The sequence below is a fragment of the Panthera pardus genome, unplaced genomic scaffold (assembly GCF_024362965.1).
Source record: "Panthera pardus isolate Hobbes unplaced genomic scaffold, ASM2436296v1 HiC_scaffold_7, whole genome shotgun sequence".
NCBI lineage: Eukaryota > Metazoa > Chordata > Mammalia > Carnivora > Felidae > Panthera > Panthera pardus.
The window spans coordinates 48,540,058-48,684,236 of record NW_026527002.1 but is presented as its reverse complement, the minus strand read 5'-3'; the positions used below and the strand labels follow the sequence as shown (position 1 = coordinate 48,684,236).

Below are 144,179 nucleotides of genomic sequence, written 5' to 3'. Positions count from 1 at the left end.
TATAGTCAACAAGAAGATATTATTTAATTATCCTAGTTGCTTTAAAATACAGATTATATATAAAGAATTTATTAGGTACTTTCTCATAAATGCCAATCAATTTTTTAGAATGCATTTGCAATTCTTAAAACTGATAGATTTTTCATTCTTGACAATGGTCATGGTTATTTACATAATCATAATAATGATTTTTGTTTAAAAGTCTTCATGATTAAATTGCATTTTTATTTCACATGCCATGTTCTTAAATTTTCATTTAGCTATAAGAAGAAAATATGGTAGTCTTTTAAATATTAGAATGAGAAAGATCATTCTAAGCATATCACAAACTCAAAAGACATAAAACAAAAAGTGAAAAATTAAAATGCATTTTTTTAAAAAATCCTGACCAGTAAAAAAAAAGGCATAAAAAAGGTCATAAAACAAATGACAATAAAAAGAGCTTCTACAATTCACTAAAAATGACCAAAAGACAAACAAAAAACTAAACAAATGCAAAAGGCCCTCAGCCTCACTGATAATAAGAAAATTTCAATTAAATCTACGATGGCATATCTTTCACCAAAGTATTGGCTAAGAGTATCACACGCTGAATTGGAAAGGATATGGGAGCCTCCCTAGTTTAGGTCACTTATGCATACTTATTGTATGAAAATAAATTTGGCAATATTTATTAAAATTTAAAATATACTGACCTTTTGACCCAACAATGCATTTCTAGGAATTTATTCCAGAGATATGCACAAAGATATTTATTGCAGTGTTGTTTCTAATGGCAAAATTAGAATCAACCTAAATACCCATAAATATGGTTCTAGATAAAGAAATTACAGAACATTCATAAAATGAGATATTACACAGCCATTAAAATGAATGAGGAAGCTATATATTAATGGGTGTGGAACTGATCTCCTAAAAAGTAAACTGCAGGGCACATTTATGTTTTTTATGTTTACACATATACATCCATACATCTGTGTGCACACACACACATTATAGGTGCACACAATATGTGATATATACACATATCTACTTTTACACAGAGTATTTCTGGAATAGTATACAATACAGTGGCAAAAGCAGTTGCCTCTGGCTTGGAGAAAAAGTAGCTAAGAAATTTTGTACCATAGGTATATATTATCTATTCATAAAAAAGCTTATAAATTGGCTTTGAAAAATACTCTTAAAATTGAATTATTAAAAAAATTTAGAACCGCTCATCTATGTTTTAAAAAAAGCTAAATTATTACTCTGATCTATCATGAAATCTTTACTCACTGTCTTCTTTTATTTGGGAAGCAAATAAAAGACATTCGACATTAATAAAAAATCCAAACTGAGAATACAAAGATAATTTACACAGCAAAAAACATTATTTCTAATTTGTTATAAAAAAAAAATCCTTATCTGAAAGACTATGATATGCACATAGTAGAAACTCAATAAATATTTACTGAATGAATACTTACTTTTCTATTGATTTCAGTGGTTTTGCTTATCTCATACATTTTTTTTTCTTAATACCACATCAAAAAAAAAAAAATCACTCGAAAATATAAACCTAATAGATTATGCCTTTCTTTCAAAAAAATTATTCTTCATTTTCCCAACAAAATTTATAAACTGCCTCATTAACATTACAAATCATATCAACATTACTTATTAGTTACCTAATATGCGCAGGTGTTAAGTATGCTGCAAAACACAAACTCCAAAGAAGGGTACATTATTATTCTTGCCCTCAAGAAGTTTACAATCTTGAAAGACGAGGCTTAAAAACATTAATAAGTAAAAGAACACTATAGATTTTACCTATAGATTGAGTTATCAAAACTAAAACTGTATGTGGATTTCTGGTAAGGATAAAAAAAAGCAATTACTGATCTGTTGAGGGATCTACTGAGATACAGATGCTTCAAAATTTTAGTATCTCAATCAGACATAAAATAAAATTACTTGATGGTGACAGAAGACTTCCGAAAATATGGATATTCAGCAAGGCTTTGAAGAAATTGCTAATATATATAAATAGTCCTTAATTAATCTCTTCATAAAGAGAGATTACTATAGTGGTCTCAATGTCTTTTGATCACTCACCTCTCCCATTAAAAATATCTCAGGCGTGAACTTCTAAATACCTGCATATGTATTTACAAATTATATGGGTCTTAACATTGTCAATCTATATATTAAATATCAGTAATACTTAATTTCTTTTTCAAAGAAAGAAAGAACTTGAAATATAAGTTTTAATATTCTCTTCCTGTACTCCAACATATCATCCTGTGATGTACTTCGTACGCACATCCCCCTTGGTATGAATTCTTAATAAGAAAATATTTTCATCCAATGGTTTCAATTTTGCACACATCAAACTTTAACGTAATTGTTACAAGGCAGCAGACATCAACTTGATTTTCAGTTTATTTCTCTCTGTCCATGACCTTCTCTCAAAATAAATGTTAACATGCAATTAAATGGACATCTCTAATTAAATGGACATCACTAAAGAGAAACAAAGGACAGTGTAGTCTTGACCAGATAAATGACCCCTAAAACTTAATGAGAAATAGTAATCATTGAAGAATACTAATATCACTTTTTCTTATATATAGTATTTGTAACTTAATACCCAATATTGATAATATATTACTTAATACATTATAAACTTATTTAAAACAATTTTTCTTTCATTATAATTCTATTATAAAATCTAATGTTTTCCTCATTTTCCTTGCCTAGTCTTAACTTATTTAAAAAGCCAAAAACATTTTTATAGAACATTTAAAATTAAATTTGTAATTATATTATGCTTTAACTCCAAAAAACTTCTTGTTAAAATGAATATAAAAATAATTCTGAAGCCATGTAGGCCATTTTGAGGTATAACTCCTTCCAAGACTAAGTTAGGCAGAAATGCAAATAGATATTTAAAATAAATATGAAGATTTTTCATCAATGTAATCTCTCTGACTGTATGAATGTATGTTTAGAGAATGTTTCTACCTAAACTGTGTGAATATGAATGCATGAACATTCTATGTATTTGCATAGCATACAGGCTTACACAGAAAGGTAATGTATGTAATGTAATGTACCTACCTGAAAAAGCCTTTTGCAACATTTTCCTAATGTAACCTATTGTTCAATCTGAGTAATTCTTAATTCAGTATTGAAAAATTCATTTACATCTCTATATACTAGAACAATAAGTGGATTTGGAACTACAGTGAACTAGCCAGTATATACTATGATTTAGCTTACTACAAAGAAATAAAAACACATTGTACATTTAAATATATGGGTCAAAGAAATAAAACTATGTTTTATTTGACATCACTTTGGCAACACTAATTTTATCACAATTATAGTAGAAAATATAGATTCATATACTTAAATATCAAATTCTAAGTCATCAAAAAGCTAGGCATTGTTAGTATATATAGTAAAGCAAAGTGAGTATTATGCTCAAAAAGCTTTCAAAAATAATGCTTTATTCTAGCATTAGTTAAAATAAGCTACTTAAATCTCATAACCATTTTTCATTTACCAAGCCTACTAATAAATCATATTCCCAAACAAGTCTCCAAACCCACAAATTAGCTTTGAAGAAGCAATTTTTCTTTATTCCAGTTAGTATGTCAGAAATATTTGTTCTTAGTCCTTCAATTTTTCTCAAACGTGTACAGATATTTGATATATTTTTACCATAATTTACAGTATTTTCATTAAAATATGAAAATATATATGTATAGACAGAATTATCTCTGTATAAGTCTATTAAAGAATACTGAATTCAACAACCTGTTTTTAAAATTTACATGATTAGAGGTCAGTGTATTGCATCCTTCATGGAGGAACTCTACTCTTTCAATTTTGTGTTTCTGTGGAGAATATGGGAAAAATATATTTGATAACATGCAAAAAGAACAGTCCCACCGCTGGCATATAAACTGTCCAAGTTAATCTCTTAGTGAATAATTCATTTCAAGTAAAAAGAAAAAAGTTGAATTGGAAGAACATAAAAAGGTTAAGCATCTTCTGCACAGTCTCTTTCACACAGTATCTGAGAAATCAAATAACCATAAAACATTTAACAGCTAACCTGTAGAAACAAATCTCTTTGCTAGACTGACAAAAGGCGTCTCAAAGCTGTATCTCTGTCTGGACAGTTCCCTGGTGCTGAAGTTACACAGCGCTAAACCGCCGCCTGGGTGCTGCTTTTACTCTCTCACCCTCGGCAAAATCCCGGCTGCCTACACTACGAACACGAGTAGTAGAACTTCCCAAGGTAGGAAGCATCCCAAACTGCAGTAATGGTAGGAACTGGAGCCTCTTCAGAGTCTCTTCAGGATTAAACAGATTTACTAGTGGCAAACAGGAAGAGCAGCAGAGTGCAGGGTGTTAGAACCCGCCGAGGGGGAGGGGCTGGAAGATGGCGGCGGCCGCACACCCACCCGAGACTTGCCAGAGTTTAGGCCCCTCGCCTGCACAGCCGCCCCCCTGCCCGCAGCGACCGCGGGCAGCTCTGCTCGTCTCCGCGTCGGGAGGCAGGGCCGCCCTGCGGAAGCGCGGGACGAGGGGCCCCTGCTGCGCCCGCATCCCCGGCGGCGCGCCTTCGCCCGGGTCCCGGCCAGGGAGCACCTGTGCACGGCCATATTGGATTCATTGCCCCAGTCACTGCCACCGCGCGGGGGCGGCTGGAAAGGAGAGGGGACGCGCGGAGCCTGGGTTCAGCTTCAGCCCCGTGGGGACCCTGAAGCCCAACCGGCCCGCGGGGGAAGCCGTAAGGACGCCCGGGAAAATTACAACGCCTAAAGGCTCGCCACCCTCATCTCGGCCGGCCTCGGCACCTTCCCTTCCCGACACACACCCCCGCGCTCTGACACCCAGAAAGCAGCCCCGGCGGCCGGCGCCGGCCGCAGCCCTCGTGGCCCAGGCGCCGCCGGCTGGAGGGAGGGCGGCGATCCGGGGCGCGCAGGCGGCCGCAGGGCAGCGGCCGTGGGGGCGGAGGGGAGGGAGGGAGGCGGGAAGATGGAGCCGGGTCCTTACTTGAGCACCGACTGCTCCTTCTCCTCTTCTTTCTTCTGCCGATCCATGACGGCCAGGATGATTTTCCTCTCCTCCTCCGTGAGGTGGCTGAGGTCGGGCATCTCGGGCTGCAGGGGCGGCTGAGAGGCCGCCGGGGTGGGAGCCGGGCGGCCCCGCGGCCCGACAGGAGCCGACATGTTTGGTGGAGCCTAACCACCCTAGGGAAGCAGGGAGGCAACTCCACCGGCGGCGGCGGCGGCACCCGCGCGGGCGGCTGGGGCAGCCTCCGGCGCTGGGACAAATACATACAAATCAACGGCCTTCAATCCGAGGCGACAGCCCCCCTCCCCCAAGAAAGAAAGAGCGGAGGGGGAGGGGAGGGCGAGCGCGGCGGGGAGTGAGGGCTGAGGAGTGCGCTCCGGGAAATGTTTCTTCTTCCCGGGGGCGAAGGGCTGGCAAGTGAGCGGTTTGGCAGAGAGGAGCGGGAGGCCGGGCCGGGACGCGGAGTGCGCGGAGCGGCGGGGGAGGGTGGTGGAGTAAGGTGGCGGGGACGGCTAAGGGTGGGGTGACTGGAGGGAGCGGGCGGGAGGGCCGCGCGCCGGCCGGGGCGCGAGTGTGTCCGGCGGGGGCGGGGGCGCGCGCCGCCGCCGAGGGGAAGGGGTCAGCCGCGAACCAGCCCCCTGGGGGAGTCCCGGGAACTCGCTTCGAGCGCGGGGAGGCAGCGTCCCGCCAGTCGGAGGGACGCCGGGGCGGGAGCCGAGAGGGGAGTGAGGACGCAGGGGCTAATTTCCCAGAGAAGCAGCTCAGCTGTCCCGCCGGCTGACGCGTCACTGGGCTTCCAGACGCCGCGGAGGGAGGACCCCTCCAGAAACGACCGGGGAAGGGCCGCGGGGCCGAGGGCGGCCGCCGGAGACAGCTCCGGGCTAAAGCGGAGAAGCGAAAGCTAGGAAGGGATGACTAGGGCTAGCGGCGGAGATTCCCGGGGCCACGGCCCACCGGCTGCCAACGCCCGGATCCGAGCGAGCTTCGACGCGTAGCAGGGTCGGGCGCTGGTGCTTCCTCATCACGCGCCCGCCCGCAGACCCTCAGCGGCCGCCGCCCCTTGGGTCGGTGGAGTCGGCGCCGGGGGCCCGCTCCCTACGCCGCTGCTGCCGCCGCCGCCGCTCGGTGCCGCCGCTCGGTGCCGCCGCCCGCGCCTCCTCCGCCCCTCCACCTCCCGGGCTCCTCCCGCGGGGGCCGCGTCACCTCCTGGCCGCCCAGGCCCGGGCCAGGCGAGCACCCCTCCCGAGCGCGACCTGTGGGCTGGGGACGGGCGGGAAGAGGAGGAGTAGAGAGCTAGTTTTCAAGGGGGGAGGGGGGTATAGAACGCTGGCCTGGCGGGGGGGGGGGGGGGGGTGCGCCCAAGGAGTCGAGAGTAGGGGACAAGAGCGTGAGCTGTGCTGGATGGGGGCGCCCTGTGGGTCAGGTCTGGAGGTAAAGGAGTGGGAGCCTGGGGGCAGGGAGGAGTGTGGGAGGAGTGTCAGGTCCGGAGATGGGCTGTGACCGGGAAGTGGGGGCGCCTAAGGTTTTGGAAAGGAAGGAACAGTGTGGAAGGAGGAGGATGCCCAGGTGTCGGGCTCAGAGGTGAAAGAGTGCGTGGAGGGGCTCCCCAGGTGTCGTGGGTGGGGTCCTTCAAGGAGGGAGAGCGTTGAGTTGGAGAGGTTCCCCAGGGTGCAAGGTGTGGGAACCCCCCGCCCCTGGCCTGGGTTACTTGAGGGGAGTGAGAGGGAGCTATGAGTGAGTGGGCAGTGCAGGTGATTTAGAGGACCTGGGACCCTATGCTGGAGGTGGAGGTTGGGGGGAGGATGAGGAAGTTCTGGAAAACTGAGGGCTGATGGCAAAGAATGCGTGGAGAGGCCCTGAGGGGACAATGTGGGAGAGCGCAGAGAGGTAGGGAGGTGAGACTGGGGGAATAAGGGTTTATCCGGGAAAGGTGTGAGGATGAAGAGGCGCCGGGAAGCTGTGAGGGTGCTAGGATCATCAGGAGAGATTCTAGGTGAGATGATCCCAGGTGAGAATGAGCTTGGGCTAAGGGCTTAGGCGGGAGCTTGGCCCTTTCCGGGGGAGCCTGGTCTAGAGAGAAGAGGCCGAGAAGTGAGGGGATCGGGTTAGCGTCTGAGTCTGGGTTTAGAGGCACACAGACGGATTCGGTACTGAAAACCAGCTGCAGGAGAATGGCTGGGGCTGCCACCGCCTTCTGTGGACCAAGCTGAGCTCGGCCCGGAGGACTGTCCGGGTGGGGGCAGAGCAGGGAGCGGGCTGGGAGGCGTAAGGGGGAGGCCAGAGTGGTCCTGGCTGGGGAGCGCCTTCTGGGCGCTCTCCGCTAGAGCGGTGGATGACCGAGTTGGGGAGTGTGTGTGAGCGCGTGTACATGTATATGTACACACCCCTGCCTCGCCTCCCACACTCATAGTGTTTGGTACCAGGCCGGATTATGGTAAGATGAGTAGTGTAAAGCCTTTGGGGTTTGTATTATATTTACCTTCTTGGTGTGTAGTAAGCTCTCTCCCCCCTCCCTCTGTTCCCCAGGTACCATATGACTAACTCCCAATTTAAGAGAGCTAGGGACAGACAAAGCAGCCCTAGAAGTCTCTTGTGATTTCTAAGCTTAAATATCTGTTTCTTTTCTCCCATGCTTTGTAATTGGGAAGAGGGACTAAGGAAAAGTTTACTTAAGTGCTGTTTGTTTTTTTAACTCACTTGCTTCAAACAAAGCTAGCATACTCCAGATAATTCCATTTTCATCTTTTTAGAGCTGAGCAAACTAGAAGAGATCATATGCATCCCAATTTATTTAATTTTGTTTTAGAGCTAGAGAATTTTTATAAATCTCTAAGCTAACCTCATCATCCTATGGGAAACTAAGGACTTAAAAATCATCCAGCTAGTAAATGGCAGCACTACAACTAGAACCTAGATATTTTTACTCCAATTTGAAATCGTGGTGGTTTTCAACCCTGGCTGCCCATTAAAAATATCTGGGTCACTTTTTAAAAATACCACCTGGGTCCAACCCTAGATCAAATGAATCAATCTCTGGGGTTAGGACCCTGGTCATGGGTACATCTTGAAAACTCCCTAATGACGAATGTACAACAAAGATTGAGAATTATACCACGAGCATTGCAAAATAGAAAATGGGAGAACTTGGGAAGTGGAAGATGAGAAGAACACTTCTTTTAATTATTTTACTTATTTTGAGTACATAATTGTGGGTGTCCAAATTAGACAATTTCCGGTACTTCCTTTACAGTAGAGCCACATTGTGGACCCTGCACTGTTTTCTACCAGTAAACATAGCATGCTGGGTGCCTGTGACTGTGTTCCCCTGCACCCCCACTGCCTGGCACCTGCCTAGAGGTAGTGCCTGTGTGTGAAACACAATGCAGATAAACTGGTATCTTTGAGACAGCTGACTTCTTACAGGATTGAAGCAGAAGTGAGGGATCTTACTGTTACTGTGTTTCATTTTTCATTCCTTTACTACAACTACACCTGTTTTTCCTATTAAAGGGAACCCTCAGGAAGTACCTTACAATCATCTTCTACCTCGATTCATATGTCTTTTCAAAATAAAAATGTGTCAGACTGTATATCATATAGATAAAATATATAGAGAATTTTAAATGGGCTAGTTTTCAAAGTAATAGACTCAATTTAATGTAAGATTGCTCTGCTCAGAACTATAGAAAGTAAAATAACCTTCAAAAGATCTCTATCTTTTGATCTTACTACAGTCTGGATCTTAGAGGCATTTTGTTTGTTCTGGTTTAGTATTTTACTTAAAATATTTATCACAGGGGTGCCTGGGTGGCTCAGTTGGTTAAGCTTCTGACTACAGCTCAGGTCATGACCCCATGGCTTGTGAGGATCAGGTAATGATCTCAAGGCTCATGAGTTCAAGTCCTGCATCAGGCTCTGTGCTGACAGCTAGGATCCTGGAACCTGCTTCAGATTCTGTGTCTCCCTCTCTCTGTGCCCCTCCCCACTTGCTCTCTGTCTGTCTCTCCTCAAAAATAAATAATAAATGTTAAAAAATTTTGAGGGGGGGGGCCTGGGTGGCTCAGTCAGTTAAGGCATCCCACTCTTGATTTCGGCTCAGGTCCTGATCTCATGGTCTGTGAGTTTGAGCCCCACATGGGGCTCTGCCCTGGCAGTGCGGAGCCTGCTTGGGATTCTCTCTTTCTCACCTTCTCTCTCTGCCCCTTCCCTGCTCTCTCTCTTTCTAAAAATAAATGAACTTAAAAAAAAAATTTTTTTTAAGTTTATCACATCTCACTGTGTCCTATCTGGCATAGGTTTTACTTGGATGTGTCCCTCAAATACATGAATTTGAGGTTAGGTTGAAACTGCATTGTTCTTCTTAACTTTAGAAGTAACTGGGCATCTTCATCATTGAATTCTCAAGGTCCTATTGATAGGCTACACACTAATTCCAAAATGCAAGTCCTTTCTTCAATTCTTATAGGGACGTGAGTTTGTAAAGCCTGTAAGTCTGTGGACTTTCATTTTTACATGTAAGAGCTACTTGTAATCTACGAAATAAGGCATAGAGGCATATCTAAACTAAAGTCATAAACTAATCACACCACTAGAATTTACGGAGCACTCAGTACTCCAGTAAGATATCTGGCTGCCTCAGATGTTTGGAGTCATTGCTGCTTTTCTTCTGCACAGAAATATACTTAGATGGTTGGCATTTCTATAGTTTCTCCTAACAGATCTCCCTACTTGCATCTTTGCGTCTCTAGAGTCTTTTCCCAACACAGCACGAAGAGCAAGCCTCCTAAAACAATCAGATCGTATCATTCTCCTGGTCAAAACTTTGTGGTGACTCTCCATTTTCACTAAGTCAAAGTGAAACTCTTTAATTGGCCTACGAGTCCCACATGATCTATCTGACCTCATCCACTCCTTTCTTTCAGGCTTTCCTCTAGCTGTTCCTCTGCCTAGAACACTCTTCACTGAGATAGTCACTTGCTGACTCCCTCTGCTCCTTCAAATTTTGCTCAGTTATCCATCCTATTTAATACTCCAGCCTGCTCCCAGGTCACTCCAGTCTTCTTTACTGTACCCTATTTTTTTCTTTTTTCCATAGCACTGTCAGCTCTCTGACTACTTTTACTCCACATTCACTAATATCCCAACTTATTATTTTTATCATTAGTCACCAACTTCTACTAGGACATGCACAGAGCAGAATTTTTACTCCTGTAGCCCAAACACCTAGAGCAGTACTTAGCACATAGTAGGTGTTCCAACAAACACTCGTTGAGTGAATTTCTGGACAGGGAATCTGTCATCGTTGGTTTAAGCGGGCAGGAGAAATGGAAAAGCATTCTCCAAACAGGGAAACACGGGTGCAGAGAAGTAAAATCTAAACTTTGTCGAGGTATATAGGTTCCTTTGGGGTTCATCTCCTGCCTTTTCCCCAATCTAGTCTACCAACACATTCCCCTCTTCAGCCAAGACAACCTTCTTGCACTCCGCTGAATGTGTAGTCTCTCATTTCTGTGACTTTCTACTCCCTCTCCCATAACCTTCCTCTCAGTTGGTTTCTTCTTTGTCTTCACCATATGCTCATCCCTCCCTTTCTCCTCTTTACAACTTTTTACCCCAGGCTCTCTTAGCACCATACAGACCTTGCTCACAGATAGCGCTTGTCACATGGCACGGTAGGCATTTATTTCCTTGCCTGTAGCCTCAACTAGACCAGGAATTCTGCAAGAGCCAGGAATATGCCTTTCACTCCAACTTCCCCACAGCCTACTAGACTGCCATATAGTGCAGGGACTCAATAAATATGTGCTCCACAATTAATGAGTGGTCACAAAGTCATGAGAAAAATCACTGTTATTGGAGTACGAAGGGAGAGAGGCAGGGAATTAGAGCAAGAGATAAAGCCGGAGAAATAAGTTGTGGGAAGATGATGCTACAACCTTATATGTTGTGAAAAATTTGAACTTGTCCTATAGTCATTAGCCAGGCAGTGAAGGTTTTGTTTAAGCACAGAACTGACATGATCAGCTTTAATTATCAGGAGAATATCCTGTCTTCAGTTCCTCATCCATATCCAAAACAGCTGCTAATAGAATTATAGAAAGGACACAGATGTGGAGTAGACACTGTAGCTTGGAAACACAGTAGAATTTTTACTCCCTGTCTTCAGAATTCATTTTTCTAGCTATTTTGCTCAGTAGCTTATAACATCATGATAATGAGGCCAAGGTCATGGTTTAAATCCCTGGGTGAGTCAGTCAGTGCGGTGGCCACAGCTGACTGTTAATGTTGCCAGTTGTCAAATGACAACATGGTATTTCTTGACCAGGAACTGTGTGGAAGAATATGACTGGTTCACCAAAAGTTAATCAGCATTATTGGGAAAGCAACACAAAGTGCTTAGCTATGGTTATGGGGCCATACAGTCATTTTAAATTAAAATAACAGTATTATATTAGTGATAACAAAAGAGCACAGCATCAGAGAAAGAATACACTGTTTGTTCCTAGAAACGAAGCTAGAGATTAGTACAGTTTAATTATTGGGATTTGAGGCCAAGAAGTAATGAAAAATTTAGTGGATGTTAGTGTAGATAAGCTTTATTAATTACTTTTTGTGTATTTAGCCATGTAGGAGGTTATTTCTTAATTATTATGTCATAAAACCCATAGAGCCATTCATATTAAAAGGATCTGGGAAAATCATATTCTAATCATCTTTCATTTATAGTATTATAAAGTTATTTCTATTTTTGTTCCCTGCTAGCAGTCAGTGAGCACATCTCTAAAGTGAAACAGGACAATGTTAGAGGTTAGGACATAGAAGCACAACTGATGTTACTATTTCCTTAAATTATATCTTCACCTTAGTTACAACTCTGACCACTTATGGAAGTAAAAAAAAAAAAAAGTGAATTTTATGAGATCAGAAATAAATTAAAAACTCCTAATGAACAAATGGATATAGGCATTAAATAGCAATTAAATAGCAACAGCTGGTAACATCATAAAAGATAATCAGCCAGACATTATGTGCTTCCTGATGAAAGAACACAACACAACCTATGGAGTTTTCTTGAAAAAAAAAAAAAAAAAAAAAAAAGCCTGAATTTGAGCATCTTCTAGGTCCACCTATCAATTTGCAGGAAGCACTGAGAACAAAGAAACATATTAAACTACACCAGGGGGTTACAATATATGGAACGAAAATTCAGGTGTTTCAGCAAATATACTACAAGGGAAAAATAAAGGGCTGGAGGGAGGATCTGTACTTTAATTGAAACCTGAAAGACATCATCCAAGTACAGGGATTCATGGACCTCGTTTGGACCTTGATTTTTTAAAACGACTGGAAAAAACTTGAGAGAACTGGAAATTTGGATAGTAACAAGGTATTTCATAATAAGAGGTAATTTTTTTAAGTTAACGGTATTGTGATGATGTTAAAAAATAAAGAATCCTTAGTGATACATACTAAAACACCTATGGATGAAATTATGTGCTATCTGAGATTTGGTTCAAAATAATATGGATGGGGGTATGAACGGAGCAAAACTGGCCGTGAAAGACAGTGAAAACCTCTTCATAATAAAAGTTTTTAGTGAGAGAATAAGAGCCTCTAACTTCCACTCTGACTGCCCTGCATTAAACTACAAAATCAACAAACTCAGTTAACCTTTTATCAAGTATTTATTATTTGATACATACTATGTTAGCTGCTTTCACATTTTTTGCCACCTTCTCATACAACCCTCTGAAGAATTGTATCATTCCATTTTACAGGTTAGAACACAACCTGAGAGATTAAGTGATTTGACCAAAGGAAGAGACTGAATTTCAAGGCAAATTTTCAAACCAGGGTCTCCTGGCTCCCTGTCCAGGATTCACGCCACTATACACAACTGCTTAATATGGTTATATGCATATTTTCTGTTTCCCTGACTAAAATATGAGTACACTTTTACTGCAATGTCTGACATATAATAAGCATCATAAAATAGTTACATTTAACCCAAACTGATCCTAAACTGCCATACTTAAAATGCAAAAAACAATTACAACAGAAACTAATGTTTACTTAAGGTGGCCATATGTTCCAGTTTCCTTGACACTAACCCAGCTTGCCCAGGACAGCCCTTGTTTAATCTGCTGATCAGGTGTGGGGCATCTGGGTGGCTCAGGTGGTTAAGCGTCCAACTTCAGCTCAGGTTATGATCTCGTGGTTCATGGGTTCGAGCCCTGTGTTGGGCTCAGTGCTGACACCTCAGAGCCTGGAGCCTGCTTCACATTTGTGTCCCCCTTTCTCTTTGCCCCTCCCCGCTCATGCTCTGTCGAAAATGAATACACATTAAAAAAATTTTTTTTAATCTGCTGATCAGGTGTAATTATTAATTGCAACTCTTTTCACTCTCAAAAGTACCTGTTTGCACATCAGATTTTATGGTCGTGCTCTATTTGGTGCAATATGTATTAGGCTCAGATGGACAATATGAAATGGGTATAGAAAAATCTATAAAATTCAAACAGTGTGTTCCAAGAATAAAGATTTATGTCAGAACCGTCCTCTACCATACTACATGCTAGACATTTAATAAATCTGATTGAAATAGTTAATGAATTCTCCATTAGAAAAGAGTAAATCCCTCTGACTAGATTATATTCTCCCTTAGGACAAGATTGTGGCCCCATCTGGAATCCAGAAATAACGAATAGGAATACCGAGAAAACTGAGCCCATCTTCTAATAAAGATTCATGGCAAAAATGGATTAAACGGCCTAGGATTTGTAAGACAAGCATAATAATGGATATAGAAGACATCAACATAGGCTAAAATACAGTGCAAGAAGATAAAACCATAACAATCTTCCCAACTGGAAGAAAAGATAATAGTTGTTTATTTGAAAACGTGTAGGAAGTGATTGCAGAAGTCTTGGCCAAAATCTAATCACTTAGGAATAGCCTGCAATCTAAGATATCCAACAAAATTGTGGCTTTCGGAGACAAAGGGTGGGTTTATCTTCTGCAACATGAACTGGCTGCTCTATACTTCAGATGTCTCCCTCTGCCTATGAGGATTGCTTTAGCCTTATCTAGATGGTGTCTGATCCAAATGCTTTCGTCCACGTCCTTTACTCTGCCAGACACTGTGAAATTCAAGAAACTGCATCCTAGATCTGATCAAAGGAGAGGCAAAGCTTACTATCAGCTGTGTACTGATGGTACAGCATCCCTAATTGCTTCGCTATCTTTCTGATTAGCGTCATATAACACGGAACTGAAAGGGAGATAAAACAGAGTCCTGTCATTTCCCACAAGGGAAAGGTGAAGAAAAGATTAGTAGAAGAGATCAAGAATAATTCAAGTTTATTAGAGTCTTTACCTTAGTCAATGATAATTTGGTTCACCCAAATACCAGAGAGAGAATAATAAATTCGTCATAATCATTGGCTGGATATTTTATGGGGTGCCTCATGTATACAGAGAGAAAATGTCACCGTGCCAATAATTTGGAGAAGTTACTCAACTTTTGGGGCTTTTGGTTTTCCTCTTATAAAATTCCTCTAATGGGTGATCAGTAAGATTCTTTCTACCTTTCAAATGTAAGGATTCTATAAAATACTACCATTACCTAACACTTCTGAAATATATCACCCAAACAGCAAGAATGTATCAGGAACTACTGAGAACAACATAACTGGAGAAGAGATAACGTCTACCTCAAAACCCTCATGGTCTAGTATGAGACATAAATACCTATAACCCACTGAGGTACATGCTAAAAGGTATGTACTCTGTGGGAGTACAAAGAGGATATACTTAACTTTTATGAGAAACCATAGAAAGAAAATTTTCAAATGGGTTTTGAAAGAAAGGTTATTTAGGCAGAAAAACAAAGATGAATATCCAGCCAATTACCAGCTGAATACCAGAAAATATCCAGCCAATAATTATGACAAATTTATTATTCTCTCTCTGGTATTTGGGTGAACCAAATTATCATTGACTAAGGAATTGCGAATTATTTTGTATGACTTGGAAGTGTGGGTTTTAAGAGGTTGGGAAGGGGCAGCTGCTGAAATGAGGCTGGAAACAGAACCTGTAGGATACGGTAAGGAGTTTGGACTTCAAACTGCAGCAGTGCTCAAACTTGAACGTACATAAAAATCACCTTTGTAGGTTTCCTTAAAATGCTCATCCTGACTCAGTTAGTTTCAGGTAGAGCCTGAGATTGTGCACTTCTAGAGAGCTCCAAGTAATGCTTCTATACTGCTGATCCATGTGCCACATTTTGAGGGTGAAGTGTATCCTAAAGGAGGAAAGTGATATGGTGAGATTGTTTTTAGGAAAAGTTACTCTGTGAACAGGTAGGAAGTGAAATGGAGAGAAGCAGAGTGGTGGTAAAGAGAAAAATTAGGAAGCTATTGAAATAATAAAGGTCACATAGAACCTGAACGATGGTAATGGAGATGGAAAGGAGGGGATGTCTTTCAGATATTTTTAAGATGTAGGATGAAGAGGACTTGGTGACCAACGAGCTGGGACAGTTGAGGGAAAGAGAGGGGTCCACGCAAGAATCCAGTAGTCTCACTCACTTTGATTTAAATGTATAATATCTCATTAAATCAGTGTTGAACTACATCCCCAAAATAAGAAATGACAACAAAAGCACACTTGTTTGGCTACAGCCATCTTTGCCACTGTTCTATTTAACCCTGTAACAGTCTCAGGTTTATCTAGAGCTGTGTTGCCCAACATGATAGCCCCTACATCTAGCCACGTGTGGCTATTTAAATTTACGTTTATATCAATTTATTGTTATATTCATTAAAATTAAATAACATTAGAAATTCAGGTTTTCAGTCACAATAGTCACATTTTAAGTGCTCAAAAGCTGTATGCGACTGGTGGCTACATTTTGCGTAGTACTAATATAGAACATTTCCACCTTTGAAGAACTTTCTACTGCACAGCATGATAAAGCATCAGTTAGTTATCTGTATTGCAGGGAACCAATATAAAAAGCATCTCACTGTCTTTATTTTCTTATTTTTTTAAATACACATTTTGTAAGATAATTTAATATATATGTATTTTTTACCCAACAGTCAAGGAATTAAGAAATGAGAACATTTGAAAACCACACCGAAGGTAAGGAAATCTTGGCAGGCTCAACAACATCATTTTCTTTTGAGAAACAGCACCAGGGACTGGAAATCCCAGAAGACGTCTCAAGATCATAACACCCTTGAGAAAATGAGCTCGTTTGTAAGTTAAGTCCGTGAGAATGGTAACAGACACATTCCCCATATGTAAGCAATGGATAAATAAGGCTCCATTTTAAAACCGTGTGCAATTGCCATGAGTAGTTTCGTCAAGAAAGAAAAACTGAGTACAGAAGTTTAAAGATAGAGTCTATTTCAGGACTTTTCCCCATAACAACAGACAGCTTACCAAGAGAGAGAGAATGCTTTACCTCTCAGGATGCTTTCAGTTACGTATAAAGGAAAGTTCAAAACAAACTGACAAACAATAAGGACATTTTTTGGCTCACTTAACTAGAAAATTCAGAAGTAGATAAGGTTTCAGAATTGGGTAAACCAGCAATCTAGTTATGTTTTATCAGGAACTCCATTTCATTCTGAATATGTACTCCACTATCCATGGTGTTGACTTCATTTTAACAATGATTCCTTTCACTGACATATTATGGCTAATAAAAACAGGGCCTTTCCATATCTGAGTTAGTCTGCTCCCATATCCATTCAACAGAAGTTTTAAACTGTGTACTGATTGGAGCACTTCGCATTCATCCCTGTGGCCAGGGCAGGCCATGCTCTGATGACTTAGGTCTGACTACCTGAACCCATCGCTGCAGCAAGAGAATTGAATTACCTGATAGACTTGGCCCACCCAAACCACATGGTTAACACATAATGGGGGAAGAGTGAAATAGGTATTAGAGAAGCAATTTACTATGTAAGCAGAAAAAGAATGTTGACTGTTCTTTAGTTTTCATTTATATCAACTCAGTTTTTAGGTCTTTACATTTCAAGTGATTTTTGATATAGGAAAATGCACTGAAACTGAGCAAATGATGTTATTTCAGATTCAAAGATGAAAATCACATTAGAGAGAACGTAAGCAAGAAAATGGTGCCTTGAAGGTGGTGAATTTTACTTTCTTAGTGCAGCCACAAAAAGTAGAGGTAGACTCAAAAAGAATTGATGTTATAATTGGATTGGAATTTACCCTAAATTTTACCCTAAACTATAGGGTAAAGCAGATTTTACCCTAAAACTATAGATGAGAATCTTTGATAAAATGGAAGCCATACCAAAAGTGAAAAAGAAGAACTTCGGCCACCTCACTGTTAAAATATATACACACAGGAATTAATTACCTTATAAATAGGGTTTTTAATATACACATGTGTAATGAGTTGATGACCATGATAAAGTACAGCCATAAGCGTGTTATTGCTTATCATCTCTCTACCACTGATTGTAGGATTTTTATCCAAATCCAGAAGAAGAATTACAAAAGTTTTTTTCAAAGTAGCGGAAAGTTTATTCCCCAAAAGTTTTTTCAAACAACTGAAATGATCCCAGATGAATGCAGGAGATTTAAAAAATAATAATAATGCCCTCACTTTGCTTTACTCTAACTTTATGTTTAAGGAGAAAATTATGGTTTCAACTACTATCTCAATGAAACTAATGACTAAAATTGTATCTCCAGGGGTGCCTGGCTGGCTTAATTGGTAGAGCATACGACTCTTGATCTCCAGGTGGTAAGTTCGAGCACCACGTTGGGTGTAGAGATTACTTTTTAAAAACAAGGAAAGGAGCACTTGGGTGGCTCAGACAGTTGAGCGTCAAACTTTGGTTCAGGTCATGATCTCGCTGCTTGTGGGTTCGAGCCCCGGGTCGGGCTCAGTGCTGACAGATCAGAGCCTGAGGCCTGCTTCACATGCTGCGTCACCCTTTCTCTGCCCCTCCCCCACTTGGGCTTGCGTGCGCTCTCTCTCTCTCTCAAAAATAAACATTAAAAAAATAATAAATAAATAAATAAATAAATAGAATTGTATCTCCAGTTTCAGCCCTTCACACTCAGCTGTCTGCATAGCATTTATACTTCAGGGTTCCACTACCACCTCAAACTTCATATATCTAAAAACAGAATTTATCCACCAACCCCTTCCTTAACAAAAAATAAAGTATCTTTTCTGACCTCCATTTTTCTGTCACTGGAACCATCATTTCCCCCCAAATCTTCTGGAGCAGAAATGTCAAAAATATCTGTGGTTATTCCTTATGTTTTTCTTACACCTAATCAGACCCTACACGCTATCAATTATTTCTTTTTTTTAATGAAATTCATTGTCAAATTGGTTTCCATACAACACCCAGTGCTCATATTATTTCTTTTTAATATCTCAGGAGATCCCTTAAATTCTTCTCACTGCCACCACTCTGACTTAGGTTATCATCACATCTCACTCAAATAATTACAGCATCCTAGGAATGTTGTAGAAGAAAAATCCCTGGGCTTGGAGTCTCTATACCACTAATTAGTCGTGTCATCATAGGTGTCACAATCTTTGAGTCCTAAATTCCTCTATAAAATGAGTAGAACTGGACAAGATAATCACTGTGTTCTCTTCAGTTCTAAAACTTTGTGCCAGAACTATTTTCCCTTGCTTCAGTCCATTCTACTCTTTGCTCCAAATCATTCCACACACTGCTACCAGAAAACCTTTTATTTTATTTTATTTTTTATTTTTTAAGTAGGCTTCGTGCCCAGAATGGAACCCAATATGGGGCTTACACTCATGCCCCTGAGCTCAAGACCCTCAGATTAAGGCCTGAGCTGAAATCAAGAGTCAGACATTTAATCAACTGAGCCACCCAGGTGTCCCCAGATTAACCTTTTGAAAATATCACTTTTATTATGACATGTAGCAGGCACACTAAAGCAATAGTTAAGAGTATCAGCACTAAGGTCAGAATGCAAGTATTCTAATCCTAGCTCTGCCAATTACCGCGTTACTAAGCATTTTCCTCATCTGTCAAACAAGAAAAGAGAGAGCACCTCATTAAAGATTTCAATAATTAAGTGAGGTGGGGCCCCTGGGTGGCTCAGTCGATTGAGCGTCCAACTTCAGCTCAGGTCATGATCTCACGGTTGACAAGTTCGGGCCCCGAGTCAAGCTCTGTGCTAACAGCTCAGAGCCTAGAGCCTGCTTTGGATCTGTGTCTTCCTCTCTCTCTGCCCCTCCCCGCTCATGCTCTGTCTCTCAAAAATAAACATTAAAAAAAATAATAATAATTAAAAACAAATAAGTAAGTGAGGTAATACATGTATAATACCTGGCACATTCTAAGTGCTCAATAAATGTTTGTTATTCTGACATTTCCCAATCAAACACATTAATTGACCCTGCCTACAAAACAAGTCCAAAAGCTATAGCTTGAGTGTTAAATTTTTCTACATCTGCCTCCAAACCACTTTTTTTTTAACACTTGCCCTTACGATGACATTCTGTAGACCCTCCACCCCAAACATATTAGTCTGTTCTCTGTCTTCAAGGGGTTCCTGACTTATTTGTATCTCTTTAATATTACTTAGGCTCAGAACACCCGAGTCTCTTTACTTATCTGCAATGTAGTCCTCTAAATCAGAAGGCTTTCAGCTACATGAGACAAAAGACCAACTCAGACTAGCCTAACTAATAAGGAAGTATATTCGTCTAGTGGTAAAACAGGTTTCAGATTGGCTGGATCAAGTGGCTCTACCTTTATTTCTTTGGCAGTTCTTCCTGGCAGTGCCTTCCTCCATATATTCCCTTGGTCCTCAAGCTGACTTACAACTGGGGGGGGCGGAAAAAATGGCTTTAGTGGTTCCAGTCTTTACATCTATGTACCTTATTGTTGGAGGAAGAGAGAGATTCTTCCAGGGATTCCAAACGAGATTCCTGAAATTCACCTTGATTGGGTCATATACTCCTCTTCCCATCCCCTACTCACAGCCCCAACTGAACAATAATGTGACCAGTGGAAATGGAATGTGCTGATGATTGGATTAAATCAACCACAACTCTTAAGGCTTGAGGTTGGATAAGCTTCCTTCAAAGTACGTGAGCTTAAAGCAGAGGATATTGTCTAAGTTAAAGTCTGGTTGCTGTTTATAATGGGAAAGCAGGTAATGAATATTGATTACAGAACCAAGAATGTCCATTCCACCATCCCTGAAGTTCAGTTAAAGACCATCTCTTTGATAATATCAGTTTCTATAAATACTGCCTGACTTGCCCTATAATGTATCTTTTATGCATATATGTCTTGCCTCCTTAAGTTGATTACAAATTCCTTGAAGTCGGGGAGATTATATTCCTATTCAGCACTGAGCTGCACACAGAGAGTACTCCATGAAGGATAAAACAGTTTTATGGTGGATTCTGTGATCTATACTCGGAAAATGGAACTAGGTGGTTAAAAGAAGTGGGGTGGGTGGAAAAGAGTATCACAGCTCTCAGCACTGCCCTTGGGGGAGAGAAATAAATTAAGCAATGGATCTCTGGGTCAAAAACAAAAACGAAAACAAAACAAAGGCCGATTTCACTCCCTAAAACGGGAGCCCACAGAATGTCTGCTTTCCGAGTGAGTTTGAGGCCAACATGATTTTACAATAGCTGTGTTTGATGATTATATTTATGCCTCCACAAGTGGCTTTCTTAGTCCTGGCAATCTCAATTTAGTTTCTTATTTCCTTTGTATCTTCCAAAGTGTTCTCCCTCAAGTGGCATCTGGGAAAACATATTCATTTATTTCAGAACTGCTCTTTTGACCTCGTTATTACTTCCCTAACTATTAGAACCCAAGACGCACTTGCAAACAGGTCTTGTTGACAGTTTTCATCCTTTGCAAATGGACGTGATAACAGACCCACTACTTTGAATAAAAATATTTTGCTATTTCGATACTAAATATTTTATTAATGGAAACTACACATTATGTATTTTAAGGAAATGTTATGACTTGAAATTTCGGTAGCTAATATGTCTCTAATAATAAAGGCTTCTTAGTGCAACTGTTGCTCATAGATTTGCAGCTGGCTGGCATTTTAATTTTTAATTCACATTTTTAATTCAAACATGACTGATAGGAAATACTAAGAAAAGTTCTCCTTGAATCATTGCACTTCAAAAGAAGAAAGCAAATCCAGCTGTCTAATTATGATGCAATCTTTTATTTATATATTGAGATCGTTAGCATTCACTCAGCATTTTTTCTCTCCATTAAATGTACTCCTAATAATGGCAAATGAAGTGAAGACTCTGTAAAGTTCAACTCACCACAGCAACATAGTAAAGTATAGAGGGGAGGGTTTTTAAAGAATAAACTCATTTCTACAAACAGATTTCATAAATAATAAGTATGCAAATGACTACAGGTTCTCATTCTCAAGCCTTAAACACTGCATTCCTAGGTAACGGTTCTAATAACTGTTCTGTCTTCCCCCACTGGCCTGTGAACCCCTGAAGGTTTGTGAAATGCCTTGTTCTCACTATTATTCACCTACCCTCTAGCATAGTGCCTATTATTCCATTGATAGGCAACGTTTGACTCTAAAATCTTGACACTTGAAAGAAAAACATGTAAGCAGAGCAATATGGTTTTCTTCATATAAAATGAGGAAATCTGGGAGGCACCTGGGTGGCTCAGTTGGTTAAGCATCAGACTCTCGATTTCGGCTCAGGTCATGAATTCATGGTTCATGAGTTCAAGCCCCACCTCAGTCTCTGCACTGACAGTGCGGAGCCTGCTTGAGATTCTCTCTCTCTGTCCCTCCCCCACTTGCACTCTCTTTCTAAGTAAGTAAATAAATAAATAAATCACATGACGAAATTTTTTCCTTTTGGTTTTAGCTTTTATTGTTTACATAAATATTGGAAAATATTTTAATATATCTGGTTAGGTGAACTGATGAAACATTACTTCACACTTACAAATTCTAGCTCACCTTCATTTTAGTTTTAATTTATCTTTCAACTTAATTTTCCTTTTTTTTTTTAGGAAAAAAGGAAAATGACTAAACTCTTTTCTAACAGAGTGTAGGAGGTCATAATTTTTTCTTCCGGGATTGCCGACACTTTTTCCTTCTTTATTCCCTCTGTGTTTCTATGAACTGCATGAGAAGACCTCGGTTTGTCTTAGACATTTAAATCAGGCTCCTAAATCTTGGTCCAAGAATGAGTCAGCATGGGGGCACCTGGGTGGCTCAGATGGTTAAGCACCAGACTTCGGCTCAGGTCATGACCTCACAATTCCTGAGTTTAAGCCCTGTGTCAGGCTCTATGCTGACAGCTCAGGGCCTGGAGCCTGCTTCAGATTCTGTGTCTCCCTCTCTCTCTCTGCTCCTCCCCCCATTGTGCTCTGTTTCTCTCTCAAAAATAAATTTAAAAAAACACTAAAAAAAAAAAAAAAAAAAAAGAATGAGTCAGTATGTCAGGAAAACAGCTCTTTTGTGATGGTAAATGAGATGCCCCATCACTCAGAGGCAGGAAGATGAAAGGGAAGAAAACCATGCTTGCAAAGTAGATCTAATCTTTTAAGGTTGCTATATGGTTATAATTTATATCTTTTATGCCTTTTTTTTTTGGCTAGGTTCTTTAAATTTTTATTTATTTATTTATTTATTTTTTTAATATATGAAATTTACTGTCAAATTGGTTTCCATACAACACCCAGTGCTCATCCCAAAAGGTGCCCTCCTCAATACCCATCCCCCACCCTGCCCTCCCTCCCACCCCCCATCAACCCTCAGTTTGTTCTCAGTTTTTAACAGTCTCTTATGCTTTGGCTCTCTCCCACTCTAACCTTGCTTTTTTTTTTTTTTTTTCCTTCCCCTCCCCCATGGGCTTCTGTTACGTTTCTCAGGATCCACATAAGAGTGAAACCACGGTTCTTTAAATTTTTAATCTTTCTTACTATTTAGTGAAGTTTGCAAAAGTGACCACCTATTTCTTCTGTCCTACGGAGAAGCAAGGAAGAATGTGTTGTTCACATTTAGACCAGAGTTGGGTACCCAGCATAATTCAAAGTAGGACAGCACAAATCTTCCCAAGGGAAGATGAAAATGGAGGGGAAAAAATTAAGGTCATTTGCTTGGCTTCTCCTTCTAGAGATTTTCCTTCCAGTATTTTCACTGAATGAACTTCAGAAGATTTTGTGTTTTAGCATTGCAGGTCACAGAGCATATGATGCTTTTACAAAGTTTATAAGATCATTCTTTTTAAAAAAATCTTTTTTGAACTCCACTAAACCAGGTTTGTTTCTTGACTGACTTTATTACACAGTTAAATTGATCTAATTTTCCGCCATTTACATTTTGTTTTTACTGAAAATTTTAACAAAATTAACAAAAAATTAGCATTCCCCTTAAATAGTGTCAACCGTGTCATATTTTATGATAGCTACTGCCTTCTGAATTGCCCTTGGTTGCTACTATTTCTGCCATACCTAATTCTCCTGTGTCAAATTTTGCAGATCTAAATTTCATCAAAGGTTTTCTATCACTTCTGGGTCAATAACAAATTTTGTGTGCTATTTTAGCCTCTGTCAGTTTTCAGTCTGATATTTCTACTAGTAATAGGCATCATAGGCTGGACAAAAGCCAGATTTATTTACAAGTGTGCACAGGTTTGTCAGCATGAATAAAGCATCCAGGTTTATTGTCTATCACTTCTTTCTTGCTACCTTTATCCCTCTTCCAAATACCTGAAAAGGACAGTGCTTCTTCCGATGTCTCACCAAAAACATCAGAAAATACAGATCACATAATATTTTAATACTCTGATTCTACACCACAAAAGAATGAGGAACGTGTGAAGGCAGGGCTTTTACTCTATCTCTAGTGCTTAGCACAGCCCCTAGTAAATTAGAGGCTTCAAAAAGACCTCAAAATTCACATGCACAGACAAAGTAGTTACCTTAAGATGCCAGGCAAACGAGGTGCTACCAAAAACAACAGAAGATTGCCCCCACAGAGCATTCTTGGATACACTTGGAAACTTGGATAAAGTTCGCTCTCCTCTCCCCATAAAATATGGCTGTGTGTGGAAAGAAATGACTGATCCTTAAAACCCTGACCTTGTAAGTTTATGGCAGTGGTTTTGGCTTCGGCCTCTTTCTCTGCCGTGCTCAGTGACAGCACATTTCTTGTACCAAATGAACAGCAAACGAGGGATGCGCCCTGCATGCTGTCAGCGGCGGGCTGAGCTAATTTTTTTTATTATTATTATTTGAGAGAGAGAGAGAGAGTTAGTGAGAGAGGGGCAGATGGAGAGAGAGTGAGAGAAGGACGGAGAATCTTAAGCAGGCTCCCTGCTCAACACGGAGCCCAATGCAGGGCTCAATCCCAGAAAATCAACAGTCAGATGGCTCAACCATCTGAGCCACCCAGCTGCCCCTACAAAGTCTCTAAGATCATTCATTCTTAAGTATGTCAACTCACAGTTTTTCTAAGAGAAGGAGGTAGCAAAAATAGGAAAATCTCAGCAAAAACAAAACTGAAGATGTGGGGACATCTTTAACTATTACCATCATCATCAATTTAATTATAGATCCTCACAGTACCTGATGGTTACCTTGTAGTCCACATGCTGTGTTGGGCTGGTGCAAAGGTGACTCCCTAATGGCTTCAAGTATTTAGATAATAGGGAGCATGAGATTTAATGAAGTTGAAATAATACTAAGAAATAAGAAAAAAAGAGGATATAAAGATTAAGTTAGAGGAAAGCTTACCAGGAAATAGCACTGAGTTCAAGTGGAATTGCGGAAGAAATGGTTGGGAAAAACATCTTAATGTATATAGAATGTTCCTGAATTTGAAGGGAAGAGATGAAATGCAAGATGTATATAAAGAGTCGAGAATCCTGAGAAACTTAACAGGAACCCATGAGGGAGGGGAAGGAAAAAAAGAAAAAAAGAGGTTAGAGTGGGAGAGAGCCAAAGCATAAGAGACTCTTAAAAACTGAGAACAAACTGAGGGTTGATGGGGGGTGGGAGGGAGGGGAGGGTGGGTGATGGGTATTGAGGAGGGCACCTTTTGGGATGAGCACTGGGTGTTGTATGGAAACCAATTTGACAATAAATTTCATATATTGAAAAAAAAAAAAAGAGTCGAGAAACTTGGTTCTCATTAGTTTCCATCACCCATTAACAGTGTTGCCTAGAGCATTTTTACCAGTTCTAGGCTTGTAGGCTAGAGAAAATGAGAGCTACTTGTGACTCTCCCATAGGGCATCCCCTATATCTATACCATTACCAAATCCTTCCATTTTCATCATGGTCTCTACTTTCACCTTTTGTCTTCTCCACTGCCATTGTCCCAGTACAGTTCACCCTACTTGAGTCTATCTCATATATGGCTATCAGATTAACATGTGTAATAATTATTTTCATCACATCACTACTCATCCTCTCTGGAATCTACATTGCTTAGAGTGGTAAGGCCAAGCTTCTCATTGTGAGGAAAAGTTTCTCATTCCTGAAAAATGAGAGCCCTCCACAACCCAACTTCACCCTACTTGTATAAAATTTTTATTTCCTAACACATACTCTTATTTCAGACAGGGACATCTATCTGAGCACTTCCCCACAATGCCAGACACATTCTTGCTTCAGTGCCCGTTCAAGTGCCAGTATATTGCTGAAACGACCTTCCTGCTTCCCTCTCCTCTAAATTGTCTCATTTCCAAAGTTCAGTTCAAGTCCTACTGCCAGATCGAGGCCTTTTCTAGTTACTCTAGCTCCTACAACATGGATGTCCCCTATTTCTGAAATCATTCTGTCCTTAGATGTAGGGCAGAGAAGAACTTTTTTTTTTTAATGCTTTACTAAGAAAATTTTAAGCTACTTGAGGACATGGACCATGTTTTTAACTCCTTTTTCCCTCAAATAGTGTATAAAATAAGCTGAGCCTTCGTTTATTCTTAGTGGTTTGACTCACAGAAAAAGTGAAATTTAAATGTGAGGATAATGATTTAGGAAAAATCTTTAGGAATTTGTGCAAATTTAGAAAATTACATAGTATTTATGTGGTATAAGTTTTTGCAATTTATATTAAACAGCTTTTTAAAAATAAACTATGCTCATAGCAAAAGAAAAAAAACACTTTATTTTTTTCAAAAGTTTTCCTCTTTTTCTCAGCAGCTAACCAGGTTGAGATTTATCAGTACTAAAAACAAAATGTAACAAGTTAGGCTTAAAGTTTGCAGACTTATCTGTAGCAACACCAGAAGAGGAGCCATGTTGTTATTTTGGAATATTTACACTAAAAAGAACACATTAGTTATACCTCAGTGGTGTTAACAGTTAATGGAGGTGGGAATTAAGAAGCGTTCATGCTCACTTTGGCAGAATATATACTAAAAAAAAAGAAGTGTTCGCATTAGTGTTGGAGTGTACATAATAATCAGTTGTACAGTCAAACAAAAAAATTTAGCACCATGAAAAAAATATATATGTAAATATAAAATTATATTCATAATCTCTAAAAATATGAAAAAATAAAAGGCCAGCCACTCTATCCCTAGGTCCACTCTATGAGGTTAGCATTATTAACAGTTTCTTCCAACATCATGCATAAATTTGCTATACATACACAGCATGTAATTAAGGCAAATGAGATAATACAATACTGTTCTGCCAATCTGCATTTTTATTTTAAAATATATCTAGGAACCCTTTCCATATGAGTATTGCAGATTTACATCTTATGTTTTGCATAGTTTTCCATTTATATCAGAGCATCATAGTTTATTTGACCAAGCCCCAATTGATACTCAATGAAGCTATTTCCAGTGTTCTTGCTATTACAAACAATGCTGCAATGAACATCTTTTTTACATTTTCTTGTGTATCCTACATATCCTAGAAGAGAAATGTCTAGGTCAAATGGTAGATGCATGTTACATTTTTTAGTGATTGCCAAATTCTGTCCTCTAACAAAGGTTGCACAAACTCCCACTCCCACCATCTATTCAAGAGTGTTTCTTGTTTCCCTATGCCCTTACCAGTACTGGGTATTACAACTATTTTAAATCTTTGCCATTCTAATAGATGAAAAGTAATATCTTCTTACCGTTTTAATGTTAATTTCTTTAATTATGAATAACAAATGTTTATTGGCCATTTATGGAGAGTGAATGAAAAATGTCTGTTCCTCTCCTTTTTTGTCTTTCTGGCACCAGTTTAGAACAATTCTTTGCATATGATGGAAACGTCTTTTGTCTGTCACATATGTTGAGAATATATTTTCTAGTTCGCTTTTTTTCTTTTAAATATTTTTATGTTATATCTTTCTCATATAAATGTTTCAATGTTTCATGTTGTCAACCTTATCATCATTCTTTTGTTCTATAAAGTATGCACTTGTACCATAAGAAAGGTTTTCTGATCTCCAAAAGTATTTTTGAAAGTTTATTCATTTTCCCATTGGCATTTTCATGGTTTCATTTCTTTTTTTCAACTAAATATTTTATCTCTCTGAATTGGGTAGGGGGACACTGTAAGAAATGTAGTACAAAAAAGGAAAGAAAGAAAAAGAAAGAAAGAAAGAAAGAAAGAAAGAAAGAAAGAAAGAAAGAAAGAAAGAAAGAAATGGAGTACAGATACAGATTTTTTCTAAACAGCCAGTTGCCCCAAAATGATTAATTGAATAATCCATCTTTTTCTGATGTACTTAAGACACCCACGTGCATGCACATATATAAACAAACTTTGTTACTAGCTATATTACTATTGTCATGCACAAGGTAAGGTCTGACTAACAGATTTGGCAGGAAAATAAACAACAAGCCGTTTTTTAGACTCAGTTTACTACCTACATTCACAGCAAAAAGAAGAGAATCCAAAGGTACGAGCTCCCTGGGGCCACGGGGCATGGCAATACCAAAACATAAGAGGCCTGACCACCACCACACAAATAATGGGACACCCTGTTGCTGAGAAGCCAATGTCATGTTGCAGCTAAGTAGTTTTATAAGCTGCAGCTGTTCCCTAAGCAGGGAATGAGGCAAGTCCGAAAGCCTCATACCTCATCAGAACCTAGGAGGTGATGAGAAACAGCTCATGACATCCTACCTTACAGATATAGGGGCAAATGGGAATGACCATGTAGCCACAATTTATAAGCCTCCCATGCTCCCGTGTTCTGGAAAAAAATCAAGCATTCTGCCAAATCAGCCGCGGTTCAGTCTTGCTTGCTTAACATGACCTATGTGGATACATGCAAGGTCATCAAGGGCCAGCATGAAGCTGTTCCTCTACAACTGTTGAAATATATTCTTGCTGCTCTCGTGTGAAACCTGATGCCTCAATATATAGGATTAATGAACCCATAATAGTCAGCTCGAATATTTCTGAGAGAAATTTATATCATGTGGTTGAATAAGAGTATTATCTGGCCCACACAGAGGGAAGGAGTAAAAACCAAATGAATTATACTTGAAAAGTGAAATATTTCTCCAAAACTTTTTTAAAGAAAGATTGTAAATAGAAATGTTAAAACCAAATGTATAAAAGAGAAAGAGAAGTGTCTAAATGGCTTATGTTTTTCTAAAGACCAAATTGATTTATAATTTATATGAAGCAATTTTTTCATTAATAACATACCAATACATTATTATCAGTGAAGCTGAGAGTTTAATGAAAAGATTTCAAATGACTACACTAATTGTTATTGGTATGTTTCTTTCTTAGACAATATCTTCTCAGAGTAACTAATCCATTTTAAAATAATTTTTACATTAAAATGTTATTATATCCAAAACATTAGCACATTCTATATAACCATATTCATTGGAAATATAAATGTGTTGATTCCTTAGGAATCTTAAATATACTGAACTTTTTAATGCTATATTTGCATACAAAAATTTCCGGCAATATGTTTCTAAACCATTATATTTATCAAACGTCACATTGAAAATAAGCATTGGGGTGCCTGGCTGGCTCAGTTGGTAAAGTGTGTGACTCTTGATCTTGGGGCTGTGAGTTTGGGCCCCATGTTGAATGTAGAAATTATTTAAAAATAAATCTCTTTTAAAAATCTTAAAAATAAGCATTTATCCTATGAATAAATTTAACCAAGGAGGTGAAAGACATGTACTCTGAAAACTATCAAACACTGATGAAAGAAATTGAAGATAACACAAATGGAAAGATATTACATGCTTATGGATTGGGAAAACCAATATTGTCAAAATGTCCATACTACACAAAGCAACCTACAGATTTAAAGCAATCCCTAGCAAAATACCAACAGAATTTTTCAGAAAACTAGAACAAACAATCCTAAAATTTGTAGGGAACCACAAAAGACACCAAATAGTCAAAGCAATCTTGAGAAAGAAGAACAAAGGTGGTGGTATTGGAAGATTTCAAGATATACTACAAAGTTGTACTAATCAAAACATTATGGTACTGGCATAAAAATAGACACATAGATCAATAGAACACAACAGAGAGCCCAGAAATCAACCCACATTTATATGGTCAATTAATCTACGGCAAAAGGAGGCAAGAATATGCAATAAGGAAGACAGTTTCTTCAACAAATGGTGTTGGGAAAATGGGACAGCTACATACAAAAGCATGAAACTGGACCACTTTTTTACACCATACACAAAAATAAACTTAAAATAGATTAAAGACCAAAATGTGAAATCTAAAACCACAAAACTCCTAGAAGAAAACATAGGAAGTAATTTCTTTGACATTGGCCATAGGAACATTTTTTCTAGATATGTCTAATGAGGCAAGGGAAAGAGAAGCAAAAAACTACTATTGGTACTACATCAAAATAAAAAGCTTCTGCACAGCAAAGGAAACAATCAACAAAACTGAAAGACAACCTACTGAATGGGAGAAGATATTGGCAAATGGTATATCCAATAAGAGGTTAGTATCCAAAATACATAAAAACCTTATACAACACAACACCAAAAAACCCCCCAAATAATCCAATTAAAAAATGGGCAGAATACATGAACAGATATTTCTCCAAAGAAGACAAACAGATGGCCAACAGACACATGAAAAGATGCTCCACATCACTCATCATCAGGGAAATGCAAATCAAAACCACAGTGAGGGGAGGCTTGGCTAGTTCAGTCTGAAAAGCATGCAACTCTTGATCTTGGGATCATGAGTTCAAGCCGCACATGGGGTATAAAGATTACTTAAATAAATAAAACTTCACAAAAAAAAAACAAAACAAAACACAATGAGATCTCACCTCACACCTGCCAGCATGGCTAAACTCAAAAACACTAGAAACAAGTGTTGGCAAAGATGTGGAGAAAAAGGAAACCTCATGCGCTGTTGATGGGAGTGCAAACTGGTGCAGCCACTGTGGAAGACAGAATGGAGGTTTCTCAAAAAATTAAAAATGTATATACCATATGATCCAGTAATTCCATTACTGGGTATTTACCCAAAGAACACAAAAAAACACTAGTTTGAAAAGATATATGCACCTCTGTGCTTACTGTAGCATTATTTACAATAGCCAAGATAAGGAAGCAACCCAAGTGTCCATTGACAGATAAATGGATAAAGAAGAAGTGATATATTTATTACATATATATAATACGTATATAATAGAATATATATAATGGAATATTACTCAGCCATAAAAAGAATGAGATCTTGCCCTTTGCATCAACATGGATGGAGCTGGAGGGTATAATGCTAGGTGAATTAAGTCAGACAGAGAAAGAAAATGCCATACGATTTCGTTCATTTGTTGAATTAAAAAAACAAATGAGCATATTAAGAAAAAACAAACAAACAAACAACAAACCAGACTCTTAAACACAGGGAACAAACTGGTGGTCACCAGAGGGGAAGTTGGTGGGGAGATGGATGAAATAGATAAAGGAGATTAAGAATACACTTACTGTTAGGAGCACTGAGTAATATATAGAATTGTGGAATCATTATATTGTACATATGAAATTAATATAACTGTTAATTAAATTTCAATTAAAAACATGTATGTATTTTTTAAAAACAAGCATTTTTTGAAAACAAATTTATATTGTAAAATTTATTTGACCCTGTTATTCAAAAATGAAGATTCTTTAAAACATATTAAAACATCTTTTTTTCATAAGAGGATATTTCTAAGTGAAACGGGGATTTTTTTAAGTTTATTTTTGAGAGAGAGTGAGTGGGGGAGGAACAAAGAGAGAGGGGGACAGAGAATCTGAAGCAGGCTCCCACTGTCAGCACAGTGAGATCATGACCCAAGCTGAAGTCAGACTCTTAACCGACTAAGCCACCCAGGCGCCCCAAAGAGGAGCATTTTTTAAATATTAGCCTGCTTGTTGCCAATTCAACATGTGAACATCTAGATTTACAGAAAAATTAGGATAATTTGTTCTGTAAAAGAAACGCCTTTCATAATAAATTCAGATTCAAGTAATATCTTTCAAATTCTTACTATACAACAATTACCTAGTATGCCTAGTATGCTTCCAGACACAATATCTCATGTGATTCTCATGAGCCTATATGAAACTGAACTTTTCTCCTATTCTTTGACATCTGTGTCTAACCATAGTGAAGTGTGGGGAAGTGGCAACAGATTTAGCAGAGTGGATTAGGTCAAAACACTAGGTGCTTGCTAGGGGTGAAGTTGGGGGTGGGGTGGGGTGGGCAGGGAGGGAGGATATTAAAGAGCGTGAAGTGGAATGAACCCTAAAACCATAGAAAGGCTTCAACCTGAAGGCCCAAGATGAAGCAACTAACAGAGGTGAGGTTTGGGGCTGAAAGAATTGGTTGAAACATCTGGACAGGAAATGATTAGACTCCCTAGGTCCCTTATCACCCTCATAAAATTTGTGACTGCACATCCGCTCACACCATCCTCCACCCAACCATGTACCCAAACCCTGTCATTGAGATGCATAGATATATGGGGGCCCCAAACCAAAGAGGCTCTGGACTAAAGTTCCCAGCCTTGGGGGGGTAGGTAAGAAGACAAAGGGCTAACATAAGAAATTAAGAAGATCTAATGGACCCTCTCTCCTACCCTGGTTCCAGGACACAGGCACCAATACCTGTTATAGTTGATTAAAAAGTGTCCTCCAAAAATTCACGTCCACCCAGAACCTTAGAATGTGACCTTATTTGAAAATAGGATCCCTGTAGATGTAATTAAGGTAAGAAGACATCATACTGGATTAGAGTGGGCTCTACATCCAATTATCAGTGTCCTTAGAAGAGGAGAGGGCACACAGAGACACACAGAGAGAAGGTCATGTGAAGACAGAGGCAGAGACTGGAGTGATGTAGCTACAAGTCAAGGATTGCTGGGAACCATCTGAAACGATCAAGGATTTCTGGGGCTGTCATATACAATAGCTAATACTTGAGCCAGTGTATTTGGGGATATCTTTGTCACAATACCTTAGCCTCTCTCCTACTGGTTCAGTACTATTTTGCTTTTTAAAATTACTCTGATAGAAATAAAAGTTTATTTTAAAAGCAAAAAGAGTCTAGGAATAGAATGAATATACGTGTGTGTGTGTGTGTGTGTGTGTGTGTATAGATATATAGATATATATAGATATAGATATAGATATAGATATAGATATAGATATAGATATAGATAGTATCTCTCTATATATATATAGTATCTCAAAATACCAGGCAAGCAGGATTTGTAAACAGATGAGATTTAGGGGATTTATAGGTCTTACATATTCTTCCTTGGTGCATATACAGCTTATTCTTTGTTTGGAAGGGGCACAGAAAAATGTAATGTACCTTGCTAAATAACAGTAGACCATAATCATGGTTTTCTAATCCCATCTGCTTCTCAGGAGAACAAAGGTCTAGGAGGCTTCTGCCTTCTTCCTGTAAGAGACTGTCCTGAGGGCTCTACATCATCATCACAGTTTGCTTGTTTGCTACTTGGTGGAACTGGATTGAACAAACTATGCTGCTATGTAATATATTGATTAAAGCATTTCCCAAACTCATGGGCAGCAAACACTCTCTTCCCAAGGGAAAGAGAACAAAAGACAAGGGTGTCATGGTTCAGGTATTGTCCTATACCTTCCTGCTGTTCCCACCTCACTGCAACTGTTACTGAGGAAGCCACATGCCATCAGAGATTGATAGCTTGTACAACTAGCAAGAGTAACAGTAGCAGTAACAGCAGCAGCAGTAGTAACAACTGTAGTAGAGGATAATGCCATCTGAGTGTGTGTGCCAGGCACTGGGCTAAGTACTTCAAATACAGTATCCTCCTTAATTCCCACAAGAACCTCAGTGTAGGTACTATGCCTGAAGGAGGATAAAATAAAATGATTATGACTGTGGCTTTAGAGCCAGACTTGCCTGGGATTGCATCCGGCTCGACCCTTAGCTGGCCATGTAATCTCAGAATTACCTAACCTCTGCCACCTGTAGAAAGAGGATAATAGTAGTCCTTATCTCCTAGGGTGTTTTGGTGAGCAATTTATGAGTTAATACGTATGTATAAAGTTCTCAGAATAGGACTGGTCTAGAACGTGCACTGTGAAGCCAGACTGCATTTACACCCCAGCTTCACCACCTATGAGCTATGTGGCCCTGGGCAAGTTACCTAACTTACCAGGGCCTGCGTTTCCTCCACTGTGCAATGAGTGTGGAAAGAACAGTACCTACACCTCAGAGTTTTTATGAGGATTAAATGCATTGTATCTGTAAAGCGCTTAGAGCAGTGTCTGGCAAATAATAAGCTTCTCCCCATTCTCTCTCTCTTCTCCTGGGACTCCAGCTACATGTGTTAAACCGAGTCACTGTGTCCCATTTATCCCATTTACTCTCTTCTCTGTGTTTTCCATCCCATTTTGTTCCGAAATTTGAATAGTTTCTTCTAACTCTTCTTCCAGTTTGTTATATCAAAAATAAATACGGACATGTACCTTACTGTTCTAAATGAACAATTTCATGCACTCTGAAAAAAAAAAATAAGTGAAAAATACTCTGTGCATAGCATATACTTGACATATGTTAGCTGTGACAATTAACCCCTATATAACATTAGAGGAAACCAAAACTTGGGAAGATTAATTCACTTTTCAAGGTTGCACAGCTAGGGGCGGATGCAGCCAGGATTTAAGCTCAGAGTCCATGCCTTAATTACTTTAATTATCATGCCACGCTGCTATTGCCAGAAAAGAGCTACCTTGTTCTTGAGGGTAGATACTGCCTTTGTTATCCAGCCCATGTGTGTGTGTATATTTCAAGGGCTCTTTCAGAGTGGGGTTCATTTCAACCCAATCCACCCTACCTATACCATCCTTAATTTTGCTCAAAATACCCACCTCACAAATAGAAAGCCCAATACTTATCTGTCATTCTGTATATTTAGTCAGTGGGATCTCCCCCCACCCCAGAAGAGATGATCAGTGAAACTAACAGTTCTCAAGCAAGCAGACTGTGATTCCAGAATTAACCTCATGCTGCTGCCATCCTGAGCCCTTGGGCTGAGATGTGGCTCTGGTGGAGGAAATGAATGAATCATCATTTGTTTTTTTTTTTTTTTTTATTAGTCTTTAGCTATTTGGAACAGCAGCACTTTATATAATTAAAGGAATCCAAAGGAAAAAAAAATAAAAGAAATAGTGATTTCTTTCTTTGCTGATAAAGCCAGAATGTATTGACTAGGTGAGAAAAGAGAGAGGAAAAACTTTCCGATGATTCTCTATAAACAGTTCTGCTTAACTAAAAGGCACAGATAGCAGGAAATCAGATTAAAGACTGGAATAATAGGGGCGCCTGGGTGGCTCAGTCAGTTGGATGTCCAACTCTTGATTTCGGCTCAGGTCATGATCTTGTGGTTTTGTGGGTTCGAGCCCCACATTGGGCTCTGTGCTGACAGCACACAGCCTGCATGGGATTCTCTCTCTCCCTCTCTGTGTCTCTGCCCCTCCCCCATCTCTCTCTCAGAAATAAATAAATAAATAAGCTTTAATTAAAAAAAATTGGAACGATAGACTACAAAGAAAATGTATTATTTTGTCCCACCATCCGCTTCCCATCAAACACAGACATATACACATTATCTTTTTAAATTTTTTTTAAATTAACATTTATTCATTTTATTTGTATTTTTTAAACATTAATTCATTTTAGAGAGAGCTTGAGCAGGTGGAGGGCTGAGGGAGAGGGAGACACAGAATCTGAAACAGGCTCCAGGCTCTGAGCTGTCAGTGCAGAGCCTGACATGGGGCTTGAACTCACAAGCGTGAGATTATGACCTGAGCTGAAGTCAGACACTCAACCGACTGAGCCACCTGGGGGCCCCAAACAACTTTTTTACAGTAAGTTCAATGATTTCATTCTGTGTCTCCAACCATCAGCTCTTTTTTTTCCAGTTTATTTTTCCCCTAAAATATTATATTCCATCAGCTTTGATGATCACATCTACAGATAACACCTGAATTTTCATGTCTTTTGTTTCACATTTGTTACTACTTCTTAGAAATATCTGAATACTTATCCTGCCACAAGCCCAAATTAAAAGTAAACACAATTCCAGTTCTATCGAGGATGTAGGAAGCTGGAAATAATATTGTTTGCACCCTAATAAAAGAGAAAAAAAACCAGGATAATCAACATAATCATACCTTTTCTTAAACCTGTCAAAGAGCTGATATCACAGGCAACAAAGTACACTGAAACCCAAGGAAAGACAGAAACTTCCAAGGAGAGAGAGGTTGAGAACATTGGCTCACTTGTGGCAGAGCTTAGGAGGAAGAAACTCCAGGTGTCATACAAGCGAGTAAGAAAAGAAAACAACTAATGTTTCTTTAATGCCCAGTGTGGGGCTCCAACTTATGATCCCAAGATCAAGAGTCACATGCCCCACCAACTGAGCCAGCCAGACACCCTGGAATACAACTAATTTTTAAATGAATTGCTAAAGTGAGTGTGGGCCGGTGAGAGTGTTTAGAATCCCTGGAAACTGCAGACACAAAGGGAGATCACATCCACTTACGGTCTTTCTCCACGAATATCCACTGAGCGTGCATCATAGGTGCTTCATGTATGTGTAGTGGAGAGAATATGGTGTCTGAACCAGGCCATTCCACAGAGACAGGACACATTTAGAGATAAACATCAGAGACACCTTGATGGGAAAAAAGCCTCAGAGAACTACAAACAACCTGGGAAGGAAGATAGAAGGGGCAGGAGGGGGACATGAATTCTCACTTAATTTGCCTCAGAGACCAAGGGTTTTAGGCATCGACCATAGCGTGGCTCCCTTCCCACAATTTCCTTGGCGGTGGAATGATGACGTGGTACTTGCTAATGCCATGATGGGAAGATGGAGAGGAAGCCATGTGAAATCAAGACTGAGAAACGGTAGAGAAGGAAGACGAAGTTTGACAGCCTCTTACGCGGCTGGTCCTTTCTCAGAAAAAGCCTTATCCATCACCCACACCACCCCACCTGCTCCCTCAGGCTTATATGTGCAAATGTCAAATTCTGCCTACATTTCTAGTGGCAAGTATATGTTGAGGAAATTCTCACCTTATTACCTGCGATAATGGATCATCTTTTTCTCCCCTTATCCAAATGCCCCCCTGAGTTTTCAGCCTACTTACTGCACTAAACAAAGAGCCCGGGGGCAGGTAGGGCACTAGACAAAGAGGCGGGATAGTATCCCCGGGTTTGTCTTATCTGGTTGATGACTGTCCCTGAGCAAGGTGCCGTCTATTACTGACACTTAACATCAGTCTCCCATTTCTGAGATAGCACAGTGTCATATGCCCTGTGTTCCCTTTGTCACTCAGACGTCCGATTCTACCACCACGTCCTTTCATTTCAGTAAACCTCCAGATCTTTTCCATATCCCCAAATCAAAATTTTGTGCTGCCTATGATATGATTATGTGCTGCCACCGGTTTCAATTAGCAGCTTTTTTTTTTTCCACATGTTTATTTATTTTGAGAGAGAGAGAGAGGGTATGTGTGAGCTGGAGGTAGGGGCAGAGAGAGAGGAGAGACAGAATCCCAAGCAGGCCCAGAGCTCAATCTCAAGAACCCTGACATCATGACCTGAGCCGAAATCAAGAGTCAGAAGCTTACCTGACTGAGCCAATCAGGCACCCCAGCAGCTTTCTTTTAAAAAGACACCATCTCACTCTTATGTGGATCCTGAGAAACTTAACAGGAACCCATGGGGGAGGGGAAGGAAAAAAAAAAAAAAGCAAGGTTAGAGTGGGAGAGAGCCAAAGCATAAGAGACTCTTAAAAACTGAGAACAAACTGAGGGTTGATGGGGGGTGGGAGGGACGGGAGGGTGGGTGATGGATATTGAGGAGGGCACCTTTTGGGATGAGCACTGGGTGTTGTATGGAAACTAATTTGACAATAAATTTCATATATTGAAAAAAAAAATTTAAAAATAAATAAATAAAAAGACACCATCACCACCACCACCAAGAACAAAAAACTATTTTAACACAGAATTGGTCTTTGAGGGGAGGAGCTCTAAGAAAAGTGTGTTCTGAGTTTTATCCATCCAAAACAAAAGAACTTAAAGGTAACTTGGGGCGCCTGGGTGGCTCAGTCTGTTAAGCATCTGTCTTCGGCTCAGGTCATGATCTTGCCGTTTGTGAGTTAAAGCTCCACATTGGGCTCTGTGCTGACAGCTCAGAGCTTGAAGCCTGGTTCAGATCTGTGTCTCCCTCTCTCTCTGCCCCTACCCCACTTGTGCTCTGTCTCTCTCTCAAAAATAACTAAGCATAAATAAAAAAATTTAAGGGCGCTCTGGTGGCTCAGTCAGTTAAAGCATCCAACTTTGGCTCAGGTCATGATTCCATGGCTCGTGAGCTTGGAGCCTGGAGCCTACTTTAGATTCTCTGTCTCCCTCTCTCTGCCCCTCCCTAGCTCGCACTCTGACTCTCTCTCTCTCTCTCTCTCTCTCTCTCTCTCTCTATCTCTCAAAATAAATAAACATTTTAAAAAATGTTTTTTAATTTAAAAATAAAAACAAAAAACAGCTTCATGATTTTTAACTCATTAAACCCAATTTTAACGGACTGTGACTCAAAATTCACTGTCAGGTTTAGTGGTCATGAAGCTCAGTTCTAGCCACCAAGTACTGTCCTTGGTCCCAGCTGAAGACCACTTTCTCTCTGCACCCTCCAGATGCTGCTTGAGCAGTTGTCTTTGGATTCCATCCGAACTCTCTTCATCAAATTTCTCATCTCAGGATCCCTTCGGTCTGTTCAGACGAAGTGATTTAAGCTGCTGCTTCCTCTTTCCAAGCTTTTTCTGGATATTTGTCTATATAAAGCTAATGTACTTCTCCCACTGGACTCCACTAGCATCCTTCCAACCTCCTATCCCTGTTGGTTTCCCATTTTTCTGGAAATTTCCCCAACTGTCTCGTTAAGTAACTTCTACATTTCATTTTGTCCATCTTCTTCTCTCACAGTTACACCTCCAGAGACTTCATCCTTTCCCTCTCGGAGCAACATAAACCTCACTTACATTTCAGTTATTCTTACCTCCATATGGGCAGGAACGCTACACTCTTAAGTCCACACATTCATTGGGAAAGGGTTATCTTTTTAATTTCTTTAAGATTTTATTTTTTTAAGTAATCTCTATGCCCAACGTGGGGCTCGAACTTACAACCCTGAGATCAAGGGTTGCAGCTCTACTGACTGAACCAGCCAGGCATCTTGGGTTATCTTTTATAGTCACAACTTTTAATCAATGAAAACCCTGTTAGCAAAGATCACTTTACATCTGGGCCTGAGACCGAGACAGGAAGGCCCCGTCTCAGGTCGTAGATTAGGGCCTGGACACAGAGATGCTGAAAAATTGCATGGAAGAGTATAGTAATTCATTAAGTTTCCAAATAGGATATAGCTCCAAAATTGGGCGATGAGGTCACGGTAAAGTTAGCTTCTGGTATAAAAACTGATGGAAATTAAATTCTGCATTTGCAGAAATGACTCAATCTAAGTCATTTATAAACATGTCCCAAACAGAACCATTGTCTCTTAGTCCAGTTGAGAAAGTCACTGGATTTCTCAAAAAAGACGTATAGACTCTTCAGAGATATTGCCAAATGCCTCCGATTTTTGTTGTGCTGTCAGAACAGAAGGCGGATTGGAAATGTCCCTTAGACCGAAGGAAGAGGAAGGCAGAAGAACAAGCTGATATTCGTTTTATCCAGCCTGTGCAGATGGAAGGAGCACTTTGACTTCGGAGGGCCAATGTCAATTATTTAGTTAAAATATACCTTTAATAGAGCAGGGGCAAGCTACACTTAATTTTATAAAAATAGCCAGTAATTACATCTCACTATTTTTGTTGTCATGATTTTCACCAAGCGTTGCAGTAGGCAGAAAGAACTAGGAAGAGGAGTGGATAGGAATGTCATGGGTGAGGAGAATAATGTACATTTAGTGCCAGATAGGAAAATAAATTGCTAAATGGAAGTTTCAAGAGGAATGCAACTCAGGAGTGGGTGAAGAGAAAGGAACACTAGGAGAAAGGCAAGGCTGACTTACTGATAAGAGGAAGTTAGGATGAGGCATAATCACAAGAGTGTGTTTACAGATAAATGCCGAATCTGAATGCTTGAATGAAGAGGAAAATTGGGAGAAGACGTCCATGTAGAGCTTGCCATAGTAAGCATTTTTTTCCAAATGAAGTTGATACTTTGTAAAGTCAAACAATTGAGGGGTAAGCATTTATAACCAGTCAGAGTAGGAGAGAGGGAATAGAAGGTGATTAGTTGGATTTATTAAATCAGCTATCAAGGCATTCTGCATAAACGCTGCTAAAGTTTTGTCACTTAATGTAAGACAGATAAATTTAGTGTTTCCCAAATTTTGCTCTTTGTTTACTCACCTTCATCATCTTTGCTATATTCTCATACCACCTATACTCTTTTGTGAATTTCTTTAAAGTAGCTCACAAATTCTTTGAAACCGTTCATTACAATATTTTTCATACCTCAGCTTCACCCTAAGCAATGGTATCTATGACACCATGAGTTTGGTAGGCTAGTTAGATATTTTTCGAACACGCATTGTCGTAAATGTATAACCTTAAAAATTAAAACTCTCCATCTGGGTAACAGCTGAAGTCAACATCTGTACTACTGGTGATACACAGATCCCAATCTGAAAAATCTTAAGATATATATTGTTTGTCCACAGTAATGCTGTGGTTTGGCATGCAAGAAGGGAAGTGTTAAATGCACTTAGCTTTTTTTTTTTTTTTTCAGGCTCCTTCTTGCTTTTTGAAAGAAAAAAAACAAGAGAAAATAAAACACCATTAAGTCCCTCCTAGTTGGGGTGACTCAAAGGCTAAGTTTGAGGTTGCTAAACTCCTGAATCACTCAAAGTGTGATTCGGCATTGGCCTCTGGGCTTTAGATTAATAGGAGAGTAAGATCTTCCCTAGTAAGAAGGAAGTGTAAGCAGAGGTATGTATATATAGATAGAGTGATGCTTCTGGATACTCTGAGCATGCTTTGTCCAGGCTGCAACCTACCATAGAGAAAAGCTGTACACAGGGATTAGCAGTGTACCCACTGAAAGACAGAACCTCTTTGGGGCAGATCACCTGATACTTATATGCAAGTACTCTCCTATGATGAGTGGAGAGGGCCAGGCAAAGATCCAAACGACCTGGAACTGTCACATGCACTTTTACTGTATTTCTACCAACATACAGTGCCAAAAATTTCTTCTCCCAAGTGGATTTACCACTAAGATAGCAAAGGTGAAGCAAAAAGCCAATGTTGGTCTCTGGGCAGATTTAATTTCTGTAAATCCTACAACTGGCACCCTAACTGATAAAGCAGCCTCTTGTGAGTTAAGTTAGAATGAAATGAATTCTGGGGCGCCTAGGTGGCTCAGTCATTTAAGCGTCCAACTCCCGATTTCAGTTCAGGTCATGATCTCAGGGTTCACGAAATTGAGCCCCACGTGGGGCTCTGCACTGACATGAGGAGACTGCTTAGAATTCTCCGTCTCCCTCTCTCTCCAACCCTCCCCAGCTCATGCTCTCTCTCTCAAAAATAAACATTAAGGGGCGCCTGGGTGGCTCAGTCGGTTGAGCGTCCGACTTCGGCTCAGGTCATGATCTCGCGGTCTGTGGGTTCGAGCCCCGCATCGGGCTCTGTGCTGACAGCTCAGAGCCTGGAGCCTGTTTCGGATTCTGTGTCTCCCTCTTTCTCTGACCCTCCCCTGTTCATGCTCTCTCTGTCTCAAAAATAAATAAAATGTTAAAAAAAAATTAAAAAAAAATAAACATTAAAAAAGAGAGAATGATATGAATTCCTCCTAAGCTTGAAAATTTTTTTTTTAATTTAAGTTTATTTATTTATTTTTAGAGAGAGAGAAAGAGAGCAAGCACAAGCAGGGGAGGGCCAGAGACAGAGGAAGAGAGAGAATCCCAAACAGGTTCCATGCTGTCAGCACAGACCCCGATGCAGGGCTCAAACTCACGAATCATGAAATCATGACTGGAACCTCAATCAAGAGTCAGAAACTTAACGAACTGAGCCACCCAGGCGCCCCTTAACCACTTTCTTAATACATAAAAAATAATTTCTCAACCTGTAAAGCTAAAAATCTCTGGAGACTATCCAAGAAAATCATTCACATTTGGGGCATAGGCTGGTCAGAAAGTTGTCCTACTGTCTTTGAAACCTTAGTAGGTATGATAGGTACAAATTTAATCTCAAGTCCAGTTTTCTAAAGGCTGGCCCTGCTGTTGCATAGCATTAGGAGGGCATCTTATTACTCATTTCAATGTTGTGTCTAACATCTTACTGATGACTACTCTGCCTTGATATTCAGTGAAAGTTATTTGCTAATGGAGCTGCTTGAGAACTGAAATGAATTTATGTGGTAGCTAAAATATTTTGAAACACAGCAAAGATTGGTTTGTGCTATAAGCCTTCATTTTGTAAGAAGCATGGCATCATGTCACAGAACCGTCCACCTGTCTTCCAAGGGCAGTGCTGACCTTCTTATTAAATTGTCTTTTTCTCACTTAGCTCATCAATTAACAATCTCTGTTAATTAGATGCTAAGAGGACAATGTGATGTCTAGGTAGCAGAATCCAGGACCAACTTCTAATTATATAGTACTGAAAACAAAAAGTCTTGAGTGTTAGATAAGCTACAGCAGTGCTACTCTGGAGCAGGTTAGTACATAAACTTTATTCCTTTTTACTTTTCTTTTCAGCAGTCATGCTGTGCTAACTTCACAAAAGCATTTGATGCTATAAAACTCTTAGAAGAAAACAGTGTGGTAAATCTTCATGACCTTGGATTTGGCAATGGATTCCTAGATATGGCACTAAAAACATGAGCCAACACAAGGAAAAACAGATAAACTAGACTTCATCAAAATTAAACACTTTGGTGCATCAAAAAAACTGAAAAAACAAACCAAACCACATGATTGAAAAGAATATTTGCAAATCATGTATCTAAGAGGGAACCAGTTCCCAGAATATATAAAGAACTCTTACGACTCAACAACAAAGACAAACAACCCAATTTAAAAATGGGCAAAGAACCTGTAAAGACATTTCTGCAAAGAAGATATGCAAACAGCCAACAATCCCATGAAAAGATGCTCAACGTAATTAATCTTTAGGGAAATGCGAGCCCAAACCACAATGAGATGCCACTTGATACCCACAAGGATGGCCATGATAGGCCTTTTGTAGCAACATGGATGGAACTGGAGAGTGTTATGCTAAGTGAAATAAGTCATACAGAGCAAGACAGATACCATATGTTTTCACTCTTATGTGGATCCTGAGAAACTTAACAGAAGACCATGGGTGAAGGAAAGGAAAAAAAAAAAGTTAGAGAGGGAGGGAGCCAAACCATAAGAGACTCTTAAAAACTGAGAATAAACTGAGGGTTGATGGGGGGTGGGAGGGAGGGGAAAGTGGGTGATGGGCATTGAGGAGGGCACCTGTTGGGATGAGCACTGGGTGTTGTATGGAAACCAATTTGACAATAAATTTCATATTAAAAAAAAAAAAGGATGGCCATGATAAAAAAAAAAAACAAAGGGAAAGCAACTGCCAATAAAGGTGTGAACACACTGAATCTCCTGTATGTTGCTGATAGGTATATATACATAAAGTGGTACAGCTACTGTGGAAGACAGTGTGGTGCTTCCTCAAAATGCTAAACATAAACTTACCGTACGACCCAGCAATTCCACTCCCAGGTACATAGCCAGCAGAATTTTAAACAGGTACTCAAACAAATACTTGCACATAAATTTCAATAGCAGCACTACTCCCAAGAGTCCAAAGATAGAAACAACCCAAACGTTCATCCATAAATACATGGATAAACAAAACGTGGTACATCAATACAATGGAATATTATTCAGCCATAAAAAGAAAGAAAGTACTGATGCATGCTGTGATGTAGATGAAACATTATGCTAAATGAAGAAGCCAGAGACAAAAGGTCACATATTATATGACCCCATTTATATGAAACATACAGAAGAGGTAAATCCATAAAAACAAAAAGCAGATTGGTGGTTGTCCCAGGCTGGAGAGAGAGAATGGTCAGTGAATGCTTAATGGGTATGGGATTTTCTTTTGGACTGGTAAAAATGTTTGGAACTTGATAGAGATGGTGGTTGCACAACATTGTGAATTCACTAAATGCCACTGAACTGTGCACTTAAAACTGGTTAATTTCATGGTATGTGAATTTAACCTCAATTTATAACAAAAAGCAGTTGATGATTGCTACTGAATGATCTAACATGCAAATCTGGAGCCAGAAACAACAGAATGCCACATTGCTGTTTACACCTATGACTTTTGATGACGTATATAGCCCACTGAATTGAAATAATTTTCCAAAGAATCATAAAAGGCTATCTTTTCAAGGGAATCCTTTTTATGACTGTGCATGCTCGAAGTTGAGCTGACGTCTGTTAAATAGCAGTATAAATTATTTAGCTTTGTTCCCCATAACTGATAGAGAATTGGATCAGAACAAGTGACATTAACTTGAACATGACTATCTGAAGTGACGGGAGATCGTGGGAAACTTGATAGTGTCAAATGATGATGCGGATAGATACATGGCATTGCAGCTGGCAGCTTAGAAACTATAGAAGTACATCTGTCATTCTGGGGAGTACTAATTAGAACCAGGGGAGTAGACAGAAGAAGTGCTTCGGAAGAGCTTTACATCATTCCAACAAAAACAGATGAGTCTGCCAAGAGAGCACGTCCAATCACTGGGGATACAAAATTGGGGTAGAAAAACTAAGAATACTTACAGAGAAGATGTGCATTCTACTTTATGGAAGTCAGTTTCATTAACTTTCACAGAAAATTCCTTGATATGAGCTATCTGAACCTCTGACACAAAGAGATTAAATATTCTCCTTCTTGGTCTGTAATTGGCCTCATTTCCCAAACTCCTTAAAAGTTATCACCCTAAGGATGATTCTTGAAGTGTGTTACATACACGTCTTGATGATATGCTGTTTGCATAATACCAGACTATCCCCTTTGGAAGTGTACAGCTTACTAACTGAATTGAAAACAGCTTATAATGATTAATACAGATGAAACAATCTCACTTAAAACAAACTAGAGATGAAATGCAAAGTAGTAACATCGTTCAGGTGAGGGTGGTTCTCAGATTGAAACTCAAACCAAACCTTGTATCAGTTAGGATCTTTTCTTGGTTATAAGCATTCAGAAAATCAAACTAAAACAATGGCTTGAGTCAATAGGGATTTATTTCTCTCATTATAATTAGAAGATAGGAAATAGGAAGTTGTATCTCCTTTATGAACGACATCATCAAAGACCCTGGACTTTTCTATCTTCCTATTCCATCACCTTTAGCCTCATATCTTGGACTCATGGTCACAATATGCCACCACAATACCAGACATCACTTTTACATATAAGGCATAAAGAAGTTGGTGAGGGTGGGGGCGGGGGGGCGGGGAGATAGGGTAGCACCAACCACATCTGTCCCTTCATTAAGAAAAGTTTTCCCTGAAACCTCATAGTAAACCTCTGCTTATGCCGTATTGACCAGAACAGATTCACATGGCCGGTCCCAGCCATAGGGAGGTGGAAAGAAGATATTTAGCATTTCTAGACTCTGTAGTGGAAGACTGAAAATGGAGAAGAGGGAGGGGAATATGTTTTAGGCTAGTGAAATTTCACTGTTTGCCATGCTTTTCCTTGTACAAACATTAAAGAGATTCTTAGATGAAGAAATAAAATAACTGATTTTTGCATAATAAAGAATATGAATACTGCATGACTCCTATTTCAACTCTCTTAACCTATGAAGTATGTAATTCCTTAAGTTTTAACTTAAATTCAGGAAAAAAAAACTGATACAAAAAAGAAAACTGATATGCTACCTAAATCTACCTAATGATTTGTGGCCTTCAGGTCCCAAAACACCTTCATGCATATTGACTAATGTGGTTTTACTACACGTAAGGGAAGGACATTGGGGTTGGAGATGAGGGAAAGATAGGAAACGAGCTATGTGATCACTTACTCACCCAAATTTAGAACTTTAAGGTTCTTGATTTGAAGTTCAGGATGTTTGGCAAGATACTTTCCTCTACTATTCTTCCTCCCTTTAAATGCCCAGTTAAACACATATACTTCACACACACACACACACACACACACACACACACACACACACAGACACACACTGATATAAATAGTTGCCACCAGCACAAAGTAAGGAAGCAATTATCTAAATGTTGGCATGAGCAAAGGAAGGTCGTGACTGAATCTCCAGTGCTCAGGAAAAGAGGGAAATTATTGTTTTCCTAGGGAATACAAATCTCTTTTAAGTTATCACATCTGAAAAATGAATTTATGCAGCAATATTTCAGAGAACGGTAGTCAGATTTATGATGACATAAAATTCACTCAATTTTACAGAAAAAAAACAAATACAGCTACCCCTTTGTTATCCACAGAACCTATCTTACCCAACCAGGCAAAATAAGCTTAACCTTGACAAATTTTCTTCCTGCAGCAAACGTTTGCATCAACTGGCAGATTTTCCCGGCGGTGGATTTGTAATTACTTTCTGAATTTTGAAAAGCAGATTAAATGACTACATAAGGATCCGAATATTACCATCCGCAAATCTTTCTGCTAACTGATTACTATGAGTTATTATTAAATGAATTTTCCACGTTTCATAGGCATTTCCTGCACTGGTCTATCCTTTGCAATACTACATATCACCTCTGACAAATGATTCAAAAATAAAATATGAGCTTCAAAGAAAATAAAGCCAACTATATAATAAAATAGATTTCAAGGACGATTTTTATAATATCTTAGGAGGAAGAATTTAAAAATACATTTTCCAAGGCAAAAAGATAGCAGCTTTTAAGGTTTTGCACATAAATGTTAAAATAAGTTTTATCAAAAGAACAAAAGTCTTCATAAAGTGCAATGTTTATAGTTTAACATTTGAACTTTAATAACTTAGGTTGCAACTGTGATAGAAGTAATCTGTAAATATCACTTAGATATTAAAGAGATTCTTAGATGAAGAAAAAAATAACTGATTTTTGCATAATAAAGAATCTCTTTAATCACTCTTGATCTCGGGGTTGTGAGTTCAAAACACATTCTCTTCTCCTAGGTTGAAATGGACTTTTAATCTGCTAGCCAAAGGGCATAGTTTAACTATCTCTATGGCAACCATTTTTTTCTTTTATTGCAGCATCTGAAGAAAGAACACCCTGTGTACAGCTAGGTAATGTGGTTGTCCTAGACTTTAATAAATTTGCTTTTCCGTGCTATTTACAGATTTCTATCATACCCACAATCTTAGACATTAAGTTTGAGAGATACACAGAGTCTTCATAAAGTTCTTCTACAGATATCTGGTTATATTAATCCCCTTTGGCAAACTCCTATAGTACAATGTTTTATATTTGGAAAGTACATTCTAATCATTTCTGTTTATCTTCTCAATATCCGTTATGATGGGGTAAGTTCTGGATGGGGAAAGTGTTGGCGAATATTGAAGGCTGAGGAGTCTGTCGGCCTTTCATAGAGATTTGATAAGAGCGATCAGAAGTTGAGAAGACAGAAAATTATCTTGTTGGAAATTCCTTAACAAAGTTGGGCAGAAAAGGAGGCAGAACTGAGAACCTAATGTTGGAACTCAGAGAAAGAAAGAGACCTTCTAGACCTACTAGCTTCCAAGCGTGGAGAGTAACACTGGCTCATAATTGGTGAGCTTAGTGTGCTAGGCACTGGGATAAGTATTTTGCATCACTTATTGTCACTGAAATCGCACAACAATCCTGTGAGATATTACTACCATTTTCAGATAAGGAAAGGAGGTTTGTGGAAATTGCTCAATAAAATTTAGGTTTTCTGGGGTGCCTGGTCTGGTCCAGTTGGTAGAACATGCTACTCTTGATCTCGGGGTTGTGAGTTCAAGCCCCACATTAGGGATAGAGCTTACTTAAAAAAAAAAAAAGTTAGGTCCTTTCTCTGCTATTCTCCATTATGATGATGTCTAACATATGATGAGCATTCATTCAGTCATCTTTGATTTCATGCTACAAGTATTTAGTGTACAACTACTTAGTGCTAGGATAAAGTGCTAATCATTGAGAATACCAAAATAAAGAAGACCAACATAAGCCCTACCCTCACAGGGTTAACTTTGCTAGTCTAATGTTTCACAGAGTCCATGTTCAAGAAATGATAATAGCTAATATTTTCATAGAATGTATAATATCAGGTCCTGTTCTAAGTGTTTGACATATATTAATTCAATTACTTTTCGTAACAACCCTATAATGTAAGTATTACCACCACTTCACAGATGAGGAAACTCAGTCAAGACTAGAGGTTGAGTAATTTACCTAGAGTTACATTCTTTGAGATTGACAAAGTCAGGACTTGAACCCAAGTGGTCTAACTCGAGGGACCATGATCTCAGCTAATCTACTATTCTTTCTTTCTAAAATTGCTTATTGAAATAGTTTGATTGGAGCCCTCTCTCACTGATTCCCAGGCCTGCAGGATTTTAAATGAGGGATGTATTTCTCTAAGAGAGAGTTCAAAATAAGAAAAGAAAGAAATAACGCCTGCTTCTTAGGTTATTAAAAAAATTAAAAAAGGTGGGGGGGGTGGAGAGCTTTGGAGGATATAATAAAGCAGAGAGGAATTGCGAATACACCCAAGGATAAAACAGATATGGTCCATATCCTCTTAGAGCCCACAGTTGGCAGAGAAGTCCTCTGGGATTACATCACAAGGGACTTATCTGCCCTATGGGGACAGGAAAGCATTCTCTGAGGAAATGATGTTTGAGGTGACCTGGAGAATTTGGGACAAGCCCCCTGAGGCAGAGGGAACCATATGTGGAAGTTTGGGGCAGAAGAAAGTACCATGTAATCAAAGAATTGAGAGAAGTCCAGTTGGCTGAACACAGAGATGGAGGAGGAGTGTGGCATGAGAAAGAAATGTGATGGTGATGGAGAGAGCAGACTATACAGAACCGTGTAAGCCATCTTGAGGCTTTGGGTTTTATTCTAATGGCAAGAGTAATGGCAACTGAAAGGCTTTTTTTCCTTTGTTTAACTTGAGAGAGAGAGAGAGAATGCAAGCGGGGGAGAGGGACAAAGGGAGAGAGAGAGAATATGAAAATCCTAAGAAGCCTCCATGGTAAGCACAGAGCCTGACACAGGACTCAATCCCATGAATCCCAGATCATGACCTGAGCCAAAATCGAGAGTCAGATGCTCAACCAACTGAGCCATCCAGGTGCCCCTGAAAGGTTTTTAAACACAGGATAGTCACCATGGCAAATCTGATTTTTGAAAAGATCACTTTGCCAAAGAGTAGAGGACAAATTAAAGGGGAAAAAATTTACGTAAAAAGAGACATTAGAGGAAGAGCTAAGATGGCAGAGGACCCTAGGCCTGCCTCCTCCCTTGAAAACAACTAAATAAATATCAAATCATTCTAAATACCCAAGAAATCGATCTAAGGACTGACAGAACAAAATGTACAAGTAGAAGGAGAGAAGAGGCCACCTCATGGAAGGTAGGAGGTGTGGAGACATACTTTGGGGGAGAAAAGGATCAAGCATGCTGTGGAGGTGAGGAAGCCCTGTTTAAGAGAGAGGAGAGAGACAGAGACAGAGACAGAGAGAGTGAGAGAGAGATTGGAGTGCACAGGGGATCACACAAGGAAAACACTTCTCCAAAGACACCGACTGGGAAAATGAGAGGGGCTGATTTTTGTGAGTTTTATAACCAGTGGAGCTCAAAGACTGGAGTTTTAGAGGTCTGGGGCAGTGGGTGCTGCAGTGCTCTTGTGGAGAAGGGGTTCAGATAGCTCACTAGTAGTGGGTGTGATCTGAGGATTTCCCTGGGACACAATGGGAGAGATGGCTTCCCCTTCTTGGATGCATCTGGAAGAGGTGGCATTGTCTTTCTGGGGACAAAAGAGCCGGTGCCATTACCATCCCCTCCCCACTCAACATACATGCAGAGACACCTGCTGAGGGTGGCTAACCTGAACACTGGCTCTTTGCTAAGCTTTCCTCCAAACTCCATGCCCCTACACTTTGGTGCTACTGCCCTTCTGGGACAAACTGGCATCAGTCTCAGTGCAGCAACACTCTCCACCAGAGGTTTAGAGCTTTAAAACTCAGCCAGCCTGCCTGGGATAGAACACAGGTGCATTGCACTGCCAGGCAGACAGACAGCCTGGGCATAGATAGAGTGAAAGCAGGAATCTGAGAGACACCTGGGACACAGGAGGGGAGATTGTTCTTTCTTCTGGGAGGGCTTCCCAGACAGTGGAGGGCATGAACTTCCCTCTTCAAGGACAAGAAGAGGGAAACTTCAGTAAGCAGCACAGAGCCAACAATGGCAGCCTAAACCGCTTACACCAAGTCCCTCATCCCTGCATTCTGCAGGTGCTGCTTTTCTAGAGGAAGCATGCCTGAAAACCAGAACAGTGAGTCCCTCTCCCAGAACACCAGCACAAATCCTCCATGTGCACCATGTCTACTGACCATAGAGTTCTGCAAAGCTTCAGTTCTAGTGGAAATATATCAGACCTCTTTTAACAAGCAGACCAAAGCACACCTAGCTAAAACTCATCAAACTCTTGCCAAGGTCCAAACACTACTCTGTGCAGGCAAGGAGAAACTCTGCAGAAGACTGATTGAGGGAAAGAGCAGCCAAAACACAGCAGCAGACTACACACAGCATACACCAGAGACACTTCTTGAGGCTTCAGGCCCTGGACATTATATGACCTCTTCTTCATAAAGCCATTACTCTTAACAGCAGGAAACATAACAGGCTTTCCTAACACAGAGAAGAAGATAGATATCTAGACAAAATGCCAAGATGGAGGAATTCATCCCAAAAGGAAGAACAAGAAAAGGTCTCGGCCAGGGATCTAACTGAAAGAGATATAAGTAATATGCTTGATGCAGAATTTATTTTTTTAATATGAAATTTATTGTCAAATTGGTTTCCATACCACACCCAGTGCTCATCCCAACAGGTGCCCTCCTCAATGCCCATCACCCACTTTCCCCTCCCTCCCACCCCCCATCAACTCTCAGTTTATTCTCAGTTTTTAAGAGTCTCTTATGGTTTGGCTCCCTCCCTCTCTAACTTTTTTTTCCTTCCCCTCACCCATGGTCTTCTGTTAAGTTTCTCAGGATCCACATAAGAGTGAAAACATATGGTATCTGTCTTTCTCTGTATGACTTATTTCACTTAGCATAACACTCTCCAATTCCATCCATGTTGCTACAAAAGGCGAGATTTCATTTTTTCTCATTGCCAAGTAGTATTCCATTGTGTATATAAACCACAATTTCTTTATCCATTCATCAGTTGATGGACATTTAGGTGCTTTCCATAATTTGGCCATGTTTGATACAGAATTTAAAGCAACACTCACAAGGATACTAGCTGCGTTTGACAAAAGCATAGAAAGCACCAGGGAGTCCCTTGACATAGGTATAAAAGACCTAAAAATTAGGCCAAAATAAAAATATAATCAAAATGTGAACACTGGATGTAATGACCACAAGGATGGAAGAATCAGAAGAACAAATAAGTGACATAGCAGATAAAATTATTGAAAATTAATGAAGCTAAAAATAATAGGGAAAGAAAAATACTGAATCATAAATGTAGACTTAGGAGCTCAGTGACTCCATAAAGTATAATAACTTTCATATCATAGGAGGCCCAGAAGAGGAGAGGGGAAAATGGGCAGAAGGTTTATTGGAAAATATTATAGCTGAAAACTTCCCTAATCTCGGGAAGGAAACAGACATCCAAATCCAGGAGGCACAGAGAATTTCCATCAAAAACAGGCCAACACCAAGACATAAATTTGCAAAATTAAAGATAAAGAAAAAAAATCCTAAAAGCAGTAAGAGAAAAGAAATCCCTAACTTACAAGGGAAGATAAATAAGGTTAGCAGCAGATCTCTCCACAAAAATTTGGCAGGGCAAAGAGAGGGGCAAGATGTATTCGATGTGCTGAATGGAAAAAATGTGCAATCAAGAATACTCTATCCAGCAAGACTATCACTCAGAATAGAAGGAGAGAAGAAGAGCTTCCCAGACAAAAAACTAAAGGAGTTTGTGACTACTAAACCAGTCCTGCAAGAAATATTAAAGGCGACTCTTTGAGTGGGAGAGAAAGACCAAAAGCGGCAAACACTAGAAAGGAACAGAGAAAATCTCCAGAAATGACTTAAGACATAATAGAGAGCGCTAAATTCATATTTATCAATAATCACCCCAAGTGTAAATGGACTAAATGCTCCAATAAAAAGACATAGGGTGTCAGAATGGATAAAATACAAGACCCATCTATACACTGCCTACAAATGACTCATTTTAGACCTAAAGACACCTGCAGATTTAACGTGAGGGGATGGAGAACCATTTAGGATGTTAATGGATGTCAAAAGAAAGCCAGAGAAGATATAATTCTACCAGATAAACTAGATTTTTTTAAAGTTTTATTTATTTATTTTGAGAGATAGCTGTCAGCTCTTTTGAGAAATAGTTGTCAGCATGAGCCTGATGTGGGGCTCGATCTCACAAACCATGAGATCATGTCATGAACTGAAATCAAGAGCTGGTCACTTAACTGACTGAGCCACTCAGGCATTCCCAGACAAACTAGATTTTTTTTTTTCAGACAAACTAGATATTAAACCAAAGACTGTAACAAGAGATGAAGAGGGGCACTATATCATACTGAAGGGTTCTATCTAACAAGATATCTCTTACAATTGTAAATACTTATGCTCCCCAATTTGAAAGCACCCAATATATAAAACAACTAACAACAAACATAAAGGAACTCATTGATAATAATACAGTTATAGTAGGGGACTTTAACACCCCATTTACATCAATGGATAGATAATCTAAGCAGAAAATCAACAAGGAAACAATAGCTTTGAATGACACACTGGGCCAGACAGACTTAACAGAGATATTCAGAGAATTTCATCCTAGAGCAGCAGAATACATATTCTTTTCAAGTGCACATGGGACATTCTCCAAACTAGATCACAAATGGGGTCACACATCAGGCCTCAATAAGTACAAATGATTGAGATGATACCGTGCATATTTTCCAACCACAATCTTGAAGTTAACCACAAGAAAAAAATTGGAAAGACCACAAATATGTGGAGGTAAAGAATATCCTACTAAAGAAAGAAGGGGTCAACCAGGAAATTAAAGAAGAAATTTAAAAAATACATGGAAATAACCAAAAATGAAAACATGACAGTCCAAACAAAATCTTTGGATGCAGCAAAAGTAGTCATAAGAGGGAAGTATATAGCAAGACAGACTTACCTCAAAAAGCAAGAAAAATCTCAAATAAAAAACCTGACCTTATATAGCTAGAAAAAGAATAACAAATGAAGCCTAAAAAAGCCAGCAGAAGAAAGGAAATAATAAAGATTAGAGGAGAAATAAATGATATAGAAAAAAACCCAAAAAACAGAACAGACCAATGAAACCAGGAGCTGCTTCTTTGGAAAAATTAATAAAATTGATAGACCTGTAGCCAGATTTATCAAAAAGAAAAAAGACTCAAATAAATAAAATCACAAATGAAAGAGGAGAGATCACAACCAACACCAGAGAAATACAAACAATTATAAGAGAATATTATGAAAAATTATATGCCACCAAATTGGGCAATCTGGAAGAAATGGATAAATTCCTAGAAACGTGAAGCACTTGGGTGGCTCAGTCGGTGGGGCATCTGACTCTTGATTTCTGCTTAGGTCATGATCTCACAGTTGTAAGATCAAGCCTCATGTTGGGCTCCACACTGAGCATGGAGCCTGGTTGGGATTCTCTATCTCCCTCTCTCTCTGCCCCTCATCTGCTCATGTGCACACACACACACACACACACACACACACACACACTCTCTCTCTCTCTCTCTCTCAATAAATAAACAAATAAATAAACAAACAAACATTTAAAAAATTCCTAGAAATATATAAACTATCAAAAGTGAAACAGGAAGAAATAGAAAACTTGAATAAAACAATAACTAGCAAAGAAATTGAATCAGAAATCAAAAATCTCCTAATAAACAAAAGTCCAAGGCCAGATAGCTTCCCAGGGGAATTCTACCAAACATTTAAAGAAGAGTTAATACCTATTTTTCTCAAACTGTTCCAAAACATAGAAATGGAAGGAAAACTTTTAACCTTATTCTATTATGTCAGCATTACCTTGATTCCAAAGCCAGACAAAGACCCTACTAAAAAAGGTAATTAGAGGTCAATATCCCTGTTGAACATAGATGCAAAAATTCTCAACAAGATACCAGCAAATCAAATGCTAGCAAAAAGAATGATTCACCATGATCAAGTGGAATTTACTCCTGGGCTGAAAGTGTGGTTCAATATTTGCAAATCAATCAATGTTATACACCACATTAATAAAAGAAAGGATCAGAACCAGATGATCTTCTCAATAGATAAAAAGCATTTAACAAAGTATAGCATCCATTCTTGATAAAAACCATCAACAAAGTAGGGATAGAGGCAACATATATCTCAACATCATAAAGGCCATATATGAAAGACCCACAGCTAATATAATCCTCACTGTGGAAAAACAGAGTTTTCCTTTACAGTCAGAAACAAGACAGCCGTGTCCACTCTTAACCACTGTTATTTAACACAGTACTGGAAGTCCTAGCCTCAACATTCACACAACAAAGAGAAATAAAAGGCATCCAAATCAGCAAGGAAGAAGTCAAACTTTCACTATTTGCATGATACTCTATGTAGAAAACCTGAAAGACTCTACTAAAAAATTGCTATAACTTACACACAAATTCAGTAAAGTCACAGGATACAAAAATCAATGTACAGTAATCTGTTGCATTTCTACACACCAATAATGAAGCAACATAAAGAGAAATCAAGGAGTTAATCCCATTTACAACTGCACCAACAACCATAAGATACCTAGGAATAAACCTAACCAAAGAGGCAAAAGATCTGTACTCTGAAAGCTATAAAACACTGATGAAAGAAATTGAAGACGACACACAAAAATGGAAAAACATCCCATTCTCATGGATTGGAAGAAAATGTCTATATTACCCAAAGCAATCTACACATTTAATGTAATCCCTGTCAAAATACCAACAGCATTTTTCACAGAACTAGACCAAACAATCCAAAAATTTGTTTGGAACCATAAAAGACCCCAAATAGCCAAAGCAATATGGTATCACAGTTCCAGACTTCAAGTTGTATTACAAAACTGTAGTGATCATGACAGTATGGTACTGGCATAAAAACAGAGAAATCAATGGAACAAAATAGAAAACCCAGCAATGAAACCACAACTATATGGTCAACTAATCTTCAACAAAGCAGGAAAGACTATCTAATGGAGAAAAGACAGTCTCTTCAACAAATGGTGTTGGGCAAATGGGACAGCAACATGCAAAAGAATGAAACTGGACGACTTTCTTACACTACACACAAAAACAAATTCGAAATGGATGAAAGACCTAATGTGAGATAGGAAACCATCAAAATCCTAGAGGAGAAAACAGGCAGCAACCTCTCCGATATCAGCCATAGCAACTTCTTTTTTTTTTTTAATTTTTTTTTTTTTTTTCCAACGTTTATTTTATTTTTGGGACAGAGAGACAGAGCATGAACGGGGGAGGGACAGAGAGAGAGGGAGACACAGAATCGGAAACAGGCTCCAGGCTCCGAGCCATCAGCCCAGAGCCCGACGCGGGGCTCGAACTCACGGACCGTGAGATCGTGACCTGGCTGAAGTCGGACGCTTAACCGACTGCGCCACCCAGGCGCCCCAGCCATAGCAACTTCTTACTAGATATGTCTCCAGAGGCAAGGGAAACAAAAGCAAGATAAAAAGCTTCTGCAGGGGCACCTGGGTGGCTCAGTTGATTAAGTGTCCGACTTCGACTCAGGTCATGATCTCATGGTTCATGAGTTCTAGCCCCACGTTGGGCTTTGTGCTGACAGCTCGGAGCCTGGAGTCTGCTTTGGAATCTGTGTCTCCCTCTCTCTCTGACCCTCCCACATTCATGTTTTCTCTCTCTCTCAAAAAAAAAAAAAATAAATAAATAAATAAATAAATAAATAAATAAACAAACATTTAAGAAAAATTTAAGGGCCGCCTGGGTGGCTCAGTCGGTTAAGCGTCCGACTTTGGCTCAGGTCATGATCTCACAGTTCGTGGTTCAAGCCCTGCATTGGGCTCTGTGCTGACTGCTCTGGGCCTGGAGCCTGCTTCAGATTCTGTGTCTCCTTCTCTCTCTGCCCCTCCCCTGTTGACGCTCTGTCTTTCTCTGTCTCAAAAATAAATAAAAACATTAAAAAAGATTTTTTTAATAAAAAAAATTGAAAAAAGAAAAATTTTAAAGAAAAATTTCTGCACAGCCAAGGAAACAATCAACAAAATGAAAGGACAGCCTTCAAAATGGGAGAAGATATTTGCAAATGACGGGTTAGTATCCAAAATCTATGAAGAACTTATCATACCAATACCCAAAAAAAACAAATAATCCAGTTAAGAAATGCACAGAAGACATGAATAGACATTTTTCCAAAGAAGACATACAGATGGCTAACAGACACATGAAAAGATGCACAACATCACTCATCACCAGGGGAATACAAATCAAAACTACAATGAGATACCACCTCACACCAGTCAGAATGGCTAAAATTAACATAGGAAATGACAGGTATTGATGAGGATATGGAAAAAGGGGAACCCTCTTACACTGCAAACTGGTGCAGCTACTGTGGAAAACAGTATGGAGTTTCCTCAAAAAGTTAAGAATAGAGCTACCTGGGGCACCTGGGGCTCAGTCAGTTAAGCATCCGACTCAAGAGCCCACAGCAGTCTGTGCTGACAGTGCAGAGCCTGCTTGTGATCCTCTCTCTCTCTCTCTGCCCCTCCCCTGCTCCCTCTCTCTCAAGAAATAAACACTAAAAAAAGAAAAATAGAACTAACCTACAATCCAGCAATTGCATTACTAGGTATTTACCCAAAGGATACAAAAATACTGATTCAAAGAGACATAGGCACCTCAATGTTTTTAACAGCATTATCTATAATAGCTAAATTATGTAAAGAGCCTAAATGTTTATCAACTGATGAATGGATAAGGAATTGGTATATATACACTGTGGGTTGTTCTAGTTCTGTGAAAAATGCTGTTGCTATTTTGACAGGGATTGCCTTAAATGTGTAGATTGCTTTGGGTAATACAGACATTTTAACAGTAGAATATTACTCAGCCATAAAAAAAGAATGAAATCTTGCCATTTGCAGGGGCATGGCTGGAACTAGAGTATATTATGCTAAGCAAAGTAGGTCAGTCAGAGAAAGACAAATACCAAATGATTTCAGTCATATGTGGAATTTAAGAAACAAAACAGATGAACATGAGGGAAAAAAGAGAGAGGAGCAAACCATAAAACAGACTCTTAACTACAGAGAACAGACTGAGGGTTGCTGGAGAGGAGGCAGTCGGGAGATGAATTAAATAGGTGCTAGGTATTGAGGAGGGCACTAGTTGTGATGAGCACTGAGTTAAAATCTACAAATCACTGAACTCTGCTCCTGAAACTATTATTACTCTGTATGTTAATTAACTGGAATTTAAACAAAAACTTGGGAAAAAAAAAAAAAAAAAGGCCATTAGGAGGCCCTTGCTGTGATCTGAGTGAGGTTTGATGGTGGGCTAGATTAGGGTGATGACAGTGGGGATGAAGAGGACAGGGTAGATTCCAAGATAATTAGGAGGTATATAGGACTTGATGACTGATGGAAAGACAGAAAGGAACCAAGGACATCCAGAGGTAGATGTCTAGTCTCTGGGTAATTATCATATTAATCAATAGAGCAATGCTAGCATGTTGTAGGGCAGGTAGAAGGCGCTGAGGAGTGGGAGATAGGATGATGGTATGGCAGCTGGAAAACAGGCATTGATGCCTAGGATGACAGTAGGAGGAGAAATGTTAGTGGGTACGGTCAGTCTTCAAGCTGGGGAGGGTGGTTCCTGAAGCCTCTTTGGCATTATTCAAAATTATTATTCAAAATAATTTGAATTATTATTATTCAAAAATAATTTCCTTTTTTACTAATTTGCTTTAGCTATCTGGTGCTTAGTTACGGCTGAAGAGAGAATTTGAGAAAACATTTTAAAATGGAGAGCAGTTACTAGTCAATTCACGTATTAACATCCCAGTGATATTTTATCAACTCAGATCGATCTTAAGTCATCACTGCTAACATTAGCTCTCTTCCACTAGAAGGGCAGTCCCTAACCTACCTGAAATTGTCTTATGAAAGCTTAATTGTAAGGACTCTTGTCTTATGAAAGCTTAATTGTATAGGACTCTTGCAATATAATTTCTAGTATAACAAGTTACAAATTGTGAATAAGTTCCCAAACTAGCTCATAAGAATTTATTTGAAGGCTTAATAGAGCTAGAATAAGACTCTCTATAAATCATGTTGAAGAGATTCATCACATTTATCCAACAAACTCAATTGAGTACCTATGATCTGATAGACTGTGTTTATGTGTTGAGAAATCAAGCAATAAACAACAGCAATAAACAGTCCCTTGCAGTCCAGTTGGAAATAAGAGGCTGAGCGTCAGAAGTAGTGATAAGAAGAAGCAGTAATTCATATGCAAGATACTCAGATCAATAGATTGTACAGGGTTTACTATTCTTTGTAGGGCTTCCACTCACCTTTTTTTTTTTTTAAAGAAAAATAATTCTCAGAAAATCAAGGTTTACTTACAAAAAGCTATTCAATTAGACTCTTTTCTCATACAACTACCGAAAGGTAATTTCCTAATGAATTCGTTGGCCAAGAGCTATATACTTGTTCTTGAAAACAGACAGAAACTGACTATTGCTAGCTTCAGCAGAAACATAATTTGTTGGAAAGGTATAGGATAGATCACAGATTGGATATGAAGGCTGGAGTCCAAGGCCAGAAATTCGATAGTAGCCAGGAAGGTTGGGGAACTGGAAACAGGCCAAAGTCCCACGCAGGAATGGTCTGTTTGGGATGTATTGATGGATACAACTGCCACTGCTGCTTTCCATTGCTGCTGGATGCACCTCCATGTGTCAGTTCAGAACTGTGCCTACATAATGGTTTCACTTACCCCAGATTCAAAGCACTGGGCAGAAGCATCTAATTGGCTTTGCCCGTAAGGGAATAGGGAGAGGGAGCGTCTGGCTCCATCACTTCCAAGAATCACACAGTGCAGATTCCATCAAAGTAGATACTGGGCAACCACAAAAAGGACAAATGTCCATTGCATACTGCTTATGATAATTTACTAAAGTGTTACTTTAATGAAGGGGTAGAATTTCAGCCAAGAATTTCAGACATGTTTGTAAGGGCAGCAAAGAAAGTCTGCTCAAGGGTAACCTCCAATGGCTGATTCAAATTACAGACTCCATCTACGTCCATCCTTGACTTTGATTTTTAGGTCTTTAAGCAAGCATCTTGCTCTTTGGCTTGGGTGTGTCCTTGTGTCATTAGAAACCCTCAGCCCTGTGGAGGTGTGCATATGACAACTTTAATAGACCCATTTTCCATATGAAATGACTGAGTCTAAACAGGTAAGTGTTTGGCATATAGTCACACACTATAGGCATGATTGGTTATTATGTAATATGGATTTGGAGTAAATAATTTCTTCTACCTTATTTACTCCAATTTAAGCAAAACATGATTAGTAAAAATTATTTTAAAATATGTATTTCCTCTAGGAAATAGTTCACATTTTTTCCTCATAAAATGAATGATAGTGACTCGAAAATCCCCGATGGATGAATAGGAAATTTTGTTACAATAAAGATTGAGTTCATTAATTATAAATCGGAAAGGATAATGCTATTCAAAGGTTCCCATTTCACCTGGAAAGAATCTAATTAACAAGATTGCTTTTTATAATTTAATTTTCTGACCTATTTCCTTATTGCATTGCACCTGGACCCAAATACTTTGTTCTAGTTACTTGTTATATTTGAGCTTGAAATTTTTATATTTGGGATTCTATGTACTGTGATAACACATGTAAGTCCAAATGAATTTTTAAATTAAATTACAAATATTGAGAACAATAGCTTTGTGGAGCATGTATTACCATCATACCAAACTCAATATTTGGGTTTATATTCCCTACCAATTCTAATTGGTTAAGGGAATTTTCTCACAAATCTAATGTTGTGATGTTTTGATTAAGGAAGCTTTGGGGAAATAAGTTTCTTCATGAGGAAGTTCAAGGTGTTAAAGCCAATAAAAAGCTTCATAAAGCATGCGAGGCAAGGCTTCCTGAATGTGTTAGCAGGACAACAACACCTCTGTACATAGCCTCTATTTTATCCCTGCTAAGGTGATAAAATTCCTTTTGAGGTAATTACAAAGTCTGCAAAGTTTGTGTTCTTCTCGGGTGCAAGGCATGCTGGGATCTCGGCAGCAAGACAGAAGCTCAGGCTCTGCAAAATGGGGGCCGCAGTTGCTGGTCATGGCTGTGGTTTCGTGAGCCTGGCAGAATTCCGGGGCTCATCACTGGCTAGTCAGGGCATGGAGGGAAGGTTTCTGAGTGTGGAAGTTTAGAAGCCAAAGAACTTACCAAATTCCATTATCTCAGTAAGCAGGGCATGGGCTAGTAAGATCCAGCATGGGGAAGCCAATTTGGTAGGAGATAGTTAGGGTTCCATGGCACTACTCACCACAGAGGACTCAGGGTAGAGACACATGGAGAAAGGATGACAATTAAGATCTACATCCAGATCCAAGGAAACACTGAGGGTCTAGGGATCCTGATGAAGTTCCAAGCCCCCTTTATACTTCCCATTTCAGGAGAACAGAGGCAAGACTGAGCCTGGGAGGGTATTTGGGGTGATCATCAGGAGACCTGCTGTTGAGCAGCTAGGAAAACAGAGGAGTCAAAGTGAGTTAAGGTTGAAATCAGCCTCCTCTTTCTGTGCGTTTTATCAACTCAGAGCGACCTATCCCCTACTTCAGATTCCCAAGTCCCTGTTTTCTTCACTTCCTTGCCCATATCAAAATGCTGAGAGAATACTGCTATTTATTTTGATGATTAATTGAAATGTACTGAACAATTAGTGGCTTAGTACCCACAGCTCATTTTGAAAACTCCCACCTCTAGCTCACGCTATGCAAGTAGTCAAGAGCAGACCTGTTAACCTGGGCCTCCAAGTGCCTCTGACACAAAGGACTCTGCCCTCAAACAGCTGATCCCAAATAAGAAGGGGTTTTTTCTCTCTGGGAAATGGAAATTGAAAGACACAGAGGTAAGTAGCCAAATGAGAGAGCACTGGAACTGAAAAGTCATGTCCAGTCAGACTGGGGCAGTTGTTTGGGGACAGAAAGAGCTGACATTATAGAAGAATAGAAATTATGAGCAAGGAAAAGAAGCCAGTGGGTAGAGAACCCACAGAGCAGATGCAGAAGGAGTCTCATTTCCTTGTGATCTTCCAATGCCCAGCTCCAGAGCCCTGAATATCTGGCTCAGAGGTACTGGGGTTCTTGTCCCTGGGTTTCTGAGACTCTTCCCCATATATTTCTTTAACCGCCCTGAGGAAAATGTTCCTTGCAACAAAATGATCCCCAATCTACAACAAAACTATACTGTGTTTAAATCAATGTATTAACCCAACCAATCATTACATATTAATCTTTGTGTTTAGTTGCAGTAAAGAGAGATTTTATTTAGTGGGGGCAGGAGAGAGGGAATCACAAAATCATTCAGGACTAGCTTTAAAGCTGGCCCTAAAATATATATATAATTTCCTCCTTTGGTTGGGTGAACTTGGGAGTAAAGATCAGAGGAGATGTCTTCCCTTTTTGCTGGTATCATCTTTTCTTCTGCTCCTTCGCGCTTACATAGGCACATGTGTGTGCACTTGCTGGCAGTTTATTTTGTTGCTGGTGGCTGATCTTGTCATGGGCCTGTCCACCCAGATCTCTAGCACACCCTACTCTGCCTCAGTGCCTCCAATTCTCACACCAACCTTCATCTTTTTTCTTTTGTTTTTGTTTTGAGAGAAAGAGAGCACACAAGTAGGGAAGAGGGGCAGAGGGAGAGAGAGAGAGAGAATCTTTTCTTTTAATAACTTTTTTTAACATTTACTTTTGACAGAGACAGAGAGAGATAGAGCACAAGTGAGGGAGGAAAGAAAGAGGAAGTCAGTCATAGACTCCGAAGCAGGCTCCAGGCTCCGAGCTATCAGCACAGAGCCCAATGCAGGGCTCGAACCCACGAACTGTGAGATCATGACCTGAGCCGAAATCAAGAGTCAGATGCTCAACCGACTGAGCCACTCAGGCACCCCACCAACTTTCATCTTTCCTAACAGTCACTCTTTCTGTCCTGTGCCCTAGACTCCTAAAAATGTTTTTTGTTCTTTCGGAACCATTCATCCTTAGTACCTAATAAGATTTCTATAATTCTTTTATCTCTCTGGAGAATAGAAGCCCAAACTTTATGTATTATTTGTCCTAGGGTAATCAAGTTCTGATAATATAGCATTCCTGCAACAGTTTCTTTCATTAATAGTGACATATCTGAATGAGGGATCACAGATTTATTTTGAAAACAGCCCTGCTATATTTCTGCTCACCCATGCAATATACCAGAACTAGCTGGCATTTGATAAACATCATTCACCTCCGGAGGGCTTCTTCCTTTCCCAGCAGGAAGATAGGGTTTTCCGCATGGCTGCTGCTATGGTGTCCTGCTAAGGCATCACAATGGATTGCGATTACTTGTTTTCATGTCTAACTCCTCGGAGACTGAGATCCTTGCAGAAGCTTTTACAGATTGAACGCAGAGTACAGAGACTAAATATGGATTATAATAGGGCCTATAAAGGTTCTATTATAATAGAACCTTTGGGGTTCTTAAGAGAATTAAATCAGCTTAAATTAAGCACATGTAAAGCATTTGCAGTATTATGAGTGTTCAATAAACATGAGCAGCCATTGTTATTATTACTATTATTAATAATAAAATTTGCCTCCTTATACCCAGGTTTCTGTCTGGGTATCTTTGTGGGTGATGTGCCATTCAGAAATAGGTAATGTACAGGAGATGAAATCTGGGAGTTGGAGCAAAATAATGAGTTCATTTTTGGACATTACCTTCACTGCCTGTGAAGAAACCAGGCATACAGCTGACTTAAGACACACACCCATAGCTGAGACTCAAATGTCAACTAAATGAAAAAAAGTTCATTCAATAAATCATTCATTCATTCACTCATCCATTCAATCAGTGAAAGAGTTCTTGTACCTGACTTAACCCTAGCTATTTAATAACTTTGAAGAAAGGGATCAAAACAAACTTAATGTTTACTTTAAAACGTATGCCCCATTGGGGCGCCTGGGTGGCTCAGTCAGCGAAGCATTGACTTCAGCTCAGGTCATGATCTTGCGGTTTATGAATTTGAGTTCCGTGTCGGGCTCTGTGCTGACAGCTCAGAGACTGGAGCCTGGTTCGGATTCTGTGTCTCCCTCTCTCTCTGCCCCTCCCCTGTTTGCACTCTGTTTCTCTCTCTCTCTCTCTCAAAAATAAATAAACATTAAAATAAATAAATAAATAAATAAATAAATAAATAAATAATAAAATGTATGCACCATTGGCACCATTATGTGTCATAATACTAAACACCTGGAAAACACTGATCCATTATGTTTTAAAACTTCCTTCACTATGGGGCACCTGGGTGGTTCAGTCCGTTAAGTGTTGGACTTTGGCTCGGGTCATGATCTCACTGTTTTAGGGTTCAAGACCCACATCGGGCTCTGTGTTGGCAGCTCAGAGCCTAGAGCCTGCTTCAGATTCTATGTCTCCCTCTCTCTCTCTGTCTCTCCCCCATTCGCACTCTGTCTCTGTCAAAATTAAATAAACATTAAAAAAAAAAACTTTTTTTTTAACTTCTTTCACCAAATAATCAAATGCTTATTTAGTTCCTTCTATTCTGGGGCCTTAAGGCCTGTATAAATCACCAATGTTCAGGGGCGCCTGGGTGGCTCAGTCGGTTAAGCGGCCGACTGGCTCAGGTCATGATCTCACGGTCCGTGAGTTTGAGCCCCGCGTCGGGCTCTGTGCTGACAGCTCAGAGCCTGGAGCCTGTTTCGGATTCTGTGTCTCCCTCTCTCTGACCCTCCCCCATTCATGCTCTGTCTCTCTCTGTCTCAAAAATAAATTGGGGCGCCTGGGTGGCTCAGTTGGTTGAGCGGCCGACTTCGGCTCAGGTCATGATCTCACGGTCCATGAGTTCAAGCCCCGCGTCGGGCTCTGTGCTGACAGCTCAGAGCCTGGAGCCTGTTTCGGATTCTGTGTCTCCCTCTCTCTGACCCTCCCCCGTTCATGCTCTGTCTCTCTCTGTCTCAAAAATAAACGTTAAAAAATAAATAAATAAATAAATAAATAAATAAATAAATAAATAAACGTTAAAAAAAAATCACCAATGTTCACTGGGTTGCAACTAATTTTGGATTCACTGCTCAAACATCCAAGCTAACCATGAATGTCCTCTAAAGACTTAAGGTGCCTGATTTCCTTTTTTCCTATGACACAGTCCTTAAGTCTCTCTAGAATTGAGATGTCACACCAACTTTTAGAAAATCTCCCTAATCTATTCGGGAATTGTAAAAATATAAAAGATAATGAAGGTGGAGGAGATGGAGGAGGAAGGAATGAAAGAAGAAAACAAAGGGCGGAGGGACAAAGGAAGGAAGGGAGGTAGGAAGGAAAGAAGGAAGACAGGACAGAAAGACTGTTCTACATCCACATCACTAAATGGGTAGCAAGTAGGGGGAAATCACTTGCTCTTTCCCTTCCTTTTTACTTTAAAAAAATTATTTTTATTTTAATTCTACTATAGTTAACATACAGTGTTATATTAGTTTCAGGTGTATTCTCCTTTTTTCTTTTTTAAGATTTTTATTTTAAAGTAATCTCTAGGGGCGCCTGGGTGGCTCATTCGGTTGAACGGCCGACTTCGGCTCAGGTCATGACCTTGCGGTCCGTGAGTTCGAGCCCCGCATCGGGCTCTGTGCTGATAGCTGGGAGCCTGGAGCCTGCTTCTGTTTCTGTGTCTCCCTCTCTTTCTGCCTCTCCCCCATTCGTGCTCTGTCTCTCTCTGCCTTTCAAAAATGAATAAATGTTAAAAAAAATAAAAAATAAATAATCTCTACACCCAACATGGGGCTCGAACTCACAACCCTGAGATTAAGAGTCTCATGCTATACCAACTGACCCAGCCGGGCACCCCCTTCCTCTTTTTTTAAAATAAGATGATGAATGGGGATTATAAAAAAAAAAAAAAAAAAAAAAAAAAAGGTTGACTAACAATCTGCTTTCTCTGGTTCCATCAAAGAAAAGGGCTGTAGCAGTGACCAAATGGCAAGACTTAATTACAAGGCATTTGATGCAACTTTTCTTTCCTGAAGGTTACTATCAATCTTTTGTATTCACTAGCATTTCTCTAACTCTTTAACCAACTCATTCACATCACCTCCATCCATGTTTCATTCCTCAGGGTTTACCCTAACAACCTTATTTCTTAAAACATATCTTTGCGTTTTATTTGAAAAAATTTTGACTGAAAAAGTTACATTTCAAAGTGATCAAAATCATGTTCCCATGTCCAGATTAATAAAAAGCTTGAATTATGAGTTAATCGCTCATGTCTTTAACCAGTCAGGTTCTGTTGACTGCAATTCACTGAGACATCACTATGGAAACCACAGTAGTACCAGTGACTCAGCAGGTGTTACTTCCTCTCAAGTCAATAGTACCCAATGCCCTGACAAGATGCCAGGCAAACACCATACTCTGGCTGTTTCATTTTTTACACGGTATATACATTGACGTTCCCTGGGCTAAGGTGCAAATCAGACTTCAGGTCAGCCAAAACATGAGCAGGAAAAACAGCGAGAGAAAGATCAGTCAAATGATGGAAGAGAAAGAAAAACAGAAGTAAACTTCCATTCTACTCAACTTTGTAAATCAGTGAATGCTGGCCTCAGTGACTGGAACTGATTACTCAGAGGAGGCTGCAAGGGACGGATGTCCTTTCCTGTTAGCCTCGTTCTTATTGCCTATAAGTGTAAGATGTTACTAGATAATGACACAGTTTTCCTAACCTGTTTTCTTTCTTTTCTTAATGAAGTATAAACTGCTTAAAATTTACAGTTTTGAATTTTGTTTTTAAAAAAAGAGGAGGATTCCTGTTATTATTTCTCTATCGGCTTGGCTAAATTTGACCAAAGCAAGATTTCCCAACAATGGCACTATTAACATTTTGTACCAGATCATTCTTCATGGTCGGGGTGCTGCCCTCTGCACTGTAGGACGTTTAGCAGCAGCCCTCCCTGGCTTCTACCCACTAGATGCCAGTAACAACCTTTTCCCCACTGGGTATAATAATTTTTTAAAAAAATCTTCCAGACATTGTCAAATGCCCCCAAAGGGACAAAACTGGCCCCAGTTGAGACCACAGGGCTAAAAGTAAAAAAGCCCTGCTCTGAGGTAACTGGGAGCTCAGAATCCAGACTCTTCTTAAACATTTTTAAGAAAAAAAAAAAAAAGGTTTTTAATTAAACTCTTAAACTTCAATTCTAGAGCATTAAGATTCATTTGAGAAGTGGGTCCCGTCCCTGAATATTTGCAATATGTGCCAAGTGTTTGGGTTTTTTTTAAATACTATTTTTTTAAAAAGCCTAGATGACATGATATTACTAGGAACTCCACCAAAAAACTATTAAAATAAATTCAGTAAAGCTGCAGGATACAAAATCAACATTAAAAAATCTGTTATGTTTCCATATACTAATAATGAACTTTCAGAAAGAGAAATTAAGAAAACAATCTCATTTACAATTAAATCAAAAAGAATAAAGTACCTAGGAATAAATTTAACCATGGAGGTGAAAGACCTGTACATTGAAAGCTATAAAACATTGATGAAAGAAACTGAAGATGACACAAATGAATGGAAAGATACGCTATGCCTATGGATTGGAAGTACAAATATTGTTAAAATGTCCATACTGCTCAGAGCAATCTATAGATTCATTGCAATCTCCATCAACCTCCAAAGGCATTTTTCACAAAACTAGAACAAATAATTCTCAAATTTGTATGGAATCAGAAAAAACTCTAAATAGCCAAAGTAATCTTTAGAAAGAAGGACAAAGCCAGAGGCATCATGTTTCCTGATTTTCAACTATATTACAGAGCTATAGTAATTAAAACAGTGTGGCATTGGCATAAAAGCAGACACACAGATGAGTGAAACAGAAGAGAGAACTCAGAAATAACCCACACTTATGGAGTCAAGTAGTGATGACAAAAGAACCCAGAAAATACAACAGAGAAAGAACCGTCTCTTCAATAAATGGTGTTGGGAAAACTGGACACACACATGCAAAAAACTGAAAATAAACCACTATCTTAAATCATACCCAATGATGAACTAAAAATGGGTTAAAGACTTGAATGTAAGACCTGAAACCATAAAACTCCTGGAAGAAAAACAGGCAGTAAACTCATTGACATTGGTCTTGGTGATGACTTTTTGGATCTGACACCAAAAGCAAAAACAAACAAGTGCGACTACACCAAATGACTACACTGCAAAGGCAACCATCAACAAAACAAAAAAGCAACCTGCCAAATGGGAGAAAATATTAGCAAATCATATATCTGATAAGGGGTTAATATCCAAAATATATAAAGAACCCATGCAACTCAATAGCAAAAAACCAAACATTCCAATTAAAAAATGGGCAGAGGATCTGAATACACATTTTTCCAAAGAAGACAAAGATGGCCAACAGGTGTGTGAAAAGGCACTCAAATCACTAATCATTAGAGAAATGCAAATAAAAACCACAATGAGGGGCACCTGGGTGGCTCAGTTGGTTGAGCGTCTGACTTTGGCTCAGGTCATGGTCTTGCAGTTTGTGAGTTCAGGCTCCACGTCGGGCTCTGTGCTGACAGCTCAGAGCCTGGACCCTGCTTCACATTCTGTCTCCCCTTCTCTCTGTCCCTCCCATGCTCATGCTCTGTCTCTCTCTGTTTCTCAATAATAAATAAATGTTAAAAAAAAAAATTAAAAAAAAAACACAATGAGATATCACTACACACCTTTTAGCATGGCTATTATTATTACTATTTTTTAATGTTTATTTATTTTGAGAGACAAAGTCAGAGAGTGTAAGTGGGGGAAGGGCAGAGAGAAGGAGAAAGAGAATCCCAAGCAGACTCTACACTGTCTGTGCAGAGCCTGACGTGAGGCTCAATCTCAAGAACGATGAGATTATGACCTAAGCCAAAATCAAGAGTTGATCACTTAACCAACTGAGCCACCAAGGCACCCCAAGAAAGGCTATTACTTAAAAAAACAAACAAACAACAACAACAACAACAACAAAACCAGAAAGAAAACAAGTGCTGACAAGGATGTGGAGTAAAAGGAACCCTTGTACACCTTTGGTGGGTATTTAAATTGGCAAGGCCAATATGGAAACTTTATGGAACTGTATGGAGTTTCCTTAAAAGATTAAAAATAGAACTACCATATGATCCGGCAATCCCACTTCTGGATATATGTTTAAAAGCATTAAAATCAGGATCTCAAAGAGATACCTGCACTCTCTTGCTCACTGCAGCATTATTCACAATAGCCAAGACATGAAGGCAACTTTACTGTCTATCAACAGATAAAAGGATTAAAAAAAAACCCACATACACACACAATGAAGGAAATCTTGCCATCTGTGACAAAATGGATGCACTTTGAGGGCATGTGTGCCAATCTCAGCTTATCAATAACCAATGTTGTAGCTAAGCCAGCCCGTGTGGTTCTTATTATGATTGCAAGATGCCCTCAGCAATAACTATAAGGAAATTTTGAAAGAAACAAGGTTAATTACTTATAGGACCATCTGTGGCTACATAGAGAAATTTTACAGAGAAAAAGAGAGAAGGCATGTATGGGCCTAGGGTTCTGCTTTTTAATAGGGTCGAGGATGAAGGCCTAGCATTCAGGCTCACTCTTTATTGGTGAATTTAAAGCAGAAGAGAGGAAATTTAAAGTGTGGAAAGAGAAACAAACAAGTGGCCCAAGCAGTCAATTCTCAAAATCAACCAAGATCTCTAAAATAAAGACAACTGATAGGGGAGGGGCGTTATGGCCTCTTTATCAAGTCCTATGGTGGGCAAGGGCTTTATTCAAGATAGCCACCTTTGAAGTAGATGCCCCAGCAATCAAAGCTGGCACTTGCACTACAAAAAGTAAAGCCAAAGGTCAGGGCTTTGGGGCGCCTGGGTGGCTCAGTCAGTTAAGCATCTGACTCTTGACTTCAGCTCAGGTCATAATCTCAGGGTTCCTGGGCTCCAGCCTAGCATTGGGCTATGCAGCCCGAAGACTGCTTGGGATTCTCTCTCTCTCTGCTCTTCCTCCATTCATGTGCATGCTCTCTTTCTCTCTCTCAAAATAAATAAATAAACATTAAAAAAACAAAACCCAAAGATCAGGGCTTATACTACAGGGAATTATGCTAAGTGAAATAAGTCAGACAGAAAAAGACAAATATCATATGATCTCACTTATATGTAGAATCTAAAATAAAACAAAAACAGGGGTGCCTGGGTACCTCAGTCGGTTAAGCACCCGACTTCGGTTCGCGTCATGATCTCACAGCTTGTGGGTTCGAGCCCCATGTCGGGCTCTGTGCTGACAGATCGGAGCCTGGAGCCTGCTTTGGATTCTGTCTCTGCCCCTTCCCTGCTCACACTCTCTCGCTCTCTCAAAAATAAATAAACATTTAAAAAAAATAATAAAAAAATAAAACAAAAACAAGCAAAAAACTAAACTCATAGACACAGACAACAGATTGTTGGTTGCCAGAGGCAGGGTTGGGGGGAGTGGCAGGTAAGCGATATGGGTGAAGGAGGTCAAAAGGTAGAAACTTTCAGTTATAAAGTAATAAGTCCTGGGGATGTAATGTACAACATGGTTACTATAGTTAATAATTCTGTGCTGTGTGTTTTAAAGCTGCTAAAAGACTAGATCTTAAAACTTCTCATTACAAGAAAAAAGACTGTAATTATGTATGATGATCATTTCACAGAATACACAAATATTGAACCATATGTTGTACATCTGAAACTGTTACATGTCAATTATATGTCAAAAAAAGTTTTAACCTATACATTCATTTCATCAACATCTTTATCTGAGTTGATAACTCAGTGGTCATAAGTGATAATGAGCTCTGTGATCTTTCACCTTCCATCACTCCCCTCTGTATTCCCTCCAAGTAAAAATGGAAAAAGATAAGGGTGAATATCTAAACTTTCTTTTTTTTTTTTAATTTTTTTTTTAACGTTTATTTATTTTTGAGACAGAGAGAGACAGAGCATGAATGGGGGAGGGGCAGAGAGAGAGGGAGACACAGAATCCGAAACGGGCTCCAGGCTCTGAGCTGTCAGCACAGAGCCTGACACGGGGCTCGAACTCACGGGCCGTGAGATCATGATCTGAGCCGAAGTCGGACGCTTAACCGACTGAGCCACCCAGGAGCCCCTGAATATCTAAACTTTCAAAAGTGGTCAGATGGTTTGTGGATAGGCCAGAACCATGAAATGGTATCTTTTTCGCCATTGAAAACTCTTGTCTATCCCCTTCAATAAGTAGAAAAATCTGTGTTCTTTTTGTGTTTTATAAAATTGAAGAAGAAACATATCACAGTTAAAAAGAAATCAAGCAACAGGAAAAACTGAGGCTTTGTTTCTTAATAGCATGATTTGATATATGTGCACTCATCCCCATTCCTTTTTTTGAAACTTTTTTTTTTTTAGTTTATTTATTTATTTTGAGAGAGAGGGTGAGCGGGTGTGAGCAGGGGAGGGGCAGAGAGAGGGGAAGAGAGAGAATCCCAAGATCCAGGGCTCAAACTCACAAACTGCAAGATCATGAACTGAGCAGAAAACAAGAGTTGAACCCTTAACTGATTGGGCCACCCACGGTCCCCTTTCCCCATGCCTTAAGAATCATGGTTGGGACCCGCTTGGTTATACTGATTACTTTTCAATGAAACAATAAAATCAGAAAGGGATTTTATATTATCTATTTGCCCTAACTTTAAATATTTGACTGTATTTCTGTGTATGCACATAAATTCATGATTTGAATCAATTATTTCAATTAACTGATTCAAACTGAGGTGTGGTATGAATGACAAAAATAGCTTGCATATTTTCATAAAGGTGAACTTAAGCAGTTATGTCATAAAGTTCCATGGCATGAATTTAATCAATTTTTTATTTTATCAAATAAATTTTTTGATGTCAACACCATCAAAAATTGAGTTACATGTTTTTATTCATGCACATGAACAATACACTTTTTAATATTTCAGGACAAAATATGTTTTAAAGAGGCACTTGTAAATAGAGATATTCTGCATTCTCAGGCATATGGAGGACAAAGGAATTAGGAGAAAAGTGTTAAGTCATGAAAATATGTAACTAAAATCATCAGCAAACATTCTACCAAGACCCCAAGTCTGGGTCTTATTTCATGTCAACAAACATTTAATGAGCACCCACTATGCGTCAAGTGCTAAATGTTGAGCTTGGCTTCTTTCTCTGCCATGGTCACTTCCAATTCCGTGACAGTTCATATCACTTAAGACCAATATTTAAATAGCACTTTGCAACGAATTGCACTTTCACTCACATTAAGTTCAAGGTAAGTAAAAAATTACTGTGTACTTATTAAATGATCTGAGACTTCCTCTGCAGAAATATCAACAGACACTAAATAAGAATGACAATGGGTATGAGAGCCGGTAGCTGGGGCAGCCACGGAACTGGGCCACTCAGGTCTCCTTCAAGAGGACTAGCAGTGGGGAACGTGGTTGACCAAGAAGCCAGCTGCAGCCCCAGATCCACCTCAAGGCTAGGCTTTCCTCAGCTGTTCCCAGCCAAGACTGAGCACGTAGCGGGTCTTAGTCCTGGCCCATTCCGAGGGATTAAGGAATGCTTTAATAGGCAACTTTGGCTCAAGGACTCCCCAGTGGCTCCGCCAAAGCTTTCTTAGAACTGCACTGCCCCCGCCAGGGGCTCTCCTGTCACAGGTGTCAAGCGTAGAGCCCAAGAGAGAAGGATCTCCCTGTGTACTTCTGCTCCTGCCTTCTAACCTTCACAGATACTTCCTTCCAATAAATCTTTGGCTTGTCTAACCCTGTCTTGGCATCTGTTTGTCAGAGAACCTGAACGGAACCTGGTAGTAGGAGGGGTGCTAGAAAATAAGAGGTCAGATGGAGTTTGGAGACAGTCTCACTCACTGCCTGGCTGATAAAATGGCTCAACTGAGTGGCTCAACTGCTGAAGATTTCAGTGTGAAGACCCAGGAAAATGTCCAGATGGGAAGAACTACCCTTGCAGGTATGACGATACCAGCATTTTTGTTTAAGTTTATTTATTTATTTGGGGGCGGCGGGGGGGGGGGGAGAGAGAGACAGAGAGAGAGAGAGAATGAACAGGGGAGGCGCAGACAGAGAGAGAGAGAATCCCAAGTAGGCTTCGAGCTGACAGCTGACAGAACAGAGCCCAACTTGGGGCTCGATCCCTCGAACCGTGACATCATGACCTGAGCCAAAATTAAGAGCCGGACACTCAACCGACAGAGCCACCCAGGCACCCCAATAATTCAAGCATTTGAAAGTGACGAGGGCACAGTATCTCCAAGGACAACAGAGTTACTACTTATTAAAGTGGTACTGGTGCCCAGCCAAAGAATAATGAGAAACTAAGGGCCATTAGTTAAAGGCTAAATGTGAGAACCAGAGTCTGGACTCTGCTAGTTTACAAAGCAGCCCTTACCTCCTGCAGTAAAGGTGTGGACAAAGCTGGGGAGCAGACATAGGACTTGACAGTGGGAGTCGCAGAGCTCCTGAGACATTTAAATCCTCAGCCAATGAAGGTCTGTTTTGCTAAAGAAAGGGCTCTGTAGGGAAAACACAGAACACTGAAACATGAGGTGGGAGAACTCCAGGGATATTCCGATGATTTGGGCAATGCAAACCTCCCTGAACCCCTAGAGCTTGGAGAGGTGGTCCAGCCCTTTCCTGTAAGAGCTAGCACTTCTCCTGTACGGGATGATACCACAGAGGCATCTTCCCCGCAAGGCAACGGTACAGAGCACTCCCTGTCTACACTCTGGACTGCTAGGCCAATAACTGGAGTTAAATTCCAGCACTTCTTGGTTAGGGATATGTTGAGCCTGACAAGAAAAGAAATAGATTACACACCAAAGGAGCTGCAAGAACTAGCATCTACTGGCGGGAGCCAAGGGAGTACTGTTGGGATTGAATTTCAAGGGGGCGGGAGTTTAATACTGAAAGAGGATGAATCATTCCTTTTGCCATGGGATTTAGCACCTTGGCAAGGTCTCTAGGGAAAGGGGGGACACTCACTGTTAGGATGGCTCCTAGAAGCCTGGAGAAAGTGCTGGCCAATGTTGAGCCAAGTGGAAACACTGTGCTGCCCTGGTAGCCTGTGGAGGAAGGAATAAAGAGCTGAGGGAAGTTGGCATGATGGATGGATATATTATGTAAGGCCAGAGACGACCGGATTATGTTCATGGGAAAGCCTAAAAGACACACCAGGTGTGGACACACAAAGTCCCCAGGAATGTGCTGGTGAGAGGAACACTAACATCACCAAATAGTTCAGTGCTGGTTCTCCTCTGCAGCCCAGAGCTGATGGTAGGAAGAGTCCTCAGGGCAGTGAGCTCATTAAAATCCATCACAATCATGTCCTTGCGCCCCAAACACACCAGTATGAGAGGTCAAGTGGTGGTGCTTAACCATTAAAAGCTAGGAGGCAGTAATGACCAGCAAGGGTAGAGGGGCAGCCAAATAGCCTTAATCTGCAGGGAGGTTGGGAAATCATTAAAGTATGGTGTCCTTGAGGCAAACAGATGGATATTCATTAATGGTACTCTTTGACATCTACAGCCAGAAGAAGGCAAGAATGGAGGAGACTGAGTGTCATCACACAAAAAAAGGTCCAATCTCTTGCTCAGTTACCAGACTCGAGCTGGAACCGCTGATCCGAAGAGGTAGCTGGGTCCCTAAGGGGAGGGACCTTGCAAAACCACAAGTATATGCTATAATGGTTTCTCAAAAGGACCTACAGTCATTTACTTATTGTAATTGTGCACTGGAGAAAGGGGAATACCACGATATGGCAAGGATTATTGGAGCCAGGGTCTAACATTTTATTCTCAAAGACCTGAGGGTCATCATGACCCTGTTAGAATGACAAGTTCTGGGGAATCTTATAAATGGAAAAGTCTAACTTACAGTAGGTCTACGGAGTCCACGGACTTACCCAGTTGTCATTTCCTCAGTTCACCAGTGTATAATTAGAAATGATATAGTCGGCGGGGGGGGGGGGGGGGGGACTGTGTGGCTCGGTCAGTTAAGTATCTGACTTTGGCTCAGGTCATGGTCTTGCAGTTCGTGAGTTTGAGCCCTGTGTCCGGCTCTGCACTGACAGCATGGAGCCTGCTTGGGATTCTCTGTCTCCTTCTCTTCCTGCCCCTCCCCAACTTGCACTATCTCTGCCTACCTCAAAAAAACGTTAAAAAAATGATATACCTGTAGTTGGAATAACTATCCTATTGGGTCCTTGACCATAGGATAAGAGCTGTGAAAAGAAAAACAAGTAAAAAGAGCCTTAAATGCCACCTCATCCCCCCAACCAAGATAGTATATCGAAAGCAGTATTTATTACACTGGGGGTGGGTGGACAGGCAAGGAGCTAGTATGGTCTCGTCATATCTCCATTTAATTTGCCAGTCTGACCTCTGCACAAACCAGATGGGATGTGGGGAACACTGTAATGTGCACCACTGCAATCAGTCAAAAATTATAGTGCTGATCCCAATTGGAATTTGTTGGTAGGCCTCAGGTACACGGTATGCAGCTGTCAATTTGGCAAATGTGTTTTCTATTCCAGTTAGAAAAAATGATCAAAGTTCACACTCACATGGAATAAGCAATATTCACTTAATTTTGTCCTAGGGTTTTTAACTGTCCTGTGCTCTCTCATGGTCCAACAAGATCGAGGCTGACTGGACATCCCACAGAGCATTTATACATTGCATTGATGACTTCCTGCTGACCGGACAGGACAAGCAGGAGATGGCTGACATGCTAGAAGTGTTGGTAAGGTACATGTCGTCAGAAGGATGAGAAATTAATCCTATCAAGGTTCAGCACCTGCCGCGTTAGTGACCTTTTAGGGGTCCAGTGATCAGGGGCGTGCCACAGTTTCTCTTCCAAAATGTAACTGCTGCATTGAAAGGAAGCACTGTGCCTAGTAGATACATCTGAGTTCTGCAGGCAACACATTTCACACCTAGGAATACTTACTGCTTTGGCTCATCTGCTGGGTAATACAGAAGGCTCCAGGTCTAGGCTATGGTACAGGCAGCCCTGAAGTACAGGATCGGAAGCATCACTGGTGTAAAAAGATGTAGTGTGAAGTTTATGGTAAGCCCCAGTGGGAGAATCAGAAGACCTTAGGATTCCAGAGCAAGGCCATGCTATCTGCAGTGCAAAATTATGCATTTTGGGAAGTAGCTCCTGGCACGTTTATTGAGCTCTGATAGACACAGGATGCTTGACGATGAACACCAAATACACCATTTGTTCACAACTGCCCATTTTTGAGCTGAATTTAGTCAGAACCACCAAAACATAAAATTATATGAAGTCAGAGGCAGTCCATCAAAAGACTAGAATGCTACATCTGAGAGGACCAAGCAGGACCACAGGGCACAAGGAAGCCATATGAGCAGGTAGCATAGACCTCCATCCGCATCACCGCCACAGTCGCATCAGGGTCATTCCCCGCATTCGTACCGACAGCCATGGGGGTTAAACCAGCTGAAGGAGGTGGATAATGACCGAGTTACCTGATAGGTTGGCTTGGCTCAGTATGTGGGCACAAGGCACAAATGGACCATGGCTACGCTAAAGGCACATGAAGGGATGGCCTTGAAAAACAGTGGGAAGACCTTCCCAATGGGTAGATGTATAAGCAATGTACCTGGTTATCATTTTATGCAGAAGTGGCCTTAGGTGAGATTCCTGGGCAGTGGTCAATGACTGGTCAGGGTGTGGAAGGAAGAGGGCCAGGAGATCTGATAAGGAGGTCTGGAGTAGAGGTATATATGGATGAACAAGAGGGAGTCAAAAGTAGATATTTTGTATAACCCATTAATGCCCATCAAAAAAATCCACAATGGAAGAGGCTCTGAACCACCAAGTAGACAAAATAACTGTTAGTTGGTATTAGCCAGCCTGGAAGAGGCACAAGGGGCATATGGATGGAATGACTTGTGGCAGAGATAGAGGCTCTGAATGAGCGCAACAGATGAATTCCCACTCACCAAAGCTGATCTAGCTATTGTGTCTCCGACTGTCCAAACTGTGCCAGAGACCAGTATTGTGCTGATATGGCACTATTTATTCCTTGAGAATAACAAACAACCATTGGGTGTCAACAAGACTACCAAGACTACAGTGGATCCCTTTGATCCTAGAAGGGCCACCAAGTCAACTTCACAGAGACACCTATGCCGGCATCCCCAGATATCAGTCATAAAGCGTCAGTCAGCACCACAATCTGAGCATTAACAGAATGCCTAATTCACAGGCATGAGTCCCACTCACACGGTATTCATCCAGGAAATCTACTTCAAAGCAAAGCAGGTAAAAGACTGGGCCCAACCAAAGGACCCCACTGGTCAAGTAACACACACAGTAGAGAAATACGCAATCTCGGGGCGCCTGGGTGGCTCAGTCAGTTGAGTGTCTGACTTCGGCTAAGGTCATGATCTCAGTTTGTGAGTTCAAGCCCCGCATCAGGCTCTGTGCTGACAGCTCAGCCTGGAGCCTGCTTCGGATTCTGTCTCCCTCTCTCTCTGACCCTCCCTGTCCCGTGCTCTCTCTCAAAAATAAATAAACATTAAAAAAAATTTTTTTTAAATGCAATCTCATAGATCAGTGGAATGGCCTACTAATGACATAATGTAAGCACCAGCTCAGATACAATATAGTTGTAGTACCACCTTCTGAACGCAGTAAACCCATCAAATCACAAACCTTTACATGTATCTGAGGACCAAGGGAGAAAAGGAACAGCTCCATCATTCCTGGTGACCTAGTGCTTACCATTCCTAAAACTCTGGCTCTGCAGGGTTAGAAGAACTGCTTATCAAAGGGGTACACACTCTTGCTACAGAACACAGCAAAACTCCCACTGAACTCTTAAGTTATGACTATCATCAAAGTATTTTGGACTTCCATCCAGCAGGCTAGAAGAGTGGTCAGCCTGCTGGAAGAAATAATTGACTTTGACCAGAGGCAGCTGGGGGGAGAGAGAAGAAATATATGCGGAACGCAGGCAACCCCTTTGGTGCCTGCTGGTATTCCCTTGATTCACAGCAGCTGTTAATGGATATGTGCAGCAACCCCAGTCTGAGAAGGATACGATTACCAAAGGTTCAGGCTCCTCAGGAATAAAGGTTTACGTCACACTATTAGATTAGCCACCAAAACTTGCCAAGGTGATATCGCTGTGAATGAGGACATTTTAAAACGGATGACAGAAGACGGAGAAGATGAATACTAGTCATGGCTCTTCAGAGGCAGGGGTTACTCACCATTCAACCAGACTCCTTCTTCTAAAAGAGGTGCATGGAAATCACAGAGGAGTTCCTCCCCAAACCTGTAAGAACTGGGTCTGTGTGGCACAAGAGGTGCAGCAATAGAAATGCTCTGCTCACAACTCCTTCAAGAGCCGGCTGCAGGAAGTATGGCTGCCACCACTGCATTTGCTGTTAAGGTCATGCTTCCCCACGGCCGCTCCCTGCCACTGACTGAGCACAGTGAGGGTACTAGTGCTGGCCCATTCTTGAATACAGGACTCCTCTGACAAGCAACTTTGGTTCCAGGACCACCCATTCAGCCTGGCGCGACCTTTCTTAGAACCATTCGGCAGCCTGAGGCTCCTCCCACCCAGGCCTCCTTTCTTCCTCCTCCTCTGTCACAGGTGTCAAGCCTACAGTCCAGACACAAGGCTCTCCCTGTGTACTGCTCCCTCCTTTTTATCCTTTACAGACAGTCCCCGCCCATAAATCTCTTGCACATTTCATTCCATTTAGGCATCTGCTTCTTGAACTACTTCAAACTAACCACGGCTCGTGTTTTTGGATCAGTATTTGCATATTTCTTTGAAACTAACACCTGAACTAATAGCAGTGTAGGTGCACAAGATAACTTGGTTCATCTGAAAATCAAGTCATTAAGGCCTACAACAGATCATACGGATTAAAAGGTAGATAGTTGATCTCTTCTCAGCTTTAAGAAAAATATAGTAAAATATTCAAGATATCCAAGAAAGCATTAAAAAATAGAATGAGCACACAACTTAAGAGATGACCTCAGTAAAAGGGCTGAAGTCCCCTGTGTATCTCACCCTGACTGTGTCCTCCTCCCACGCTCGGATATTGATCTTTACCATCCCCGTGCGTTTACATTTTTACTACAAATGTATGCATTCTTTTTTTTTTTTTTTTTTAAGTTTGTTTTGAGAGGCAGAGAGAGCAGGAGCAGGAGAAGGGCAGAGAGAGAGGGAGAGAGAAAGAATCCCCAGCAGGCTCTGTGCTGTCAGCACAGAGCCCAACGTGGGGTTCAAAGTCACCAACTGTGAGATCAGAACCTGAGCCAAAACCAACAGTCGTACACTTAACCGGCTAAGCCACCCAGGCCCCCCCATATATATGCATTCTTGAACGTATATTTTTGTGTTTTTATTTTTTAAATTTTTTTCTTATTTTAGAGAGCGAGAAAGAGCGAGCATGAGGAGGGGGAGGCAGAGGGACAGAGAAAGAATCCCAAGCAGGCTCCATGCTCAGCATGGAGCCAGACATGGGGCTTGCTCTCACGACTGTGAGATCATGACCTAGACCAAAATCAAGAGCCAGACACTCAACCAAATGAGCCACGCAAGTGTCCCTATTTTTGTGTATTTAAAATAAATCTCTACTTAAAATTTCCTAAAATTGAGGTGATATATATTCATAATAGAGTTTATTAAACTACAATTTTTAAAAAAACAACATATGGCACAAAGAACTATTTATGATTTAGTAAGATTGAAGAGAAATCATTTAGCAGAAGTGGATCAAAGTTATAATGCTGAGATAAAGGATGTTTCATTATCTTGACCATAAACTGTAACTATTATTTAAAAAGTTATATAAATTCAAGCTGATCATCTTTAAGGTCTCAAAAAGCCAAATACAAATAAAACACAGAAAATTAATTGAACTGAAAAAAGTTCTGACATAATTCTTCCCCATGTTATGTGTAATCATAGGAAGAATCATTGCACTAATTATCCAAAGTAATATTAAAGGTAACCAAAGAGATGTCTGGTCTTGAATGTAAATTCAAACATAGAGTATATCTATAATAATAGGTCAAAGTGAAAGTATATCCGCATTTTCTTTTTTTTTTTTTTTTTAAATGTTTTTATTTATTTTTGAGACAGAGAGAGACAGAGCATGAGCAGGGGAGGGGCAGAGAAAGAGAGGGAGACACAGAATCTGAAGCAGGCTCCAGGCTCCGAGCTGTCAGCACAGAGCCTGACGCGGGGCTCGAACTCACGAACTGTGAGATCATGACCTGAGCTGAAGTCGGACGCTCAACCGACTGAGCCCCCCAGGCGCCCCTATATCCGCATTTTCTAAAAGGAATAAGTTAGTTTGCAAATACTGTATTCTTCAATGACATAAGAAAGAAGATCAAGAATAAAATGTCGGACAGTCTTATCAACAAGGCCACCTTTCAGGACAGTTTTTACTTCCTCTACACATGTAACTGAACTGTTCGTTATTATTCTAGAGCCAGTATTTTTATTTACATTTGCAAATCAAAGTGTAACAAATCATCATGTATCAGGAACGGTAGGAATACCAAGTGTTATTTCACAACTGCCACTATGTGTTTCTTCTTCTCCGACACAATCGATACAGATCCAGGCTTGCTATGTTTGAGACGATTCACTTCCCTAGAAATAAACAAAATATACATATGTAAGCAAGCTTATGAGAAATCACCTTAACCAAAAAAAACTGTCTCAGAAAAATCAGTCTTTTCTTTCACTAAAAAAATCCCTGCTGAAAAAAAATGTTTTCACAATCAGACTGGGTAAAAATTACCTAGATATCAACTTCTGTTAACTTATTTAATTGCTTCTCTTATTATATAACAGTGTCCTTTATATAATTCTACGAGGAAATTGGCGGTGGGAGCTCTGCTTTAGATCCACAATTCTATAATGAAGCATATTAGAAAATTTTTATTTAAGAAATGGTGCTATGAGTTCTCTGCATTCTTTAACTTGGAAAATATATAATACCTCTTAATTACAGCTTCATTAGAAATCATTTTTTAAAACATGATTTACAAGTGTCTCTAGTATGAGCAGAAATGCTTTCTTATTTTGATGGAATTCAGTTTTACTGGTTGCCCTCTCAACATAATTTCAAAACTAGGTAATGAAAATTCTCTGATAATCATTGCTTCTTCCTTCTACCAGGAAAAAGAAAAAAAATAAAATAAAAGCTCAGGGAAGTGTTCAAAAACATCTCTAATGCATAACATCAACTATTCCCTCGAAAGGCAGGGTTTGGTTTATTTTCGGTGAGACGAGAGGGGGAAGTTAGAAAAGGGTACTGAAATAGAATCAAATGCCCCAAATCATACTTTCGTCGACGAGCTTCTTTCATGATGCGCTGTTCCTGAATCTGACTGTAGATGGATTTTGGTAGATGTCGGTGACGAGCAATGCGTTTTATATGAGGATGATGTTGAAATTTCTCTTTCAATTTCTGGTTATAATCTTTGGCTGCTTTTTCTCGTGATGTAAGCTGGAAAAATGTATTTTGATAATTCAATGAATGCCGTGTTGTTTTTCTTCAAATAACAAAGCTAGGAAGCACCCTTTCCTACAAAAATTAAACTTCTAGGACATGCAACCGAAATTGCCAATGTAATTCTACCCTTTACGAGGTCAGGTTAGAAATATCATCTCTGCTAACACTGAATTTCCTTTTGGGCAGTATGTACAATGTAGACAGATGCCACCAAGTGACAACATCAGTGTTGAGGAAATAGGGCTGTGTGGACCACTGACTTGGACCTTCTCTAGACATAAATAACATAGAAAAAGCACCTAAGTTAATCCCTCAACATTCTGGGGGGGTGAAAATAACTTCTGAACACAGGAAAAAAAAACATTCAATTCTATAATAATAAGGCTTCATTTAACAATGTTAAGGATGATATGATTTAAAGGAACTTACAATGAATTGAAAACTAGGCATAGTATAATACTTCCCAATCATTAAACCTAAAATAAAATTGTCTTTAAGAGCCGTTTATCATATCGTGATTTTCCTATTGGAGCTAAGGAGAAAATAACTCACGCTTACACTTTCCTTTTTAAACTCAGTATTTGTTGCTGATATAAACACTCTGAATGTTTCTAATATTAAACATGAAACATTTAGAAAAACATCAAAAACAAAACAAAAGCCAACCATAACCCCATAACCCAGAGACAGCTAGCTAATGATAATATTTGTTATTGCTTCTTTCAATCTTTTTTTTATAGTCTGAAGCTTTCTGTATTTTTTTTGAAGTTAGCATTTCACTGTCTTTGATATTAAAAGACCTCACAGGGACTTGAAGCGTTTGATGCGCCTGATTACTATTCCTTTAACAGAATAGGCATTCTCAGTTCTAATCTTCTAGTCTCTACACCTTCTCTCCTTATCTCAAGGAAAAAACAAAGAATCAAGAAGGCTCAAATATTACCAAACATTTGAATTAACAAAGGTCTTTGAGGTGCCTGTAACATGAAAAAAGTAAATCTCAATGCAGCCTTGTCTGTTTTGTTGCTAACATTTCTTTTTATCACAACTATGCCAGTTTGATCAAAATAAAGTACTTCAAATAAATTCTCCTTACAATATAATCATACCCACTAAATTAGAAACTAGCTTTACGACAGTGAAAGAAAATGGGATCTCTTACCACACCCAACTTTTCGGAAGCATTAGCTTTCCACAGACGAATGTTCATTTCATCAGATCCACACATAATATATTTGCTGTCAGAAGTCCATTTTACACAGATAACATGTTGCATTCTCTTTGTGTGATAGACTTCCCTACAGAAGAGGAATTAAGGTAAAATTAGGATTTTGATACAGAGTTTCTTTAACCACTGCCCATCAAGTATCTGGGTAGCATTTTTGAGTCTGAAGAGAATATAAAAGGGAAATTCAAATTAATTTTTATGTACCTTTATTGAACTAATATAACAAGGTTCTGTGCTAAGGAGTTAGAAAAAAAATTCTTGTCCTCAGAGAAATTACAATCCAATAAGAAAAATAAATATAAACTAAGCAAAACTAGATGCCCGGAGAAGTTCACAAAATTACTGAAGACTGATAACACAAGTAAAATATGCTGAGCTACAGTTTTTTAAAAATAAGAAATCAGGGGCGCCTGCATGGCTCAGTTGGTTAAGCGTCCGACTTCACCTCAGGTCATGATCTCGCGGTTGGTGAGTTCAAGCCCCGCATCAGGCTCTGTGCTGACAGCTCGGAGCCTGGAGCCTGCTTCAGATTCTGTGTCTCCCTCTCTCTCTGGCCCTCCCCCTCTCGAGCTCTGTATCTCTCTCTCTCTCTCTCTCTCAAAAACAAACATTAAAAAAAATTTTTTTTTTAAAATAAGAAATCAATTATCTCCCTCCTTCCAAATCAATGCGGGTAAACAATCACGCCCCCCCCCCCCCCATTTTACTGGAAAATAAAATAAATGCAATGGCATTCAAAGAGCACATCCTTATACGCTGAGCCTAATGTCTGATTTCTGTTTTGGTTAAATTGTTTAAAAACCTCACTTAAATGAAGTAAGAGTAGATGATTTCCATGTGTGAACAGAAAGGGAGGGTTACAGAAGTGTCTGATGAGTAAAGAATCATTTAATAAATGGAGATGTAAAATATCATACCTATCTGGAAAGGCTGTGAAACACACTAAGTGAATTCACAGATGACACTATATTGGGAAGTGTTGAGAGAGCATTAAAAAACAAGTAAAAGACAAGGTCAGGAAAAATAGAGGCTTTTGGAGAAATGAATTTTCCACATCTGGGTTAGATGATTCAAAACGCAGATGAGTGAGAAAGGAAACAAACTCAGCATATTCTGCACAGAAAAAGAATACTCATACATGATGACCAGACTAAACAGAATCCAGATTTATAAAAAATATCTGAAATACACTCACAAAACTAGTTTTTTACACTGTTTCTAACGGAAATGTTTTAAGCACTTGAGTGAACATATACAGAAACCCTAAGAAATCTATTTCTGAAAGGGGAAGGACGGTTAGAAAGAATATCCTATGAAAATGAAAACTAGAGGAGATAGACTTTTTCTTCTCCTTCCAATGCTCTGCTTTTGTAAGATTCAGTTCTCATAATCTCACCTATTTAAGAGGCTCCTTTTTTCATTAGCAATATAATGAATTTAAACGATAGAAAATTCAATCAGGCTTCAGTAACCATTAAAAATAATCTCTTCATGTATTAGACCAGTCAAATCTAGTGATTAATTACTTAATCAAAATAGATCCTCTTTAATGGTAAACTATGCAGAGCTTTTCTAGATTTGTTTATGCATGTTTACGAAGCTCACTAAATGTGATACTGTTAGGAGATAAATACATTTTAAAAACTTATATTCTTTAGTATACAGTCAAATTATGCCATGTGAGGGGTGCCTGGGTGGCTCAGTCAGTTAAGCATCCAACTTCAGCTCAGGTCATGATCTCACAGTTTGTGAGTTCAAGCACCGCATGCTGATAAATGCAGATCCTGGAGCCTGCTTCAAGTTCTGCGTCTCCCTCTCTCCCTCTCTCAAAAAAAAAAAAAAAAAAAAAAAAAAAAAAAAAAAAAAATTAAAAAAAAAATTAATCCATGTGAATGCCAGTCATTTACTTGTTTGCTTAGTAAATATTGAATGAAATCCCAACAGAAGCCTAATTTTAGGGCACCTGGGTGGCTCAGTCAGTTAAGCATCCGACTCTCGGTTTGGGCCCAGGTTATGATCTCACAGTTCATGAGATCAAGCCCCAAGTCCCATGTTGGGCTCTGTGCCAACGGCACGGAGCCTGTTTGGGATTCTCTCTCTCCTTCTCTCTCTGCCCCTCCCCTACTTGCTCTCTCTCTCAAAATAAGTAAAATAAACTTTGGGGGGGAAAAAGCCTGATTTCAAATACTGACTTACCTGTAGCTTTTAATAATCTATTAAAAGTTTACTTTAAAAATACACTTTAACCATTTTAAGGTCTTTCAAAGAAAAACATTTTAAAAATAAAGATTCTTCAAAGCACTAGCTATGTTATTTGAGGGTTTGTAATGAACCAGATAGAGCAGACCGCAGAATTAACTCAAACTAGCTTTTAAGCAGATGAAGGCAAAGGTCAGAGGAAATACCATTTACATCTAAATCCAACAAGTAGCATATACTACCACTGTGATTACAAAATCTCCAAACGACATCAGCAGACAGACAATTCCCTGGAAATGGGGCATAATTCCTTACTCCATACAAGTTTGGAATTACTTGAGCTTTTTAGATAGACCTATATTTGGCTGCCCATAGTGGCTTTGCAATAATTCAGCTTGAACTCAGCTGCAAGGGCCTTGAGATCATAGGTGTCCAAACATCCTAAATGCTCTTTGTCTTTCTTGTTCTTTTCCCATTCTTTGTGCCTGCTTATTCATCATGTTAGAAAAGTATTGTCCTACCACCTTTGGAGGTTCTGATGCAAAGAAAATAATGGAAGGCCACATTCCCTTGCTTCTTGGTATCTTCTAGGGATGTAAGAATAGAAACTATCGGCCCTGCCTTGGGCCTGACTGAATAATCCCAACAAACCATTCACGACAGTCTGCAGAATACCAAGTTGTAAACGAGGCAACAGCCATACGGAAACCAACACCAGGAGTTCTACAGTGGAGAGGATGGAGTGAAGATCAAAATCATCACAACACTCTAGTCGATATGCTTTTGATTCAGGCATCTTTTTTTAATTTTTTTTTTTTATTTTAAAGAGAGAGAGAGAGAGAGAGCGAGCGAGCAGGCAAACAGGGAAGAGGGGCAGAGGTGGGGAGAGAGAATCCTAAGCAGGCTCCACACCTCAGCGCTGAGCCCGGCGCCGGGCTGCACGATCCTGGGGGATCATGACCTAAGCCAAAATCGAGAATCTGACACTCAACCGACTGAGCCACCCAGGCACCCCCAAGCACCTTTTTAATCAGATACACACTGATGATGACAATGATACGCTGGTAATCAACGATACCAAAAGGGTGAGGAATCAGTATGGACCCCACAAATTACAGGGTAGAAAGATGCAACTATCGCAAGTAAAAACACCAAAGAGTTAAACAAAGCAGGCTGGCTATCACCGAAAAAGGTGTGGATGAGTTGCTGGACTGTCAGGAGGCGCTATCTGAAAGATCTTTTGTTTCGGAAACAAGGCTGGGACTAAGGTGAAGCAGGTGCAGTACAGGTGCAGGGCTGGCACCTGCACACCCCTAACAACCAGTACCTCCTTGAATTCTGCACCGAGGCACCTCACTCAGATGCGTCCTAGTGCTGACCCTGCTGGAACAGAACAACGGTGAATCAGGAGAAGGACACAACATGCCTCTGAAAATGAACGTCATTCTTTCAAAAGACTCCAAAAGCTTCAGCACTGTAGAAGCTAGGCTAGTTATCAGCGGAAGTAGTGATCAAAATTCTCATCACTGCACTAAAATGGTGAGACTTCTCCAGACTGTGTCATTACAACACCAAAGTGAATAATCTCTAGATTTTTTTTTAAGTGAAGGAAGGATCCCCGAACAACTCTGCTACCATCAATCTTTATGAAGCTGGGTAAACTGCTCTACCAGCTCCACGTTGCTGTCCTCTGGCACAAATCATCAGCTCCCACCCTCATTACACACGTTCTGTCTTCTTTCCTCTCCCAGATTCCATCACTCCTCTCCTTTCCTTTCCTACCTCCAATCACTCTGTTATCTTTCAGCAAGTCCATCTTCTCCCTACTGGAGCTTGAATTCCACTAAGCAAGAGTAGGATACTCAAGTATACGTATAGATGTCTATGTATGCATGTGCTGTATATATATATTTATATGCTATTTTAGAGAGAACGTTCACTTGAATTAATTTTAAATCTTAGTATCAATCTTAGTTAATAAATCTTAGTACAATATTATTATTGTATCAAAATGCAGACAGTCATATCTTCACATGTGAGCAACACCACTATACGACTTTATCATTTTTTTACAACTTTATTTTAGAGAGCATGCATGTGTGTGTGAGTGGGGGAGGGGGGTGAGAGAGAAAGAGAGAGAGACAGAGGGAGGGAGGGAGGGGGATAGAATCCCAAGCAGGCTCCGTGCAGTCATTGTGCAGCCTGATGCGGGGCTCGATCCCATGAACCATGGGAACATGACCTAAGCCAAGATCAAGAGCAGGACACTGACTGAGCTACCTAGGTGCATCTTAATTATCATTTAAAACAAAACAATTTTTAAGTAATCTCTATGCCCAACATGAGGCTCAAACTCATGACCCTGAGATCATGAGTTGCGTGGAGCCAGCTAGGCTCCCTAATTACCATTTTTTATGGGGAAATTTCCTCCAGCTTAATTGGGTTTTGCTTTGCATATGCTTCCCCAACACATATAAAGCATTACCAAAGAACAAGAATATGCATGAAAGTGCTTTGTAAACCACAGCACACTATACAAGAGGCTATTATCTTACACAGGAAATTAGGTTTTCTATTCCATGAAAGAAATTGCCCAGTAGGCTTTTTGCCCATAGATGACACAGTGCAAGCTGGTATCCCAAGTCACAATATCTGGGTTGAATTCTACCCTGTACACATAACCAAATAACCTTTCAAAAAAGATAAAGGACTGATGATAAAGACAAGAAAAAAATCAAACAAATGGTTTATTGGTAGTCACATACCTGCTTCTACTTTTGTCCACAGGAAAGATTCGAATAGATTTATCAAAACTAGCAGACACAAACTCCTTCCCAGTGGGAGAATAATCCACATCAAGCACCGCAGATACATGATCCATATGTACCATTACAGGAGTGTCCAGTGCACGCATATCGAAAGTATATAAGCTGTAAAAGAATTTTTAAATTATTTCATACAAATGTCTATAAAGAAGCATATGTGGTACTAATGAAACTAAGACCATTAGCCAAGTTACACACATCTAAATATACAGCCTCTTTACATGGAAGCTAAGGGATTGGGAAAAATACTACCAGTTTTTCTTATTCCTTAAGATTACACTTAAACACTTTTATCTTCATAAACATAAATCTCATTGTAGAAAATGTGAAACTTTCAAAAAAGTACAGAGTACAAAACCTACCTTTAATTCTACCGCCCAGAGAATATCAGTTAGTGCCATGTAATTACGTCTAAGCTTTTCACCATGCTAATATTTAAACACATACTTTTAACAAAATTGATAATATTGTATAAAGCTCTGTAGTCTCATATTTCATGTAGCATATTATAAGCACTTATGGTCACATATTATTTAAATAAGTTAAAAGAACATAATTATTTAAAAATTTATTTAAATACATTTGCTTATAATTTGTTAATAAAAAATTTCCAACTTTCAATTTTAAATAATATTTCAATGAAATGCCAGTATTTGAATTTTTGAAATTCAATCTTTGAGTGGAACAGACTTAATTAAATCTGGACAAATTCCTATAAGTAAATTACTAAATCCAAAAGCAAGAGCACTTTTAAGATTTTTAAGTTGACAAAACATTTCCAATAAAGTTCCGCTTTTATTAGTGATATGTAAGAGTGACCATGGCTTTTCCAAAGGGCATACTAAAAATTAGAAAACTATATGCACGGTTGGTTAAAAAAAAAAAAAAAATCATGATTTTCAAGATTTAAACACCCTTAATCAATAGCTAAAAGAATAATGCTTCAAATGAGCCAACATGCACAATGGACAATAATAAGAGAGCATTACTGTAGTCAAGTTCCAAATATCAAAACACTTCAAGATGCTAAGATTACTGAGCAAAAGTATGAGGAGAAACAGGATATCTACATAATTTCAAAGTATCTCCCCAAAGATAAATGTGAATTACAAAAGGAAAAACATAGTAACTTTACAATGCAGAAACTTGGCAGATACCACCCTAAGTGATCAAGATCAACACCACCGGTAATTAGAGTGACATCATGTACCCCAAAGTGATGAACCAAGAAGGTCACATCAGTTTTGTGGTATTCTTGTAAAACATGCAAAATCTCAATCTAAATAATGAGAAAACATCAGTCAGCCCAAATTAAGGACAGTCTACAAGATAATTGACAAGTAAATCCTTTTCGAAAGTACTAAGGTCATAAAAGATTGGGGGGATTCAGAACAGTCACAAACTGAGCAAAGGAGACATGACAATCAAATGCAGTGTGGGATCCTGCACTGGATCCTAGAATGGACAAAGAATATTAATGGAATGACTAGTGATGGAATAAAGTCTGTAGTTTATAGTATTGTACCAATATTAATTTCTTGGTTTTCCTAATTCCATTATGGTTACGTAAGATGTTAACATTAAGGGAAGCTGGCTACCACACACCATTTTTGCAACTTTTAAATAAGCCCAATATCATATCAAAATGTTTAAAAAATTGATGTCACACTTCAAAAAGAATATTTTTTTAACACAATTGTTGCAAGAAGTCACTCATGCTACTGACAAAATATCCCCAATAACATAAAATTCTCAAGAGACAAGTCATTGTTCTTTTTTAAATCTCTCAACCATAGTGCCAGGTGGCTCAGTCGGTTTAATGTCCTACTCTTGAGTTCAGCTCAGGTCATGATCTCACAGGTCTAGCTCTGCATTGGGCTCCACGCTGTCAGCCTAGAAGCCTACTTGGGATATTCTCTCTCTCTCTCTCTCTCTCTCTCTCTCTCTGTCTCTCTCTGTCTGTCTCTCTCTCTCTCTCTCTCCCTCTCTCTCTCTCTCTCTCTCTCCCCCTCTCTCTCAAAATAAATAAACTTTAAATACCCCAACATACCACAGGATTGTCAGCCAATGCCATACTGATCTCTGAGGTTACATTTCTGAGTTGACAACTGCTTTATTTTCCTTCTCTAGAGCAGTGGTTGTCAACCAGCTTTGCTTTGTTTCAGCATATTCTGTTTTTTTAGTAAATTCTGTTTTAATCTCTACCCAAGAAAAATGTTAAGAACTTATTCAAAATCTAAGCAAATGAATCCATTTGGATAGACAATGTTTACATACACAAAGTTTGGTGTTATAGGATTCTTTAGGGATCATCTATTTCAACTCTATTATCTTATAGATGATGAGACTATGGCACAAGTTAGTTTACATGCCTACTCCAAATTTCTACAGCAGTTACTGGTTGGGTCTAGACTTCAACTTGCGTTTCGAGTTCAGAATTATTAGACTATTTAGCAGGCAATAAAAGAAAGAAAATATAAAAAATATATACTATGGCAAGATCACTTTCAAGTAAGAGCAATTATAGTAGTCAAACAGTCACCCCTTATAAGCGATGTGCTCTTTGTTTCAGGTGCCATATGAAATTCTTTCCAAGGCAAGAATGGAGAAAGCCCAGGGGTCTGTAAAAAAGGTATCTTGCCGGGGCGCCTGAGTGGCTCAGTCGGTTAAGCGTCCGACTTCAGCTCAGGTCGCGATCTCGCGGTCCGCGAGTTCAAGCCCCGCGTCGGGCTCTGGGCTGATGGCTCAGAGCCTGGAGCTTGCTTCCGATTCTGTGTCTCCCTCTCTCTCTCTGCCCTTCCCCCATTCATGCTGTGTCTCTCTCTGTCTCAAAAATAAATAAACGTTAAAAAAAAATTTTTAAAAAGGTATCTTGCCAAAATAGCTAATTAGAACAAACTTCAGAAACCTTAATAAGGCTGGTCAGCAAAATATTATATTATTTCTTTTAACTGGAATAAGGCCATTTAATTTCAAAACGTTGATAAAGACTAAAAGAGCTTCAATTAATTTGGTTTGATATTCCTTGCTAATGAGAATTCAACTGAGTTTGAGTACAGAAAACCATAATAGATGTTTTTAGTTGGTACCACTAAAACTTCGTGTAATAAATCCTATTTCTGAGCTAATTTATGTTTTCACAAATAATAATAGTGGAAAGAAAAAGAACTTAAATACAGAAGATCTAAAGTTCAATCCAATGAGAAACTTCCAACTTCTCAAAAAAACATGTGTTAAGAATCTACCACAAGCATTACACTACAACACACGCTTTGGATTTAAAAAAAGAAAGAAAGAAAGAAAGAAAAGAAAAGACACTTTTTCCTCCCTAAGATTAAACTCCCAGCTTTAACATCTTCATCTCTAAAAAGGGGATAACATACATGTCCTACCTCCCTTATAGGGATACTGAAAAGATAACATAAGACAGCCAATGTGAAATGCCTTGACAAGTTTTAAGACGATACATAGGGATCATAAAATTCCATCTAGGTCAAAAACGTAAGGCTAAGTCACCTTTACGTGGAGTCATAGAATAACGTATCTGTAAATGTTAGGGTAAAAATTGAAACTGTATTTTTCCTTTTGTCTTGCTGAAGTAATAGTGATGCTGATAACATGACTACATGAGCATCAGCTTTGTGAAGAGCTACAGATTTTGTAGGTAAATATTTTTTTTAATGTTTATTTTGAGAAAAAGAGAGAAACAGAAAGAGGGAGGAAGAGCAGGGGAGGGACAGAGAGAGAGAGAGAGAGAGAGAGAGAGAGACAGACAGACAGACAGACAGACAAAGAGAGAATCCGAAGCAGGTTCTATGCTGTCATCTCAGAGCTTGATGTGGGGCTGGATCCCACAAACCATGATCTGAGCTGAAACCAAGAGTCAAATGCTTTTTAACCAACGGAATCACCCAGGTACCCCTGTAGGCAAATATTTTTAGTTTCTATTAAAACATGTATGGTTCAGTCATTATTTGTATGGTGTAAAGCAGAAAGCAGCCAATTTTTTCTAGAAAGGGCCAGATTATACATATTTTCAACTTTGTGAGCCACATGGCTGCTTCTGCAACCACTCAACTAAGGCACTATGGCACAAAAGGACCCATATTCAATACATAAATGAACACAGTTATATTCCAATAAAAGTATTTATGAAAACAGGCAGCAGACAGGATTTGGTCTTCAGATCAGTTTTCTGTTCCTGGTCTGTATCATTTTGAAAACTCAATTTTTTTTTCTAACAAGTTCTTCCCCAATTTGGGAAATATATATACTTTTGAGCGAAACAAATGACCATTTTCTACCTTGTATATCAAGAACTACTACCTATGAAAACATATTTCATTAGTATGATTTATCCAATTGAGCCATTCTGATAGAAATAAGCAAGTTATAAAAAGAAGAAAACTTACTTGTAATCTTCATTTGCTGCAGTAAAAATGAAAGCTTCCATAGGGTTCCAACAAATTGTGTTTGTTCTCATATCTAAGATGACCTGGAAGGGCAGAATACAGTAACCCATTACCATGAAATCAATTCCCTCTCAAATGGATAAATCTCCCACTTCATTTCTTTTCCTTCTTTTTCACTGATTTAAGCACATATTTAGCAAACACCCATCATGTGCACAGTACTCAGCTCCATGCAATAGGAAAGGAAATCAATCAATAATTGTTTCCTGAGTACACAGAGTAGTAGATACTGAAAAATATAAAACTACTTAATGGTCCCTCAACCTCAAATAACTTATTGAGTTTAGTCAGGAAAAGGAGATATACATAAGATATACTAAAATATTAACAAAGAAACAGTAAATGATCAAGTATCAAATTGGGGGCAAAATTAATGACTTTAGGGTTTAAGAGGAGAAGAAAGGTTTCAAAAGAGAAGCACGACTTGAGCTGACCTGTGAAGGAACAGTATATTAGTGTTTCTCAACAAGAACACTGCTAGCATTCTGAACAGGATGATCGTGTGTTGTGTGTAACTGTCCACTGTAGATGTTTAGCCTCTCAGGCACCTGTCCACTAAATGCCAGTCTCTATAATGCCTCTCCCACATTTTTAAAAAGACACCCCTGGTTGAGATCTAGTACATTGAGGAGAGGAAAAAAATAGAAGAAACAATGATAGTCTAGTATACAGAACAAAGAATAAAAAATAGCATCTCTGCATCCATCAAGGTGACCTGCCTATGACAACCCCTATTTAAATGTTCTCTTACTGACTGAAACAAACAAATAAATAGAATGCAAATAGGGACCAGATTTGGAAGGCCTTGAAAACCAGGCTATAGTTCTTTTCTTCAACCTAAAGTTATGGAACGCCATTAAAAAACAGAGAATGAAGGGCAGAGGAGGCAGAAACTACTACTTATCACACTAGATTTCATCTTAGCATTCTGCTAAATGTTTAAAATACCATGTCTTATTTTCACCAATGTGCTGGAAAGTAATTATTAATATCATCATTTTATAGGAGAAACAAAGATTAAGCTACCTGCTCAAGGTCTAAAGGTCTCAAAGTTCACGTGAGATGTGCCCACTAGATCATCATGAAGGAGTGAAATGATTAAAGCGGTAATTTGGAAAGATGATCATATTTATATAGTTGAAACTTTAAGGAATGTACTCCACTTCTAATATTTTGGAATTTATTACATGTTGTGAAAATGGTTTAGGAACAACAAAAATATTAAAAGCATTTCTTTTCCATGTGGATTATCACAATGGCCTCATGGCACATGAATGGTGTCTAGGCCCTTCTGCACCCTCAGATTTGGAGCACCTGAAATCAACTTTATACGTACTTACAATGGCACTCTTCTCTTTACTGACAATACATTTCTCTGTCGATAGTCAGCTTAAGGTTGTATTAGCTTTGATATCTAAGTCCTAGAATGACTGCTGGGAAATCTGCCACCTTGGACAAGATATTATTTATCTAAATAAAACAGCATGTAATTAAACAAATAAAGCTGGTTATGTGAGTCAGTTGCAAAATGTTCTGGAACAGAATACTATACGTATCATATGATAATCATGGTGTGCGAAGTAATGGGATGCAACACTTAAAAAGTTTGAACTCAGTGGGGCACCTGAGTGGCTGAATCGGTTAAGCATCCAACTCAGGTCATGATCTCGCAGTTTGTGAGTTCGAGCCCAGCATCAGGCTCTGTGCTGACAGATCAGGGCCTGGAGCCTGCTTTGGATTCTGTGCCTCCCTCTCTCTGCCTCTCCCCCACTCACGCTCTGGCTCTGTCTCTCAAAAATGAATGAACACTAAAAAAAATTTTTTTAAAAAGAACTTTGAACTCCGTTAAGTCTGAATTAGATACCTAAAACTTCCCGGCATTAAAGAAAATACAAAGATAACTAGGATACAATACCTAGTGAAAATGTAAGGGTCTCTAAAAAGGAACAGGCGCCTGAGAGAATGCCATTATGATCACTTTGGCTTCTAAAAACATATGAAAAAAAATTTAATTAAGAGAAAAACATTTGTTCCATATTTTTTGTTACTCACTCCATAGAAGAACACATTAACAATTGTAAAAGCAGAAAAGAAACTGAAACTCACCTTTTTCAGGGGAGTAGCTTGCCTCATGTCATATAGTACTATATTCCTATCAGAAGCACAACTTCCCAAGAGAAATGTCTGAAAAATAAGTACAACCATCTCCAGTTAAAAGCCAAGCTTGGCAGCAAACCATGTCCATTCAATGAACAAATGATTCAATTACCCTTAATGTTTAAGATACAAATTTATAACATTAAAGTCCATTTTAAGAGAGTACAATGAATCACTCAATCTCAGCAACCTTAGTTAAGTATCTTCTTTTTATTTATTTTAGTTTTGAGAAAGAGAGAGTGTGAGTTGGGGGAGAGGGGAAGACAGAGAGGGAGACATGGAATCCGAAGCAGGCTCCAGGCTCTGAGCTATCGGTACAGAGCCCAAAGCGGGACTCAAACTCATGAATCATGTGATCATGACCTTAGCCGAAGTTGGTTGCTTAACCGACTTGAGCCACCCAGGCACCCCAAGTCAAGTATTTTCACTGCTAAATGCCCCTGTGTATATTTTACAAGGTAGTGTTGCAGTGTACAGATAAATCTGTGTTCTTTTTACAACTGAACACATTTTATTTATCCATTCTTCAACTTAGACCTATTTCCTATTTTTCAGTATTACCAATAACACTTCAGATAACATTTTCATAAACGCCAATTCTTCTTTTTATAAGGTTAAAATTTCAGTAGTGGATTACTGAATCAAAAAGTATTGGGGTGCCTGGGTGGCTCAGTCAGTTGAGTGTCCGACTGGCTCAGGTCACGATCTCACCGTGAGTTTGAGCCCTATGCTGGGCTCTGTGCTGACAGCTCAGAGCTTGGAGCCTGCTTCTGATTCTGTCTCTGTCTTTCTCTGCTCCTCCCCCACTCACACTCCCTCTCTCAAAAATAAATAAACCTTAAAAAAAAAAAAAAAGTATGAACAGGGGTGCCTGGGTGGCTCAGTTGGTTAAACATCCGACTCTTGATCTTGGGTCAGGTCATGGTATCAAGGTTTCTGAGTCTGAGCCTTGCATCAGGCTCTGTACTGACAGTGTGGAGAATTCCTGGGTTTCTCTCTCTCTTCCTCTCTCACTGCCCCCCCCCCCCCCCCTTGCTTACCTGTTCTCTCTCTCTCAAAAAATAAATAAATATAGGGCACCTGGGTGGTTCAGTGGGTTAAATGTCCTACTTCAACTCAGGTCATGATCTTCTGGTTTGGAGTTTGATCCCCACACTGGGCTCTCTGCTGTCAGTGCAGAGCCTGCTTTGGATTCTCTACCCACCCCTCTCTCTCTGTCCCTCCCCTGCTCATTTTCTCTCTCTCTCAAAAATAAAATAAAATATAAATAAATAAATACACCTAAAAAAATTTTTAAACAAAAGCATGAATAATTTTATGGCTTTTGATGTTTAGGACTAATTGTTTTCCAAAGAGCTGTATCAATATACACTGCAGTGTGGAAATATGTCCATTTCACTGCAACTGGAAGCATTAAGTAGTGGCATTTAGAAGTTCATTTCTGTATGGCAATATTTCCTAATTATATAGACTAGTGCTTTTCAGTAAACATTTCCTCATGTTCATTAACTTTGTATAAACTAGGCCTATTCTTTGTCCAATTGTTTCAAGATGTTTCAAACGTTTATAAGTCAGTCATAGTAGTATTGAAGGTGCTGATGTAACTGACCCTTGGCATTATATGAAATCAAGCCCCCCACCTACCAGCAGGGCCTGAGTCCCACCAGGCCTCCTTACTCATGGTTCCTGACATAACTCTTGGCTTCTGCCTATCACTTCCTACTATAAGTGTAGGAGGAACAAGAAGAGTTATTTACTGCACAGTTGCATGACCAGCTAACTCCTACTCTGTGTGTGTACACAGCTCAAATAAAACATCGTAAAGCTAATGCTACAACCATGAACTCAGTCCTTTCCAAAACCTTCCTTTTTAAATCACTTCCTCAGAGACTTTCCCCTAGTTAGTGACTCCTTTCAACTTTTCTTGGTTTCTCAAGAAACCAAGGTCTGACTAGGTTCCATTTCTAAAAGTTTATGAGACCTTAATCTGAGCAAAGCAAAAAATTCTACCTAGACTGAAAGTCGACTTTTACACTATAAAATGTGGTAATACTCAGCATAAAATTTTTGGCTTTATCAAAATGCTAGGCTTCAATATTTTAACAGGATATTAATTATTAATGATTAGAGGAGACAAATATACTCCATTTGTTTACAGCCACATCCCCTTCCCATTAAGTTTAGTATAGGATGAGAGACAAGCATACCATTTGTTTCTACCACTAAGTCAGTTCATAAGGGTAATTTAAAGAAAAAATAAATAAAACCACATGGCTGAACAAATATAGCTGTTATACAGGCAAGTTTGAAAAACATGGTCACTATGTCATCACTAATAACTAATTATGATTTTGGAATTAATCATCAGCTCTTCTGACACAGGTGTTCACCAAAATAGACAAGCAAGATACTGTTTATCCCTCGCAGAAGTAGAAATCAATATCTCTGTTTTGTTTATTTTTTTAATAGTAGTAACATCATCTTAAATTTGGGTAGCATCTTTAAAAAATATTCACATTTTTATCACGTTTTACCCTCATGACAAACCTATAATATATACTGAAAGATCTAATTAATCTCATTTTAAAAATAAAGAAACAAATATAGAGAAGGAGTGTGACTTGTATAAGGTCAATGCCAAGGTACACCAGCACCAAATACATTTCCAGTTTAGCTCCACACCAAGTAGGACACAAAATGTTCCTAAAAATGGCTTGTGTTTGTCGCCACCTGCTTCTGCCTATTGTCACCTTGGCCTGGCTCTGCAAAGCTGACTTGCACTTCAGGCCATATCTCACTTCTACAACCAAAAGACGATGGAGTGAAAAAGATATAGTACTGATAAATACTCTGGACTAACGATCAGCAAACGTTTTCTGTAAAGGACCAGACAGCAAATACTTTAGACCTCACGGGTCATTCTGCTGTCATAGCAGAAAGGCAGCTACAAGCAATATGTAAACAAAAGGGTATGGCTGTGTTCTAACAAAACTTGATTTATAAAAAGAGACAGTGGGCTCACGAACCATAGTTTGCCAACCCCTGCTCTACACCTGTAGACTCTCTCAGAAGTGTGCAGAAAGGTATATGCTCAGGGCAGGAAGGGTGTCCTCTGACGGTATGACTTCTCAGCAGCACCACAAGGCCAAACTCTCATCAAACTACAGCATCTCACGTTCCAATACTTCATACAAACAATTTTATACCCTGCTACTTTGACTTAACCTTTCTTCCACTTTACCAGCTCGGGTGTCTGAGAGTATAAAACTTACATATCAGGTTATTTATTCTTTAATACCATCTAACATACCATCTAATGTGCTAATTTCCTACTAACTTCTAAGATTAGCTATACATGAAGCAATTTCCTTTTTTTTCTGCGGGGGGAAAAGGCATCTTTACTGAGTCTTCTGGACAATGAGTTTACCTATTGTTATGTATTCAGAAATAGCTCATGGAAAGGTCTGAAGTCCAAAGGCTAGATTAATCTAGGCTTTAGGGCAGCCTCCTTTCCTAAATTCAGACCTGAATAACCAATAAGTAGTGGTTAATCTCCAACTCTTTCCTTAGACCTGGAAGGACTTAGGAATCATCATATTAGACTTCTGAGCAAAGAAAAATGAACTATCATCATGCAGGATAGTAATCATTACTATAAACCATTAGTGCCCTCGTCACTTACAAGAGAAAACAATGCCAAATGCTTCTTCTGACCTTGAAGAGAATTAAGAAATGAACATTTTCCCAAAGGTACAATGATGTAATCTGTGGAACATGAGTTTTGAAGGCATGAGTAAAACTGAAGTTTCACCAGAACTTGCTTACGAGCACATGCACACACCCTCCTGTAACGGAGTATAACACTGGTGTAATGGTGTATAAAGTGGGCAAACACGTCAAGATCTGACCAAAGGTATCAGAACTCAGGTACAATCTGGAGAACTAACCAAATGCCAGAAGCCCATTAAGATTAAAAAAAAAAAAAAAAAAAAAAAAAAAAAAAAATTCTTATAACACACACTCAAAAGTTTCCTAAACAGAGCTAAAATTATTAAATAAAGAAAGAGTAAGCAGAACATATTTCAAAAAGAAGCATTACCTCAATCGGGTTAAATTTAACACTACTTATACTGTCGAATCCCCAGGTCATTGAACATATAGGACTTGTTCTTTGTTCATCCCAAATGTCTACTTGCTGTCCACATGTGGCAAAAACAGCTTCCTTCCAGTGATGATCAATCCCTGTATATACTGTCTTTAAAAGCAAAGATGTTGTTATAAATGGATTTATCATTAACATTTCAAATCTACATAATATTTTAAATAATACTCTCATTTTTTTTTTTTTTTAAGAAAAAGTCCCTATTTACAAAGAAACTTCTTCGAAGCCTTTCCTTAAAGGAGGAAACAGTACCATAAAAGGTGAGGATTCTTATCACACTTTCTGGAAAAAACATTAACAGGGGATGTATTTAAATTTAAATACTTATCACCGAAGTAATCCTTAAATCATCATTGGGTATTTGAAGGACCTTGGTTGGAACCAATTAATGAAATGCAAAGTAAGGTCTAAAACACTTAGTTCCACATTTAACACGTGAAGTACTGATTCCCAGGCAGAAAAACAGAAACCAACAACTGGATTAAAATTTAGGGGGAGGAATAAAGCTGGCAAGGGTGGATGCTAATATTGTTAAAATCAATAAAATGTCATAAATTTTGATATCCACTTAAAAGATCTATTCAGGGCCAGATTAAAATTTGTCTTTGTACTATGTGGTAAAAAAATGTTTGCAAAGCAAATAAGAGGGAAATATTTAGCCAATACTTTAGGCTTTTAAGAACTCTTAGCAGCATCTGCAGGCTTCCAATTGTTATTTATGAAGGCAAGTCTGACAAACTTTTCCATAGTAAGATTTAATCCCCACTACCACAAATATAGAGGTTAAGATGAAATATTTCAAAAATATTTGGAACTCCTGGAGAAAAGACATTTTACAAGAGGGAAACCAATTTTGTTTTAGGAATTACTGATTTGCCAATTATTTCCATCGTATACTCATGTCCCACCTCTACGTGCCTTTAAAAACAATCTGAAGAGCAGAACTTAAATATATACCAACAGGATACTGAAATGGCAAACTGATTTTTAAAATGCATATATTTCAAGATTAAATCGAACTTTAGAAGTTTGCTTAGTATCAAAATGTAAACATTATAAAACACAGGTAGGCCATATGATCTGAATTACACTTAAGCTATAACTAAACCATATCGCCTGATTTGCAGAATAATGTTGTAAGAAATATCAATGAAATTTATACGAAAAGCATCACATTATAATACCTCTTCACTGCCTAAGGGGTTCTTTCAAGTAAGACATTCTGAGTTTTGTGTAAGATCTATAATATAAATCAGAGAGAATCTGAAGCATTATTTTTCGTATAGATTTTCTCCCATGGACTTGCCACAGAAAATGTTTCACTGCATCCTTTAGCTAAACACAGAAGCTGAACCCAATACAATGAACACCAAAGAACCATTCAAATTCTTCAGCTGCAAAGGACCTTAAACTGCATTAAATATTGCTTAAAATAGGTCAATTATTGCAGGCTCAAGTCTCATTTACATCTTTTTTTCAAATTAAAATTCTGAAATAATTTTAGTAAAAGAGAAGAATTTTAATAAGCAAATATAAGTCAATTTTTTTTTTGTACCTTTCCTAATATTGTATGCAACGGTTCCTCCTCTTCTCCATAGCCTGGTCCATCCATTTTCCACTGCTTCACAGTTTTGTCATCACCAACCTAGAAACATTTATTATTAAGATGATAATGGACAACTGTTATAAACTGTAAACATGCTAACATATACATCAAATGATAAACATCTCTATTTTAAAAAATGCACATCCCGTATACTTCCAGTATTGTATTTACTGATACGTTAATATCCCAAAATGTTATAGTAAAGATTTGTGACAAATACATACAGTACATAAAATTAAAATAAGACAGTGTGAGTAGAGCAGAAGGAGAGCACGAACAAAGGTCATAAGTTTGGCAAAAAAAAAAAGCACACTGTAAAAAAGATGGCATTTCAAATTAGGAAGAAAAATGAATTATAATAAAATGGTATTTTGATATCATGTTACTCATTAAAAAGTTTGAACCAATCTGATACGTGACATAAACATAAAATTCCAGGGGTGCCTGGGTGGCTCAGTTGGTTAAGTTTCTGATTCATGATTTCAGTTCAGATCATGATCTCACGGTTCATGAGTTCAACCCTGCATCAGGTTCTGTGCTGACAGCGCTTGGGATTCTCTCTCTCCCTCTCTCTCTGCCCCTCCCCTGCTTGTTCACACTCACGAGCGTGCGTGTGCGCTCTCTCTCTCTAAAACCATTTTAAAAAAAGTTTTAAAAAGCCTTAAAGAAATAAAAATAAAATTCCACATAATTTTAAATGTAAAAAATTAAATACAAAATATAAAGATACTAAAGAGAAGTCATTTTTTTAACCTTGGCATGGGTAAAGTACTTCTTTGCATGACATAAGATTCCAAAAACCATCAACTCACTGGTTTTCAAGCCATGAAATGCAGACCTCTGAAGGAGCTTGAGAATTTTTCAGGGGTCCACAAGGTCAAAACTATTTTCATGATATTGTAAAGACATCGTTTGCCTTTTCACTGAACTGACAGTTACGCAGATGGTGAAAAAGCCATGAGGAGTAGGGCGTTGGTGTCTTAGCCCAATCACAGCAAGGTAACAATGGTAACTTAGACTTGGGTATGTGGTAGATATATTCAAGATATTAAGTAAAAACTAAGCTGCAAAACTGAATGCACAATATAACTTAATTTGAGATTAAAAACATAAGATAATCATACGTAGGGTATAAACAATTGTATATATACACCAAACCACTAGTTTTCCCGAAAAGCAGAAATACAGGATACGTTAACTTTCTCATTTTTTACGTTTATGTTATATGCAATCTACATCTACTTCTTAAATAAAAATATTAACAAAAATATGTATTTATGTATGAGAGAGTATAAATTTAGCTCTTTCCTTATAGCAAATTCAAAAGGGAAACCCTTCCTGCAAAACAATTCATAGTGCCCATGATATCAGAATAGAAGGGTAATTAGGAGAGAAGTTTTGGTACTAAGGTCAAATAGGAATTTCTTTTGTTGAGGATGCTAACAGAATCCTTAACATCCTTATAATAGAAAAAAGTATTTAATAAGGCAGTATCTTATTTAACAACCTGAATCTGAGCTACTGGCATCAGACCAAAACCTTAATTCTGGAAAGCCAATTCTACCGAGAGCTAGTAAGATGTAATTTAGGCACCGGGGTCTTGGCTAATCTGGCTTGACCCAATGGAATATTAGTATTTATGGAAGACAAGATAAACTGTTATTGAGAATTCCCACTCTAAAAACTGTTTCTTTCAACCAAGCTTCTCACAGCGTCCACAAGCTCAAGACCGAACTTCCTTGTAATTGACTAAGCTACTCTATACAATCTATTGAGTACAAGTCTTAGCAAATCATCAATCCTGAGAAAGGTTTAATAACATTTTGTAGAAATGAGGAGCCAAACAATATGTGCCTGGCCAGAATATCTTATCTCAAGGCTGAGTAAGCTAAAGAAAGACCTATTGGTGCTACAAATTGGGGTATAGTAGATATTATGAAATTTAGGTAATAAAGATTTACCTTTTGCAACATAAACATTTTTTGAAACACTAAGTGCTGAAATTCTGCCAGCAAGCAGTTTTCACAGGTCTTATCCCTAAGCAAACGTGACTTTAAGATATCTGAAGAAAGGGAGTAAATAATGAATCTGAAACCTCTTTCACCCTTTACTCATTTTAGGCACTCAAAAAAAAAAAAAACAAAACACAAAAAAAACCCAGCCAGTAAATCCTCTGGGATATTAAACTAATCGATATATTCAGAAGAATAACTAACTGGATGGTAGCTGTGGTCAGTTTGCTCCAACTTCCCATGCAATTCCTTCTACAACATATGGTATACAGGGTCATAAAGCTTGTGTAAAGCCCTTTAGTGAAAAGCACCTGAATTTCCTGCGAAGTAGCTTATTTTGGTTTTTGACAGCAAGTAAGTTTCTCCCTACACCAAAACCAAAACTTTTAACATTAACACCTATTCTTAATGCTGCTACATAGAACAACACAAAGTCCACTTCTTCTTTCACACAACACTTTCAAATATTTAAAGCTTTCCCAGAAGTCATCTCTTCCCTTCACTACTCCTTTCCATCTGGCCCTGGCAGCCAGCTGGTTAGTGTGTATGTATACATCAAGTGCCATACATATACATATACACATGTCAGAACTTCTGAAAGCATAGACACCAAATTGTCGACAGTGTGAAAACTGAAAGATTAGAATTACGGGACCTTGAACTATTTTTTACAGGTTCATGTTTCTAAAATATTTCTTTGTCTTCATCCTCATCATTCTTTGTAGTAGTTCACACTGGGACATTAAGCTCATTTCCAGGCTCTTCTAGCTTTCTGGCTACTCCCAGAGTTCTCCCACTTCCTAGAGGCAGGCTTTCCCCAAGGCTATTTCTCTGACATTTCTGTATGTCTGTATTTTCCCTGCCACTTTTCCCTAATAATACCATTCCATGGCCTTAATCACTATTCCTGTATTGATGAGACCAAGTTTAGTTCTGACTTCCCTCCTGAACTCCAGACCTTTATCTAGAAGGGTCTGACAGACCTCTTCACTCAAATAGGCCATTGCAGTCCAGTTCATCCATCATACCATATCCTTCCCATTCCCACTCTCCTCCTCTAAAGTTTCTGACACTCCTGACTTCTCCATTTCTGGAAGGAAGAGCAATCTTCCTAAGCACCCCTCAGTTGTCAAGTCTGTCAAACCTCCAAAATGTTTTTAAACCTAACAACTACTTTCTATGACTTTCCCTCCCCAGCACGGATTCCTTATTGCTTACTCAAATTATTAAAACAGCCTGTAAACTGATCACTTACTGCTGTCAAATTAATTATCTCAAAGCACAGCTTAGATTCTGTCATTCCTATTATAAAACTTGCAGTGAAATTGAGCAGATATTTGTAGGCCAATGTTTATAGTATCATTATTCATAAAAGCCAAAAGGTGGAGACAACCTAAATGTCCACTGATAGATGGATAAACAAAATGTGGTATATATGTATAATAGAATGTTATTCCATCTTAAAAAAGAAAGAAATTCTGATACCTGCTACAACATGGATGAAGACATTATGGTAAGTGAAATAAGCCAGACACAAAAGGGCAGCTATTATTTAATTCCACTTATGTGAGGTACTTAGAATAGTCATAGAGACAGAAAGTATGATAGTGGTTACCAAAGGCTGGAGGCAGAGGGGAATAAGGAGTTACTGCTTCATAAGTACAGAGTTTCAGTTTTCGGAAGATGAAAAAGTGGTGACGGTTGCTTAGTAATGTGAATGTACTTAATGCCACTGAAATGTACACTTAAAAATGATTAGAATATAAACTGTACCTCATGTGTATCTTAACCACACGCACAAATCCTTCAATAATTTACTATCTGACAAAATAGAAATTACTGATTCCCAACCCTGAAAATCTTCCAGAGAAAACCAAACTATATTTCTAGCCTCACCTTACATTAATCCCACTTCTCAATGTTCTATGGAATGTTAGTTAAATAACATGTTAAGTAATCATTTATTAAAAAGATCAAAAACTTTGGAGAAGACTGGAGTATACATAAAGAAAAGAGGACTTTTCAAAGTTTTAAAATTTATTTTGGGCTGTGAAACTTCAAACGCCTCATGGAATAAAGGAACTCAGGAAACATTAAATCAGTCTTACACGTGTTGAAAAGAGTTAATGACTTAACTGCATCATACTTACAGTAAAGAAAGAAGTCCCACAAAAGCGAGTACATATTCCTCGTACAAAACCCTCATGGGCTTGTATCGTACGGATACATTTTCGTTTAGTCAAGTTCCAAATTCTAACCTATGATAGAGCATACCAGGAAATTTCCGTGAACTATAAACATAAAATGTTCAGGCAGAGGCATACTACATTCCAAGAAAAATAAATTCAACACTGAAAAAGCTATGACTCACCCCACCAGACTGCTAAAAACAAAATCCTCCGGTTTAAAATACTGCAGTGCATATGGATAAGTGTATCAACAAGCAGAAAATTCAATCTGTTAAGTACTCTTGTTGATTCTAATTTAAAGTGTTTCAAAGCTCTCTCTTCTTGCCAAAGTGGAAATAAGTGTTGAATCATTAATAACATCCTCTGTGAGAAAAAAAAAACAACCCTCACAAAACGTTTACTACTGTAAACATGCTTTATTGTTCACTGTCAAACTGAGCATTCGGCTGCTACATTTCTAATTTCTGAGGTTTAGATGAGAAACCACTGTAGTAATTCAAACACAATTCATTCTTGAGAATTAACAGAAAATAGGACAAAAAAATGAAATCGAACCAATTAAAATCCACCATAACACGAAACTGAAGAACATCTGTAACATAACTATTTTTAATTTAAAATATCAGTGTTTGAAATGACACTTGCCTCTCCATCACATGCCCCAGAAAGGACAGTAGCCAGGCTCTTTGGGTGCTTTGCCAAGCAATTGACTCCATCTCGGTGACCATCCAGGGAAGCAAGGAATGGTTTTGCAAATACCCGTTCCAATTTGGTAGCATTTAAAGCTCTTACATACTCTCGCGGGACTTCAAAAGGATGTAAGGTAGGATCATAGTTTCTTGGAACTGAAATAAAAATGACTCCTCTTAATAAAACAGTTCACTTTTAATATTTCCTATGGCCTTCCTCAAGTAATCATTCAATTTGCTATTCAATAAGCCTTTGTTAGGAACACTGTTCTATACCTAGCACTGTGAAAAATACAAAAATAGATGACCTTTCACTCAGAAACCTTTCAGTAAAAAACTACGGGAAAAACATGGAAGGCATACATCTTGCAGAATAATTAGACCCTATAGATACCCTCAGCTTTTCCTTTTACAAGTCTTACTACATTCTTTAACTGCGTCGTAAACCTTTCATGGACAGGGATTCCACTACATTCCTCACTTTACTCCTTATGTGTTGCACAGTGCCTGGCACAAAACAAACACATGATAAATGTTTGCCCAACTGAGCTCTACGTTCCTTTTGAGGCAGGAAACACAACTCATCTCCAGTGCTAATCACTCTGATAGGCACACAGTGTTATGATTATGATTGTAGTTACTATTTACTGAACACTTCCCACATGTGTTTACTTACTTAAAAAACAGTTTACAATGTACAAGGCACAGTTCCAAATACTGTATATTAACTCACTTAATATCCAGACCCTATGGGTTAAGTCCTATTACTATTTCTTATTTTACTGATGGAGAAATTGAGGCATAGAGAAGTAACTTGCCTATGAAATGATGAAGCCAGGATTCAAACCAAAGCAGGCTGATTTCAGAATTGGTGTTCTTAACTATTATGCTATGCTGCCAAACAGGTTCTCAGTTAATAATTGTGCTTAGGAAATAATTCTAAGCCCACATGTCTAAAAAACGCTTAATGTTTAAAAGTAAGTGCATCTTTGGGGCACCTGGGCGGCTCAGTGGGTTAAGAGTCCGGCTTTGGCTCAGGTCATGATCTCGCAGTTTGTGAGTTCAAGTCCCGCGTCGGGCTCTGCGCTGACAGCTCAGAGCCTCGAGCCTGCTTCAGATTCTGTGCCTCCCTCTCTCTCTGCCCCTCCCATGCTCATGCTCTGTCTCTCAATAATAAACATTAAAAAAATAATAAAAAATAAAAAAAGTAAATGCATCTTCTTACCCCACAACTTCACCTTTTCATTTTTTTCTGACTCCCTGTTAATGGTACTATATCTAACATTCAGTCAAAATTTACAAGGAAATAACACCTAAATAAGAATGAAAGAATAAAAAAAAGGTAACAAACGTCTTCCTTGATTTATGTTTCACAAAGCTCCAATACTTCTATTTTTCCATTTTGCTATTAAAACTTCCATCAGAAACTATAAAGAAATAGGAAGATACTATAGAAAGTAAGACCCTTAATAACATCAGACGACTAAAAATCTCCTCATGTGGAGAGTCTATGACCAGCCAATCACTTACTCATTCCTCCATTTATAAACTTACAAAGCAACCACTATGTGCCAGGTGCTGTCTAGGCACAGTGGGTATAGAAACAAATCGGATTCTTCCCTTCTATGCAAACTCAGTGTGATGAAAAAGATAACCAAAATAATCATCATGAGACAATGTGATACGTAGACACTCTGATGTCAGCACGAAAATATGTGATAAAAAGCACAGAAGGGTGCTTTATTTTTTTTTTTAATTTTTTTTTTCAACGTTTTTTATTTATTTTTGGGACAGAGAGAGACAGAGCATGAACGGGGGAGGGGCAGAGAGAGAGGGAGACACAGAATCGGAAACAGGCTCCAGGCTCCGAGCCATCAGCCCAGAGCCTGACGCGGGGCTCGAACTCACGGGCCGCGAGATCGTGACCTGGCTGAAGTCGGACGCTTAACCGACTGCGCCACCCAGGCGCCCCCCAGAAGGGTGCTTTAAATGGAAGGGGCTACCACGGGAGATAAATATGGAAAGACTGTTGTTCAGAGAAAGGAGCTAGTGTAGACCGAGAAAGCGTGTGTGCCACAGGAAGCCTGAAAGAGAAATGTCGGAAATGCACTCAGATCTGCAAGAGTAAATGTAAGCTACTTGCAAGAAAAGTAGTGACTAGTGAAAGGAAGATGGAACCAGACGTTCAAAGAATAGGGATGATGTCTTGTCCAGGTGACATAACCTAATTTGCATTTTAGAAATATTACTACCTTGATACTTAACCCATAAACATCTTGTGAGAAGAGACCACATACTCCCCTCTCAGCATTATTCATATATATGTTGGATAATCTCTACTATTCAATCAAAATAACAAAGTATCGTCCCAGCCTCATCTTCTATGGTTTATCCCCCTTACTCAAACTGATGACACGGCCCTTCTCGTATGCTTTATCTTTATTCCCGCCTGAAGACCTTTGCACCTGGTATTCTCTTTACACATGGTTGGTCCCTTGTCATTTAGATACGATCCGCTATAATTCAGAATGTTAATGGGGGAACAGACCAGTAAATAAGATCAATAAAGAAGCCTTATTAATTTCATTTTAGCCATTCACGCATCAAACTTCTTCACAAGCATTAAGAAAACTTGATGGCTTTAAGTTTCACCTTTGTCTCTTCCACATTTAGAAGTATGTAATTTTGACGAAAGAGATTTAAAGAAGCCGATCAAACCCTTGAATCTACGAGTTTGGCTTTCAAGTTCCACTTCTCAACAACTGGAGCCAGAAACATCGGAGAGCAGCCGCTGGAAGGGGGAAGGCGGAAGTATTCCAGACATAACCAACTTTCCCACGTACCACTAGAAAAAGTTCTTCAAAAAGAGCCTTGAGGAGAAATTATCTGCTACCCAGTCCCGCAACGGCCTTATCTACACTAAGTTTGCCTTGGCAAAAGGGAACAGGGAAAGAGACTGGAGCGTCAGTCTTCACCCAGCTTTACTCGGTGGAAGCCGAGTCCAGACTGAAGGCTGGTGACTCCCTAACTTGTCTCACCTCTTTGTAAGTCCAGCTTGGTTTCGCGGACATAGTTGTCCGGGTTCCGGCTCAGCATCTTCACCTTCATTTTGGCTGCTAGGTGTGCCCGACTCCGAGCCTGTCCTCCAAGTTTGGGTTACCCCCGCCTCCTCCGGCACATGCTACTTCCGCTTCTTCTAGACTACTTCCTGTCATGTGACTTCCACGGAGTGGAAGCCAGCCCCCTCCGCAGCACCCTGCGGCGCGCCGTAGTTTTGCTGACAAAGGTTGGTCCGAGGCCGTTTCTCTGCCGTACTCTCGCGTCCGCGTCCCTCGGCCAGAATCGGCAGCGGACGGGGGCGGGGCGGGGACTTGGCGGAGGACGGCGCCCCGCCTCCTTCGCTCTCTCCGCTGGCGTGACGTGCTGCCCTGCCCCTCTCACGCTAGCTCTGCGTTGGGGTCTCTCCGCTTAGTTACCACGTACTTGCGCCCGTCCCGGAAGTGGGCTGGCCTCCCCCTGAGGTTTCTGCTCCTAAGGGGTGACCGTCGCCAAGGTGGCGGTCACTGCATCCCGGCCCACCTCCGCGGCCCTGGGCGTGGTATCAGCGAGCCCTGGGACTATGACGGGTCAGGGCCAGTCGGGATCAGGGTCGTCGGTGGGGAGCACGATATTCCGCCACGTCCGGTACGAGAATCTGGTAGCGGGCGTGAGCGGCGGGGTTCTGTCCAACCTCGCGCTGCACCCGCTCGACCTCGTGAAGATCCGCTTCGCCGGTAAGAGGCCACTCAGACCCCGGGCTCCTTATCCTTGCTGGTATCCCGAACTGGGTGATAAAAGCGCAAAAGGAAGCCTTGCTCCCCCCTGCCTCCTTCATACTACCAAGCGAGCGTTAAAGAAAATGCTGTTCTGGCTCACCTGGAACTAGGTTTGAGGAAGGGGAGCGTGGGAAAGGGATCGGGCCGCCGTCGTCCCGCTCCCCGAATCTAAGGGATGGAGAGCAGGGGTAGAAAAGCCTGAGACAAGTTCATATTGGGTACGATGCGGGACTCAACGCCTGATTTGTAAAATAAGAAAAAGATTGTCACGTTTTAGGGCTTAGCCCTCACACGTGCAAATCATTCACCCTTGGAGGTACTTTGAAATCTTAAGGTAGCCACGTGTTTGGCAGTTGCGGAACCGTTGCTTAGAGTAGGGCGTAATCTTCAGCATACGGGATAGGATTCTCTTGAAGGTTTTTGGTGTTTTATAGTGTGGTACAAGATCCTATGAAGGAATAGTTAGCTCGAATCCAAATACTGTGTTTTAAATTTACGTTTCTTGAATTAAGTGCATTGAGTTAAGTGAATCTGAGTTTTTGCAAAGTACTTTAGAAGTTAAACTCAACAGTAAATTCTGGAGGAGATAGTTTCAGAGAAGGTCTTGATAACTACTGGGAAACTGTTTTCTGACGTTTGGTTTTCTTACTACCACAAGTTCTGCCTTGAGAATTAGGTCTGCAGAAGTGGTCCATCTTCAAGAGTCAGAACAATAATACGTATTGTTCTCAATATTTGTCGACCGCTGTATGGAATACAAAGTACTTAAAGTTCTTGTCCTCAGGGAACTTACAGTGTAAATTATAGGCTTGAGTCTTAGTCACATAAAAGATAATTCTAGACAACATGAAATCAAGAGCAAAATGGAATAAATCCAAATACGAGTAGACTGTCAAGAAAATTATAGATTGCTGATGGCCATCTGTATGGGTCCCATTAGATCTTGAAGTTCCACGTAGAAAGACTGATAATTTGATAGTTGGAAAGAAGACAGGCCATTCTATGAAGGACAGTCAGTGAAAATTATGGAGTATACTCCCTAGAAGAAAACCCAGAAAGGCATGTAACTTCCGTGGAGTTTGTGAAGTGTGCACAAATAAAAATTATAACAAGTAACATTCATTGAGCATTTACTAAGAGCAAGGCAATGAACTTAAAGTTTTTAGTAAATTCTCTGATTTACTACTCTGAACAACCCTGTGAATTTATTATCCCTGTTATACAAATGAAAATAATAGAAGTTGACTAACTTGCTGAAGTCACAAGTTTATAATGGTAGCTGTGGGATTTGAGCCCAGCCAGTCTAATTCTAGAACCCTTTGACTCTTAACCATTCACCATTCTACCTCTAAGAATTCCAAGTAGACAGTGGCTTGAACATGAAGAGAAGAATTTTGGACATGGCTGTAGGCTTGTATGACTCGGTGTCTCTAGGGTTTTGTCTAGGAGAAGAGGTGACAGTTGAAATGATCATGGAGGAATAGTGTTGGCTTGGTGAGTTTAAGATTGTGCTATGAAGAAGATTGTGCATGAAGAAAGGGGATTCATGGTGTCTGAAAAGATCGGTAACCTTCCCATTTCGGGGAAAGTCTTAGGAGACCAGTGTGGCCAAGATTGGCAGGTAAGATAATTGAGATTAGATGGGAAGACAAAATTAAAGATCTAGGAGTCAAAGGACTTTGTCATAATAAAGTGTAAGTGGTGATAGAAAAGGAAAATTTAGGAAGATGAATCAAAATAGTTGATTTGCCTATGTATATATAGTATTGCAAGACCCAGTGGCTTAAACTAATACTTCCTGAATGTTTGCTAGGCATGATTTTAATGGCTTTATATTTATTAACCCATTGTAATTTTTAGAGTTAGGTTCTGTTATTTCTCCCATTTTGTGGATGAGCTAACTCAGCCACAGAGGAATCAAGTAACTGACTCAGGGTCACAGCGTTAAGTGTTGCAGTGGAAGGGGGCTGCAAAGGAAATTTGGTGGCCCGAGAAAAAAGAGAGGAAAATCAGGAGAGTGTGGTGTAAAAGTAGCCCACAAAAGTATGTTTAGGAGGTAGACAGTCGTAGGTGCTACTAAATGGTTGGTGAGAAAGAGAGGACTCCCAAAGTGCTCTTTGGGGTCTTTGGGGCACTTGCAGTAGTGGGGTGGAGACCCAAATCAGATTTCAGTGGATTGGGAGGGACACAGTTCAGACTGTAACAGGTTCTTGCCCTATTTCCAGCCAAATTTCCTACCATCCCTGTATACTGTAGCTATACCAAGTCCCTAATGTTCTCCCGAACAGTGCCAGGCACTGCGGTGCTTCCTTGGATTTACACCAGCTCTTGAGCTTGTCTAGAGATAAACCTTTCTCTCCTTTCCCCAAAGACAAGTTTCTCATCAATCTTCAAGGCTCTATGCTAACGTCTTCTCTCTCATTTTCCCCGTCACTCGACTGCATGTCCCCAGTTCCTTCTGTACAGAACATTTATTTGTGTTTCTTCTGTAATCCTGTAGCACTTCATTTACCATAGTGCTCATAACTTTGCCGTGTTGTTGCTGCTCTGTTTTGTCTTGAAGACTGTATCTGACCTCACGGTCAGGATTTGTGTCCTACTTAAGTTTATATTGCCCCTTTGCCTGGCAATATAAGGAGTCAATAAATAGTTTTTTTTAAATAAAATAATATGCATACAAATGAATGTTTTTCATGTTTAAAGATTTGTCCCTAACTAGGGTAGATAAGATTATAGTATCGGGGTAAGTATAAGGTACAGAATAGTGTTGCCTATTACTGAGTCTAAAAAGTCTTACAAATTAAGTGACTTGTCAAAATAATGAAGAAATCAGTAGTTCATACCTATGAAAAGGCAAAGATGGTTTTTTTATGGTTTTGTTTTTTACCTCAAGAGAGAGATTATGTTGTGACTTTATTATTTAAAGGAAATGGAAAGGTACTTAGGAAAAAAATTATCAGAAGACTAAAAGAAGTGAAATTCAAGAGAAGCATCAGAAAGATTATGAAATACACAGCCAAACATTTCCTGAGAGCTAGTCCCTCTGTTACTTGCTTTTAAATTTGTATAAACTTCCCAACAACCTGTGAGTTAGGGGATATTTATCCCCATTTTTTTTTTTTTTTTTTTAATGAGGATGCTATAACTCAGAAAGATTAAAATCGTGTAGCTAATTAGGGAAGTTAGATCTCAAACCCAGGTCTCCTGACAAAGCCTCATGTACTTTAATCTCATTTCATGGTGTAACATTATCAGGTTAATGATGAAAGAAATTGGCTTTTCTCCCTTTCCCTGGTAATGGTAAACAGTGATTCTCAGCCAGACTCCATTATGCACAATGAAGTAGCAGCAAAGGGGACGGTGAACTGGGCATACTTTTACATGGCTAGAGGACTGTTATTTGTATAAGCTTTCTAGAGGGCAGTTTCAGTATGTATGTATAACCTTTGACCCATATTAATGCCCATTCTAATAGTTAATTCTAAGGATATAGCAATTTGTATGAAATGTTATACAGCATATTCACTAGAGACCTCTTAATAGTAAAAAAGTGAGAACAGCTTTCAGGTCAACTAGGAGAATGATTAACCAAATGATAGGGTATCTATGAGAGGGAAAACCATCATATCATTTTTAAAAATCTTTTGGAGGCCTATTTAATAACAGGAACTCTCACAATATAGTCTTGAGTGAAGAAAAAAGTATGCAAAACTATATATAGTAAAATATCAGTTTTATAAAAATATTACCTAGATTATAAATTTGACATTCTCTTTCATTCCATTTCCATGTAGGTAACAGAAGGCACATTCAAAATAAGATAATTCTGGGGCATGGGGGGTGCTTGAAAAGACTATTTACAAAGATATGAGATTATAGCAGAACCACTGGGAATACTGCAATATTCTGGAGCTAGAAAGAGCTTGGGCTCTTGCCACCTGAAGGGCCAAAGGTCAAAGGGAGAAAGTCATTGAGAGAGGGCCACCTTGAGAGGAGCCGTGACTGTCAGTAGAGAAGTTCAGTCCAGGGGTGCCTGGGTGGCTCAGTTGGTTATGCGTCTTGAATTTGACTCTTGATTTTGTCCTAGGTCATGATCTCACAGTTTGGGAGGTCGAGCCCCTCATGGGGCTCTGCGCTGAGAACGCAGAGCCTGCTTGGGATTCTCTCCTGCCCCCTCTCTCTAAATAAATAAATAAACGTTAAAAAGAGTTTTCTTCTGAATTTACCTCCTTAATATGACTGTGTGATGTCTATGTTTATATGTGATTCGGGGCTAGAACTTTCCTCTCACCTAATTTTGTGCCTTTACTGCAGTGAGTGATGGATTGGAACTGAGACCAAAATATAAAGGAATTGTGCATTGCTTGACTACCATTTGGAAACTTGATGGACTACGGGGACTTTACCAAGGAGTAACCCCAAATGTGTGGGGTGCAGGTTTATCCTGGGGACTCTACTTTTTCTTGTGAGTAGATCTGGAAGATTTTACAGTATTAAAAAGAAACTTTGTTTTTAGTGATTTTACATTTCAGTTGATGAAGCAAGATGAGTCCTTTAATCAGTTTCTTTGAATGGGAAGGGTCAGAAAGAGCACAGTGTTTATTTCATTCTCTGTCAGCTATTATCAGAGGCATTTGGTCTGGAAGAAAGTTCTTAATAGGAAGAAGGTGAAAGGGTGAGATGGAGAAATGCTCTTACCTACAGAAGCCACTTCTGTGAGTTGAGTTCAGGAAGATGCCTTACCAAAATACTTCGGATTCCTGATGAAGTAAGAAAGCCGAGGAGGACAGGCCTCGGAGGAGGACAGGCCTCGGGGTCCCCATAAGAACACATACCAAGGGAGCTCCCTCTTGGGAACAGAAAGTAAAAAGCCAGTGCCTGGCTAAAAGAGTTTGAGGCACATCCCATCTTGCCTCTTAACTTGACCTGCACCGTCATCTTCCCTCCTTCATCATTTCCTTCCTCCCTCACCTGTCAGGTCTCCTCACCGTCCTCATGTCCATTGCAGAAGCCACTGAAAGCACCTGTGACAGGTACATTGAGCTTAGTGAGTGTGCCCGAGTGTGGGCATTCCACAGATGCCTCTAATAATTTGAAACTGAATCCAGGAATGGAGAGGCTTTTCTTTGTTTTAATACATGGCATTTTTAAGAGAACATCAATACCTGGTCTATCGGCCTTTTTCTCTTTTGTGTTACATATTCGACTTGCCCTCCAATACTTTTATGGCAGTATGCAAACCACAACCTGAAGATATTTTTAAGTGAATGCAAAGTAACATTTAACCTTCGTATGGTTAAAAAATGTATTTTTCTGCAGTTCTAAGACAAACCTAGATGTGAAACTATACATATAAAATTTCTTCTTTTATGAATTTGGAGTTGTGTAGGCTCTCCAAAGAGAGTTTCTAAGGACAAGCCCTATGAACGCAAGGTGTGTGTAATGAGAATTTCTTATAAAAGTATGCTTGTTTCATGTTAGAATGGTATTGGTAGAGTTTGGAAGGCTTTTTGTAGCTGAAGTCTTCTTCCCAGAGGAAAATGGAAATTGGAGCTAGAGAGAATAGGCTGATTCGACTTCTCTGCTGAGAAACATTGGGTGGCCTCTCGATTTTCTGCCAAGTAAAGCCCAAATGTCAGTGTGCCACTCAAGTGTGATTCAATTTTCCATCTTCTCCCTCCACCCTTATTACAGCCTTTGCTCATGTTCATCTGTTTCCCTGTTGAAACTACCCGTCTCCGTGCCCGGCCAGTGCCACCTCCTACACAAGCCTTCTGTGATCTCAGCCGTAGTTTCTCAATCTCTTATGACACCGTCTGTATTGTCTTTATTATGATTACTTGTGTGCTGCTTATGGTCCTTGTAGTCTGCTCCATAGTCCCTGAACATATCGTTTTGTCTTGTGTGCCCAATTGCCTCACCACTGCTACAGCCTTCCCCCTCCCAGTTTTCCTATTGTTTTTCTTAAGTGATGAGTACGTGATGAAAATATTTTGCATGTGTAGTGCTACCCATATACATTTGCAGGAAGGGGTGGCAAACTCTTACGGTAAACCATTTCCAGCAAATCCACTCTTGAAACTGTGCTTGCCTTGGGCATGGACGTTTACTTTTGGGGTACTGCTGTTAAATTACACACATTTTCAAACAGACTTTACTGCTTTGTGATACCTATTCAAATATTTATCAAACTGCTCATGTTTAATTCTTTTAGTTACAATGCCATCAAATCATACAAGACAGAAGGAAGAGCTGATCGTTTAGAGGCAACAGAATACCTCGTCTCGGCTGCTGAAGCTGGTAAGGCAGTGTGTGAAATATAAAACATCAACTTTTTTATTTTTGAGAGAGAGAGTGCATGCAGAGGACAGGCAGAGAGAGAGGGAGACACAGAATCCGAAGCAGGCTCCACTCTCCGAGCTGTCAGTACAGAGCCCGATGTAGGGCTCACACCCACAAACTGCAAGATCATGACCTGAGCCAAAGTCAGACTCTTAACCAACTGAGCCACCCAGGTGCCCCTAAAACATTAACTTCTAACTTGATTTTCACTTTGGGTTTTTGTTTTATTTGCCTTTTCCCCCCTTTGAACGGTAGAGTTTAATTATGCTTATCTATCTGATCAGTTATCACATGGAATATCTTAGAAAGCAACTGTTCTTATTGGTTACTCTGGACAGATTGCAAGAATTTTAGTTATCACAAAGGAAGTAAAATTTAGAAAAGTTACAACTTCCTGATAGTTTAAGATAATTTGGTATATTTTCTTCAATTAAGGTATAATTTCAGTTTTTAAATTAGACAGTTTAGTACCCTTGTTTAACTGCCTCATGGATGTGTAATATTTCAAAGAGAGAAGCAAAGTAGGACTCATGTCTTTATAACTCATACTTTGACACCTTATTTACTGATAGCTCTCGTCCGAACAAAATCTCATTTTGAATACCTAGCTGCTAGCACAGACCTGAATTACCATGGGACTTAATAAATGTTTGAGGAATAACGGACTATTGAGGAAACTCAGCAAATGGAAAACTTAACATATACAAAATTGTCACTTTCTGTAAAGAATGTAAAATTTATTTTATAGTTCTCTAATTTTTGAGATGCGTAGCTACTTTGAATGGATTTGAGGAGGGCTGTGGGAAAGTCGGGGTGGATATGCGTGCACATGCAGAGATTATTGAGGTGTTGGATTCCTGGTCCTTTTCCCCTGATCATCAGCCCATCTGGGTCATACCATATCCTTCTCCTAAATGTTTATATCTGCTGTCAGAGTCTGCTTCCCAGGACTTTCATTGTTTCTCTACTCCAGGCTGTATTGGTTAAGAGCCAGGATGTCTCTGCTGTCCTCAACACCTCAAAAGGAAAGCATTTCACATTTCCAGCTCCCTTTTAATCTACTTCCCACTAACTGAGGAACTTTTTCTGACCACCAAAACTATGGCTACGCTTTAACCCTAAGACTGTGCCTCAGAGACTTGCTCTCACTGTTGTAGGTACAGCCCCTGGGCAACCCCATTGTTTATATTACTGGACTGTCATTAATCTGGATTGTCACAAGTGGCAAATTACCTGTATGCTGAGTAATCTTATTTAAATTTGGTTTTAGGAGCCATGACCCTCTGCATTACAAACCCATTATGGGTAACAAAAACTCGCCTTATGTTACAGTACAATGGTGTTGTTAACTCCTCACAACGACAGTATAAAGGAATGTTTGATACACTTCTGAAAATATATAAGTATGAAGGTGTGCGAGGATTGTATAAGGTAATGACTTATCAATATATTTTGGAAAACCAAACACTGTAACTTCCCTTGGCTCTATTGTCTGAGTTCTGAAAAACCTGTAGTCAGTCCCGAAAAGAGACCAGACTCAGGCAAGAAGCAATTGAATGAAAACTGAAATTCTGGTTTATATAATATGGAAATTGTACTTTCATCTGTTTATCCTCCTTACCGTAAGGTATGTCATCATGACCCTGGTGGGTGCGAGAAGGCCTGTCTAAAATTTGGACAGTAACCATTCACTAAGTCACACATCACAGTCACTCATTCCTTACTACCCTCCCTAGAAACTGTGGTCCCTTGGGAACTTGCTTGGTGCTTAGTTGTTGTGTGTGTGTGTGTGTGTGTGTGTGTGTGTGTGTGTGTGTGTTTATTGTTCCCTGATGAAGTCTTGGGATGATGGGGAGGTTCATGGGGTCCGGAGCTGATGGCCAAGAAAGAATTCTTCAAGAAGTCTTTGGTGCAAAAAGGTGATTTTATTAAAGTGTGGGGACAGGACCCATGGGCAGGAAGAGCTGCATTGGGGTTGTGGGGGGTGACCATTTTATGGAGTTCAGGGAGATAAAGTCAAGAGGGAGTTTCCAAAGAGACTTTCACATGTTGAAGACTTGTCTAGCTAAGGTTATATTTCCCTCCAGCAAGGCATTAACATTAAGACAGTAGGGAGTTCTTGGACTTTAGGCTTTTGATGCGATTGCCTTTTTCTGGTAAACTGGTGGAGATTCTTACCAGTTTAACCATTTGTTGTTTGTCCTTTCTTGGTTTTGGGAAGCCTGGAGTGTCCAAGGAATATCACACATGTCCCACCTGAAACGGGGGATGGGGGGTGGGGCGGGTACTAACTTGTACTTTGCCCTCAGCTTGCCTCATACTCCTTCATCATTCCCTTTAGGGATTTATTCCTGGGCTGTTTGGAACATCACATGGTGCCCTTCAATTTATGGCATATGAATTGTTGAAGTTGAAATACAACCAGCATATCAATAGATTACCAGAAGCCCAGTTGGTAAGATGGTTCTTTAAAAAAAAGGATATCATTGGGGCGTCTGGGTGGCTCAGTCGGTTAATCATCTGACTTCAGCTCAGATCGTGATCTCATGGTTTGTGAGTTCGAGCCCCACGTCAGGCTCTGTGCTGACAGCTCAGAGCCCGGAACCTGCTTTGGATTCTGTGTCTCCCTCTCTCTCTGCCCTTCCCCCGCTAACGCTCTCTCTCTCAAAATGAAAAACGTTAGAAAAAAATGTAAAAAAAAAAGATATCATTTACTTTTGTGGGCATTTAATAGATGCAATTTTATCACGTTTACTTTGGTAATGTTGCTATGATGATGACTACCACTAATTTAATTTATAGTTAAATATTTTATAGGCAAATGACACACAAATATTAATAATAAAACCCCTTATTTGCACAGAGCTTGTGTTAAGGGGGGAAACCATATTTTTCACTTAAAGATCCATTTACATGTTTTCCTATATAATTTTTATTTCTGTATTTTTAAAGAAATCCTGTTTTAAGGAAAAACAAATGTTTTGTGTTGTCATTTTAGAGCACAGTAGAATATATATCTGTTGCAGCACTATCGAAAATATTTGCCGTAGCGGCAACATACCCATATCAAGTTGTGAGAGCTCGTCTTCAGGATCAACACATGTTTTACAAGGGCGTGTTGGATGTAATCACAAAGACATGGAGGTGAGAGTATGCGGTATATCAGAATGGCTCTTAGGAGGTACCTTGCATATCTCAGAATGTCTTGTTGCCATTAGTTTTATAGTAAAGGCCGGCGTGCTGTGGTGAAAACACGGCTGGTGGCCCCTGCTTTTCCATTTCCCATTTACTACATAAAAAAAGACAGACTTAATCTCTCTGAGGCTTGATTTCTTCGTTTGTAAATTTAGAATATCTAGGCTGACAGGGTTGCTATAAGAACCAAATGAGATCTGTACGACAAATTAATAAAATTTAGTGGTTATAAAATACTTGAATGGCATTGAATGAATATAGGAAGTCATAAAAAAACGTAGTTGAATGCAGTTAAGCTGCTACTTGCACAATAACTTGCAAATACTTGTCTCTGTGTATTAAGGAGGTTCTTGTTCTTCAGCATGTAGATAAACGTTTATAGGTAGATATCCCCATGTTTCTCTTTAAAAGGCCAGAGCAGAATATTTAGAATGTTTAAATTTAGTTCACTGAATATTTATCGAGAACCCAAGTGACAAGTTCCTACTCTAGGCATTAAGGAAATAAAGTTTTATTTTATGGGTGCTATATTTAGTGTTGTCTGCCATTTATCTAAGCTGTAAGATTGTTAATGCCTATATTAGATCAGTTAATACTCTTGCATGTTTATACATTTAGAGACATTTGAAAGATTATCATTAAAGCACTACTCAGTTTTGAAGTGTCCCTACCCTCTCTTCCCGAGTCAGTCCACGGAAGGAATGTAAAATGGCTCATAAACTACCTTGCTTCAGGATATTGAAAACATGGACTACAGTCACAAGGAGGTTTGACTGCTGGTTCCATGCCATATGTCAATTAAGCGTTTGTGTCTTCAGGCCAGCTATGTAGGAAATTAAGCATTTATCTATGTTTCCTTTTAAAGGAAAGAAGGCATCGGTGGATTTTACAAAGGAATTGCCCCCAATTTGATTAGAGTGACCCCAGCCTGCTGTATTACTTTTGTGGTATATGAAAATGTCTCACATTTTCTACTTGACCTCAGAGAGGAAAAAAAAGTAAGCTAGAAGAAGATCATCTCAATTCGTCTGCTTAACGCGGCAGTTGCTCCTTTGTGTTTGAGGTATAAACCTCAGAAGAATGCTGCACAGCAACATGGTTCATAATGGAAATTGGTGTATAATCATTAGAAGTCAAAGAACTGCTAAGACTTTGCAATGTTGTTTTGCTCTTTGCCTTCCCCATATGTTTGGGACTTGGCTACCTCTGCCAGAAATGGCTCCCATCCACATGACAGTAAAACTGACGTCAAGTGGAGAATTTCACAAATTTCTCTATTTTAGTGTTCAAGTAGAAGCTGATCACAGCATTTGCTAAATGGATTAGATGAATGTGCTTCTTTTTGTGAACTCATTTGCCTGGATCGGCTTTAAAATCAGTCTGTGTGCAATAGCAAGAAAATGGCTTCTGAAAAGAATTGTCGTTGTTTCAAGAGTAAATTAAACTTGAAGGATTTGCTGGAAAAATTGTTGCTTAAATCCAGACCATTTTTGAATTGGGAAATTTTGGTGAGGGGAAAAAAAAACAACAACACCGTAAATGTGCGTTAGTTTAAATTCAGTTGGAACGTGCTAACTAGGGAAATTTGAGACGTATATACTTCTCTTCGTTTGAGAAATATATTTGTTGTCATTCTGTCATTAATTTTTTCCCTGGGGGCTCTTCCATAATTTAAAATGTAATTGTGGATCCAGTTATTATATTTTTTGACATTGGTACTTGGTATTTCTTAAACTTAACAAAATCTGAACTCAGATGCAGCTGTGTCTGCCCTTATTTAGAATATTTGGCTGTAAGTCACTAATTGGCTATTAATCACTAATAGATCACCTCACACACATACTGGAATGATTGGGATCTGTATGTTGAGAAACTGTGTGGAAATGGGAAACTTTAACTTCTTATTTCAACTATGAGATGTATGGGTCCAGATCCCAAATAAACGATTAGTCTAGATTAGTTGCTCATATTCAGGTTTAAATACAGGTTACACTAATGGCCATTATTGATTTAACTTTTATGAGTCATTATAAATATCTATAAAAGCCTGTCCCCAAAGGATGCCAGAATAATATTTTTATTTATCATAAACTTCTATGAATGCTGTTGCACTTCCATCTAGTTGTAAATAAAACATTGTGGTTTTCAAAACCATATTTAAATGGTTCTTTGAAGATAGGTCTATTTTTTATATTTTGAAAATGGCATTGTTCTAAAAATGTGGAACAGTAAGTAATTGTATTTACTATAATCTCTTGTAACATGCACAGAAATACTTTATAAATTAAATGTGATGTATTTTTTCATCCTTCTGGGTTTACTACTATAATTCATCTGAATCCCTGACGTTAGTCCCTATACAAAATACTGGCTGCAGTTGCTGTTTGGAATTTTAGAGGTAGTGCCATTATTTGAATGCTTCTTGTGTACCCCCAAATTAATAAAACATAATTTCTGTCTTCTAAGAGCATATAAGTTTGCAGAATAAATAAATAAATAAGTGTTAAATAACTCCAACCCTAGATGAACGGGCAAGAAGATTTCTACAAGGCCCTCTAAGGGTTCTGAGAAAAGAGAACTCATTCAACAACAAATCGTAACTGAGTTCTTGCTCTGTGCCAGGTATGTTACCAAGCACTGAAGATACAGCAGGGAATAACCCAGACATCATTCCTGCCCTCAGGGAATTTTCATTTTAGTGTGAGTGACAGAAAACAAATATATGCATAGTACAGTTTCAGATATTAAATGCTATAAATAGAACTAAAACAGTTGGGAATAGTGTTGCTATCTTAGGATGGTTAGAGTAAGGAAAGATCTCTTTTGAAGGGGTAGTGTTTGAAACATTTTGAAAGAAGTGAGGAAAGCAAACCACTATGGGATAGAGGAAACAGTCTTCTAGGCAGAGAAAATAGGAAATACAGAGGCCCTGAGGCAGGAATTAATTTGGCTAGAGGGAAGGAGTGAGGTTAGGGTGGCCCATACTGTGTGGTGGAAAAGAAATGCAGGATTGGCTTCAAATTTCAGCTTTCCCCTGTGCTGTTTGGCCTCAGGCCAATAGTTCACCTCTCTGTCTCAAGTTCTCTCATATGTAAAATGGTGATTTGATTTGTTCTTTGTGGATAAGGAGGATATGAGGATGCTTGGGCTAGTGATTTATTGAGGGAGTGCTCTTAGGAGACTCTAGAAGATGAGGAAGAAGTTTATCATCACCCTGACCCTATGGGACAATGCACTGTGTGTTGGACCACAGAGGTTGTCCTGCCCTGAGGTGAGAGCCTGGGCTATTATGTTCTTACATCAGGCAGAAGAGGGAAGGCTAGGTCCCTTTCCTCAGTCGAGAGCAATCCTCCAAAATAAGGTGAAGGGGAGGGGACAGCTGTTAACAGCTGGGATATGGGTGCACCAACCCTGTAAAAGGAATTTGGTGGGTCAACAGCATCTACAAATGAGGCTATTAAAAGTATGTAGCTCATAGGATTATTGATCAGATTAAATGGATTAATCCATGTAAAGTGTTTAGCAGTGTCCCTGGGCCAAAAAACATTAGCATGGGCCAGATCTTCTAGCCCATGGTCAGGGGTTTAGATTGTGGGGGAGATCATTCTAGTGATTGTATGAAGAAACAATTAGGAGGGGCCCCTGGGTGGCTCAGTCGGTTGAGCATCCGACTTCAGCTCAGGTCATCATCTCACAGCTCATGGGTTCGAGCCCCGCGTCAGGCTCTGTGCTGACAGCTCAGATCCTGCTTCAGATTCTGTGTCTCCCCCTCTCTCTCTGCCCCTCCCCCGCTGGTTCTCTCTCTCTCTCTCTCTCTCTCTCAAAAATAAACATTAAAAAAATTTTTTTTTAAAGAAACGATTAGGAGACAGACAAGAAACAGGGTTACTAACTAGTTAGGAAGCTTTCACAAATACCTAGTCAAGACCTGGTGGGTAGCGTGGACCTGGTTGATGGGAGTTGGAGGTAGTTTATAGCTTGGGGGTGGGGGGGGGGGGAGACTAGAGCAGGCTTCATGGAAGGGAAAACTTGAAGCTTGGCCTTGAAGGTAGAGATTTCAAAGGGAACCACGGGGGAAAAAAGAAAGCATAGGTGACCTGTCTTGAGCAGTGTGTTGTCAATGTGGTAATAAAAGGAAGAAATGGAAGAGACAGCTGAAAGATTGGGACCAGAACATGAGAACTTTCAGAGTCTCGCTAAATGTGTTTGGGTTTTAGGTGATGGATAAAAGAGAAGTGAGTCTCAGAACAGAGAGACCCGGCTACATCTTAGGGGTGACAGAAGAAGACCAATCAGATAAGAGGAGCAAACTCTGAGGGAAGGGGTTATCAACGGTGTAAATATTCTAGTGGGTTGAAGATGAGTGTCACTGATAACTTTCAGCAGATTCAAATTGTAGAGGCTGAAGACAGATTGCAAGCAGCTAATCTGGGTGGGGCAGATTGCAAGTATCCATTTCACTCTAGGCTCGCTCTTGGATTTCAGCAGATAAAGGAAAGGTAGAGAACTTTAGCTTGAAAGAAAGTGCTGGGAGTCTAGGAAGGGGTGCAGGTGGTGGGGTAGGGGGGGAGGTTGGCCAAGGGAAAACCAGAACATGATTGTAAGAATGCTTGAAGATTAAGATACGGACCAAAAGAAAGCTTGTCGGAGCTCTGCATCAGAGAACGAACATATGGTAGAATGTGAACCCAAGATTGTGTTGGGTGCCATGCCTTGTGAAAGGTTATATTATGTTTCCTTATGTGCTTTTGTAATATGGCAATTTTAGAAAGTCATGTTTTTTAAACACCATACTAGAAAAAGGGTACCGACTAAAAAATATGTTCGAGTTCATGAGGCACCAGAGCAAGGTTTGTCTTTTGAATGTGGACACGTCACCGAATGTAAAATCCTCCAGGTAGAGTATGATTACCCCTTCAATAGCAAGGCCTCTTTGGTGATTATAAAATTGCTTACAGAAATAAAATACCGTGAAATGATTTATTTAACCTTTGTCTTTTGTAAAAATGTGTTATTTAACATGCAGAAAATATGAGGTTTTGGGTTACTTTGGGTTGAGTCTTGAATTTCTTTTCAAATGAGTGAATAAGAAACAGACTGTGAAAGTACCTGTCATGAATACCTCTTATTGGCTGCTTGGCATCTGTTTTTCTTCCTTCTGAGACTAGTAGCTGGAATTTCTTGTCAGAACCTCCCCACTCCCTCCGTTCTCACCTTTGAGATTTAGACGGAATTGGCCTCACCTGCCCCAGAAGATGGCCCTGATGAGCAGAGCCAATCTGAATGTGCAATCTCTGTTCATAATGAATGTTTGGAATTGACACAATTACCTAAACTGGTCCAGTCAGAGTCACTCTTAAAAGCTATTTTTTTTTTTCTGTGTATAGTGACAAAGATTCTCTCTCTGCTGTTTCACAACTTAGGATTTGTGTAATTCACAGCCCTCCTCAAAGCCAATTTAAGATCATGAGTTGGGGAAAGGAAGTTTGTCCAAAATGGAGCCAACACCAAAGAGAGGACAATAAGAATTGAAAGAAAAGAAACTAGGTCATAAGTCATGTTATAGGAGATTCTAGATCCGTTCCGACCCCTAGCTACATGTACCTCTATAGTTTCCCATTGAGTGAACCAATAAATTTCCTTTATTTTTTAAGCCACTCTAAGGTCTGTTACTCACTGCAACTGAAAACTTCCCCGATGACACAGAATCTGTGATCCAGTCCCTGAAGTCTATAGGTCATTTGCCCATCAGCTATCATGATGTTGAAATCTTGTTTCTATGGAAATTGATGTCACCTTTAGGAAAAAGCACTTTGTGATCCTTCCATATGTTGTATAGGTTCTTGAAAATGTTTATATCTTTAATAGAAAACATTGTTACTTAATATTTATAAAAAAAAGTATTCAACTCACTCTGAAAAGCATAAAAGAGGAAGACTGACCAGGAGACTTAGATAAAATCTGCTTACAGTAGAAGGCCCAACTGTACAAAAGATAGATGATTTGAAAGTTGTCCCCAGTATATTTTCTGACATCAGATATTACAAGATTTTGTGTTTATATTGAGTTTCACTATATGTTAATTGTGATGTTAGGCTTGTTCTATTCAAGGCTAGAAAATAATAAAACTAATTCACACCCGGCATGTCAAAAAAGCAACAAGATGCTTTTGTTAAAGTGATTCACATTAACCTCTTTCCCACCCAGGTTTTAAACTAATTCATAAATATACAAGGTAAGCGGAGCATGAAATATTATCCTTAGTAGTAGTAAGGCTGAAATTAGAGAATGAGACTTCTGTGTCTGTGGGAAAGAGGCCTTCCTTAAACCAAACCTCAGAGGCATACAGATATACCTATCCAGCCACAGACAGCACTGAACCAAGACTCTTCTTACAGCCTGTCCTTGTACAACACAGCAAGGAGAAATGGGGCTGAAGTCATGCTCTCTGTGAGCAGCTTGTCCCCCAAGAGGAGAGAAAGAAAGCACCACTCATGCTCCCTTCCTTGTCCCCAACTCCAACCAGGTAAGTCACACCTGTCAAGTCTAAGTCCAACCCGGAGACAGAACAGACAGCAAATTTAACCAGGAGAAGATTAGGTAAATGCATTATGGGAACTCTAAACAGTACCCGAAGGCCGAGAGAGAGTAGCCAAGGAAGGACAAGCTTGGAAGAGGGTCCCCTCTGACATTCAGACTTCTTGAAGAAGGTGCGCTTGCAAAGCACTGGATGATGAGAAACTCTGCTGGGTTTCCTGGGCCTGAGCTGGTTTAGAATTACCTGACAAACAGGAAATGATCCCCAAGGACACAAGCAAGCCAAGGCTAGTGAGCAGGTTGCCAGGGAAGTTGGGACATTTTTGCAGGTGCAAAACCAGGGCAGACTTTGTTCACATTGGAAAGGCTACAGGAACAACTCTGTAGGGGCAAGCAAGCCGAGACTTATGGATGGGCGCACTGAGGAGTCAGGGGCGCTGCCACAGCAGAAGCCAGGACTCTGTGGTGACCCTCTCAACAGCAGCAAGATAATTAGGCCTCTTGGGGTGGGGCTGCAAGGTAGTTAAAGGACTGCATTCTGGATATGCAACTGGAGCAAGGCACCACCAGACAGACACACACCCTACTGACACGAGCAAGAAAATGCAAATGGCAGCACTCTGAAACCAGGAAGACCAGCTTCCTTCTGCGATGTTCCTCTAGTATGCTCTACTTAACGGGGTTATTCTTTTTTTTTTTTCCTTTTCTTTTTTGAGAGTGCAAGCAGGGGAGAGGGAGGGAGAGAGAGAGAGAGAGAGAGAGAGAGAGAGAGAGAGATTCCCAACCTGGCTCCACACTCAGCGCAGAGCCCAACATAGGACTCGATCCCACAACCCTGGGATCACAACCTGAGCCGAAATCAAGGGTTGGATGTTCAACTGACTGAGCACCCAGGTGCCCCATTGATAGGCTCATTCTAAAGGAGAAAGAGAGTCCAGTCCATTGTCACAGAGTAGGTACTGAAGAATGAATTTAGAGCTCCGAAGTAATAAATGGATAAGTAGCCTTTTGAGTATTTGGCTTCCATTTGCACCCTTTTACACACAATCTAATTCCTGCCCAACAACAAAGCAACTAACTCTGTATTTTAGCCCAGCATGATAGAGCTATCCTGATAGGTGAAGTGCTTGCTCTTCCCCCAAATGAGAAAACACAAAGCACAACAGTCAGTGAATCCATTGCTGGATATATTAATTCCTCCTCAAATTCAGTCATGGTCCCACTGAATATTTTCTTAACTGAAGATTACATTGTAAAGTTGACCTCCACCAACTTTTATATAAAATAAAAATGGGAAGGGGAGAAAGGGAGAAAAGGATTAGCCCCTATAAATAAACATGCATAGAACAAAGAGAAAATATCCAAAGTTACCACAGTCTTGGTTTCTGTCATTGTTCACAAGGTCATAGTTGAGATCTATAGCTTCTGCCTTTACCCATTCCACATTTTCCTTGACCACAGCCAGAGCTCACAGTTCTGGGTTCTTTACCTGGTGAAGTAGATCCAAATCCTCCTTCCCAAAAGGTCTGGGTCCTCAATCACTCTGACTTTTTTGGTTCCTGTAGCTTTCCATTAATCGTGGGCATGGAGGAGAACCTGGGAAAGTCTCCTGCGTTCCAAACATAGTCCTTGCTTCCACCAAAGCAGCAAACAATTTCCCTTGGTAATTGGGAGCCGTCAGTAAAGTCAATAGATTAACCTGTTTTTCACCTGTTGGTTCAGTGGTCTAAAGAGTGCAAAATGGTCAGGTGGCAGTCTGTGTATACGTAGGCTTCTAACACGGACTCCATGATCCCTGCCCCCTGATGTAAACAACCTATTTCTGCTTATGTATCTTTGGGACCAGTAAATATATCTGGATATAAACTCCCATGACTATGTTATATGGCAAAAGGAATTTTATAAGTGTAATTAGGGTCTGTAATCAGTTGGCTGTAATCCAAAAGGAGATTATTCTGGGTGGGTCCAACCTACCTAATAGGCAACCCTTAAAAGCTGAAGCACTCTCTTGCTGGTCTGGAAGAAAAACAGCCATGTTGTAAGAGGAGGGGCCACATATCCAGCACCTGGGAGGGACCTTTAGGAGATGAAAGGAGTCCTCAGCTGACAGCAAGAAAACAAGGTTTTCTTAACAACACGACTGCAGGGAATCAGATTCTGCTAACAATCACATAGCTGAGAAGAGGATCCTGAGCCTCAGATGAGATGACTGAGCCAACACTTTCATTTCAGCCTGGTGACACTGTGAGCAGAGGACTCAACTAATCTGTACCTCGACCCTTGACCCACAGAAACCATGAGACAGATAAATTTGTGTTGTTTCAATCTACTACATTAGTTGTGCAGCCAACAGAAAACTAGTACAGTCTCATCTTCCAATTCAGTGGAACTATTGTTGTGTCCCTGGCTGGAATTCCCCGCAGGGAGAATAAGATCTCCAAACCGGCAGAGTTCAACATTGTCAGCAAGGGAAGCAAAAAATCTGCAAATGAGTTATTAGGTATAATAGTGAGAGAAGCTATTCTCATTTCGAGTGCTTGCATTCTGGCTACAGGAGAGAGAACAGCACGTAATGATTTCTGGTCCAAGCATGTACTGCAACTTGTAAGACAGAGCCCCATCCTTTTAGGATATTGTCTGCCAACTGGTACCATGATGAGTCCTCAGTCAGCCATTTCACCTTTCATTTAGACTAGCCTGATAGTCTAATGTATGAGCTATGTGGTAATGCCAGTTAATTCCATGGGGTGAGCCCGATTGTTGCACTTCTCTGTTGTAAAATGCGGTTTCTGGATCCGAAGCAGTGCTGGGTAGAACGTCATGAGAGTGGTTAAGGCATTCTGTGAGTCCATGAATGGTATCATGGGCACAGAGAGCAATCTATATCCTGAATATATGTCTATTTCCATGAGAATGAATCTCTCCCCTCCAGGGTAGAAGAGGTCCACTAAGTGGCTCACTTGTCCCCTCAGGGAATGGTGCCAGTGTTACATACTCAATGCTAGTCTCTACTCAGCAGTAACACTAGCCAGTCCAGCATTTTTTTTTTTTTTTTTTTTTTTTTAAGAAAGAGAGAGAGAGGGAGAGAGTGCTCAAGTGCATGAGAGTGTGGGGAAGGGGCAGAGAGAGAGGGAAAGAGAATCCTTAACAGGCCCCTCGAGAAACATGGAGCCCAACATGGAGGCTTGGCGAGGGGTCCGATCCCACGACCTTGAGATCACGACCTGAGCCGAAATCAGGAGTCAGACGCTCAACCGACTAAACCACCCAGGTACTCCATCAGGCTAGCCTTTAAGATTCTGTGTTGTTGAACATAGCCTCCATCTTTGCCACCATGGCTTCTTTGTTCGTGGGTCCATTGAACCAGCACTGGAGTGGCTGGGGAAAGAAGCTGACATTGACAGTGTGTTATTTTGTCCGTCTCAGTATTAACAGCCTCCTCTGCAATGGACATCCTTTGATAGGCATTCACATGGGACATAAATATCTTCACAACCTTTGCCAATTCAAAGACGTCTGAACTAATGTTCTTGTCCCCACCCAAAATGTCCTTAATCCCAGTCCCATTTCTCAAAATTTTTACCCATCTTGGTTAACTTCTGTCTTCAACATTATTTTATCAAGATTCCTTCTCACCCTCTTTTCCTTTCCAGATTATTCTGAAGCAAATTCCAGACATCATATCACTTTACCTTAAATATTCCAGTATTATTATCTTTAAAAGATAAGCACTATTTAAAAATAACCACAATATGGGGCACCTGGTGGGCTCAGTCAGTGGAGCATGGGACTCTTGATCTCAGCGTTGTGAGTTCGAGCCCCACCTTGGGCATAGAAATTACTTTAAAATAAAATAAAAGAAAAAAAGAATTTAAAGGGGCACCTGGGTGGCTTAATCGGTTGGGTGTCCTATCTCAGCTCAGGTTCGTGAGTTCAAGACCCACATTAGGTTCTCTGCTGTCAGTGCAGAGCCTGCTTCAGATCCTCTGTTCTGACCCCCTCTCTGCCCCTCCACCACTCATGCTCTTTCTCTCAAAAATGAATAAACATTTTAAAAAAGAAGTTAAAAAATAGCCACAATACTTTTATCACACCTAAAAAATATGTAATTATTTGATATCAAATATCCAGTTAGTGTTCAAATGTCTTCAACTATCTCAAGCATCCAAATAAAGTAAAAACATCTAAATGGATTGAGATGATAGTAAATCTCTTTTAATACATGTTTTTTCTTTCTCTTTTCTTGCAGTTTATTTGTTGAAGAAACCAGGTTGTCTTTCAAGTTTCCCATAGTCTAGATTTGCTATGATTCTGTCATGTCAATTAGCATGTTCTTCTATCCCTTGTATTTCCTAAAATCTAACGGCTATATCTGGAGACTAAATCAATCCAAGTTTGATTGTTTCTTGGCAAAACTACTCCTTGAGTGGTGTTACGTATTTTCATTAAGAGATACATAGTCTGGTGCCTCACTTTTTGGAATGTTATCAGTCATTGATGATCGTTGCCAGATCTCTTAATACATGAGGGGTTGAAAATTTGATATTCTAATTCTATCACTCTTCATTTGTTACCTATGCCAATACACCCTATAAAATACTATAAAACACACACACACACTTTTATAAGGGGAAATGTCCCTTCATCAACAGTTTGGTTACCCAGAAATACAGTTCATATAGAGAAAGCAGAATAAATGCTTGGTTTTTTCCTATTTACCAATTTTCACAGTGACAAGTTGGTTTCCTGGCATCCTCCAGGTTGACCAATGAATTTTATGTTCATCTCATTATGAACTCCTGCATTAAAACACATTTGACGTGTTGCAAACCATTGTCATTATTTTTTTTTATTTAAAAAAAAACCTTTTTTTAATGTTTATTTATTTTTGAGAGAGGGAGAGACAGAGTGCAAGCTGGGGAGGGGCAGAGACAGAGAGGGAGACACAGAATCTGAAGCGGGCTCCAGGCTCCAAGTTGTCCGCACAGACCCCAACGCGGGGCTCGAGCTCACGAACCGTGAGATCATGACCTGAGTGGAAGTCGGACGTTCAATCGACTGAGCCACCCAGGCGCCCCAAACCATTGCCATTATTATCTTTACTGATCCTTAAATTGTATTATCTTTGCCAGTGGGAATCAATTCAAGTTGGCTCTTGGCTCCTTTTCAGTTATCTTTCATAGTTGCCTTGTTTTCCACTATGCCAAGATGTTCCAGACTCATACTGCACACTTCCTGCCCCAGAGCTGAAATCACCCATTTCTCCAAGCAGCCTTAGTTCCTTTTAGTAGGAAATGGAATGTGTTACTAGACTGGTCATCATTTCTAGGTCATTGTTTGCAGGCCAAAAACTAGGAGACTTTGTTATTGTTTTTTGTTTGTTTTGTTTTTTTGGTTTTTGTTTTTAAGAGAGAGAGAGAGAGCACGTGCATGTGCACATAGGTGAGGGAGGGGCAGAAAATCTTAAGCAGGCTCCATGCTCAGTGTGGAGCCCAACTCAGGGCTCGATCTCACAACCATGAGATCATGACCTGAGCCCAAATCAAAAGTCGAGTGGTTAACCAATTGAGCCGTCCGGGTGCCCCTGTTGTTATTGTTTTATAGCCTTATTTAAGATAAAGTACTTTAGTGAACCAGGATTCACTTAATTTTATCAGTCTGATACCTGTACTTCCTTCATCATGAATTCTTTCTGATGACCTCAGCCACAGGTAATACAACATCCTTTGAATTATGCCAACCCCTTCAACAACTTTTATGACAATCAACATATTGATCTTTGATTTAATGTTAATTGTGTATATATTTTATCCTCCCTATCAATTGGAAGTAAGCAGTTGGGAGGGCAGAATTCACATCTTTTTATTCTTTGTTAGAGATAAAATTCCTAAAGTACTCGTTAATGTATTTCCTGACACGTAAATACCCCCCTTTCCTTTATACGCCTCAAAATATGAAGCAGTACATGTACTAAAATTTAATATATTTATGATTATTAATTGAACCCAACTTTTCAGATATAAAGTACTAAGGACTCTAACTTTAGTAGCAATTAGGTTAAAGATATTAAAATAGTCTGAAACAAGTTTTATTTCACAGATATAAAACAGTTCTGAACATTTACAACTTATACAAAAACTGGTAGCCTTCTGTTTTAAAAGGTGCTATCCTAAGACAATAGGAAAAGTTCAACACTGCGATGACGTCCCAAATTACGGGTTCAGGGAATGGGGAATACGAAGAAAGTATTCTAATCAACTACAAAATCCTGAAACCAGTTTTGATTGAAGGAAAATGAATAATACTGGATTTTCAAACAGTGTGAAATCACACTTTGGTCTGTAAACACATTTAGCTTTGTTTTTTATTCAGATGTATACATTAAACATTATATAAAACGCCACTAAAATGAACCCTTCAAAGGTTTAATAAAAAAGAGGTAGGGAATGAAAATTAAAGAATCTATTTTGGTAGTTCTTCAATAATAATGCGAGACACTGAATTCCATCCAGTAGAGGCATCTCCTTTCGGGTAATCCGAACAAGTCCCAACCCAGATAGCAACATCCACTAGTCCGGCACCAATTCCTTCACAAAGTCCTTCCACTGCAGAACAGAGATGAAAGGTACATCTTTCTTTAGAACGAAAAGCAAAAATCTTCATCTAAATTTTAGTGCTTTAGCAAGCTGGATAACGAATCTATTTAATGTACGATGAATTAAAAATTCTAACACTTAATCAGGACTTCATAGAGATAAGTTCTCTTTTTCTTACCAAGTAAATATTTTTAAGAGATGTATTCCTATCCATTCGATGATATAAGCTTAACAGATAGTTTTCTTACAGGTTTTGACCATAAAAGCAGAGTCTGTTTAGTTCCTGAAAGTTACTGTTTAGGTGACTGAAAACAAAAAAAGCAATTTATTTGACTAAACAAAGGAAGCCTACACTTTTGAAAGCCAAGAGTTTTATTTGATATGCAGGTCTTTTTTAAAGGAAGTCTTTTCCAACACTTACCTATACACTTGATGGCATTCACGGAGAAGAAAGGACTTTTAAAACATTAAAAGAAATTCTAGCATAATCATTATACCAGTCCTCCAATCTGGGAATCCCATTTTTCATAGAATTTCCTCACGGTGAAAAAACAAGCAGCCTTGTTTTTCCTTTGTGTTCTTCTGCTTTATAAATATACAAATTTTCTCAGGGTCTCTGGACTTTCACATGCTAATATACAACTTGCATTCCATCTTACCATGGTTCTTCTATATTAAAAAAAAAAAAAATCCCCAAGGTCATTTTAACAGACAAAAAGATATGTGTCTGTGTAAGGAGGAAAAGGCACCAAAGGTTGCCAGATTCTTTAAGAAAATGGGTCCCGATATATGAGTAGTGGAGGGATGCCATCATGCGACTGGTCAGATTTCCCATTTGGTAGGTTAGTACAATCCAGCTGAGCCTCAGTAATGTAGATCTGAAGCTATCTCCTTCTTTTAGCGGACACATCAGTGAATCTAAGGTAAGTCCCTCAGAATCCAGTGATACGACTGTGGTTCAGGCCCCTTTCAAAGCAGGGAGAACTAAGCAGTGTGACCACAATTCCATTTAACCTAGGGCCACACTTGGTGAAAATGCCTAGAAATAATACTCGTGTGCTCCCAAGTTCTGCAGATCCACGGCCTAGAAGCTTGCTCACCTCACACTGCATGATGTAATAAGACAAGTTGGGGTCTAGCATCAGTCTTGCAGGAGGAGTCAAAGGGTCACTTCATGGTCTTTAACATATAATGTTTTTTGAATGAATGAACATTTTTGCAATGATAATATACTATTGCAATTTATTAAGCATCTAAAATATGTTGGAATTGGGAGTTCTAGACCTATTTTCCTCCTAGACCCAGGTAACAAAGTAGCATTCAAATGTTTTCAAACTCCCATGGATATATCCAAGACTTTCAGTCAACCTCAATGTGCTAAGTAGGTCTCCTTTCTCTCAAGAAAGAGTAACAGTGTGAGAGGGAAAGTGACTTCATTATAGGGGTAACCTTCCATAACCTTAACACAGAAACTGTTATGAGTAACAAATTACTTCTGACATTCCACCCAACGGATCACACCAAATGAGTTTCCACAACATGGTTGGGAAATGCTATATTAAATAATTTATAAGGCATATGCACGTATAGGTCACAGTTCATGGGCCTGAGGGCCCATATCATAGCAAGATATCAGCTCAAACACCTTAAAGGTAATACAATAGAAAGTAAGTTACTCATTCCAACGACTATTTAACACATATCACTTCCTAATCAAATCTTAATTTTATATCCAGATTTTTCTTATTTTAGAGACTGCTTCTCAAGATGCAAAACATATCATCCTTTCCAGCACATGTATCTAAGGACTTAGTGATGAAGCTTTTTAACCGGACCAAAGAGCGGGTTGGGGAGACAAGAGGGCAGGCAAGGAGCTGGTTTCTGCTTTCCTGGACACTGACTCTACTGTCCTGGGTAACACACTTTATTTCCCTGGACCTTCTCTATGTGCAAAAAGAGGGGATTAAAATATCTTCTTTATATCTGAAAGATATGGCGGGGATCTGAGGAAGAATGTGGAAGGGACGCCCTTAATTTCTTAGGAATAAGAAATGTGAGATACTGGTTTCTGGGTTCAGTATCTGACTTGAATCCCCAAAGCATGCTGAAATATAATTTCCTCTGGTTTACAGTGGAGGGATCTCTTCTCTTCCCTCTGCCATTTTTAAGTGCAAGATTAGTGAGAAATCCTTGCAAGAAATCAGGGAAATGGAGCTGGTGATATATACATCTTGTGATTCTCCCAGCATGGGCGGTCATGCTGTGCGATCCCACTGCAACTCAAGAAACCAAATATTGATAGTGGTACGTCTGGGTGATGGCTTTAATCGGCAGCCCCCCAGTTCTATTTCTTGGTATCGTCCAAATTTTCGTGAATGAGCCTTAAGACAGAACAAACCAACCAAGTTTTTTCCCTTACAGTTTAAGCAAACACTGGTTGAAATGAATGTCATTCTTTCACAGAAACAGAGAATGCAATATGGCCATGTTCTCTTTTGCAAGTTCAGCAGACCGTATCCATCCTTTTAAAGGACAAGGCAGAGAAGTAATCTCCTTATCAGTCTATGCTAGTGGATCTCATGAGCATTAAAATAACTGGAAGAGATTCTGCAATCCATTCCCTCAGCAGCCTCCATACCCGTTAAGTCAGACCCCCTGGAGAGGTGGTACTCAGGTACAGGGATTTTTTTTAAAGTGCCCCAGTTGAGCCGAATACGTAGCCATGGTTGAAAACCACTGCTCTATGGCATTAGAGACTGTTTTGCCTTTTCATCTAACTCAGTAATTTTCAACCTTGGGGATCTTTTAAAAAGTACAGTCTGATCCACAGAGATTCTGACTCAGTTGGTCAGAGGTGGGACCCAGGCATCTGCATGTTTTTTTTTAAAGATCCATTTCAGGGAATTCTGAAATGCAACCAGGATGAAGAATCATGTGCTGAAAACCTGCTATAGGTCTCCTTCTCAGAGGCTAGTGAGCCAACATGCCAGCGGATTCAAAACCAGTTTTGGTCTCTAAAGACGTAAGGCACATCATGCAGTCACTATTCTACATACCAGAAGAAGTGCGATGAATATTAATTGTTGAATTGAGTTCAGGGCTTCCTTGGTCCAAATAAATTATGGCTTCAATGGGAAGAGGTCCTGAACATTCAGCTCCGTTGAACGTGAAATACCAACGCTGACAGCATGCACTTCGGCATTTTAACCGAAGTGAGCCGCTGAACAAAACTCGTAAAGCACTGTTGGAGCGCATCTTTGTAAACGTACACTCCTGTCACAAACACAGAAACAAGGTTTTATTAGCGTTTTCAACTTTCATTAAAATTATGCTTTCAGGGCTGCCTGGGTGGCTCAGTCGGTTAAGCGTCTCCCTTCGGCTCAGGTCACGATCTCACAGTTCATGAGTTCGACTCCCGTGTCGGGCTCTGTGCTGACAGCTCAGAGCCTGGAGCCTGTTTTGGATTCTGTGTCTCCCTCTCTCTCTGCCCCTCCCCTGCTCACACTCTGTCTCTCTCCTTCAAAGATAAATAAACATTTAAAAAAATTTTTAAATTATGCTTTCAAATTGCACTGTGAATTTTATTTAACTTTCCTCTTCTTCAAACTACATTATTGTTTTTATTTTTTATTTATTCAATTTTTAATTTATTTTTAAAGTTTATTTATTTTATTTTTGAGAGAGAGAGAGAGAGAGACAGTACGAGTCGGGAGGGGCAGAGAGGGGGAGAGAGAGGATCCCAAGCAGGCTCTGCATTGCCAGCACAGAGCCCCATATGGGGCTCAAACCCACAAAACCGTGACATCATGACCTGAGCCGAAACCAAGAGTTGGACGCTTAACTGAATGAGCCACCCAGGTGCCCCTCAAATTACATTTTAAAAAGCTTAACTTTTACAGAAGGAGAGAGGTTCTCTGCAAGATAGATAAACGTCTGATATGAGGTACTCTCAGAAAATCAAATTACAGCATTCTTAAAATTATTCACGCCATTGAAGGTATCTTTTGGTTTTACTCAAAACAGCTAGTCTTCCGTATTTTAAACCAAACCAATCTATATATTGACTTTTTTTTTCCATTCCAAAAAATATCTCCTGAGCCCTTTATGCTGGATGTTACAGTCACAGCAGTAAATGAAACAGAATCTCTGCCCTCGTGGACTTTATATTCTAGACCAGACCTGTCCATATTCTAGACTAGCCCTGTCTCTATATACTTATTCTTGACCAGTTTCTTTTTTTGAGCAACAGCAAACAGTACCAGGGGTGAAGCACAGGTGGGGGTTTTAGTCTTTACCTATCTGACACAATTAGAAAGCCCGGGTCTCTTTCTCTCATTGCTCTTTGCAAAATTTGTCTCCCCACTGGCTCACGGTCTACTATCTTTCACTTGCAGAAAACTCCCAAACCCATTCTGACCGCTCCTAAGAAACTTAAAAACATATTAAATATGTAGAGTCCACATGGATAGTTGTAGAACTCAGCGATTTTTGATGAACTGTAAGTAACCAGTCCGTCCGAACAGACAGTCTCGAACGGTTTGCAATCGAGCAGGCGTGAAAAAGCTGCGGCGAGGAGCATCTCAGAGTGTTCCGAAAGTAAAATCTCTTCTATTTGCATTGGCTGATGGTAGGAGTAGTTACTATCAAGGGATAATACATTGTACATACAGAACCAGGTACGGCACTGGGCAACAAAAGAAGAAAGAGGCTTAGAAATAGCACCAAGCTTCTTCAGCTCTGTGCCATCCCGATCGTCTTGCCAGTTGCTTTTGAAGCAAACACTAATTAAAGTGACTAGAATCGTGAATCAAAATGCTCTGCCACACAGGCTCTTTTGAGTACTTTTCCCCCACCTCACCGTTACAGACAATTTTTTTTTTAATTTAAGTTCATTTGTTTGTTTGTTTGTTTATGTATGTATGTATTTATTTATTTATTGAGACAGCAAGCAGAGGAGAGGCAGAAAGACAGGGAGAGAGAAGCCCAAATAGGCTCCACGCTGTCAGTGCAGAGCCCAAGCTCACAAACTGTGAGATCATGACCTGAGCTGAAATCAAGAGTCAGATGCTTAGCTGACTGAGCCACCCCAGGAGCCTCACAAATTTTTTTAAAAAATTTTGTTAATGTTTATTTATTTTTGAGAGAGGGAGACAGAGTGCAAGCTGGGGAGGAGCAGAGAGAAAGGGAGACACAGAATCTGAACCAGGCTGTCAACACAGAGCCCGACGTGGGACTCAAACTCATGAACTGTGAGTTCATGGCCTGAACCAGTCTGACGCTTAACCGACTGAGCCACCCAGGTGCCCTCACAGACAAACTTTAAATGCTCACTGTAGTATATCTCTGGTCCATTCCACCTCCCATAAGCTTAGCAATTTTAAGCCACACCTGCTACCCAGAATAAGGACAAACACCAATAGACTTCCCACTTCGAGATAATTCCTATCACAGGGTAGTTTCTTGGAAATTTTTTCCCACTCTTTCGTGGTCTGGAGCCACAGCAGAATTTCTTACACTAATTTAAATTTAAATTCACTTTAGGACAAGACTGGAAGGTTGCTTACCATCCAACACAGACACTCACACTCTCCCTTTTTGTTTGCATTTAAAAAGGGGAGAGTAAGTTATGTTAGATATTATCCGGGCTAAAATAACATGGTGATTTGTCTTAGAAATACCTTTATAAAATCAACTTTGAAAGGTTAGCTTTTTTTTTTCATTAATCCTAACTTAAAAGCTACAGGGTCCCTACTCCTTAATTTTGTAAAAAGTCTTTTAGTAAAAATAAAATAAAATCTCATCCAAAATTCACACTCAACTATGAAAACTCTTAAGTTTTGCTTCAACTTTAAAATAATTCAGACTTCACTTACCGCAATTTTGCCAAGATCAATGCCGTAATTCAGTGAACTCCACGAGCACTGTTTGTAGTTAGGTGTCCAGGACTCCTCAAAGGTTTCCCTCAGGCATTCTCCCTTTTCTCCTTTGAATCCATCCCGACCGGGGATCCCAGGGGTCCCAGGAATGCCATTGGCCCCAGGGCTTCCGTCTCGCCCAGGCACCCCTGCAGGTCCTTGTAAGCACATTCCATTATACTAGAGCAGAAAAAGGAAATAGGGACAAACTCTCACCACTTACGATTCCAAGACTCATTCTGATTAGAATTGCATTTATTTTTGAGCACCTGGAGTGCAGAATCTCTTCATACTACTGGTTCATGTTCTAAATGAGTTATTATATGGAACTGATTTTAAAACAATTTCTAAAATGTTAAGATTTCTTTCCTGTTCTTTTCATTGCACAGACTGTAGGCACGCATGCACACACACAAGTCAAAGATGACACAATGTTTTCATTTGCCTGCTTTTTTCTACTGCTTATTAAAAGTATACACAATTTTTAAATAGCTGTACTTCAGCGTGAACATAATTGAATACACTGCCATTTTCTTCTGACCTTATATGCTGTAAACTTATTTACTTGGATTTCAGAATGATACTTTAAAAAATTGTTATGCAACCATTGCATTATTTGGGGATACTTAGGCTGTTCCTATGTTGTCTGTCATTAATATTATTGTAATGAAAATCTTCATACATAGAGCTTTCTTCGTCTTTTGAATTATCTCCCTAAGATATATTCCTAGTGATAAAATTATTTAAAAAGCTTAGTTAATAATTATCTTAAATGGGCGAAACCTTTGAAATGGATCGCACATCTCCTGCTTCTATTTTTATGTGAAGGGAGTGTCACTAGGTTAACACGTCTGGCCTCCAACCTCACTCCTTCTTAGGAGTGAATGACATGGTTACAGGTGACCGCTGGTTTTCATTAGGGTGGCAGGAATCTATCCAACCTCTTAAGTGCTATGATTATTTCTCGGTGTCAGGTAGAAGTTAAGAGCATGAGTTCTTGCACCAGATTCTCTGGATTTTAATCCTGGCTCAACCACATATTAGCTCTGTGAGATAAGGCAACTGACTCAACATTTCAGTGCCCGTTTCCTTACCTGTAAAATGAAGAAAATAGTAAAGATTCTTACCTTGTAGGGTTCGTATGAGATTGAAGTGAGATAATATATAAAATGTGCTTAGAGCAGTGCGGGCCACAGTAAGCAGTGTATGTCAGCCATAAGGATTCTTATTATTCCCCCAAGACCATGTAAGGCAGTGATACTGGGCAAGTATGTCTACTCCCTCGGGTGGACCTTGCCAGGGTCTAGAGCTGGGAAAGGCAACATTAGCAAACCTGCCAGCCAGCACACATAAGCCACTCATACCAATGTAGCTGGATAAGTGGTAAGGGTGATATTTTATCTCCGTCTAATTCCCATGTCTATTCCTGAATTCGTCCACTTATTAGGGCCCTCCAAACCACAAATGCGATCCACTTAAATTTTTACTTTAACATTCCCCTATTTGTGTAAAGTATACTGTCATTCTATATAAAGATCCTGTCCAGTGAGAACAACAACAACAACAACAACAAAACCCCAAGATTCCTTATAGATTAAAATAACTTCAAAACTTATCTTTCAATTTCGCCATCTGGGATTAGACATGGTCATATTATAAAATCCAGTAATGACATTGCCTAGGAAGGATCCTCATGTATATAATGCTTCCCAATCAATTTCTTTTCCCATCACCAGCTTTATGTTTGTTTTTTTACAATTTATTTTAGAAAGAGAGAGAGAGAGAGTGCATGAGAGCAGGGGAGAAGGGCAGAGGGGTATAGAGAGAGGAGAGAGAGAATCTTAAGCAGGCTCCATGCTGATGGGGGGGAGGGGAGGCTGGATTCCATGACCTTGGGATTATGACCTGAGGCAAAATCAAAAGTCAGATCCTCAAATGCCGGAGCCACTCAGGGGCCCCTCATCTTTGTTTCAATTTTTTTTTTTTTTTTTTTTTAGCGTTTATTTCTGAGACAGAGAGAGACAGAGCATGAGTGGGAGAGGAACAGAGAGAGAGGGAGACACAGAATCCGAAGCAGGCTCCAGGCTCTGAGCTGTCAGCACAGAGCCCAAAGCACAGCTTGAACCCACGGACCACAAGATCATGACCTGAGCCAAAGTCGGATGCCCAACCGACTGAGCCACCCAGGTGCCCTATGTTTTGATAAATGATTTATGTCATGACTTTGGCCACTGCCATTTTCCTGATGTAAGAAAAAAAAAGCACTATTTATTGCCAAGGAAATAGTAAGAAAAGTATTTAATAAAATTTCGAAAGTATTTGAAGACACGCTAAAATACAAAATATTCTAAAACAGGGGTCCCTGGATGGCTCAGTTGATTAAGCATCCAACTCTTGATTTTGGCTCAGGTCATGATCTTACTGTGGTAAGATCAAACCCCAAGTTGGACACCATGCTGAGTGAGCTTGCTTAAGATTCTCTCTCTCTGCCCATCTTCCACTCGTGTGCTCTCTCTCTCTCAAAAAAATAAAAAATAAAGAAATAATCTGCATTTCAGTGACCACATAATTATATTGAATTTGGTTCCACAGGTATTACATCTGTCTTCTCACTTTAAAATGCTAACCCTTGGGGTGCCTGGGTGGCTCTGTTGGTTAAGTGGCCAACTTCAGCTCAGGTCATGATCTCTCAATTGGTGGGTTCAAGCCCAGCACAGGGCTCTGTCCTTACAGCTCAGAGCCTGGAGCCTGCAGCCTGCTTCTGATTCTGTGTCTCCCTCTCTCTCTGCCCCTCCCCCACTCACACTCTCTCTCTCACTTTCTCTTAAAAATAAATTTTTAAAAGTTAAAAAAATAAAATAAAATAAAATGCTATCCCAGCACATGCTTAGTACTAGGCAGGGGTTCTAGAAATGTCGGTAGAATGAGCCCCTATTTCTCTCCATGGCCACCAGGGGGCAGAGCTTGCTGGAAGCTTGAAAGGAACGCTTTGACAGATTCTGTACAAAGAAGTTGCTTTATAGAATCTGTTGAAACCTTCTTAATGACCACATGAACATTTTTTTCTCTAGCAAAACCAAATCCAATCTACAGGATGCACCTGAGCTTGGCTGCACAATAAGCTTTTCCAAGCAGGGCGAGATTTGTGGGAAACCGCAGGTACTGAAAATCCATGGAGGAAAAGAAAAAATTGCTAGCTTTATGGAGAAAAGGGGTATTTTGTGTATCATAATTGCAAATTCATAAATGCAAACTGCAGATGAACCACAACCATTTGGTACAGTTTTAAACAACTTAGACACTTAAAATAGAACTGTAGCCCTGAACACATTGTCTGCTTTGTGGAACAAAATTACATAGCACATCACCAAAAAGTGCAGTGTGCAATGGCAGGAATTTTTTTCCAGAGCCTTTGAATCTGGCATAGAACTAGCTGCCAGGGAGTTTGGTTTATTAGCTCAGTTTATAATGGCAACTTAACAAATTCAAAACGGTTTTTATCAAAACAATGCCCCCACTTTATGCCCTGCAATGCCTGTAAACCGTATTTGTCTGCAAATAAGATTGGCTTAAGGACTTAAGTTTATTATGTGCCAAGGAATATGGTAGCTTGTGAAAGGACAGCTCTAGACACAGGGCTAGGTTTGTTGATTTTCGGAGGGAAAGAGCTTTAAGCAAACAGACCTTCCCATAGATTAGCCCTTCAGAAAGCACTTGGGCTATTTGCTGTCCTGGAAACTGTCTTCTCCCTTAGCTCCACTGTGATGCTCCAGCTTGGTGGCCACAGGCTGGGGACTGAGGGTATCTGGAAGAACTGACTACCTGTCTGTCTAAACAGAACAATGAAATGGGTCCTTGGAGGGTTAGTGCGGGGTCCCTTCATTTTCCCCTTCTGGCCTTAATCCCTCTGAACCATTCCGGTCCTGAGCTGTGGTCGTCCAGCAAAGTAAATTGCAGCCCATACTTCCTAGGAAGATGACCCACATGACTCATAGTATTCAAGTTACAAAGAGTTGGACGGATGCTTTGTAAGGGTTGTTATTCTCTCCTGCAGGCAGACGTGGCCACCAGCCCCAACACAGGACACGTCACAGGGCTCTGGGCCAGGCCCACCCAAGGGATCAGCGAGTCTAGGGTCTCCCAGGCAGCTCCCAGGCCCACCTTCCAACCTACCTAAGCTCCTCCTCCTACTCTCATTGCCGCCCTAACCCTCTCCATCTTCCTGGGGTGTGGAGGGCCCTCAGAGGCCAGAAATTATTGGGCGTCTCCCTGTATTTTGGGGCGTCCCACCCGACCCACATCGCATCTCCGTTCCACGATGGCCCTGCCATTAGGGTCTCCCGTGCGAGTGCCACGACCTCACCGCACGCCTAGCGCAGGTCCTACCTTACACGTGGACGCAGACAAAGCGGGACACCCAGTCGCACGCACGACCCACCTACACAGCTGTACAGACCACCCCGCCCCCAACAGCTGGACGCACGTACTCCCGGTGCGGCCCGCGGCTCTGTCCCCGCCGCCGCACTCACCAGGTCCACCACCTCCCTCTGCCGGAGCAGCGCCTTTTGCTTCCCCTTGGGGGTCTCGGAGGCGCTCGACGGCGCCCGCAGCTGCAGCAGCAACAGCAGCAGGAGGCCGAGGAGCCGCTGCGGAGAGGCCGCGGCGGGGCCGTGGGGGCGCATGGCGCGCAGCGGCCCGGGGAGGCGCGGAGCAGGAGGAGGAGGAGGAGGAGGAGAAGGAGGAGGAGACGCGGAGCCGGGACCTGATCAGAGTCTGGCCCCGCCGTGCTCCCAGGCCGCCGCAGGCTGCATCAATGCCCCTTTCACCCGCGCGCCTCCCTCCGACTCCCTCTCCCTCCCGCCCCTCTGGACACCCGAGTTTCCATCCTGTAATAGGCCAGAGCCCCTACCCCGAGCCCGACACGGGGCGGGCCGAGAGCCGAGCCCGCCCCCTCCGGCGCCGCCGCTCGGCCCGCCCGGACCCTCGCGGAGAAGCCGCCTGCCGAGTCCGGGCCGGTGGCGGCGTTCCGGCGGCCACAGGTGGAAGCTTGAAGGGCGGGAGTGGAGACGGCACCGCCTAAGTGACCCCTGAGAGGCAAGTGCCCTAACCTGGGTCCACGAACCACCTTCAGGGGTTGTCAAACTGGCACTGCGGGCAAGCTCTTTTTAGGAGGTGACATTGGGAGGCGCAGAACCATAGGTATCATCAGGTTCGCCCAGGGGTCCATGACCCAAATGACTAAGATTCAGTGTTTCAGAGCCGCCTGCTTGGGCTCAGTGGGTTAAGCCAGCCAACTCTTGATCTCCCCTCAGGCCATGATCTCACAGTTGGGATCCAGGGGGCCTGGGGCTCAGCCCTGAGAGCTGGGAGCCTGCTGGGGATTCTCTCTCCACCTCTTTCTCTGCCCCTCCCGCCTCTCAAAATAAACAAATAAACATTAAAAAAAAACCCAAGATGTTTCAGAAACAAACAAACAAACAAACAAACAAAAAACCACTCTTAAATGCAGAGAACTCATGGTTGCCAAAGGGGAGGTGGGTGGGGGAATCTGTGAAGTAGGTAAAGGGGATTAAGAGATACCAACTTCCAGTTATAAAATAAGTCACAGGGGTGAAAAGGAACAGCATAGGGAATATAGTCAACCATGTAATAGCGTTGTATGGGGACAGGTGGTGATTACACTTATTGCGGTGGGCACTGAGTAATGTATAGAATTTTTGAATCAATATGCTGTACACCTGAAACTAATATAACCTTGTATGTCATTATACTTCAGCAGACATTTTTTTAAATATAAAAAATTTAAAAAGAACTGATGTTTCATAAGTGCTAACACTCACTAAGCCCCAGGAACCACACGAAGTCTTTTACACATACTCTGTGTCCTCTGGACAATCCTAGGGGGGTTGATACCTCCTCTATTTGCACCATTCACGGATGTGGAAACTGAGGTTCAGGGAGGGTAAGTTACATGCAGTGGTAGAAATTCACTACTGAGTGATCATTCTTGACTTCTGACTGATACTATCTTTTTCTAACCCCATCTGTCCTCCTCTGTCCATTCTGGAAGAAAGCATCCCCAGGGGACCCAGGCCACCCACCAGGTAGGGTCCTTAATACGCCACTGGCTGGAATCCGAATCCGGCAGGACAGTTTTGCCACACCTGTAACAAGGTGGAGATTATTCATAGAATGGCAATGCCGCGGAGGCGAAATTCAACTCAGCAAGGTCTCTTTAGAGACCCAGGCAGTTTCCTGGAAGTTATAGTGGTCTCAGCTGATGGATATTAGAGAGAAGGAACCGTGTGGAAAGGGAGCAAGTCGGGGCATTTGGAGGAATGCTCACTAGTGGGCCAGTGTCTAACTACAAGTAAGTTTCATTCCTGTTTGTCAGAAAGAGGCAAAAATCCAAATGGGTTCTGAAGCTAGGACTTGCTACATAATTTGCAGGGTCAGTGCAAAAGGAAAATGCAGGGTCCTTTGATGAAAAAAAAAATTAAGAATTTCAAGACAGTGTTAACAGAACCGGACACCAAGCGTGGGATTCTTTTAAGCAAAGCTACACAGATCGCTCACCCATGAAACAGCCCTGTGTGAAGCTGAACAAGGTCCCAGCTGGTGCCTTTCTGTGGCCAAACCACCGTGGTGGTAGCAGTCTACAGGCTGGAGAGGAGGGGAGGGCGCCGCCAGAGTCTGGCTTCTAGCCAATGGCAACTCCTGCTGCTGCTACCACCCAGGGACTTCAAATGGCCCCTCTCTGTAAATTTTGGGTCCAGATTCAGGTTTCAGCAAACAGCTAATCCTCTATTAACAGCCATGCTTTTTTTTCAGGTGTACAGCATAATGATTTGACAACTCTATACGTTATGCTGTGCTCCATCTGTCGCCTAACATCCGTGAATTTTTAAAGAATGTTTATTTTTTTTTATTTTTCAGAAAGACAAAGCCTGCGTGGGGAGGGGCAGGGAGAGGGAGACACAGAATCGGAAGCAGGCCCCAGGCTCTGAGCTGTCAGCCCAGAGTCTCACAAACTCACAAACTGTGAGATCATGACCTGAGCCCATATCCGTGCATTTGTGAGCTACGTATTCGCATAACTAATCAAAGTACACTGTAAGATGAGTAAACCAGATATCATCATATTTCAAAGATAATCTATAATAATGTATAAGTGCCTTTACACCATACAGAGAGATTTCACATGTCCTGTGTCCTAAAATTATCACAAATCTATTCCCACTATGGGTTTGGTTAACTTCACTCTCTCTGTGCTTACTTTTATACCTGTGTTGGTTTGCAAAGTCATTTATCCTCCCACCTCTGGAATTTACTATCTCAGTCCAGTCGAGTTTTCTTGGTCCAAAACTTAGGTCTGTTTCTACTGTTAGTTCCAATTAAAGAGTATGGATTAGTGCCTTGGGT

At 39.9% G+C, this 144,179-nt stretch overlaps 4 protein-coding genes across 42 annotated transcripts in view; 1 reads left to right on the top strand and 3 right to left on the bottom strand.

Annotated features, from left to right (window-relative positions):
• The window catches only part of RIMS2 (regulating synaptic membrane exocytosis 2), a 601,231-nt gene extending 595,676 nt beyond the window's left edge, over window positions 1–5,555 (bottom strand). For all 36 annotated transcript variants that reach the window (XM_053896431.1, XM_053896433.1, XM_053896465.1 and 33 more), the window contains exon 1: window positions 5,053–5,555. In XM_053896431.1, the coding sequence (XP_053752406.1) occupies window positions 5,053–5,228 (176 nt within the window). In that variant the 5' untranslated portion in view covers window positions 5,229–5,555. The remainder of the gene's footprint in view (window positions 1–5,052) is intronic.
• A 74,217-nt stretch (window positions 5,556–79,772) lies between these two features.
• DCAF13 (DDB1 and CUL4 associated factor 13) lies at window positions 79,773–107,707 on the bottom strand. Of its 2 annotated transcripts, XM_019467933.2 has the most exons (11): window positions 107,396–107,698; window positions 104,314–104,513; window positions 103,630–103,737; window positions 99,417–99,506; window positions 97,799–97,954; window positions 93,649–93,726; window positions 91,483–91,565; window positions 87,011–87,175; window positions 81,981–82,116; window positions 80,649–80,812; window positions 79,773–79,950 (listed from the first exon to the last, which is right to left on the bottom strand). In XM_019467933.2, the coding sequence occupies exons 1-11, from the start codon at window positions 107,463–107,465 to the stop codon at window positions 79,863–79,865; spliced, it is 1,338 nt and encodes a 445-aa protein (XP_019323478.2). In that variant the 5' UTR covers window positions 107,466–107,698; the 3' UTR covers window positions 79,773–79,862. The 2 variants fall into 2 exon arrangements, with proteins under 2 accessions (XP_019323478.2, XP_053752068.1); XM_053896093.1 differs by lacking the exons at window positions 103,630–103,737; window positions 104,314–104,513 and having other exon boundaries at window positions 107,396–107,707.
• A 145-nt stretch (window positions 107,708–107,852) lies between these two features.
• SLC25A32 (solute carrier family 25 member 32) lies at window positions 107,853–129,076 on the top strand. Of its 3 annotated transcripts, none has more exons than XM_019467935.2 (7): window positions 107,853–108,130; window positions 112,487–112,637; window positions 114,387–114,472; window positions 115,785–115,945; window positions 116,856–116,969; window positions 117,513–117,658; window positions 128,496–129,076. In XM_019467935.2, the coding sequence occupies exons 1-7, from the start codon at window positions 107,977–107,979 to the stop codon at window positions 128,542–128,544; spliced, it is 861 nt and encodes a 286-aa protein (XP_019323480.2). In that variant the 5' UTR covers window positions 107,853–107,976; the 3' UTR covers window positions 128,545–129,076. The 3 variants fall into 3 exon arrangements, with proteins under 3 accessions (XP_019323480.2, XP_019323479.2, XP_019323481.2); XM_019467934.2 differs by lacking the exon at window positions 128,496–129,076 and adding an exon at window positions 118,575–122,688; XM_019467936.2 differs by lacking the exon at window positions 128,496–129,076 and adding an exon at window positions 118,328–118,563.
• Window positions 129,077–130,318: 1,242 nt separating this feature from the next.
• Window positions 130,319–141,621, bottom strand: CTHRC1 (collagen triple helix repeat containing 1). The gene is made up of 4 exons (XM_019467937.2): window positions 141,287–141,621; window positions 136,716–136,937; window positions 133,899–134,115; window positions 130,319–130,851 (listed from the first exon to the last, which is right to left on the bottom strand). Exons 1-4 carry the CDS (start codon window positions 141,437–141,439, stop codon window positions 130,709–130,711), a joined length of 735 nt encoding a protein of 244 aa, XP_019323482.1. The 5' UTR covers window positions 141,440–141,621; the 3' UTR covers window positions 130,319–130,708.
• Window positions 141,622–144,179: the final 2,558 nt, after the last annotated feature.

Excerpts from the sequence above, each read along its gene's own strand:
- DCAF13 (XM_019467933.2), bottom strand. The coding sequence starts at position 107,465 with ATGAAGGTGAAGATGCTGAGCCGGAACCCGGACAACTATGTCCGCGAA. Across the intron at positions 97,955-99,416 it reads TGCATACAATATTAGGAAAG|ACAGTATATACAGGGATTGA; the intron begins GTACAAAAAAAA and ends TTGCTTTTAAAG. Across the intron at positions 93,727-97,798 it reads TTAAATTTAACCCGATTGAG|ACATTTCTCTTGGGAAGTTG; the intron begins GTAATGCTTCTT and ends CTTATTTTTCAG.
- SLC25A32 (XM_019467934.2), top strand. The coding sequence starts at position 107,977 with ATGACGGGTCAGGGCCAGTCGGGATCAGGGTCGTCGGTGGGGAGCACG. Across the intron at positions 108,131-112,486 it reads CGTGAAGATCCGCTTCGCCG|TGAGTGATGGATTGGAACTG; the intron begins GTAAGAGGCCAC and ends CCTTTACTGCAG. Across the intron at positions 115,946-116,855 it reads GTGTGCGAGGATTGTATAAG|GGATTTATTCCTGGGCTGTT; the intron begins GTAATGACTTAT and ends CATTCCCTTTAG.
- CTHRC1 (XM_019467937.2), bottom strand. The coding sequence starts at position 141,439 with ATGCGCCCCCACGGCCCCGCCGCGGCCTCTCCGCAGCGGCTCCTCGGC. Across the intron at positions 136,938-141,286 it reads AGAGGGAGGTGGTGGACCTG|TATAATGGAATGTGCTTACA; the intron begins GTGAGTGCGGCG and ends TTTCTGCTCTAG. Across the intron at positions 130,852-133,898 it reads TATTCATCGCACTTCTTCTG|TGGAAGGACTTTGTGAAGGA; the intron begins GTATGTAGAATA and ends TCTGTTCTGCAG.